The sequence below is a fragment of the Neolamprologus brichardi genome, chromosome 11 (assembly GCF_056152115.1).
Source record: "Neolamprologus brichardi isolate AB-2024 chromosome 11, ASM5615211v1, whole genome shotgun sequence".
Lineage (NCBI taxonomy): Eukaryota > Metazoa > Chordata > Actinopteri > Cichliformes > Cichlidae > Neolamprologus > Neolamprologus brichardi.
The window spans coordinates 26,086,894-26,231,072 of NC_142114.1; the positions used below are offsets into that span (position 1 = coordinate 26,086,894).

General features: G+C 38.9%; 2 protein-coding genes across 8 annotated transcripts; both read left to right on the forward strand.

The window, feature by feature from the left end:
• The first annotated feature begins 2,408 nt into the window (after window positions 1-2,408).
• Window positions 2,409-82,259, forward strand: dgkb (diacylglycerol kinase, beta). Of its 2 annotated transcripts, XM_006791830.2 has the most exons (25): window positions 2,409-2,944; window positions 5,299-5,438; window positions 15,086-15,162; window positions 15,556-15,576; window positions 16,076-16,223; window positions 21,090-21,227; window positions 28,568-28,617; window positions 30,574-30,648; window positions 30,779-30,898; window positions 32,506-32,623; window positions 33,062-33,150; window positions 33,523-33,639; window positions 33,921-34,019; window positions 35,805-35,906; window positions 38,507-38,580; window positions 39,183-39,257; window positions 41,490-41,575; window positions 42,259-42,348; window positions 43,476-43,636; window positions 51,645-51,709; window positions 66,704-66,794; window positions 68,066-68,261; window positions 74,980-75,100; window positions 75,317-75,377; window positions 79,175-82,259. In XM_006791830.2, the coding sequence occupies exons 2-25, from the start codon at window positions 5,369-5,371 to the stop codon at window positions 79,280-79,282; spliced, it is 2,352 nt and encodes a 783-aa protein (XP_006791893.1). In that variant the 5' UTR covers window positions 2,409-2,944; window positions 5,299-5,368; the 3' UTR covers window positions 79,283-82,259. The 2 variants fall into 2 exon arrangements, with proteins under 2 accessions (XP_006791893.1, XP_087704566.1); XM_087848440.1 differs by lacking the exon at window positions 15,556-15,576.
• Window positions 82,260-86,622: 4,363 nt separating this feature from the next.
• On the forward strand, window positions 86,623-109,200 carry etv1 (ETS variant transcription factor 1). Of its 6 annotated transcripts, none has more exons than XM_087848443.1 (13): window positions 86,624-87,131; window positions 87,391-87,500; window positions 88,022-88,109; window positions 88,419-88,466; window positions 92,806-92,859; window positions 98,260-98,389; window positions 99,234-99,422; window positions 100,335-100,582; window positions 103,288-103,356; window positions 103,441-103,509; window positions 103,603-103,772; window positions 105,229-105,330; window positions 107,389-109,200. In XM_087848443.1, the coding sequence occupies exons 2-13, from the start codon at window positions 87,456-87,458 to the stop codon at window positions 107,608-107,610; spliced, it is 1,434 nt and encodes a 477-aa protein (XP_087704569.1). In that variant the 5' UTR covers window positions 86,624-87,131; window positions 87,391-87,455; the 3' UTR covers window positions 107,611-109,200. The 6 variants fall into 6 exon arrangements, with proteins under 6 accessions (XP_087704573.1, XP_087704569.1, XP_087704568.1 ...); XM_087848442.1 differs by having other exon boundaries at window positions 86,624-87,127; window positions 103,285-103,356; XM_087848441.1 differs by having other exon boundaries at window positions 86,625-87,131; window positions 103,285-103,356.
• The last annotated feature ends 34,979 nt before the right edge of the window (window positions 109,201-144,179 follow it).

A 144,179-nucleotide genomic window follows, 5' to 3' on the forward strand; every position in this document is an offset into this window, starting at 1 on the left:
CCCTCTGACTTCATTACTATTGACTGCTTCAACTGAGGCCAAATTGAGCTAATTTGTATGTGAGCACTCAGCATGCATCTCTTTGAATAGGAGTATCAGCTCAAATGTCTAAAATGTCAATGACTGTGTTTTGAATATTAATGAAGGATGAACACCCATCACCTCAGGAAGCTGTCCCTCTTTTTTAAATACAGCCACAAAAGGAAGCATTATTTTAATCTTAGAGATATGACTGTTTGAAAGTCAAAGCAGTTTATTCCCAGCGAGGCGAAACCTTTATTTTCTCAGGATAGTTTATCGCTCTCAGGAAAATTCTCCTGTGTGCTGTTATAAGTTGGTATGACATCCTGTGATGCGTCCAGTACACTATGTAGAAAAGTGGTAAAAATAGCTCACCAAATAGTTCCTAAGTGGCCAGGCAGGCAGGACTGATTGACCATGCAAGGTTCTCTGTGAATCTTCAAGATAGAAACTGCACCAGTGCTAACGGCAAAGTGTAAAACATCTACAGCTCCTCAAATGGCCACTTGACACTCCAAAAGCAAGTCAGTCCTAATAGACTCCCATGTTAAAGCATCTAGCTTGAATAAAAATGAAGTTAAAATTTTTGTACAACTAGAAACAAAAGTATGTGGAGCCAATAGCCATTGGCTGTCAAGGCTTGAGTTGCTGAACTGGACCTTCTAACTGTGTATGACATGTTGGTGACTTTTGGAGAATTACTTATATAACTGTTTCTGGATTGCATCACTTTAAAAAAAAAAGTGATGTAATCCAGAAATCGGGAATTCGTGAATTTAAGGTAAAAATTTGCATTGCACTTTTTTAAGCTTTATTACCACTTGGCAAGTAGTAAGTGAGTGTTTGCAGACAGGTTTTTGATACAGCAACGTCTTTGCAGACAATTTCAGCAACCTGCAGGAAATACTTGTCAACCGGTCAGGGATTACAGATTTTTCCCTAGCAACTAGTGATTATATCACGTCCTGTTTGACAGACAACTCTTGGGTTATTTGTTTATGACATCACATGAGTAACTTTTATAGGACCAGCAGTCTTTTTGTAAGTGCTTTCACCAACAGTTAAGCCTTCAGATAGATGCTGCTTTTTCTGAATACATTTTCAGACACAGATGCCGTTTACTGTTTATAGCCAGAAAGCAGGAGCCGATGTCATGGTGATTACGACTTTTATACATATATACAGCTTATACTGGTAACCCACCTGTCTACCTTATTTTAATGTTTAGCAGGGAGAGGTTCTTGCACTCTGTGATTTCTGTGTTTCATCGATGCTCAGAGACAAATTGAGCTTTTACACCATCCTACTGCTTTGCAGATTTAATCTCTGTAGGCTTTCTAATTCATATTTAAAGTTAGTCCCAGTGCTATTGTGACATATTCAGTTTTAATGATTGTTTTGTGTTCAGGCTGTGTGGGGAGAAGTGGGCTGCATTTGTACGTAGCCTTCCAGTAAATCTGACTGTGGTGGTGGTAAGACAGGAAATCTTTGATTCACAAGAATAGGAAGTTATTGAAACCACAAATATTGAAACCTATCAGCTAATGCAGAGCTTTAGTCAATACAAAGCATCCTCACATACTATGGCCTCTTCTGTTTAAGATAGGTCAGTGTGACATGGAGAGCCATGGTGATGGCATTCTCTGTGGATCTATAAGCTTTGTAGGCTTACGCTACACAGGGGTAGAGGAAGGGTGGATATGTTCTTTAATGCCAAGCACTTTGACATGATGGGTTTCTGAGCCACTAGTCAGTTAGACATCTGATGCTCCTAATGTACCTTATCTCATGTTGTTTTTGGTATTGTTGTTAATATTGTTCCTGTGCTTACTGTTGCAAATCAACATAACCTATACTGTTTTTTTCTATACATATATTAAAATTACACTGTGGTTGAAGCATCTCGTATCTCTCCATATATTTATAGATTAGCTACATTTAACAAGCTATTCTAAAAATCACAAATATTCTCATTATTGACTATACTCTTTTGATGGGTGCTGAAAACGAGCTTTCATATCTGTTTGATGTTATGTTTGTGTGTCCTCTGTGCAAAAATGGAAGAAGAGAATGGAAAACATTGCTCACAAAAAGCGTGCCGTCCTCCTCCACCACCTCCTCCACCCCCTGTGCATCATCTCTGTCATTTTCTATTTCCACTCTATTTGTCACCCATTCTCATCTTTCATTCTCAACTTGTGCTTCACCCTTCACCCTCTCTCACGTCTCTGTCTTCATCTTTCCAGTTTTCCCACCTTTTTTCAGCCCTGGGGAGAACACGCTACAGGTTGCTGCACTTACTGCCTGCCGTTCGGAATGCTAATGTGGTCGGCTGATGCGTGACACAGTGACCAGAGTGAAGATAGCTTGAAAGGAGGAGAGAATTGGGGAGTAGTAGGGAGGGAAATGAGAAAGACGGAGCGAAAGCGAGAGAGCATAGGACCTCCGGGTTTTCAGGGGAGGGAGGGGGAGGTGAATAACAGAGCAGTAGAGGGGAGGGATGGAGGGATGTGACGTGAGCGAGCGGGAGTATGGAAACTGATCATTGCAGGCAGAGCAGCGCTGGATGATTTTACTCTCCCTTATCCTCTCTCTCTCTCTCTCTCTCACCACCCCACATCCCCTGTGATGCTGCTCTGACCAGACTCTGCCTCAGAGAAAAACAAACACTAACCCATCCACATACTCATACACTGACAGGAAGCAGAGAGGGCTGCTGCTGCTCCTTCCTTCCTCTTTTTCTTACACAGATACACACTCTGCCACTACATCTAATAGCACAACACCCACCTTGCCTTGCAGCTAAGAGAAGATCAAGAGGAGGGCACGGCAGGAATGTGAGTGAGGATCTGCATCTGAAAACGCCTGTCCAAAAGGACTCCTCCCTCATCTGTCTTGGTGATTAACTCCAGATCTGCAGCAGGTGAGCGAGGCATGTTGAATTCTCATCTGAATCCCTGTGTTGCATGTCGCAGTGGCCACTACCTACTGATTCTCTGTGTCAAAGCATTAGTGGTGTCTGAGCTAAGATCTTCTCCAAGTGGTGTGTAACACATGTTATCTCCTCACTGCACTACTAACGGACAATGGAGCTTATCTGATAACATTTGCAGAGCTGGGTTTTGTTCAGAGGATGCCAGCTGAGTGTTTTTGTGGGGATGCACTGCAGTCAGGCAACGCCGGAAAGGAGGATGATTACAGTGCAGTGTGAAGCAGGAACGTACTGCACACACCAGTACTATATTTGAGATTGTATCTCTGTGCTGGAATTAGACTCAGTGGAGATCTGATATAAACAACAAGATTTCCCATCAGCTCCTTTTCTTTTCTTTTTTTTGCAGCCTGTGCAAAACATTAAGGAAGACAGTGCAGAGCGTTTCTAGTTTAAGCTCCAGAGGCAGATCAAAGTTTATGTGAGGGAGGCTGATTCCCACGCACGCAGCGTGTTAAGGCAGCAGGCTTCATATTGTGTTGCTTTATCTTAGCTATATAGTGTATATAATAATAAAGACGCTCAATTAAGTATATAGGCTTGATTTAGCCTATCACCTCTTCAGAGTAACTGTGGCACAAGCTTTCTGAACATTCATTCACATGCGTATTTACACACACACACACACACACACGCTTCCATGATCTTAGATATGATTTCAAACTAAAGTACACAAATTCATGCCTCATACCAAGCACATTATTGTATATTAAATATACACAAGCGTACAAACACACACACACAGTTATTCTCCACATGAATGAACACTTGTTGATCCAGATTTTCAGTTCCCAGTTATTGGGTCAAATGCTTCACAGGCAATGTGAAACACACGCGCACATACACACACCCACACAGATGCCTGAGTGACACCTACAGAAACATCCAACTGCATCCACATTCGTTCCACAAAAATAAAAGGGAAAGCAAGGTCGTGTGGATCTGAACAGCAGAGCTGTGATGTTGGCTGAATTGGTACGACTTCAGAGATGTGTTTGCATTGTGTGGCAATTCAGTATTTGCTTTAATTAAAGGGCAAAAATCAGCGAGGCATGTTATCCATTCTCTGATATGATATCTAATCCTTCTGAACCACGTTCTTAATACTCTCCTGTCAAACCTGAAATTAATGTTTGCACATCTTTGTTTTACATGTGATTGATGTTCTGTGTTTTGCCTTTGCTAAGTGCAGCACAATGCTTTATATCAGCCGCAGACTCTGACACGTTTTGTTTGACATCATGCTTTAAAAGCTGTTATAATGCAGACAAAAGTACTGGTGAAGCACAAACATCGACGCCACTTAATTTACCTCCAGTGAAACCCTGGATGTTGGACTCTGCTCAAAAATGGAAGTACCTGCCTACAAAAACCCATTTAGCCTGATCACGTTGTCTTCATAGCAACCGCTCAGGATGATGTTTTGAAGCAGCACCAAGGCGGATCTCTAATCGTTTAATGTCCACATTAGGATTTTTTAAAGAAATACAAGGATCCCTCCACGCAGACATTTCGTGATGTAACCATTTAAGCAAAACAGATGAGCTGACTTTAGATTCAGGGCTTATTTTCTTTCCTGCAGTGCTGCACATACATCACACCCATGGTCGAATTATGTATTTTTATAACTGGCTTTATTTTTGTACTCACTTTATTGAAATGCATATTCCAAGTGCAAGGTCCAAAACCACCAAAGCAACGATAGGCAGGAATATACTGCAATATCTGAGTTGTAACATTATGTATAACACAAATATTACACTTCCTGGGTTGATAGTTTTTAATTTTCATAAATTTGAATTGTGAATACATGGGACTAGATATCACTTGTTTGTTTTTTAGTGTTGGGACTTGTTTCTATGAATAAAAAGATCACATTTTTTAATGATAGTGTATTTTGTACCAACATGTCTTAAACTTTAAATTATTCATCCTGCTCTGGCTAACAAACACGAATCTCAATGCTTGAAACACCAAGATCTAGCAGAGGAAGAGGGACATTTTAGTTGAGATGGCAGCTGCAGAAGGAGGAACAGGCAGGAAGAAAAAAATGTGCTCTGATTATCAGAGGAAAAATAATGTATCTATTTCTTTTTTGCTTTAAAATGTGCCCACAAATGTTTGCTTTCTCCAGCTAATTAGAGACTATATGTAATCCTATTGTGTCTCATTCTGCAACAAAGCTGTTGCGTCTTACCAGCTTTGCTTTTCGTACTGACATTATGTAAAGAAAAGATGTCTGTGGGGGTGAATCGGGCTGATTTTGATGTCTTGTTGTGTTCCAGTGTGAGACTCCCTGCTGTGTGTTGCTGCACGGGGAATGCACGGTGGATACAGAGACGTGGCCTGAACACAATGAGCAGCCAGGACAAATGGGTCACACTGACCCCAGCTGAATTCGCCTTGCTACAGGAATACACTCAGTGTGAGTAGAGGAGGTACTCTCAGTTTGCATCTGACTGTGTTAAGGAAGCTGTGCTTTTTCTTCAGGGACAATAAGAGGTGACATTACACAGTCTAGTTGATATCTGTGTCCTTAAACTGCAGCCTAAAATGTATATTGTATACAAAAGTTGGACTTGCAACTGGCGTCTTCTAGTCTTACTGACCATTCAAAGTACTTTCGCAGGGCAAACCACTTTATCTGCCTTACATAAGTGGCCAATTTAGAGTCACCAATCAATCTAACATGCATGTATTTAGAATACCAGGAACAGGGAGAGCTCAAAACTGCACACAGGATTGACCACAGCACAGGAATACAGCTTCAAGGTCTGAAAAGACAAACCAGTGCCTTCAACCTGGAATCTTTCTAATGGCCAGCAGGAAGCTTGGTCATATGGAAGTCTATAGGACAATGACTGTTTGTCATCCTCGATGCCTCAGTAATTCTGATCTCAGTCATTAGTTGCATGTGTTAATAAATACAACATGATTTTTGTAAATCCCAAAAACATGCAGAGCCCCTCTGTTTGTCAGTCAGATCAACCTTTTACTCACCACATCCAATTTCAACAGCAAAAATGCTCAGCCTTAATGTGTCACGACACGACAGTCTATGACCAGACCTCAGAACCATGGTAACCTCAGAAAATTTGCTTAGATTCTTCTGAAAGGATGAATTTTGTTTCATTATTTTTTTTCTTTTCATAATCACAGTCAGGTAGCTTGAGAGTCAATTATTACCAGAGATGGGCAGTAACGTGTTACTTGTAATCCGATTACTTTTTTCAAGTAACGAGTAAAGTGAGGGGTTACTATTGCAAAAACGGTAATTAGATTACCGTTACTTTCCCATAGGAATGCTGCGTTACTGTGTTACTAATACTGTGATTTTTTTGCAAGAATGTCTCATGACAGTGACGTAAGCACGTGCGACGTTCGTGACAACAGCTGTGTGCAGATCAACAATGGATAATATATCGAGTGCGGGAGAGAGTATGAGCGTGCAGCATTTAAAGCGTGGAAGTACTGACCTCACTTTGAGTTTGAATCCATAAAAAGTGACAAAAACATTAGTGTCCGTTGTGCGTGGGAACAAAACTTATTTTTACAGCGAAAAAAAAACAAACCCTAAACTTCCAAGCAAGCACCGAGTGCGCTATGACGTAATGGGATATTCACAGAGAAACTCGTGGATTCTTCCACTGACCGCTGCACACCTGCACCAGGGTAAACCTCCGCCTACCCCACTCCTGCTTTACAGGTGAAAATAGAGCCAAAGGACCGCTAGTCTTTGACTTTATTTATTTTCTGCTGTGTTTTACTTGCATCTATTTGAAAGACTGAGTGTAAACACACAAAAAAAAATTATTTTATTTTATGTTCTGGAATGTGCTGAAAATAGGTTTAAATATTAAACAAATTTCTTCCAGTCAGAGAATGTTGCATATAATTAAATTTTTGCTTGATGCATAAAGTTAAAAGATTAAAACTAATAAAACAAGTTTTAAAAACAGACTTTTCCATTTGATTACATTTTGTATGATGGATTATGCAGAAAAAGTAGAATTGGGCTGACAGATCTATCACTTTATCACCTATTCAGGTTGTAAATCATGTTTTTAAAAAGTAACTAAGTAACTAAGTAATTAATTACTTAATATAAAATAAGAAATCAGTAAAGTAATGGGATTACTTTTTGGGGGGAGTAATCAGTAATTAGTTACTGACCATTTGACCTTAGAACTGAAGAAGCTTCTCGGATGAGAGGTGAAACGTCTTCAAGTAACTTAAAGAAGTCCAGACGCTTTTCTTTGCAAGCTCCTTTGACTAATTAGTTACTGATTACTTTTTTCAAGTAACTTGACCAACACTGATTATTACAAAGTATTTGTGATGATTTAACCTAAAGGTAGGAGACTGGAGCTTCAGTCTCTTGATCAAATGTTGGTAACTTGATATCTACTGTGTACTTTTTCCATGTTTTGTAGAAGAAATACACCAATATGCTTTCTGGGAATGATTAAAGCCAGATTCATTGTCTGGTTTGTGTCTGGTTTATTTAGTTCTTTGTCTAACCAGAGAGGGTTATGAGAATTAAACTAAGGGATAGGCAAAGGAGATGGACTTACGTGCAGTCTCACAAACACCGTGTCACCAAACAGTCATTATTATTCCCTCTCACCTTTTCTTCTGTTTTTCTTTAGCAAGAAGATTTGTTTACATCATACTTCTCCTTATTAATTTTTTGTGCTGAAGGTATAAAGTTTTGTCTACATTCTGAGTGCAGGATTTAAGATGAAAATCTATTTGGTGACATCTTGATGAACTGTAGTTCACCTACAGGTTTAAGTTATATACACAGATCCATCTTTTAAACTAGTTTGTGTTCAACTGTGTTTTCAGTCTACATTCGGACAGAAGTTAAATCAACAAGTTTCTTGATGTGATCCAAACGATAAATAGTTGAAATGTTGAAGTCATGCACGGTGACTCCTCTGTGTGATACCGAGATCTACAGTTGCCATGAAAACACTTCTCTGTTCAGGTCAGCATGAAACATGCTTCTCTGTAGATACATCATGTATAATCAGAGGAGGATAGGAATATGAAAATGTTTCATTGTTTTGATTGAAGCTTAATGCTGACCTTGATCTTTGGGCAGATGAGTGAAAACATTTATTGTGAAGAAGCAGAAAACTGTAATTGACTTTTCATCAGCAGATTTTTTTTAAATAAAAGAGATACTTGGGATTAGATATGTAACTGAGCCGGTAAGTATACACGGACATTTCCTGTAATTTCTCATCCCAGCTGGATGGAGAATATTGTTCTCTTACTGGGATCTATACAATAAGACTGGGCTTCATTCTGCACTTTATGCTTAGAAATGTTTTCCTTACAGACAAAATAGATATGCATGCAAAATTACAGTTTCATGAAATGCAGGCACCTCCCAGTTTTGTTTTTACCACCATGTTTATCTTAGTGAACCAGAATCGTTTTAAATTGAAAAGCCTGCACTCTATATTTGGAATCAGCTGTTACTGCCACATTTCATTTACCTCAGGGTGTATCATGGGGAGAGCACTGAAACTGAGAAAAGCCCGATCACTCACTAGGCCAGTTTTAGTTATGGGCAGGGTTGAGCTAATCCCACCCAAACCATCTTCCTGCACAGCCAATTAAAAGTTGCGAAAGTTGTTTTCAGCCAATTGAAAAAAAGCACAGAAAGCACTTCTAATTGGAAAGACAGATTACAGCCCACATCCAAAGTCTCCTATTGCACAGCCTTTAAATGCAATCAGTTAACGCACAGAGGTGCTCTTGTCCCTTAGTTAACCCACGCACTTTAACATAAGGGCAGATCATCACATCATGTTTTTTTTCTTTTTGCTGCAGTTTGGAAAATGAGTATTTTGCTTCTGCTAAATCCATAGGAGACTTTTCCATTAGTGCTTCTTTGGCACTGAGACAGAGCCTACGACTGTGTGACTGCATTTACTTTTCCAGTAGATGTGTGTTGTGCATTTTATTCTTTTTTATAAAAGGATATTTTTACTTGTGTACTACCCTGGCAGTGAATGAGCATCATAACAACAAGAAAATTAAAAAAACAAAAAATAAAACAATCCTGAGAGAGGAGAACCCACCAATTGAACAAGGACTCAAATCAGCATCTACAGGTTACATGTCAGCTGTTATAACATCAGGTCTTTGTGTTGCCCTCCTATTATTTATGACATGGCAGGCTGGAATTGAAAGCAAAGCTTAGACTGCAATAATAAGGCAATGAATGTTTGGTTTCCTGAGTGGTTGAGGCCTATAAAGATTTAAAAAAAAGAGAGAAGGAAACCTGTTCTTGAGGAATATTATATATAATACTATATCTTTTGTTGTTTAGAAATAAGGTTCTAATAATAATTTACTCTACATGCCTTTCATATTCAAGTAAATGTGTTTTGTAATGAATTTAAGTCACTCTTAGTTAGTTTCTAATTGGCAACAGGTAAACATAGTTTTTCTTATATAAATAGACAAGAATTTAATCTCTGCAACAACAAAAAAATGGCTATCCTGTTTGCTAACAGGCTGATACATTAAAGCTGTTAGGATAAACATATCCTAGACTGATCCCTCCACAAAAAAGGAAATAGATGACATATTCTGCTCGAACTCTCTGCTACAAAAGCAAAACAAATATGTTTAAGTATCTCCTCATTAACTCGTGTCACTGCTTTGTTTATTTAATTTCCTCCAATTCACAAGTGAGTTTTGAGTTGAGGCAAGTTTTCACTTCGTCACTGGAAGTTCTTGGAAAGCTGGCAGGATTTCAGCATCACGCCTTCCTCCTCATAAATGGAAGCAAAACCCAGACGTTCCCGTGCACTACGCACAAACACATATTCTCTCCAGTAGCATCAAACCACCACGGTAACAACAACAGTGTGTCTGTTAATGTAAACTGCAGTGCAGTTAGATTCGCTGTGGTTAACATCAGTTGTTCTAATTATATAATCTCGACATTGTAATTGCCCGCTCTAACTTGTCTTGCTGATGTAGAAAACTGAAGCTGCTGAAGCGTTTAATCTTTGTGGCGAGTTATGATTGATTCATTTGCAGCCCAACAGTTGGCTTCCCTGCTCACCAGGCTGCGCTCTGGATGCCTGGAGTTTATGTTACACTCCAACATGTTGACACGTTTCATCATTTGAAATGGTACCAGGAATGGAAAATATGATGATACCTGGCATGCTGACTGCAGGACGCTGTGCACCACCCACGCATAGTTTTGGACAGACGCTGGAGATACGAACACCAGTCACAGTAAATCGTTTAAAGTGAGACAAATTATGGAACTAGCTGTGGAGAGGAATAGTTGTTACGTATTCAGTGTTTCTACAACCTAAGTGGTGTTTTTGTAGTGTCCCTGTGTAACGTCACAGTAGATGTTTCACATGTTAGTTATTTTCAGTCCCGAACAAGACATCTTTTAGTCATTTGAAACTATTTTTTATTTCATTTGCTCTTAGTTTGAATCTTAATAATTAATGCTTTCCATCTCTTGAGCTCTTGTTCCAGCTTCTCACTTGGTTTAAAACAACATTGTTCTTTATTCTGTGAAACGTTCCTCTTCTTTTTGGCACATAGTGCATTATGGTTGGGTTTTTACGTGTTTTGCAAATATTTTGGGTTTTGAATCATTCAAAATAGAAGAAAGGGGAGAAGGGAAGAAGTATAATAAAAAAAGACACATAGTGGTCATAATGGGCAATTATCTACACATGTGTTGAGGCACATGCACGTGGATGTGTTTGTGTGGAAGACAATTTCTGGATAATTATGTTTCAATGAGCTTGGGGCCCTCTGCAGCTACAGGTTATTAAAATATCCCTTTATCTGAGCTATAACAATGGACATCACATCCCCTCGCCTTCCTTTTTAATCTCTACTTTTATCTCCCTCGTACTGCATCTCACCCTTCATTCTCATTAAAGTGAGGAGTTCACACTTTCATAACGATTTAATGGCCGTGTGCTGAGGCAGGCACCTAAGATCTGGCTCACAACAATTAAGAGCTTCTATCCATATAATAGATTTACTAATGCAAGTTATGTGGCAGCGAGCTGTTTAACAGAAGGGCAATTATTTACCAAAGAAGGTAAAAAAAAAATCCTCAGAGTGTTTATGAGCCTCAACAACATTACATTTCTGTTCTGTTGTTCCTCATTATTCTGTGGCACAGAATGGTTAAATCATTATCCTGATAGAGAAAACACACTGTAATTCAGCTGTGCCTGCTGAATGTAACAGGCAGTGGATACATAATCACTCTGCTCGGTAATGGTTTTGCGTAGTTGGTGTGCTCATAAAGATGGTCAATAATGATGACACACAGTCAGTTCAGTGTGGGTTGTTTATTTCTAGTCTGTATTGGTAAAATGCGTCCTGAGAAAATCAAAGATCCAAAGCTATTAGTGCAGGAGGTGACAAATTGCTGTCGAGAGGGGAAGAGAGCTCAAATGCAAATGCAAATAGAGACAGAATACCTGCTATTATTAGCAATAACACATAGATTTTTGGACATGTCTTTTCTTCAGAATCTGCAGTGTGGTAAATAAGGTCCAAGCTCTTGTATAGTAACTGGTGGCTCTACAGCAGACTACATCTATTTAAGGTCTGATTCTCTGAAATATGTTTTTTTTTTTCAGTCAAATTCTTTTTATACAGGTTTATTCTTATTTGCTTTATTTCCCTTCCTTAACTGCAAGGCTAACCTCTCAACAGATCAGATGATTATAAATCTGGGGCATGCTGTTCAGTTTCATAAACAGCAACATAACCTCAGCTTCCTGCTCGATTTACCTCATAGCAGGTTGGGATTTTAGTTCTAGAAACATTTCTTCAGCTCAAACGCACAAGCAGACAAACATATGTTCACTGGACACTTCAGTTATGCCCTGTTGGAACTGGATTGGAGACCATCTTACCTTGAGAACTGTTCTAATTATTCATGGTACAGATTCAACAAGGTGCTGGAAACATTCCTCAGACATTGGTGCATATCGGCATGATAACACCACACTACTGCTGCAAATCCTTGATGTAAATCTCCTGTTTCACCACACCCTGAGCTGCTTTAATAGATTAAGATCTGCTGACAATGTAGTGAACTCACCGTCATGTTCCAGAAACCAGATTTTCACTTTGCAACATAGAAATGGTCAGCGCCAATACTCAGGTGGCCTGTGATGTTAGTTAATGCTCCACTAGTACTAAGGGGCACAACGTGTTTTTACAGTATTATTACACAACCACATTATTACATCACTACCACCAGTAACCACTGGTACCATTCATGCTGTCTTGTTGTTTGCACCCAATTGTAACCCTCCCATTCCGTGCTGCAACAGAAATCAAGACAAAAAGCTTTCATCCCTGTCTTCTGGTACCCAGTTTTGGTGATCCCATGTGAATTATAACCGCAGCTTCATGTTTTTAGCTAACAAAAGTGGCACCCAGTGTGGTCCTCTGCTGCTGTAACCTGCTTCAGTTTTTTGATATGTTGTGCATCTAGAGATGGTCTTCTGCATTCCCTGGTTGTAACAAGTGGTTTTTTGAGTAAGGATTGCCTTATAAGCTCGAAGCAGTCTGCTGATTCTCCTTTGACTTCTGACATCAACAAAGCATTTTTGCACAGAGGGCTGCTATTTACTGGATAATTTCTTCTTTTTGGGCTCTTTATTGTAAACCGTAGGGATGGTTGTGTTGAAAACTCCCAGCAGATCAGCAGTTTCTAAAACACTCAGATCCACCACCTGATGCGAACAATCATGCTGTGCACAAAGTCCCTTAAATCATCTCTAGTCACCATTCTGATACTCAGTTTGAATTTCAGTAGGCCATCTTGACCAATGGCCAGTGCATATTTATCTGTTGGTGACGATGAAAAACAGTAATTAAACAGTAATTACTCATCAACATAAAAAAATATCCCTCACAGGCCTTTTTCATTTGTATAAAGAGAGCAGAAAGATATCATACGTGAAGCACAAACTTAAACAAGCTTCTTAATGTAATTTATAATGTGCACACACCAACTTATGCTTAGAGAGGAATGTGAGAAAATGAACTTCACTAACATTAGAACCTGGTATCTGTGGTGCAGCAAATTGATTCAGCAGTAGGGCTCATAAACTCTCTGTAGCATGCAGTAATTATCACAGCAAATCTCTGCCTGATGAAGTTATTTTTGTCCAGTGCTGAGTGCTTAAACAGAGAGTGAAAATAATGAGCCACTGTGGTGATTTCAGTCTGTGTTTTTTTAGTCACAGCAGTCTTCGGCATTTTGTCTCTTTCAGGGAAATGACAATAGTTATATCATCTTTGTGTGGTTCAATTCAGATTTTTAACTTTACATAATGTTTACATTTAATATTCACCCATATCGGAAAGAGTTGTATTATCATGTAATACATGCTAGACCACAAGTGACTGTGACCACAGTAAAAGTGGGCACACCTTCAGCTGTGTGTGTACGACTGCTTTTAGAGAGATAACTAGAGCAGATATACTGGATTCATATTCACATTTACTACATTCACCCACCTTGTCCCCCAACTGTCTATGCTGAGTCTGACTGTCACACATTAGTCTGCACTGGATGTAACAATACCTGCATGCAGTAGCAGTGGCACATCTGTCATAGAAATGCTGCAGGTTGAATTGTTAGTGGAATTAAAATTATCCAGCCGATAAAGAGCAGCAGAAGGATGAAATCACAGCTGCAGCTGAGGTCCGAGCAATAACCACATCGAGGCACCGCCTCAATCTTCAATGCTTGACAAACATCTGCATCTCAGCCAGTGGGTGTATAGAGATTGGTTATTAATAAGTAAAGAGCAGTAAATATTTGCTTAGTTTTCCCTTAACTTGAACGATACAGTAATTGGGCTGGTGACAAATACACCAGCTGTTCATATGGACTAGAAGGAATACAAAGGTTTTGGTATGTTTAAATCCTGTACACTCTACCTCTAACAATAAAATTAGATCATACTGTGTATAAAATATTCACACTTGTAGTTTTCTAGTTGTTAATTTGCTACAACTATAAACTGAGTGTTCAGGATTTATTTTTCCATGTCACAACAAAATATAGCGCTTACATCATAAATGAGAATATTTTTTAAAAATGCTAAAGATGTATCTACCATAAAAAAAGAGATAAAAAAAATAAGGTACTCCTTCTGTCTGCCTTAGAAGTAGTACCTTATACAAGTTAAGTGTAGTATTTTTGTGTATTATTTTATTTCAAGTGAATAATTTTTCCCAGAACTCGTAATTTACCACATTTTTTTACGTCTTAGGGGAATTAACCTGATGCATTTTCCTTTATCTAAGTACTAATTCACTTTGCAAGCAGCCTGCATATTTCATTAATGGTCCATCTCTTCCCTGCTGAAAATAGTTATTTGGCATTGTATTTGGTTTAGTATATTATTGTGACCTTTACATGTGTTCACAATTCTGTTTTATCTAGTTGTTATCCCCGGTTGGTGTTGTAGCACCCAGATGCGCAAACCACATTTCAACTCCTGCCCTGTATTTGAACTTGAGGCACTTTTACAAATGTCTGCCATGCCTGTTTACGTGTCCTGTTAAAGGCCATGGCTGGTTTGTAGTTGTACTAAATGTGGATGATATATTTTATGAAGCACTGAATAATGGTTAATATAAAAAATGATCTAAAAGATATTAAGTCAGGTTTCATTCATGGTCTGACCTTTACAGTTGGTAGAGCAGGATACATCTTCACAGGTCTGACTCACATATGGAGGCGTGTCTCCCTGTAGGCATCAAAATGCTGCATCCAAGTTAAATCAGCAATACTGAGTGCATGACGTGCATGCCTCTATAGCACTTACAGGTGCATCCACACCTGCATGGGTACAGAAAAAATGACACCTACTGCAGATAGGGTAACTCCATGAACCCACATTTGTTTTTATAAATTAAAAACCAGAAGATGCAAAGTACTTTGAACTATATAATATAACCGAATTATGTAGATATCAATCATATATAAAACATAACACAAATAAAGCATGTCTGAATGTTTTCTCATAGACTCAACCAAGAAGCTGAAGGATGTGCTGCAGGAGTTCCATGGAGATGGTGTGTTGGCTAAATACAATCCAGAAGAGGTATGTTCAGTTTATACTGGATTATATAACACATAGTTTATAGTCTATTGACTCAGGAAATGCCAACAGCAAGCATATATCACACTTCAGCATTCCTTTCCGAAAACATGAGTAAGTGATTTAGAGAGATTTTAAACATGCATACATTTTAAATATAAAACAATAATCAAGAATGCAACTTAAAAAAAAATGCATACTCAACTACTAATTGCTGCATCATAACAGTTCACAAATCTCTAATTCAACAACAGATAATCACAACTACATAACTGCAATTTCAAAATGTGTGTAAATATGTGATGTGCTTATTTTGTGCATTTTAAATGACATAAGCATGTGATACTTCCATGAATATGTCGCGATTCTTTCTTTCTTCAATGCTGCGGAGTGTAGAAGCAGGAAATTCTCAGCCAGGTATCTGCTGTCTCTTCCTCTTGATTTATTTTTCATTTATTGTCTGTGTTTTTCTAGTTTCTCTAATCACTAAATAATTGAACTCTCTTAAGGATTGTAGAAACGTCTAGAGGCAATGCAGCCTATTGCAGGAAAATATTAAACCCTTAAAGTGTTTACCACAATCAGGTAATAACCACGTGCGTGAGCAAAATGACATTAAAAAAATAGGCTCACTGTTGTATCTGTCTGAACACAACTTGCAAATTGATACAGCTAGCAAAACACAACAAAACAAAAACAGTTGTCATCAAAGCTGCATAAAAAGGCATCTGTATGAAGGCCACACATAGTGCAGTAAATAAAAGAAGCTAAAACCCAGTGCAAACAACAATTCAGACATAGCCGAGTACAAAAATGTGCAACATTTTGCAAAATATTGAAATGATACTAAAAATCCTCGGCATTTCACTCAAACCTGAATTCAACAACTAGCGCTCTTATTTTTATTTTGTTTTAGGAGATTGACTTCCAGGGCTTTAAGGTCTTTATGCAAACATTCCTGGAGAGTGAACTCCCCGAAGAGTTCTGTCAACACCTTTTCATGTCGTTTAGCAACAAAGGACCCAAACCCAGTCCCTCATCTTCTGACAAACCTCGAGTCTCTGGTAAGTGTAGAAAAGAAATTCTTTCCCTAACATGCCCTCAGTTCATAAACACAGCATGTTGGTGTTTTATAGTCAGTGATGTGTATAAGAAAACATCCCCACTTGTGTTGCTAAGCTTCAGCCAATATGTCAGTTATTCTCGTCCTTCACGGCGCTTCTTTTGGGGATTGTTATTGTCATCGTAGAGAATGAATCACTTTACTCTTCCTTTGCTGTGTGAAAAAAAAAAATGGCGCCATCACTGTTTCTGTTTTGTGCCATTGGACAATTTATTCAATTTAATGCCAAGTCCAGCCCGATGGCACTCGGTGTAAATTGTAGTGTAGAAGCTGCCAATTGTCTTGGCAATAGTTTTGTTTGTTTATAGCAATATACTAATGTCTCATTTGTGTGTGGTAATGACTAACTGATATTGAAATAATACTTAACACTTCAGATCAGTCATCATTCAGACAGCATCTCCTGCACTGCCACTTGGCTTTGACACCTCCTTGACTGCCTACCACCTCAGATAATTAATAATAAAGACCGTCTCGTGTCACTGAGTGCTAAAAAGCAACATGTGTTTTATCTTCAAGTGACCAGGCTCTCTAGCTCTCATTAGATAAGGTTTTTATGAAGTTTCATTGCCCACAGAGGAAGGAGGTGGGGTGGATGATTTGAATGTTTGAGACAATAAACTCAGAGTAAATTGGGCAAAACAGTCCTGGTATTGTTTTTATTACGCTTCAAATATTCGCCGCCTTTAATAAATCCTCAATAAAAATGTCAAAATACAAAATGTAATCTTAATTTATGGTTTTCATAAACTGAACAATAAACTTGTATAACCATAATGTTCAGTTTATTGTGGTAGATTTCTCCAGTGTGATATCATGACACACAAGGTGACTAAGCAGTGAGAACAGTGTGTATGTGAACTAGCTATTGACTATACTGCCAGAGCTCGAGTTGGCTAATCCCCTGCTTCAGCTTTACTTCATGTATAATAGGTCCAAAAGGAAAACTTAAGCAGATCACTCAAGGTTTAAAAATAAATAAAAGAAAATGGGGGAAAAAATATTTTCTCTTCCCATAATAAATAAAAAAGGTGTTTAAACATGTGTTTGTCTGCTTTATAAGAACAAATACATGAAACGTATATAAACTTAATAGCAATGTTAACAACAATATTAATAATGAACTTTCTTGTTTGTATATATATATAAGTGTGTGTGTGTGTGTGTGTGTGTGCGTGCGTGTGTGTGTGTGTGTGTGTGTGTGTGTGTAAATGAGTAGATAAATAAATAAAAATAAATACAATAAAATAGATAAAGCCCAAACCAAGAGATTCAGTTAAAACATAACATTTCCATATTGTGTGCATTCTTTCCTACTGGTGAAGCATTAACATCTGGTACCAAATATTCTGAATTTCTTTGAATACATTCAACCATTTTTAAGATATAGCTTCTTCTTTTCTTTTTACACGCAGTGAACAAATCTGTCATAAGCACTCTGTTTTTTGGAGGATACCTTTTCTGGCATAGTGCATAGATAGAAAATCATATCTAAGACGGTAGTTGTAAGTGTATATTGTTATTTAAGTGGAGAACTTTTTGGAATAATGGGTTGTCAAACATCAGCTTTGTTTTACGAAACAAGACAGCCGCACCATCTGTGTGAAATGTCAGCTTCGGATAAAGTACAACTGGACCTCATTCTAAGTGCCCTAACAATAATTACAAAACAAACTCAGAATTGTCATGACTCCCAGCTTTGGGAAAGATAACCTTGTAGTGGAGCTATTCACAAATTTCTGTTAAAACTATGTTAATAATGCGTAGCAAATGTTTGTGTAGGCTTGATTAAATGTGAAATTTTCATCACTAGGTTTCCTCCAAAAACATTGTATTGTTTCTAATTACTGTGAACTTAAATAACAATAACTAAAAATGATGTGTGTGGGCTTTAGTTGTTACATTTGATTTGAAGCACAGTTAAAATAATGGAATTGCCTCCCAGATTGAGACGTTTCTGCCATTGAACCACAGGAAAAAATTAGTTTATTATAGAAAGGTTATAAAAAAATGTTCTCCAGTTACTAGTCTTATTCTGTGACTGGAAATTGAAAACTTTCCTTGTGGGGATTGAGGAGTACTGGAGTACATTTACAGCAAAAAATGGGGTTTCTATTACTGCCATTCTATAAATTCATTTGTAGCCTTACATAGAGGCATTTTTTTTTCTTGAAAGTAATACTTGGTTAGCTGGTAGTGCATTAGTAAGTAAATTAATAATCATAAAGAGTAAACATAATATCCTAATATAGTTTGAATACACAGCCTGGTAATTGGTTTGATTCAAAGGTTTAAAGAATCTTAACAGGTTACTGTATTTACTCATGTATTAAATGTAAGTTTAACTCAATCAGGATAAAAGCTGTCCACAGAACAAAAAAACTTAGAAAAATAACAAGTAATATAGTTTACCTAAGGCCATTAACTTAGTTATTCATATCATGATCTTTTGTACATGCAGCGTTTGATCACATTGTTTGCCACAATTGCGAGGCTGTGTGAAACTGGATCAGTGCAGCCTGTGCGAGTGTTTCCATTCGCTCTTATTGATCCAGCATGCTAGCTATAAGCCCTCCCATCACCCTTTGTGTCCATCTAATGACACAGAACGAAGCAAGTGATACGTTTTAAAGAAGAAACTCAGACATTAATGAGAAACCAAACCCAAATTCCTGTTTTCAGGTCCAGTAAAATTAAAGCTTAGTCTTCACAGTTCATTTGGTAGACGGTTGCCCTAATTTGTGTCATTAATGTATCCGTTTTTCTCTTAAACAATAGAACTTCTCTATTTATGGTCACTTAAAAAACCCAGTATTCTCTTCAGTTCATTGTGTGTCATGACCTATGACATTTATCCACCCATGGGATGAATGTGAGGTCGTTATGGAATCATTATTGTTAAAGTTACCCAATCTTGCCGTCTGAGGAATTTTGCTAAGTATTAACTTTTAATGGCACTCATTTGTCATGATTGATTTTCCCTCTCAGTTAGGCCATTGTAACACTATTTAAACTGGTATCAATCAGAAATCAGTCAGTAAATTAAAAATGCAATAGAAAGACCCCTAAAAATTTGTTTTCAAAGTGACATTAAGATTTTGTTTATTACTTTAAAGGCCCTTCATGGCCTGGGAGACAGTAGAATTGGAGAGACAGTAGAATTCATGTCTCAGCACAATCTGACATTTTGTCATTTTACTTCTTTAACTATTAGAATAGAATAGAATAGAATAGAATTCAACTTTATTGTCATTGCACATGCACAGGTACAGGGCAACGAAATGCAGTTTGCATCCATCCAGAAGTGCTTTAGCCATGATATAGATATATTACAATATATATTAGCAATAATATAGATATGTAAGTATATTACAGAAATGGGTCTATTATGGTATGTTATAATGTACACGGTATGAAGTATGTTATGAATATTCTATAACTATAAGTATGTACAGGCTGTAGTGAGTACAAGCTATGTACAGGCTATGAACAGGATATAAATATGAAAAACTATACAGAAATGTGAACTATGCAAGTTATAAACAGTTGTAGGATTAAAAATTATCGTATGTACAGAATGATTATTTACACAGAGCTATGCAGTAGTGCAGTTAAGATAAGTGATAATTTCTACAGAGGCTATATAAAGTGCTAGTGGTTGTGAGTGGTGGTTCAGTCCATGTTATTGACATGTTATTACATTTAGTTTAGGTTATTAGGTTATTATTTTGTGCTGTTTTGACATTGCATGTCTTTACTGATGTGAAAATGGTTTCTAAGATTTAATCTTAGTGTTTACATTTTTTTTATTTTTTTAATCTTTAATTTGATGTTGTGTGTTTTAATTTTGTAAAGCTGGTTTTTATACATACTCCTACAGAGTAGGAGTACAGATGTTACTCACTCCTGTAGGCTTTATTTTGAGCTTTAGTTTTCCCATAACAAGAGAAACATTATTTATGTTTTCTGTTTGTTTTCTTTTATTTTATGTGAGCACAGTGAATTGATAATGTAGCTAACACTACTAAGTGTTTGCCTCTGCCCTACCCTCTCTGCTCACACTGCATTTTAACACTGACAAATTTCGAGTAAATCTGTTCTCATTTGCATATTTTTCTCTTTTTGTTGTCACACTGTGGTACAAACACGGAATATTGAATGAAACACAGCCCATTAAGACTAATGTAAAACAGCCGCCCCTTTCAAAACATTTATAACCTCTTCTCTGCACAGCTAAAATCCCAGTGTTACAGCTTAAAAACAACAACAAAGAAACAAACAAAAGACAAACTAACAAAACAGCTGATTGGGTTTTTCTACATCTTGTACTTGACTGTAATGTACGTGTTATGTACTATATTGTGACGTTTACAGCATTTTCACTGAACAGCTTAGTTCTCCAATACTCACAAATGAGAGGCTGTCACAGTGGCATTAACCTTTATGTATATAACCACTATAGTCTCATCTTCAGTGGACCAGCTGACCTTTCAAAGGAGAGTGAGACCTTAAAAGGACAAGAGCTAAAACAGAGTAAACAGCAGAGTTGCAGCAATGTAGAGAATGAAAATATGTGTCAATTTCTTCATTTTATGCCAAATTATGAGGCTGTAAATAATAAGTATATTGATTTGGACCATTAAACACAATGTGATAGGGCTGAAGTATTGTCATCCCTCGACACCATACACATGCAGATTGTTCTGACTATATCACTGATATCAGGCATCCAAACCCAGTAGCTTATTGGGCTAACATTAGAGGTGGCATAAAGGATGTTTTAACCTTTCATGTGTTGGTCCTGCAGGACTAAAGCTGATCAAAGGCAACTCCACCCCTCTGAAGACCCCTACTCTGCCCAGGCCCCTAGATACAGTGCAGCTTAAGGACATTGTGTGTTACCTCTCCTTGCTAGAGGGTGGGCGTCCTGAGGACAAGCTTGAATGTGAGTATCATCCTATGTCACATGTCTGGGGCCTATGTTAATATGCAGTAAACATCAGCAATGCAGTAATGTGCAGATAGAGACTGTACTTGTCCTAACACTATGCAATATGCAATAAACACTGGGAACCTTGAATATACAAATAAAAAGATAAAATGCAGATGCCAAACAACTGAGGTACCAGTAGGCAGAAGAAACGTCACTGGTTGTTAGAGCTCAGTGGGTGAAAAGCAGTTTTTCAGGCCAAATAAGGTCAAACTGAAGCCCAGTGAAAAAGACAAGAGGGTGAGAGGGAGCAAAGCAGTGACTCCTGGCAAAGCGATATCTCTTTGTCTGTGGATGCATAGTGTGTGCTTATTAGCAAAATAATAATAAACCACACATGTCTCATATGTACCAACCTCTCTGTTAAGAAACTGTGACTCTTTGGTCAAAAAAATAACTCATGGTCAAAAAATAACCAGTGTTAAAACACATCTCTGTGAACTGAATGAGATCTAGAAAAAGACTCGTAACAGTGTGAAGTGGTTTCTTCTGAATGTGCTTTTTAAGTGTGGGGACAACCTTAAAAAGAACCTTCAGTAAAGGTTTGAAAAATGTTGACCTTTGTTCTCAAGCTGTGATCGTGCTCTGAAAAGCTCTCGTCCTTGACTTGCCTATGGATGCTTAGCTCAGCCAGTTTTTCACATTTTCTTTTTCTGTTTGGGCTTCGATGAAAGATTTGTGGAATCCTTAAATCTAAAAATATGTCAATGGTAGACTGTTTTTAACAAATACCCAAAGAAGAATTTTTTTTTGATGTAATACATATCCTGTTGCAATAGTAAATGTTCATATAGAGCCATTCATGTTTTGGTGAGGATTCAGTGCAGCTTTATTTTTTTTGTATCCAGTAGGAGTTTGTCTGTATATAATCCAATTTCTTTTAAACTACTTTGAAGTATAATTTGAGTGATAAAACCTCTTGGCATTCTCTTGTGAGCTTCATGAGGTAGTCAATTGAAATGGTTTTCCCACAAGATCTCAAATTTGGACTCATCAGACCAAAGCACAGATTTCCACTGGTCGAATGTCCATTCCGTGGGTTTCTTGGCCCAAACAAATCTCTTCAGTTTGTTGCTTTTTCTTAGCAGTAGTTTAATAGCAGCTATTTGACAAAAGAGGCCTGATTCACGCAGTCTCCTTTGAACAATTGATGTAGAAACATGCCTGCTACGGGAACTCTGTCTTGCATTTACAGTGGCTTGCAAAAGTATTCGGCCCCCTTGAACTTTTCCACATTTGGTCACATTACAGCCACAAACATGAATCAATTTTATTGGAATTCCACGTGAAGGACCAATACAAAGTGGTGTACACGTGAGAAGTGGAACGAAAATCATACATGATTCCAAACATTTTTTACAAATAAATAACTGAAAAGTGGGCTGTGTGTAATTATTCAGCCCCCTGAGTCAATACTTTGTGGAACCACCTTTTGCTGCAATTACAGCTGCCAGTCTTTTAGGGTCTGTCTCTACCAGCTTTGCACATCTAGCCACTGAAATCCTTGCCCATTCTTCTTTGCAAAACAGCTCCAGCTCAGTCAGATTAGATGGACAGCGTTTGTGAACAGCAGTTTTCAGATCTTGCCACAGATTCTCGATTGGATTTAGATCTGGACTTTGACTGGGCCATTCTAACACATGGATATGTTTTGTTTTAAACCACTCCATTGTTGCCCTGGCTTTATGTTTAGGGTCGTTATCCTGCTGGAAGGTGAACCTCCGCCCCAGTCTCAAGTCTTTTGCAGACTCCAAGAGGTTTTCTTCCACGATTGCCCTGTATTTGGCTCCATCCGTCTTCCCATCAACTCTGACCAGCTTCCCTGTCCCCGCTGAAGAAGAGCATGATGCTGCCACCACCATATATCACTGTGGGGATGGTGTGTTCAGAGTGATGTGCAGTGTTAGTTTTCTGCCACACATAGCGTTTTGCATTTTGGCCAAAAAGTTCCATTTTGGTCTCATCTGACCAGAGCACCTTCTTCCACATGTTTGCTGTATCCCCCACATGGCTTGTGGCAAACTGCAAACGGGACTTCTTATGGTTTTCTGTTAACAATGGCTTTCTTCTTGCCACTCTTCCATAAAGGCCAACTTTGTGCAGTGCACGACTAATAGTTGTCCTATGGACAGATTCCCCCACCTGAGCTGTAGATCTCTGCAGCTCGTCCAGAGTCACCATGGACCTCTTGGCTGCATTTCTGATCAGCGCTCTCCTTGTTCGGCCTGTGAGTTTAGGTGGACAACCTTGTCTTGGTAAGTTTACAGTTGTGCCATACTCCGTTTCTGAATGATGGCTTGAACAGTGCTCTGTGGGATGTTCAAGGTTTGGGAAATCTTTTTGTAGCCAAAGCCTGATTTAAATTTCTCAATAGCTTTATCCCTGACCTGTCTGGTGTGTTCTTTGGACTTCATGGTGTTGTTGCTCCCAATATTCACTTAGACAACCTCTGAGGCCGTCACAGAGCAGCTGTATTTGTACTGACATTAGATTACACACAGGTGCACTCTATTTAGTCATTAGCACTCATCAGGCAATGTCTATGGGCAGCTGACTGCACTCAGACCAAAGGGGGCGGAATAATTACGCACACCCCACTTTGCAGCTATTTATTTGTAAAAAATGTTTGGAATCATCTATGATTTTTGTTCCACTTCTCACGTGTACACCACTTTGTGTTGGTCTTTCACGTGGAATTCCAATAAAATTGATTCATGTTTGTGGCTGTAATGTGACAAAATGTGGGAAAGTTCAAGGGGGCCGAATACTTTTGCAAGCTACTTTATCTGGGCTCTAATCTGAGGTGCTGTTAACTTGCAATTTCTGGGGGTGGTGACTCGGATGAATTTATCCTCTGCAGCAGAGATGATTCTTGATCTTCCTTTTCTGGGGGTGGTCCCCATGTGAGCCAGTTTCGTCTTAGCGCTTGATGGTTTTTACAACTCCACTTGGAGACACATTCAAATTTTTAGCAATTTTCCAGACTGACTGACCTTCAGCTCTTAAAGTAATGATGGACTGTCGTTTCTCTTTACTTAGCTGATTGGTTCTTGCCATAATATGAATTCTATCAGTTGTCAAATAGGGCTCTCAGCTGTGTACTAACCTGACTTCTGTACAACACAACTGATGTCAACAAAGCAAAGGGAGGCTACTTTGAGGAATCCAAAATATAAAACATATTTTGAGTTATTTATCAATTTTTTCTTTGCTACATAATTCCATATATCTTGCTTCATACATCTGATGTCTTCAGTATGTGTCTACAATGTATAAAGTAGTAAAAATAAAGAAAAAACATTAAATGAGAAGCTGTTTCTAAACTTTTTACTCTAATGTATATATAATCTAGTAACAGTAACCCACCTGCTGTTCAAACTTTTTGTTTGGTTGGCCGATGACAAGAAAGTTGGGTCGGAAGAAGGAAGAAAGAAGCTAAAACTGGTTCTGTAAGAAATTGGATGGACCGACTCATCCCAAAACTCCTTGATTAGAGTCCAAGAATAAAATTATGGAATTGGAAATTAGCAGTTAGTTCTCTTTATTATAAATGATGCTCAACAATTAGTAAAATACTCAACTCAAACTTCTGTTTTAATGTCTTGTTGCAGTCATAATATTTCCTTAATAACTTTGTACCTGCTGGTTTCTTTGTTTGGTTTGCTTTTTTTCTCAGCATTTTATCTGAGTGAGTCAGACTTTCCTGAGATGTTTTTGGTAATTAAGAAGTGCATTCAGCCGAATTGTTTTTCTTATTGCATTATTCTTTACTTAAAACGAATTAAGGTAAAATGTTTCCTCTTGCAGCCAGTCTTATCAGCCATTAACATTTTGGGTTTTCTAAACTCAAAGGTTCTAATCTGGCCACAACCTAAATGCCTATTTTATTATAAATGTAAAAATCAATCGTTTTTTCTGCATCTCCACTTTCTGTCTTAATGCAGATCCCCTTCTTTTAAAGTGATCTTCTGAGCTCCCATAAAGCTTCACCAACAGGTGTTTGATACCTCATTTTGGCAGCCTATTGACACACCTCTTAATTGCAGTCATTGCATATATTATTCACAAAGTTTCCTCAATTGGACAGCAGACGTTTTTTTCTGTGTTGCTATAATGCTCATGCTTCTGCTAAATTATCGAGTAATGTTGCTCCCATTAAGCAAAGGGGATTATTAAATAATTCAGCAGATGGTACCTGTGACTGGGAACACATTATGGAATTAACTACGGGTGATGTGTCATTGCTGCACCCTGTCCCTGTAAACCGCTGTGGGCTTTAACATGTTATTTCGGTAGAGGATGGCTCCCTCTTCTGGACTGTTTGAAAATGCACAGCACAGATTTAAAGTGGTTCTTAGACACATATGTGCTGCTTTATTTACATCAGGATCATTACAAATTAAAATAGCTTTAAAAAATACAGATTGCATGTAAACGTACAAATAAAAATGAGAAAGAGAATAAAAATAAATTTAAAAATTCCCACTTTCAGGTATTTTTGCTACAGGTCATTAAAGACTTTAAGAAAACACTTCTTATGATAACAAAATGATTAATTATTTCAGTTTTTTTTAAAAATCTGAGGCTAACTAAAAAACTAAAAAGGTCAAAACTAACAAAAACTTACAATACAGCTTTTTCTTTTTATTGTTAATTTTTAAATAAAAGGTTGTTTATATCCTTAAATTATTTATACCTAACATTTATTTTTGAAATAAAATGTGTAGTGAAGGGTTTTTTTGGGTAACATTATTCCACTAATAAACAGGGGGCAGTAGTACACATATACAGCAATGCACCCACACTTTCTACTAAATGTAGAAAGTGGAATGCAAACTTAATCAAGTTGTGGCTTATTACAGCTGTTTCTGTGGGGGGGAATTAATTTTGTCAGTTTGTTAAAGGTGAGTAAGTTTTTTGTTAATTAACTTTTTAAAAATGATTTATTTATTTTCAATGCAGACCTCCTGGGACACATATCAAGTTTCACTTACAACTGTCACACTGCCGTTATTTATGTTTGATCCCTGTTTACAGTTTTAACTGGCCTCACCAAAGTCCATAAAATGTTTTTTTCATTTTTCTTTTAGATGATAACAATGACCTGAATAGTGATCAGGAAACAGCTGGGTTTGAGTGGAGATACATTTGAACTTATTTGCAGTCACAATTATTTTAAAGATTTGTATGTTTGAAAGAAATTTATTTTCTTATTTCAGCCCATTTGTACTGCTGGTATCATGTCAACACCCTTTTCGCTCTCTTTACTGTTGGGTCCTCTTTGATCACTACAGTCACCCCCTTCTAACACCCTCAACCTCCACCCAACAGCAGACACCAGGATCAGCCACCACCATCACCTCTGTTTCCCTGGAAACTGGCAATTAGCTCCTCGTTAGTGGCCTGACAAGCTGCCATGTGACATCAACTCTTTAGTGATGATGTCAGTAGCCACGATGTGCTGCACCCAAGCCAGGCTGGAGGTGGGGCAGTGTTTTCTTTTTCTATTTATAGGCATTAGCCTGAAACAGTGTGCACAGCCATTTCCTGTTGATGTTGTTGTCACAGCTCAGCAGGACTTACAGTACTGTGCAAAACCCTTCATATCATTATATTTTGCAAGGAACATTAGAAATAGTTTTAGCGGCGAAAAAACTGCAAACACACAGAAATACATGGAAATACCATAATAAGACAGAGTTTGTGCAATTATAACTAGCTTGAAAATAGCCACCCTTGGCTTTGATGTTGGACAAGCTTTTAAGTAGTTCTTCAAACTTCTTGGAGGATATTACAAAAGTCTTTGGGTGATGCTGGCTTTTGTGCTGTTTCCTGTCAAGATGTTCCCCCACTGCTTCAATAAGCCACCAAAACACCAAAGACGTCTAGCTAGTATTTTTCCTGGAAAATTAAAAGTAGAGAAGTGCTCTAAACTTTATATAACTCTGCAAGAGATGCACATATGCTATGTGTAAGGTGTTTTTGCCTCAAGTTGTGAAACAAGTTTGTGGTTCCCACCTTTAGCTGGAAGTTTTCTTGCATATTTAGCAAAATACTGCACTTTGTTGCAGTTTGATGAAGCATTTTAGGTACTAAATCATCATTGGAGGTTTACATGCAGTTCTGATTCTGTTGCTATTGCAACAACATTGCGATATGACAGTTTTGCATCAGGTAAAAATTTCTAACAGGCAATATGATATGCAGCAGGCCTAATTCCAATGTGAATCTTAATCTGCTGATACCTTTCTCTGTTCATAATTTCGACAATATCCCTAACACCACTGATTGAAATGCAGGCCCCAAACCATGACACAGCCTCCACCATGTTTTACACATGACTGTAGATATTCAAATTTGAATTTGTCCCTCCATTAGACCTGCTGCCACTGATTTTCAGTCCAGTTCTTATGTAATTTGACATACCCCAGACCTTTCTCACCATTTCCTTTCCTTCTCCCGGGTCCTGTGTCAGGTTTTCAGATACTGTTTATATGCTCATCTGCTGTAAATAGGATTTTAGGCCTGCTACTTTTCTGTCCTCTACTTGCTCAGTTTCCCTACGGTTTTTAAGGACACACTGCACATCGTGTCGAAATACGCGTTCAACTCTTCGGGGATTCAAAAAAACAAAAACACTATTTTGCCTATCAGACTGTGCTATCTTTTAAACTTTTTAAATATTCAACTAAACAAATTGTAACAGTAGACAGGCTACTAGTAACAAAGTTGCTAAATTTTCTATTGGGGGGGGGGGGGGGGGGGGGGGAATGTGTCTTTTTATGCTTGAATGATCCACAGATCATGGTTCAACATATAAAAGATTCCAATACATTCCCCTGTAAGGTGCAAAGAACCAGACTGAAAATAAGAGAAAGACTAGCCAAAAAAATAAAGGTCAGAAATATTATTGGTCTAAATCACCAAAAAAAGTCTTACTTTTTGACACAAAAATATAAAGAAGTAAGGAGCGATTCAAGATTTTGTCACAGTGCCATAAAATTACTGACGTTAAGAGATGATCAATCACATCTGTGATTTAGGAGCTGTCCGTTTCCATGGTGACACTTTTAAGTGGTAATTGGGGGACACTTAAAGTTGCAGCTTCAGAGGCTGATGAGACAGCTGCTGAGATAAAGACTTTGGTTTTCCTCTGCGTGCACTGACGTGATATTGGCACTGAAGAGAGTAGCCAAAGCTAGAGTGGCACTAAATACTGACCTTAAAGGTGGAGAAACTTTGGAGAATCCAGGATGTTACTACAATAAGCTGACATTTTCTTTTTGTCTCCATAGTCATGTTTCGACTCTACGACACAGATGGAAATGGCTCCCTGGACAGCTCGGTAAATATTTCCCTTTTGGAGTGTTTGTTTTGATTTACAAAATCAGGATCCTACCTCAGTATACTTTAGTTTTTAATGAGCAAAATGTTTTTGTTATTGGTTTTTTATGAGCTTTTATGGCATTGATAATATTCTACATGCAAGATTATATAAGCTCAAGTTCCACTTGCCAATTACTATTCTTGACTGACAAATGGCTGACTGGCTACTGTGATTTACCCACATAAGCAGATGAGTTTATAGAGAAAACCCATATGAGAGAAACAGAAAAAAATCCAGCAATTATATGGGGAGAAATGCCTCGTTGATGCCAGAGGTCAGTGGAGAATGGCCGGATTAGTTTGTTGTAATAGGAAGGCAACACTAACTTGGCCAAGAACAGGAATCTGAGGCTGAAATTCACACGGGCTCATCAAAATTAGACCTATCTTCCCATGTGATGTCTGTGCTATGGATGTATGGTCGGAGGGGTCCTATTTCACTGCAGGTGTAAACTTTGCATGTGACAAATAAAAGTTTCCATCCATCCATCCATTCATCCATCAAACCAAACACTGGGAAAATGTTACCTGAACATGACAATGAGTTCACTGTACTTAAATTGCCTCCACAGTCACCAGATCCTATAGAACACCCCTGGAATGTGGTGGAATGGGAGATTCCTATCATGGATTTGCAGCAACTGTATGATACTATCATGTCAATATGCAGCAAAGTCTCTGAGGAATGTTTCCAGCCCCTTTGTTGGATTTATGACATGAAGAATAAAGTTAATTCTGGAAACAAAAAGTGGTCCAAACTAGTACTAACAAGGCATATTTACTGTCAGAAAGTGGTCAGTGAGCATTTAAGCAATCCAGTGGCTTGTCCGATGACATAGATTTTCAGTTTTTCAGGGTTTCTGAGACTTTTTTTCTGTCAGGTAACAGATATCCAGCTCTGTTCACCACTTAGATAACTTTTTAAATAAAAAATTATAATATTTAACAGCTAAACTATCATCAGATGATAGTTGATGGTTTCAAGGGTGGATTCATAATAATAGACTATATGATTTGCAAGCTGTGTTTTGTAAATGTAAGCTAACGTTTTTTGCTGATTGTCTTTCTAATATCTCTGTATTTTCTTCTTCAGTTCTTCTCCCTCTATCTTTTTTCTAAATTTCACCAGTTAATCTCCATTTTTTTAATCATTTCTGTCCATCAGTTTCTATTTCTCTGTATGTCTGTTTCTCCATCAACAAAATCATTTAAATAAATTAAGTAAATTAATGGATGAAATGGGAAGAGTAATGGAGAGAAACAAGGATGAGTAAAATCTGTGGCTTGGACATAGTTATGAATGAAAGAGCACTGCTCATTATCTGTGCAGAGTGTAGGAGGGAGTGGGGGTTTAAATTAAAGGGCTAAAAGGGAGATAGAGAAGGTGGAGTGGGTTTGGTAACATATTCAATTATTAGTCATCTCTCACCCATTATTGGACGGCAGATAGAAAGCATAATAGAAAACAGAGGACTAATGAGAGGGCAGAGAGAATACAAATGTAGGCAGAGATAGCCATTCAGTGGGACCCAAATCATACTCAGAATTTAAGAGAAAATGAAAAAACAGTATGAACTCTTCATTTACACTCATACACTCTAGTTTTTAAAGATATCCTAAGTGCATCATAGTGATTCAGTGTGGTACTAGATAATAACATCACCCGCCTCTGCCCCCCAAAAACCAACCATTGTAATTAAAGCTTCAGCTTCAGAGTGCTTCCCACACTGCCTTTGTTTTTGCTGTGTGCAACTCTTCTCTGCGGAAGAATGACATTTCCAACCTGCTATTACGAGCTGTTCATCAGTCTATTCATGCCAAAGAAATTTAGTGACATTAACTTAAGGCTGCGACATACAGAAAGGTAAACACAGTGTTTTTGTGCCTATAATGACCGTCTGTGGTGTCGCCGCAGGAGTTAGAGCACATTGTCTCCCAGATGATGCATGTCGCAGAGTACCTGGAATGGGATGTGACTGAGCTGAAACCAGTAAGGAGTATATTCATACCCTATGTTGCTTGAGAAATAGAGTATGCATGAAAATATTGCTTACTAGCCTGAGACAATCGTGTACTCAACTCAATATGTTTTTTTTTTGTTGTTGTTGTTTTTACTGTAGATCCTTCAGGAAATGATGCAGGAGATTGACTACGATCACGATGGTACTGTATCACTGGAAGAGTGGATCCAGGGAGGGATGACCACCATCCCCCTGCTAGTCTTGCTGGGCCTGGAGACAGTGAGTCCACAGAGAGAGTCACATTTGGTGCTAATACTGAGAAGCCCAAAGCTTTCTTAGATGCACAGTGCTATGCTAGTACAGTACTATGCTAAAACTAAAATCCTCCAAGAAATTGGCTGCTTTTTCACTCATTTCTAGCCCAGACTTTGACTTGACCATTCTCAGAAGAACACCTTTTGTTTGATACAGCAAGCTGTACAGTAAGGCACATAACTCGAGGGATGAAGCTAGGCACAGAACCAATTTAAAGTTGACTATTTAAGTTGTAAATGTAAAAACATAGCATAGTTTAATTCCCAAGGAGCTACAGCATTAGCTGGACTTTTCAGTTCACACTTTTTCCACTAGGTGGAAGCATTTGACTACCTTTTAATAAACCCTTACCACATATCCTTTTTTTATGAATGAATATTACTACAAAAGCGTAACAGAAAATCAAGCCTTCTGTCCTTACTGAATTTAGACTGCTTGACCGAGAATAATATACAAAGAAAATCAAAATGCTTTGTCTTGATGAAATCCCCCAAAAGTTGATTCTGTTAATCTGAATTCAGTGTTTTCAGTGGGAGAAACGTTTCATCACTCATCCAAGTGACTTCTTCAGTCTCAGCTAACTGCATGTTTCCCAAATTTTATAAGCACTACAAATACATAATGACGGAATCTAGTACCATTTCCTAAGAATGAGCCATGGGGGTAGTTTCATGATCATTAATATGCAAATTGTCATCACCATTGATTTGTGGCCATGAGAACTGTTCACAGAGAGTTGGAGAATGGCTGCAATCAAAGCTGTAAGAGAGTGAACAGCATCCCAGCGGACTGGGAAGCAGAAGAACATCATATCAAAGAAGCCCTGAGTAAATGTGGTTATCCCAGCTGGGCATGGGAAGCTGGGAAGAGGCTTGGAGAACACTCCAGGCAATCCAGGAGAGAAGACGGAAAAATGCTGCCTAAGCAAAAACCATTGGCGAGCCGTTATGCATCAGGAGTTTTGGAACAGCCGAGACACATTTTTTCAAAACAGTCTCGATGACTTTTAAAGACCAAAAAACTCCAAAGATTCATCCACCGCAAAGACCCAGTTTCCTACCTGAAACAGAGCGATATGGTGTACACGATGAAGTTCAAGAGGAAACCAAACACAGCGCAACATGGAGGAGCTACCCTGTCAGGCCACTCATTCAGTGACGAAGATGTGCACAGGGAGGAAGGCTGGTTTGAGCATGGAGTCAAGGAGGCCATTTATGTGAAAAGGAAACAACGGTGGCTGAACCGAGGAGGGGGCCTGAGATGGTGAAAGATGGACTCTTATCTCATCTCTTGATTGCAGCTGTTTCACAAATCAGCTGAGACTGAAGAAGTCACTTGGATAAGTGATGTAATGTTTCTCCCACTGAAAACGCTGCATCCAGAAGAACAAAATCAACTACAAAGTGCTTTTGTACAGAATTCAACTTGCGATAAAAGGAACAAATTTAGTCAATCAGATGATTAACTGGTGATTGTCCAGCCTGAATATGAAGCCATGTGATACAGCAGTGGATTAGTGACTCGGTGACTGTTCCATCAGTTAATCGTTGCACCTGTTTCTGTTGCTGCAGAACGTAAAAGATGACGGGCAGCACGTGTGGAGACTGAAGCACTTCAATAAGCCAGCCTACTGTAACCTGTGTCTCAACATGCTAATTGGACTGGGGAAGCAGGGTCTCTGCTGCTCATGTGAGTAATTCAGTCAGTGTTACAGGTTTGACAGATGCACTTATCTGTTTAAAAAGATGAAATGTAACATTGTAAGATCTGTAAGATCTGCGTGGCCTTTCGTGCATGAAAGGTAGTGATAAGGATATTTACATAAAACAACTGACATCAAAAAGTAAATGTCTAATAATTTTGATTTAGTGCCACATGATTGTCTAAAACACAGGACAGGTGGAGATAAAGGAGAAGTAAACAGTTTAATAGAGACTTTTATTTTAAAAGGATAAGACCTGCATGTGTTTCAGCCTCCTACAGTGCACCCTTTACTGAGTTATAAAAAGATGAACAAACACATAACTCAAACCCTAGTGTACATACTTTACAACAAAAGAGAAGTTCTTCTTTGTTCTTTTGCTCATTCAAAACAATGTTTTTGTGTTTTGTTGTTTTTTGCTCCAGTCTGCAAGTACACAGTCCACGAGCGCTGTGTGGCTCGCGCTCCGCTGTCTTGCATCAAAACCTATGTCAAGTCCAAGAAAAACACAGAGGTACGTCCAATTGGAGTGTTTACCAGTCGGCACGCTTGGATCAGCAGTGCTCCGTGGAGCTTAGGATAAGGGCTTCTCTTCCTCTCATGGAATTGCAACAACTCAATCTGCTACTAAGCATTTCTAATTACCAGGATAAACCTAGTTTAGAGACGGGGATGCAGACAGCACTGTTTGCTTTGCTTTCTCCTCCTCACTCTCTGTTTTTCCTTCTTGTTTCCTTCTTGTTCCTTCTTGCTTGTTTTTCCCTTCCTCCTTGCTTTCTTTAATTGTTGTGTCACTTTTGCTTTTGTATATATCTTGTTTTTCTGCACCATGTTTCTTTTCTCACTTTTTTCCCTCTCTGTGTGCGATCTCTCCTTTTCTCTGCAGGTAATGCATCATTTCTGGGTGGAAGGGAACTGCCCCACCAAGTGTGACAAGTGTCACAAAACCATTAAGTGTTACCAGGGTCTGACTGGGCTCCACTGTGTTTGGTGTCAAATCACGGTAAGCCGCCACCCGAGGAGAGGCAGCCACCTCCTTATTATATTCCCACTGCTTCTTGTTGTTTAGGGTTTCATTTTTGCACCTCTCCTACCTCACAAGTCATCCCACCAATTTACACTCCCAAAACACTTGTTTGCAGTTGCACGTTAATAGAAAATAAAATGGAGACAATGACACATGTAATGTAAATTAGTCTGGAGCATATACCTGAAATTGTACACTTAAAAATGCGCTCTTATTGACACGAGTTGGTTGTTAATAACGGTTGCCACCTCCTCCAGCTCCATAACAAGTGTGCCTCACATGTGAAACCTGAGTGTGACTGTGGACCCCTGAAGGATCACATCCTGCCCCCCAACTCAATCTGCCCCATCGTCCTGGTAAGACTTCACTTCTGATGGGTCAGCAGTCCCGAGGCTCGGTGAACCTGACCTCGTTTGGAACTGTTACCCGAGGATCCAATCATCAGCCTGTGTTCTCCCACTGAGCTCTGAAATGGCACCAAATTATTTTGTAGAAGTTTATTTCCAAAATTGTATGAGTGCGCTTCACGAGGAAGGACTCTTACTTACTCAATAAAAACTCAATTTAAACTTACGTGGGGAAAGTTTGCCAGAAAAGGTCAAAAGCCAACATAAAAAGTTACAACATGATTTTTTTATTAATAACCTCGTTGTTTTGTATCGTTGTTTGTAACTTTTTATTTGGTTATGGCAGATTTGTAAGTTGCAATATGTAAAATAAGCTTTTCTTTCAGTGAAATTCTTCAACTAGCAACAGATTAAATGTGAACTTATAGGAAAACTAGTGGGAAATTACAGATATATAATATTAAGATTGACAGTTTATATTCTGACTTCTTCTTTCTGCTAAAAATAAAAAAAATGTTAGAGATTACTAAATCTGCAGCCTACACTAAGCTGTTCACGTCATTGTAGTCATAAAACGATAGCAGGTCTCTAGAGACGACTTTACAGCAACAGATAGAGACACACAGTTCACTCCAATTCTGGCAGTAAACCATGTATTTACCTATGCACCATTCTATCCAATAATAATAATAATAATAATAATGTACTTTGGTGTCACGGTTTGATTTTTTTTTTTTGCCTTTTTAATTTGTCATTTATTAAAATTATAAATATATATTTTAACTCAAAAGTACAGTTTTTAAATGTAATGTTGATGAAACAACAAAGTAATAAAAAAATAAATCTATCTGATGGAGAAATCACTCATCTTTGGAAAAGAGAGTTTATTAAAGAGAAATGGCTCTTTCCAAAATAAAAGCTATACTATACGCTTCTTCTGGGCTATATTCTCAGCAGCATATTAAACATATCAGGTCCCCATAAGGAGAATCATGTGCTAACGGCTGTCTAAATGACTCGGGTAAAGTTTGTAGCATGCGTGCTTGTTGTTTTTGTCTGCTTCCACTTGTCTTTGCACTAGGATGATGTCGGAGTAAACGTGCAGTCATATTCGTTGTGTTTCCACTAGTGCTGTCAGCGTTAATCTCGTTAAAATGACGTTAACGCCACAACACGGCAAATCTCCGTTAACGAGCTACCGCGGATTGCCCCATGTGTGGGGCTGGACGTCGTCAACACCTTAACGAGCTAACTATGCTAACGCACTAGTTCCCACCAATGTAATTGAGCATTGCGTGGCACATCCGACATACTGTTTTACTTTTGTCCATGACAGCTTACCTTCAGGGTCATATGTCACATGAAAACTAAAATAGTTCCAAACGCCAGATCTGAATGAGGTTGGGGGAGGTTCAATTTCGGCTAGCATTGAGGCAGTTGCCATTTGCAACGAGCTTAACTTCTTGTTAGCTTGCGCTGCGCTCAGTAGATCTGCGCTCGACAGTGCAGCCTAGGCGGAGTAGTCGAACGCAGATCCACTGAGCTCTCAACAGAGAATCGTCAGAAGAGAAATTGATAAAATAAATTTAAAAATTTGAAATTTTGTATTGTTTGATACATATGCGTACCAAACTGGAAGCACTGTATCATAAGAGTATTGTTGCACCCCTAATGTGTGTATATATATATATATATATATATATATATATATATATATATATATATATATATATATATATTTAATTGCAGGGAAAAAAAACAATGCTCTTGTAATTGTGTGACCTTTGACCACAGGAAAGACAGTCTACACTGAGGAAGGACTCTCGGACAAGTCAGTCAGGCCGAGGAAAGATGCAGAGAGCCAATTCTGTCACAGTCGATGGCCAAGGACTGCAGGTTGTACTCGAGTCTGGCTTTTCTATTTATTTTTTCACGTTTGACAGTTTTGTGCCTTAATATTTTTTATAGTTTTTATTTACTAATCACAATCCCATACTACAGTGAGTGCAGAATTCATGCTTTTTGTTTTTAGATATTTCATTGATAATAAGGTTATGCTTCACAGTTTGAAAAGTTTGAGAGGGGGTTTGAGAAATCCTTAATTTTCAGATTCATTAATTTATTTTTAAATTACAAAAGTTGAAAAATCAGTTAGTAGTTGAAAAAAATCTGTTTTAATCCAGTGAAGGCACAAGTCTTCACTTCACAAACAAGCGAACATACGACAGTCCGATTATTTGGAGTGCAGGTGCAGAATAACTGGTTATATGACCTGAAATGTTTTGTGGATGCCAAGAAATAGGTTAATTTTGGAATAAATAAAAACAAAGAGTAACTCAGAGATAAACTGAAATACATGTTAAAAAGCTTGCTTGCTAAATTCTGCACAGCCATAAATTGGATACAGTCGGATTATTTTAAGGTCCCATCCAGAAATCAAACCGTTTTTCATGAATACAGAGTATTTAAAATGAAGCTCTGTATGATGGGACTCTGCAGGCCCTGCTGGTAATCAGTATCCCATGGCAGAGCCTTGTCCAGCCTGATGCTCTCTAATATCTGTCAGCCAGCATGTTGGCGATGGAAGCCTGCCGCCGTCTGTGGCGACTGCACGTCTACGCGTGGATGAGAGAGAAATATGATGAATCATATCCCAGGCACATCCATCTATGCTCCTCGCTGGCTAACCAGCGTAATAATCAAGATTATTATTTATAATTACAGGAAGTAATGGATCACTCTGAACTGGACAAGGAGCTCATTAATTCACCCTTGGCCTGCTGGGATAGCAGGCAGGGGGAGTTAAGTGCTTCATCTGTGTCAGGGAGAGCACTGGGCGAGTTGTTGCAGACTAACTGCAGGAAGGGTAATTCAAACAGGGGCCGCTGAGTCAGAGCTTGTTTATGTGGCGCTTTGTGAGATCGGCCTCTGACATCGCAGGCTCTGCCTGTCCACAGATTCACTACCACTCAGAGACACTGGAAAATCCGTTCTCACGTCACTCAAAGCAAACTGTCTGGCTGATTAGAAAGCAGTCGCAAATAAGTACTTGGTATCAGGTTGAGTATTGACTGACTGTAAGATAGAGGACGTCTTGTTTTTTCATGTCAGAGGTATTTACAGGGCTTTATGGGCTCTCAAGCCAGAAAAACAGCTTGCATTCAAAAGTTGAGTTTAATAGTCCCAAACTTTAAAAATAATATTTATAAGTATTTAAGGATAATGTTGTTGTCAGCTTGACATTTTATTGGTGTCAACAAAACCCCAAAATAAAACAAAACAAGACAAAAAATATCAAAAAGTGATGCTCAAACATCAAGCAGGATATGGCTTATTTGTCTTTGATGTAGAGGTCTGTTATTGTCAGAATGTTTAAAGAGAACATGAATTAGTTTCTGTAACGTAAGGTCAGTTGTTTCCGTAAGTGATGTGTTTGTGACTTTAATTCACCAATCAGGAGTGGCACTGCCACACTTGTGTTTTGCGTAGTGTAACGACAATAAATGCTTTCTATGCTATTCTATTTATTACTGCCAAAAACACAGATGCTGTAGTTCATTTTGAGGCAATCCTGAGTAATTGTCCTGGACTTGGAGCTTCTAACCACTGTAGTTCACGTTCAATTACCTACAATGGTGGTGCAATTGCCCACTGGTGGACAGTGAAGATACTGCAAGAAATTGTAATTAAAAATTTTGCAGTGGAATTTTACATTTTCATTCCAATTTCTACTTTAAAAAACATGTAAAACAGAAAACAAGAACCTATGAAACAAACCTACTGGATTTCAAAATGAGATGTTATTCATCATTTTCTGACCTATTCTTGATCATCATCATCATTAGTGGGAAAGAATTCAAATGGAGCGGTTGTTATGAGGTTGTAGTAAAAGTATTAACAGAGATATTGTCTCATGAAGCAAAATGAGGAAAAGATATAAATGAACCAGGGCGAAAAAATAACGAAGGACATCCTTTGTCATATGCTCATCTGCTGGTTGAATATCCAATGAAAGATCTGAGTGGGTCGGCGTAAATTTGAGAATGACTCGCCTGCGGTGAAAAACTATATTTACTTGAATTATTTGAGTAAGAATGAATACATGATTTTTTTTGACAATAAAAAAACAAAACAAGATTTCTTTGAAAAATAAAGGTATCAGTTCCTCAAAAATCAAGGGACCTGTGATAGTGTATAATGTAGTTTCAGAGATACTGGCTAAAATCTCCATCACAGCTCTTCCTTTATAATTAGATATTATAATTAACCCAAGATTAAGTTTTTACTCGGGCGAAGAAACATGAAGCACACACAGACATTATCCCAGCCAGGTAACAGGAAAACTGCAGTATATAACGAATCAGATGACTGGCATGCCTTGAAAGTGCTGTATATACTTGGCAAAATTTCTGAGGGATATGGCTTGAAAGTGAATTCCTGTGAAGCATCCTGCAGTCTCCAAACACCAACAGTTTGTTTTGACATCTCCCATTCAGATCACAACAATAGAGGGCACTCATCCTCTGCTGGTGTTTGTCAATCCAAAGAGCGGGGGGAAGCAGGGAGAGAGGTAAGTACACAATCTGTCTCAACATGCTACATGAAGCCTCTAAAGCTCCGCTCCTCAGCCGCAGAGGGAAGGCAACAGCGTGGCCTCTGGCCGCCAAGTGCTTTAGGCTTGCTCAGTCAAATAAAAACAAAATAACATTTACCTAAAGCACTGGACGCCTCTGCCGTCAGCTCTCTTTTCTTTCTTTCTCACACACACATACACACACACTCTTGCTTCAGACAGCCTTCTCACTGTCATGTCACTGGCTGGTTCCCCTTCTTTAACCCAGGGCTAATTGGGTTATTACTGAAACATATTCATTCACTCCTTATTACTCCGGCCCTCATTTGTTTAAATTATGAGATCAAAATATGACTTCAGCCAGTTGATATAATGAAATTGAAATTAAAATGAATTAGTCTTTCTAATGGTTTCTCCTCAAGGGGACTTTGGGCATGTCCCACCCCACTGCCCAGTCCACTGCCTCGTTACATTGTGATTGGACCCTGGACCAGGCTAAATTCCCTGAAGTGGAAACGAATGTGTGATATTTGAGAGCGACGTTTGCATTGCTTCTTAGTTTTTTCCGATGTTATTTTTTTAATTTATTTCTTCTGTAGGATTTACAGAAAGTTCCAGTATCTTCTGAACCCAAGACAAGTCTACAACCTGGCTAAAAATGGGCCCATGCCGGGGTATGTTGTTGACCAGATCATCTTTAGTGAAATCTCACACATCTGTAGTGTGAGATACCGTTTTAAAAATGTATTATTTCCATGAAAGAAGCTAAATGTCAATATAATATCTTTTTTCACAGGTTACTTTTTTTTATGTTTAAAGCATCCAAATTTCACACTCATATGATGATTGAGGTTTGCTTTTTTAAAGTGTTTCAGACACATAAATATGGCGAGAGGAAACATCTGCAGCCCTTTTATCAATCGAAGATCTAAACACTAAAAGCAGGTAGATATTTTCCAAAATGATTTGTGTTTTAAAAAAAAACACTGTAGCTTATAACCACAGATAAACACAGAAAGCACATTAGCAGCCTTAACAGAAATGAAAAGGCTGTTTCAGTGTACTCATGAAAATCAGAGTATTGCTTTCTAATGTAATTAAAAAAGTGAACATGACTGCTCTTAGATTATGAAATCCCAAAACAACTGCCATGACATATCTAAAGAACTGAAAAAATAATAAATAGTAATAATAACGACTATAGTATAAACAAGGCAAGAAAAAAGGAAAAATAAAGATTCACAGCTTCTTTACTGATACACTATGCTCAGCATTAGTTTTATATTTTTTGTTTTATGTGTTAATTTTTCTTTTTTAGCTTTATAACTGGCAGCAGTATCTGCAGTAAGTTACTTTGCATTAAAAAAAAATGTCTTTTTATATAAATTATTGCGGAAAAATTGAAAGAACTGTTTATAAAAGGAGAAGCAAAGATAGGAAAACACAAAATCTAAAAGCATCCCTTTGTTTGTTACCTCACTAATCAGATCAGCTAATGACCTTCTGTTTACACACCCAGTAGTGTTTTCGGTTGTTGCCCACATATAATAACCACCATCACATGCAAGAGAGGCCTGTAGCATTAAACCTCTCACTCGGTTCCCTCAGACAGAACAGACACAAATGAGGTGAGTTCACACATAACCAATCCTGGAGACGATAGCATCATGCTGACGAGCAGCGACTCCATATGCATAAGGCTGAACGCAGAGCTGGTGACACAAGTGACTGACGGATAGAGAGAGGTGAAACGCTCGCCATACCACATGTGATCGCGCATACAGACAAGCAGCTCACCGCAGGCTGGTGGTGTGGGCAGCTCCAGGTTTCCTATGGTTCACATTTGTGATTAAGAAAATGAATGGATGATTTACATGCACAACGCTCCTCCACTTTGCTGTTTGCGTCCAGCAGCGTTTAAACACACAGGAATGCCTCAGCGTCGTGCTGCCACGTTGTTTGGCTTTGATTAGATGTCAAAACAGAATCTTTGTGTCTTATAAAAAATAAATACACAGCAGCACTCACAGGGTAAAAAAAAAACCTCCACGAGGTTTTACTGGCACAGCTTTCACTGCGCCAACGCAACTCCCAAGTTTTACGGACTGACCTTGTGGCCACTGTTTGTTTCTCTGTTGATGTGCCTGAAACATCACCTGCCTCTCCTCTGCAGTCTGGGGTCGAATCCGTGGCTTCTTCCTACAGTCGAGAACATTCCAGATGACCTTCTCCTACTCTAACCTTGTTAATATTTTGTCAAGTGTACTCACTGCAGCACACATTAGCAGGGTGAACGGTCACCGTCGGACACTGCAGGCCGAGGCAGCCGCACGCACTGCTGTCAATTAGCTGCCTCACTAATGCAATTACAGCAAATTAAGTGTTTGTTTCTTGGTATTTAAATATCCCCAAAGTTGCCTTTCATGTTTGCGGCCGTCTGTTTTGCGTCTAATATGGTTTGTGGTCCCAGTTGGAGAGTAATTGAGCGAATCATTTACCCGCCATACGAGGCTCGGAGGCTGGCTCATTCAGTTAGGGCTTTGTTATTGTGAAGGAACGGAAGAAGTTGGACTGAACACTGCCTGTCATGATCCAATTAGGCCTCGAACAGGCAGGCTAGCTCACTGAATGAATAATTATCAATGCGACATGTGTTATTTTGTGGGATTAGATGGGGGTTTGCAGTGAAGCAGTGTGCTGTTGCAGTAGGCTCAAAAATATGCTCATAATATGCGCACCGTGTCTGTGTCATGTGAATTTTAAAACGCAAGAAAGACGGAAAAACGAGACATTTTAATGCACCTTAACTTTTAAAATCATTTTCAATTATTTTCAGGGAAAACTGAAGATAAAAGATATCTTCTGTAACCAGTGCAAGACATCTAAAAGTAAGACGTTTGTTACAGGTTGAATTTCTTCAGAGATGTTCCTGATTTCAGAGTGTTGGCCTGTGGAGGTGATGGCACTGTGGGCTGGATCCTGGACTTCATTGGTACAGAATATGCTACTTTTCAAATTTTGTTTTTTATTTTGCCACAACTTTGGTCCCCATGTTCATTCCAAAAAAAACAAAAAACAAAAAAAACTGCAAGCCTTCTGAGATGCTACAGTACATGTGCACATACTGCATTCAGTTACCTGTAAAGTAATAAACATAGTACTGTAGCACTTAAACACCCCATTTCCTTTTTTGGCAAAATTGCCTTTGTTTTTATTATTTTTCAAAGGCTGCAGCACTCTTGTTGTCCAGCCTGAAATGGTAAAGTGTAATAAATGGGTTGTATATGAACACTTTCATTACATCCAAGCCTGTGTATTCAGAGGTGGTAAAATGGGATGATTACGTGAGTTGGAAAACAACATATTAGTCATCATTTGAAGGGGAAAAAAAACCACCCGGCCTTCTCTGTTTGGTCTTGAAGATGTGTTACTTGTTTGGGCTCTCAAAAATTGCCTCAATTTTTTATCAATCAAAACAAAGAGAGGTAATAACTGTCAGGCAAAATGTGCCTCTTGAAATAGACTGTACAACTGGACATTCATGTTGACTTCTAGTTTTACTAGTTGGGCTGAAAAAGGGATTTGATGGTTTCTTTGCAAGTTCTTGCAGTGAGTTTGTTTTCTTGGTTTGGCCTTGTTTCACATCTTGTTGTGATATTTGTCCTGCTGCTCTAGATAAGGCCAACCTGGACAAGAACCCCCCTGTGTGTATACTTCCTCTTGGCACGGGCAACGACCTGGCAAGATGTCTGCGATGGGGAGGAGGTACTGACAGAAAACAGATACATAACAGTCAACAACATGGCCTCACATCCCTTTGCTGTAGTGAAAGGTAGAGGTATAAATGTCCCGCATTAGAAATCCAGTGTTAATATTGTTTGTAACGCTCTAATTATTCTGGAACATCAATGTGGCTAAAACTAATAATTACTTTATTTGGTGCTCTAACAATAATATGCAAATTAACTGATTAAACAGAGCAAACAGTGGAATGCCCAGAGTGATGTCTACATGTTTTGTACTTTCCAGGCAAATACATAAATATTCAATTATATAAAACAAAGAAAAAAAATGTTATATATTTATTTATTTTAAGAGACTGCTTTGAGTTCATGGGTAAGCACTTAGAGACATGCGGAAGGAAAAACTCCCTTTTAACAGGAAAAAAAACCTCAAGCAGAACCAGGCTCAGCCATCTGTCACGACCAGCTGAGGTGGATGTATTGGAGAATTGTACAGAGACCAATATCACCTAAATAAAGCACATTCAACAATAAATAAATAACCTTAGCCAAAGCTGCCCACACAGTGTGTTAGTCTGTTTTACTGCTCAGGAATTTATAGATTTGTATTCTATATTTCACAAGCATTAAAAAATGTTGTTTTGGCAGTTTTTATTCAAAGCCGCTACATCTCTAGAAATACTTATTTATATGGGGAGTTCACATTTGAAATGAATTTAGAAATTAAACTTTGAGACCAGAACTGTTTTTTTTTCCCAACTAGGCTGTAGACATTTTTTTTCTGCTGTAAGTGAGGCAATTTTTAACTCACTTTGGATCCAGCCTCAAAAGGAAATGCTGTTTTTGGCACTTGTGAACTGACTTAACTTTTTCACAATAGGTCAAAATACCAAATAAAGAACAAACAAAAATGTCCAACACAATATAACCTAAGGATTTTATAATAACAAAATCATTTAGTATAAGTAAGAAAATTGAGTAATACTGTAAGTAAATTGTCCAAATGCTTGTATAAAAAAATATTTGGAAACTCACTTGTATTTTCGTGTATTTGCCCATGCACCTGTGTTTGCAAAGTGTCAGTCATGTGGCACGAGATATTCTAGACCCATTTTAACATCTCACTTGTCTCATCTTATTCTTCCTGAGGCTATGAGGGCGAAAGCCTCCTTAAGATCCTGCGGGACATTGAGAACAGTACAGAGGTGATGCTGGATCGCTGGAAGATTGATGTCACACCCACAGACAAGGAAGAGCGAGGGGACCCAGTGCCTTACAGCATTATAAACAACTACTTTTCCATTGGAGTGGTAAGTTGAACACTGAGACAATAAGGTGCAAAGATACCTTTTGTTGGTATTTTATGTTATATGATTTTGATGTAATACCCTTTGTCAGATCTTCTCACTTTGAACAGTATTTAATAGTGTTTAGTGCTGAAGAAAAAAAACATGATGTCCACATTAAATACATTTAGATGTAAATAGTCTTTGTATTTGATTTTATATATAATTGTTTCTGCACACACACAAATGGCAGCTAATTGCATGTTGCTTAGCAATTGCATGATGCCTCTCACTACAAAAACACCTGCTTGTGAAGGGGATTGGGGTAAGTCTCACGTTCTAGGTGTCAGATGTGACTCTTGTGTTGAAACAAACAAAAGAAAAAGCAGTAAACTGTTTAGCATCTGCATATTCTCAGAGATTTTGGTGTTATTTCTTCACACATTTTTAATAATCAAAATCAGCAACGTAAATATTTTGACTGTTTTTGATTGAAACAAAAAAAATCTATGAATAAGTGAACTTGCTAAGACTATAAAAACAAAGAACGATGTGTAAAAAAAAAAAAGGCAATGTGCAAATTAAGATAAAATGAAAGATTTTATGGGTTTAAAAAGTACTTTAGCTTTAGTTGGAAAAAAACCTACAAAAATTCAACCTTAGGCTCAATGTGTAAAGTGATGTGTTGAAATATAAATACTTCTAATAATAAGATTATAATTTTAACTTATATAGATGCTGCATTCCCAGGTTGGGTGTAAAGGCTTTAACACGCTTATATCACAATGCAAGACATAATAATAAACAATAAAAACTACCACAATAAAGACTTTCAACGATGAACCAGTTGCAATAGAAATTTCCTTGTGGGGCTCGCGTGCTGTCCACTAATCACAGGGTTGATAGTTTGATCCTCACCTTTAGCAAGATACTGAACCTCAAGCTGTTTCTGCTGGGAGCCCAGGGCCATTGGTGTGTGAGCATGTGTAAACAGGTGAATGGGAAGCATTGAAAGTGTTGTGCTGAAATACTGTAAAGGCTCTCTGTAAGTGGAGACAATTTATCACTTGTGCACTGCTGAGAGAATGTGAATATGGCACCTTTTTACGCCTTACACACCAAAGGAAGGTTCAGTCTTTGTAAGAAAGAGTCTCAGACAAAGAATGATACCAGTAGACAGTTTAACCTAGAAAAAAAATACAAATAGCTGCTAACATGTGGACTCCTGTGCTTAAAATTAATATTCCTCTCTCAATAATTCTTCTTTCTGACTGTTATGGAAGGTTGAATACAGAAGGTAGAACAGCGAGTGGAGTACATGCAGTAACAGCCTAATCAGTCAATTTATTTGTTGTGATCACATTGTGGTTAGGCCTTTATTGAGATGTGCTCAAACCTCTACCGTCTCTGATCGATAAACAGGGCCTGTTGTGTATTTGCATGAAGTTACGCATCCATTAGCACCTCCCCTGTCCATCAGCACCATAATGACACTGATTTCACGTAGCTCGTGTTAGCCATTACTGATAAATGTCAGGGGGAAATATGGTAATTGACATTTACAGGTGGTAGAGGAGGGAGTCGCTCGGGTTTGTCAGATTTGTAGAGACCATGGCAGGGACATAAGTGATGCATGGCCCTAGAAATGTTAGTTGAATAACACCTCCAGCCCTGGGCTCTTAATGACGATGTTTGAGGATATTAGAGGACGGGTCTTGTTAACATTGTGATAAAGGAGAACAATAGCTGTAATCTGTCTACAGTGATGAACATATGGTGATGTGTTCGGGGGGAAGTGGTAACAGTTTGAAATACATCCCAGAGCATTCATCCAAATGTGCAAATGCATTAATAGCCTAGCATAAATGTCAGACACGCGTTACTTCATCTGCTGCTTCATTTGGAGAACTTTCAAGTCAGATTTATTTGTGTAACATTTTCAGAAACAACGAGTAAGTGAACATTCAAAGATCGACTTCTGAAAAAGGCGATCACAAACAAGAAAATAAATGTATTGCCATCAAATTATATAATATCATTTATATATTAGCATTTTACATCATTATGTTAAAATGGTACATTTTTGTCTACTTGATTGTAATGGAGATTGTTGATGGTAAAAACAACATTCAGCCAAATGCAAATGGACCTTTTTAAAAAACACAGAATGTACAAAAGATTGTTGTTACTACTGTGAAGCCATCTTTTGTTTTGTGTCCTCTCATACTAGCTGCAACTGTGCACCATGATCTTTTTCCTTCAAAGTCAGAAGTGACTGTGTTTGAATGCGAGGGTAGAGTACTAAGTCAACTAAAGTTAACACTTGCTATCTTTGTTAGCAAACTGTATCAATACCCTATATGCATGCATCATGCAGACATAAGTAGCTGCTAATGTATCAGTAACACAATTTAGTAGCAGAATTCATGTAGCCAGGTGTGTCAACGCTGACCTGTTACCTAACAATGCATAACATTAACTCTTAATGCATTTTAAAAAAGTGAGTTATACTGCACAAAAATTCACCCCCAAAGAGTTAAGATAAAACAGTTTTTCCTTCTTTTTTCTCAAACTGCCAGGCAGACATTTTTATTTCTTGCTTTGAACTTCAAAACTGATGTTAACTCTCTTTTTGGTACCTAAAAGTGGTCATTCAAGAAATTTTTGATACTTCTGCACTGGCAAGACTGCGATTGTTTTAAAGGTACAACATGTAGCTTTGAGCAGTCGTAGAGTTGGGTTTCATTCTTTTTCACTGAACATTTAACTTAAGTGATAGCGAAAACAGTGCAAATTGCAAAATAATTGCAATTGTGTGCAATAACTTTGTGATCTTGTTGCCTTTGAAATGTTTGCTTTGAACCACTCACAGCCAGTTGTCATCTTCAAAGCGACTTTGGTGTGTCAAACCAATAAAACAGAGTCAGTCTACTATCAGTTTGACACTGAATGAGGGCAAGTTGGCAACTGCATCGAATGTGTTTATATAATCTGGTGACTAACAGTAATAAATTGGCAAAAATAACAAATATATTGCAGACAATGATAGACTGGGTACAGGTTGGCAATTTAACTTCAGACTTTGGTGCTCAGCAACCTTGCTATTATATAGAACTATAACTAGAGTAAAACCATTGGATAACTAGGTGACTCAAGTCCCGTATTGACTCACCAATTACTGGGAGTCCGGTTCCCTTCCAAATAATTGTGACCTGTGCAATCCAATGTAGGGTCTCACACGCAACCTCTAGATCAGCGGTCCCCAACCTTTTTTGCACCACAGACCGGTTTATGCCCGACAATATTTTCACGGACCGGCCTTTAAGGTGTCGTGGATAAATACAACAAAATAAAACTAGTACCGGTACCGAAAAAACAGAAGATTTATTCATAACACACGTGAAAAGACCCAGGAAAACCGAGTAAACGATAAAAACGATAACAAAATAACGCTGAAAACCGATAAAAACCCTGAAAACCATACATTTCACACCTGAGCCTCAACTCTCGCGGCCCGGTACCAAACATCTCACGGACCGGTCCGAGGCCTGGGGGTTGGGGACCACTGCTCTAGGTGTCCAGTTGGTCGCAGCAATTACTCGCAATTGATTGCCAAATGTAACAATCTTCAGTGTAGTCACCAGGTAACCATTGATTTTTCCTAGTTGCAAGGAGGCTGCATCCTGTTTTTACGCTTGTGTGACTGAAACATAAAGATGCATAATTTTGCTCAAAATGTGGTGGATTTTAATGTTAGTACGTGCAGTCAACCAAACATGCAGTACTCTAAAAAAACGTGAAGTTTTAATGCTTTAATGATTGCTTCTTGTTGAAGCAAACATTGAGAGAAAACGTCTTTGGCCTGACATCTTTGGTTCATAAACTCATTATAACCCCTATTGTCTTTGCTCTGTTGGTGGGATTAGTATACAGTGGGCGCGATGATGACAAATGAAGTTGTTTGTGGGGGATTAAGAAGACTTTGAGGTCTCTATGGATTTGAGTGTGATACAATATTTTGTTTGCATCAAATTTTTTGCTTTCCGTTGAATGAGAGAATTACATTAAAGATTATGCGACAAGTCAAGCTAATAATTACTTCAGAGATTATGCAGATGAAGAGTAGATTGTTTCTGTAATGACACTGTTGAAATCAAAAGATCAGCAATAGCAGCCAACTCGGACGATGACTGTCACTGGCAACATATGCTTGAAAGTCATTTCCATGAGTCCTTTTAAATTTGTATTCGTTTTAGGATCCATTTGGAGGATCCTAAAAGCAGAGTGGTTATGGCACATACCAGACAGATTTTGGCCATCATCTCTTTGTGCATTTCCTGTCTTTCTTTCTTATGTCCGCTTGTAATAAAGGCCAGAGATGTTTAAACTTGGCTGACTGCTCTGATACTGGTCAGTCACCAATAATGCGTTATAGTAACCGAAGAACAAAAGAACAATACTTTATCTGATCTCATTCTTGTCCCACAGCACAGGTATTTCTTCTAAAAAAAAAAAAAAAAGAGGGCCCATCTTTTTCTCCTTTTCTTGAATTTTTCCGGCCTAACCTTCTGCCATGGCCCAGTTGGATTGAGAATTAATGACGCCATCCCTTTGGGAGGATGTGGAAGTGACGTGAAGTGTAATGATCTCAATCAGGGCCAGGGGTGAGAGACAGAACTAATCACTGAGCGCACTCCGCTACCATAATGCAGTCAGTCGCCCTAATGACCCTGGCACTCCTGTCAAAGCCATTACTCTCCACTGTAGTGAAAGGCACATCAAACCGCTGAAGCCCACTCATAATTGGACTAAACTTTGAGCTATGAGAGGACATTACACATGTCCTGTATTAATTTGGGTGCCAGATTTTTACATTGGTAATTATTTGAGGGCAGCTGGGGGTGATTGGGGGGGGGGGGGGGGGGGGGGGGTGAGTGAGCTGACGGATCAGACCTGTGAGGGGGTCAGTGCATAAGAATGTGTCATACATGTGTTCAAGGTTTGGCCCACTACTCCTGTCATATTGGTGTTTTATTGTGTTGTTTTTACACATACAGTCAGAAAACTAGTAAAATGTATCCAGTTAGGCAAACACAACAGCTTAACTAACTAACTAACTTTTTTTTTCAACTCAATTTTGCAGAACAGCTAAAATTACTCAACCAAGAAAGCTCTTTGTAACTTACAACATTTTTTAAAAGTTATTTATCAAATTCTGCTTAGATAAACATAATTAGATATTAATTAAACATTTGAAACCCATTGAAACGAAAATATATTTCTTGATAAGTCGTGTTTGGTGCAAAAAAAGAAGCCTGAAACAATTTTGTCATTTTATACTACATACATTTTGAACGTACCCTTGACCGAGATGTGCCGTGCACGCTGGTGCATTAGCATGGTGCATAGTGAATAATTTAAAAAAGAAAACAATGGGCAAGGAAGCAAAAAATAGCTGTTCACCTGCTGCTCACTTGTAATTTATTACAAGAATGGAAAGAAAATAGTTTTATATTCAGAATATTACAGTATTGTAATTCGCAAATTTCAATTTTATATTTTAGATTGGTCCAAATTGATTTTCACAAAATAATTTAGGAGGTAAAACCAAAACATCAAAAGCACAAAGTGATTTTGTTTCAGAAGCTTTCCAGGTGGGGTTGTTTCTATTTGTTTTCTATTTTTATTTGTGTTTCTGAATAAAAAAAATTTAAATAAATTAAAGCTAATATAATAATATTTTTGTTTTTGTTTTGATAGAGGTTTTGCTTTTCTGTGTAAATTTGTATATGACCTTTTTCATGTTTTTATCAAACATTTTTTACAGATAAAATTATATTTTGTTATATATACTATATGTGAATACTGTAAATGTTCTGTATTTTGTTTATAGGAGCATTAGAGTGTTTCTTTTTTAAGTTTTTTAATTTAAAGCAAACAAACAGTACAGCAATGTAGAACGACAAAGTGCTTTATCCACTCTGGGTTGCTTGAAATCGCTGTTTACTGTTGCAAAGCCACAGCTCCACTTGTACAGATCTCAGATAATAGACCCAAACCAAAGGGGAGACAACCTCTCCTAGCTTTTGCTCTCTTGTTTGCAGCTATTGTCCTGTTTGTAAGAAAATCAAGTTACAATCTCTCAGATATATCCATCACCTCACCTTTCTTGCTCACGATGGAAGCGTGAGGCGAGTCTGCGGGGATCTTGAAGAAATCTTTTGGTCTTCTGCTTACAGCGTCTTGAAGAGACATCAAGAGAAACTCCATTGATTTTTTTTCTTTTGGCTTCTTCTAAATTTCTGTACAGAGAGCTAGCAGGGGGTCCTCCCTGTAGGTGCTGTTTCAATAGTGCCACTCAAAATGGAGTGGGTCAAAACAGATTGCTTCAGCGGAGGGGGGCGAGGAACAAGCCCAGAAAGTTTACAGCAACTTTTCCCTCACTCTTTCTTGAGATGTCTTCAGAGCAAGATAAGTTTTCATCAGAGTTTTTCACAAAGGCCAGTACACATTTTTCTGCTGACACGGACTTGGAAGTGTAAATTAAAGGAAATTTATGTTTTTCCTTCATTAGAGAGGTTTTGTGCATACTTTACAGCATATTTGAGTTCATATGTCATGTTCACCTGCTTACTGGTGTTCCGATTAAATACCCTGTTTAGCATTTTTGCACAAGTGCTCTTTGATATTAAAATATCCAATATATTTCAACTCAAACTGCGGTGCTGTGCTCCAGTACATTTAAACAGTTAATGCCCAGGTTAATACAAAGAAGGTATACCACTGTGAAGGGAAATTTATTAGTAGGCAGTAGTCTTTTTTTTTTTTTCCATTTCAAAAATGAGATTACAGGTAAACTAAAATGAAACACTTCATATACATTTAAATCGTTTATTTAAAAGTACCTTTGACTGCATTGTGATTTTATGAAAAACTGTGCAATATTCAAAATGTTATTGGTATTATGTGATTATAGGTATTTAGGTTTAGAAGTAGATTGGAGAAAATCTGAGCTGCAGAGAGACGAGTGGTGAGTGACATACAGAGAAAGAAAACAACTTGGTTGCTGAGGTTTCAGCAGCTTCCTGTAGGGTGGTTAGGAGCAGTATGTGTTTAATTAATTAGCCCGTATGGAAGCAGCATGTTTTCATCAGGGTCTCTGTCAACTTCATCCAAAGCTTAGCAACCTTCTGCGTACTACAGCTCCTGTAATCTTATAGCGATAAACACCATGGACGTCCAAGATGTGCCTGCGATGTTTGAGAAGTGTGGAGTAAATATCAGCTGACATGAATTTAAACTTTAACGTAATAAAATTTTGCATGCTATTAATTGTTGTAATGACATGAGTACAAAGGATTATTAGGGCCACATTAAAAAAATATATTAAAGAGAAAAAACTTGAAATGTGGTGATTACAGTTGTTTTTTCAAGACTGTACCCTCTACAAAATGCCTTGTGTGGATGATTTAGTGAAACAAATTGATCTGCCGTTTTGTGATACAACATACATCTTCTTTATTGCACGAGGGTGTAACCACCAATAACCTCGCATCTGTCCATTACCAGTCATTTCATTTCGTACAAATCCACTCGTCCAACTTTGTGTGGTTTTTTCCATCTGACCATTTGTAGCTTTCTGCACCATCTTTTCAATGTCCTTACACTTTATCACCGCATTGTGTTTATGCGCTAAAAGGGAAATCATTTCCTTCCTTGTTACTAAAACTGGCAGTTTGTCTTGAAAGAACAACTGTAAGCTCCACCTTTTGACTTTTTTCTCAAAATAGATTTTTGATTTTATTCTCAGAATTTTGACTTTAACCTAAAAATAATAAATACATTTTTTTCTTAATGAGGTCCTAATACTTTGTTGTAGAGAAGAGCTTATTTATTAATTAATTAATAAAAGATTTCCATACACTAACGTGTCCAAAACTAGAGGTTGCAAGACTGTAATCCACTTATGATCTGTTGTTAAACTATTACACCAACTTGCTTCAATAAAACATAAGATTTTATTGTCTTTCAGGATGCCTCAATCGCACATCGTTTCCATGTTATGAGAGAGAAGCACCCTGAGAAGTTTAACAGCAGGTATGTTTCTGTTTTGTTCTTTTGGGCCATTGGAGTTATTGCCGTTGGGCGAGAGGCATTGCACATCCTGGACCAGTAAATGGCAGGGCTCACCCGGAGAGACAGACAACCATTCCCCGTCACATCCACATCTATGGATAAATTCAAATCACCAATCAACTTAACATGCAAAATCCTCAAAGAGGGGCCCTGCTTAAAATCAATATCTCTTAACATATTGATCAGTGGTTCCTCAGTTTTTCAGCTGGACCACTATTTTGTAGATGTACCCAAACAGGCATTTTTTGAAACATCCTTTTGTTGCACTGTTGTTGTTTTTTTTAAATAATGACTGCAGTTAATACATACAGTTTGTTTTGGACGTTATTATGAATGGTAGAGATCTATTGTCTGATTTGGGTTTACCCAGCACTCTCTTCACTAACTTGTCAATACAATCCTAGCACTATGGAAGTTTCATGGCCTCACTGTGCTCCTCCCGTTTGTCTGGTAATTTATTAAATAGCAATAGTTCTCTAGTCTTGTTTGTTCATTTGTTTTGTTTTTTGTTTGTTTTGTTTTTTGGACATTGGCTGATTGTGTCTGACACCTTTTTTCTGCAAAATGAAAACTAGCATCCTCTGAAAGACAGCTTAACAAAGAAGCAATTTTTTAAAATTGTATCTTTACACACTTTGCGGTCCTTGTTCCCATTTCTTAAGCTAAGATAAAACAGTTTGACATAATATTAGGCATAATTATTGCACCAATGGGGTGATTCCAAGAGAATTACTACCTGAGAACTAAAGCATGGACATGCTGAGATATATATCTTGGCATGTGGTGTCCCCCAGTAGTGTCCTCAACTAGAAGGAAATGGAAATGGCAAATTTCAAGGGTAAAAACTATCCACAGTGCAGGAACAGTATCTGAAAGTCAGGACCACAGGACCTGAGATATACATCTATCTTTTCAATTGATCCACCTACTGTTGCATGACAGTAATCCCCAAAACACACAAAAAAGCATCATCAGTCATGGACTGGCCTCCCCAGAGCGCACACCATGTGGGGTCATCTTGTCAAAATGGAATAAAAAGCAGCTGACATCCAAAGAAGACATTTGAATGTCCTTCAAGAAGCCTGGAAAATTGTTCCTGAAGGCTGCTTAAAGAAATTCCAAGAAAGTTTGTGTAAGAGGGTTCAGACAGTGAAGAATCAAGGTTTTCATACCAAATTGCTACACCCATTTCACATTTTCCTTTTAAATACCAAGAAAGGAAAGGTGACTTAAGACGTTTGCACAGTATTGTTGATCTGTAGCATTGTAATTTGCTAGTGAAGGGAATCAAGGGAAAAATCTGTCTCGCCTATTTTTGGATGGTACACCATCATTTAATGAGTGCGGCAGTGATTGCAAAAGTACAGGGTTTGTGATTATCGAGTATCTTGTTTATTTCTTTCTTGGAATAAAAGCTATTATGTGACATTGCAAGGTTCAAATTTTTTCATCTACCACCCATGTCTAACAACAAACTCCTCCACCTTTATTCTTATATATGTTGGTACAAAAAAGGACTTTATGATAGATCATTTCTACCAACAAGCTCAACGTAAATAAATCTCAAGTTCATAAAACATAAAAAGAAAATATCAGAGAAATTAAATCGTGCATTTTTCACAGTCTAAATAAACCTGCAGTGCATTTGCAGAACCTCTGTTTGACCCTTTTTATGACAGCACAACATCTTCTCAGCAGGATGAATGGACAAGCTACATGTTTAGCATTTGTGATTACCTTGAGGAGATGCGTTCACCTTTGGAGATGAAAAAATGTGGCATCTATGTTTCCATCAATATTTAACATCTCCAATACATCTCCACTAGCGCCAGGGAGTAATTGCAGGCCTAATTGAATTTGCTTGGCTAGTTTGACATCGTGGATCAGTCAGACTGATGACACACAGCCTCCTAATAATCCCATTTGTACTCATTATCATATTTTACTCTGGCCTTAGTACAACATTTAGCCAGCTATTCTTCTGCTGCACGAACATGCAGATAAGCCAGTGAAATGGTCCAAGCGGAAGTGAAGATGGGTTTCAAATAAACACGGGCCTGTTAGTCAATGCTGACAATGATTACGACAGATGTGGCACCATGTTGGAAAAGAGCCAGCAAGCAAGAAAGGACTATATCAACTCTGAATTTCCTCATTAAACAAAGAGGGTGTTATGTGGTCATCATCCACTCCAACATGGTGCCACATCCTTTGCAGATGCTGGTAAATTATTTTCCTGTTTATCACACTCCATCACATTGTGCGTCTACATTTTAGGCATACAGACTGCATCGCTGTTGTTTTACCCCATCTTAAGCCCCAGTGAAAAATGATTGAGATATTTTAAGAAAATTATTCTGTCTGTTATTTGAATTCAATTAATAATTCACACAGGGGAATGAGTTTAGGATCTCTCTATTACACACTATCCTTGCCAATTCAATAATGCATGATTATAGTTTTTCAAGGTAGCATAGATTTTGTTAGATTTGTCCAAAGGGCTTATGTCCATTGGAAGTATATTGCAACTTATCACTGAGTCATTTTCCTGCAGCTGGAAGCTCTTTTTCAGGAACTTCTATGACAACTGAAGCAAAGGGTTGCATGTCTTGAGGGGAAGATTTCATTCCACTGTTATTAAGTAGGCGTTGGTGCAAAGCGAGTTAAAGAAGACTGAGCAAGTACAATGTGTTTAACAGTATTCAAAAATCATGAAACTGATTTAATATATTAATTTACTTTAAGGTTTCTCTTAAACATTTGTCACTATACAGAGATATGTAATGATACTTACAGTTTGCTTTAAAATAAAAAAGTGAATATACCTTGTAAGCAATATTTCAATAAAAAGAAAATGGAAGCATTGTTACTACGAAATAAGTTTAGACAGATCCAATTTTCTTTTTTTTTGCTGGGTTTCATATAAAATATACACACAAGCTGCACACGATCTTTAGAGCTGAGACGATGCAACATATGGTTTTCATTTCTGTTATAACTGATTAACTCTTAGCAGATGATGTTTAAATAAAATTGAAATATTTCTTTTTCGGTGTTTAATATGCATGCTATATTTTTTATAGTATAATTATAATTTTTGTGATTCTTAAATTAAAGGAGTTCTTAATTGTCACTAAAATAAGACAACAAATTAACAAATTTCCCACGTGTGGGACTAATAAAGGTTTTCTTATCTTATCCTAAAAAATTATTTATTGTCCTTTCTACTCATTTCATTTTAACCCCCTTGTTTTGCTTTAATTCTTCACATCAAAGATTTGATAAGGTGCTGGAAACCTTCTTAGAGATTTGGGTCCATATTGACATGATAGTATCACATAGAAGCTGTAAATTTGTCAGCTACACACCCTATGATGGGAATCTCCCATTCCATCACATCATAAAGGTCCTAATTGGACTAATATCTGGTGACTGTAGAGGGCATTTGAGTTTAAACCAGTTTAAAATTATTTGAGCTTCGCTCTGACCTCTGATATCAGAAAGTGATATTTTTACCCAGAGAACTATCACTCACTTCATAGTTTCATCTTTCTGGACCATTCTCTGTAAACCCTAAACATGGCTGTGTGGGAAATTCCCAATTGATCAGCAGTTTCTGAAATAGTCAGACTAGCCCATCTGACATTGACATTTGAATCTTTTTTCTTTGCCGTTCTAATGCTTTGTTTAAGCTTCAGCAGGTTTGACCATGTCTACATGCCTAAATCCTCTGAATTTATACCATGCTATTGGTTAATTAGATACTTCTGTTGATAAACAGATGGATGTACTTCTCTTTTGATATCACTTTAAGAATACAAGCAAAATCTGCAGTTTTATAAATCCCCGGTTAATAAACTTCAATGCAAACCTAAGAATGTCGTCTTAATACTGATATTTAAATTGTAGCCATTGTTTATCTGTCATCCTTTTTGATGCTTTGCCTTTGCTCTAGATTTAGTTTCCAGGTCACGATATATAATAAAAAGTAACGTATGAGACATCAGTACAATGTGTGAAGAGAGAAATGTCAAAGCAGTAATAGGTGTTTTATGAACAAAAATCTATATATTTCTGTCACCGCTGTGACCTTACAGAAACTACGTGTTTAACCAGCTTTAATTGCCAGAGAAATAACATAATTGATGAACAGCACTAATTATGAAATGAGGGGATTTTGTTGATGAGATGCTGGGGTCATATTCTCTCTCCTTCCATTTTTCTCATTCTTTCTATCTCTTGTATTTGCACCTTGGGGTGATTACCAGGGTGAAGGTGTGAAGATTTGACACTCGGCAGATAGATTCATTTACTGCCACTGCCGGACCTGGAGGTGATAATGAGGTCGAGGATTAAAAGCAGACAATCAGTCGGCCCGTGACGAGGGCCGCGCCACCTCCTCCCCCTCATGGCACTCCTCCTCGACCGCCTTGTTAAAATATACTGGTCCCTTTCCCCCCCATTTTTTGCTGATCTCCCATGTAATTATACACTAATCTCTATCTCTGAGGGGAGAGATGGATGGTGAGAGAAACAAGGAAAGAGAGGTGGAGAAGCAGAGAGTTGAGAAATTAATAACTTTGATTTTTGTGGACAGTTTTATTCTTTTATACTGTTAACTTTTTTCATGTTCTAACCAGTGCTCAGATTTGGCACAACCCTGGTACAGTTTCCACTAATATCATTTTTTTACACAATGTAACTCATATGAAATAAAGTGACAGCAAATTGAGGCAAAATAACAGTCACAAGAAAGGTTTTTCTGTCTTCCCTTAAAAATGATTGGTAAAAATGTTCTGGCTTGATAGTTGTACATTTCCTAAACAATCATCTCAGCCTTTTTGTTTTCTTTGTTATCAATTTGTAATTATTTTTCCAGTGTTTAGCACATTTTACTTATAACAATACTTATTTGAATTTCCCTACAGCTTACAAATTCTTGTAGAAATTATCTACCCAAATTGATATAAGCTGCTCTAAGACTTAATTGCAATGTGTAACACCAGAAAAAACAGTGCACAATAGAACCCAGTGTAATCACATGCGGTGTGATAGTCTTGAACCATTGTTCTACCACAACTATATGAACAATGCACAGTGCTAAACAGAACAATGTATTTATTGTAGTCTTGTTTCAAGCCTCATTTTATATCGAATCCACACATTGTGGCTATAGCATGGTTACATCTAAGAAAAGATGGCCATATAAACTGTATGTAAACAATGGGCATGTTAAAGAGTCCCTGTACAAGATACTAAACGGGAATCAGAATGTCAGTTATCAAATAAACTTCTATATTAATGTGCGTGTGGATGTTTGGATGAGGCTTGTTAAATAGAAGTGTTCTGAATTCTCAGTAAGCTCTTTTTAAGGAACTTGGATAAAAAGAGACTGGTTGGATGGATAAATGGCAGTTTGTTGTTCTCTAGCTTTTGGGTGTGTGTTAACTCAATGCTGCAGTCTTCCCAGGAGTAGGTATTTCATCAAAATTCAGCCCAGGGTTAGACCATGTAATGCTGAAAAAAAGACAGCTACATCTCAGGCCTTCAGGCAGCGTGTTAAATGTTAAGGTTCATGACAGTACTATTAGAGAAAGGTTAATATGGCTAGGGAGAAAGCCTCTTTTCTATGAATAAAACTAACAAAAAAAAAACGTTGCAGTGCAGCTTAGGTTTGCAAAGTTGCATCTGAACAAACCACAACATTTCTGCGACAAATGAGACCAAAGTAGAGCTTTCTGGTGATCATGCACAGTCCCACGTTTGCAGAAGATTTATCACAGCATATCAGCACAAACACTTCATGCTCATTGTCAGTTATTTGGGCTTGTTTTGCAACAACCTGCGCACTTGGCAGTCACTGAGTTGACCATGAACTCTTTAATATACCGAAGTATCCTAGAGCAGCGGTCCCCAACCCCCGTGAGTCGTTTGGTACCGGGCCGCGAGAGTTGAGGCTCAGGTGTGAAATGTATAGTTTTCAGGGTTTTTATCAGTTTTCAGTGTGATTTTGTTATCGTTTTTATCGTTTACTCGGTTTTCCTTGGTCTTTTGACGTGTGTTATGAATAAATTTTCTTTTTTTCGGTACCGGTACTAGTTTTATTTTGTTGTATTTATCCGCGACACCTTAAAGGCCGGTCCATGAAAATATTGTCGGGCATAAATCGGTCCGTGGCACAAAAAAGGTTGGGGACCGCTGTCCTAGAGTCAGATTTTGAGATAATCTGTTCGAAAAACTAAAGCCTGATGGAAATTGAGTTAGCAAATCTGTAACAGAATGGTTGAAAAGGAAAAGGAACAAGGTGTTGCAATGGCCCAGTCAAGTCCAGATCTCAACCCAATTGAAATGCCATGGAGGGACTTTAAGGGAGCTGGAAATAAATAAATGCTGCAAACCTCGATGCAAACCCAGAACCTCGAACTGAAGCAATGTTGTAAAGAAGAATGGGAAAAAATACAAAAAGCAATTACTTCATGTTGTTGCTGCTAAAGGTAGTTCTTCACATTGCTGAATCATGGGGTGAAACCAAGATTGCATAGAGTCCTGTGAAAACGTTCTTATTCATATAACTGTTTGTTAAATGTGATTTACATTTTTTCCCATTGGCATCGCTTTTCACTAGAACAATGATAACATGATAAAAACAATGAAGTCTCTGTGCAGCATTTTCCACGTTAATCAGATGATTTTAGATCTGTGAGGGAAAACATCTGATTTGGGACCTTTCAGTGTGAAAACTGCTGTGGCTGCAATGTTTGTTTGTTCTGTGGCATCCGTCATGGCACCTTGATGTTCCGATGATATTTGCTCTGCTTACCCAGATCTATTTTCGGTCCTGAGACATCTAACACCGTCAGCACACTCCTCCAGAGCCTCTCTGCCCCTGTGTGCCCACAGGTTCTTGCTGTGCTGTGTAACCATCCTGAGTTAACCTTTCCTGAAGGCACAGGGAAGCCCAGGCATGAAGCACTCTTTAGCATAATGAGTATGTTCATCAAAGCACTTCGTTGTGCTGGATGGGGCTGCTGGATTCACCAACGCACACACACCAGACAGCCCGTGTTAATGTGTGTGTATGCATGTAGGTGTGTATGCGTTTCCTGCTGAGCTGGAAGCGGTGCCACAGGTGATGGCACTATTACACACACTCAATTACACACACACACAAGCATGGTGGACCTCAGCGGAGGCTGCCCTCATTTGAGGATGAAATCATTTCTGCGACCAAAGTGTCATCTATAATTAATGACCATTTGTGTGTAATTTAGAGGGATCTCACCTGTGGCCCTGTCCTCAGCTCAGTGGGAGCACAAACAGACCCACACGCAACAAAAAAGGTATAAACTGAAGTGAACGTGCAGGCAAAAATGTGCACATAGGTAGCAAGCTTTAGAAACGTAAAAAAATAAATAAACAATTAAGCGATGAAATTTTAACCTGTTCAAATTGATACTTATACATTAAACTAAATCACATGCCCACCTAACTGAAACAAACAGCTCCCTGCTGATGTGCTGCTGATGTGTAGACCGTAGATAAATGTGTTACTAAAGTGCCTGAAGTCATATAAATAATATACAATCATTAATAACAGTATTGCTGTGTTAAGTTTATTTAAGGTGTATAAAAACCCTACAATGTCTTTTATTTCATCTGTTAAATAGAGACATTTATTTACTCAACGATTTTTTTTATTAATGCACAAAATAAAATATTTAACTCAACCTACGAACACAACATAACCCAAAGCACTACCGCTGTTGTCTTTGCTCATCTAAGTAACGTTATCTCCATTTAATCAGGGTTTTACGGGTTGGAGCATGTAGACGTCTGGACAGATACATTTTAAGGAAGCGAGTCACAGTGATGAAGCAACTGGAGATGATAGAAAGTCAAAAAGATTCAGCATCCTCAACCGGCGGGAAAAATGCTAGTAGTACCAAATGGGCAGGTCCCGAGTTAAACTTTTCTCAACATTGAGGCAAGTGACTGCCAATAACCACAAACACCTGGACAAAAGTACTGGGCCACACCTGTGTGGGTGTTTTTAATAACGTTAGCCCAGGTGTATAGCATGACCTAGCCACGCAGACTGTCTTTACAAACATTTGTGACAGAATGGGCCATTCTAAAGAGTTCACTGAAGTTGAGTGTGCTATATTACTGCATGAAGCAAATCTGACAAATTCCTTCTTGATATTCTTCAATCAACTGTAAGTGGAAGCATTTAAAAACCACCATGGCATACAGACCTCGAATGCTCTGCTGACTCTGCTGGCTTTACAATCAGCACAGCTGTACACCAGCAGCTTTTTGGCTTGGGTTTCCATGGCCCAACAGCTCCTGTATGTGTAATGTGGCCAAATACTTTGGTGATATAGTATATATTTGAGGGTTCCCTAAGCAACCAGTGCTCGTAAAGTCCACTCCAGCAGCCGGTAGTGACAAAGTGATGCATGATGAGCAATCACTTCCTGCATCACTTCCTGTGTGTGCACATGAGTTTAATTTAACAATGAGAATTTTAAAGACATTGTGTTAGCGAGGCCTGTCTTTGGCACACAATTAATTTGCTTTTGTTTATTAACTCGTTTGGTTTTTTGGATTCCAAGTGGAAAATTTACATCCATCCATCCATCTATCCATCTATCTATGATATTTCTATATCTACATAGACTTAGGAGCGTATGTTAGCAAAAGGACACCTATTGCTTCTGCTTCAATTGTAGTCAACAATTTCATTTAAAATAAGTTTATGTCAGGTATCAATGAATGCTGACAATTGTAAAGTTCAGTACACGAGTAGAACCACATCATGTGTACAGCTGCAACAACATAGCTTTATTGTTTCATATTCATGTTGCCACTGAAATGGTGAAGCGCGCAGCTCCGCTTGCGTAACTATTTTCTGTGTTAACCAAAGAGATTTAGGATGTCTGGCTTATCATTTCACTCACAGCAATGCAAGATTTTACACATCAGTTATCACTTGTTTTTGTTAAGAAAAACACACACACACACACCCTTGAATCCATTGCAGTACAGCAGAATACCTTTTTCAGGCTGCTTGGTACATCTCTGAAGGCAAGAAGATGCACCATGGGTCATTTCTCAAACTGCCATTCGGAGTTGGAGCACTCCAGGCAGTGTCATGTTAAACAAAACAGTGCATTGGTGCAATGCACAAAGAGTTGGTTATGTCAATGTGATATTTATCACCTCTGATCAAGAAGAAATTAGTGTGAAAATAAGGTCGTAGATCATTGTGGGTTAGATTAAGTGTCAGAGGGGGGGCGAAAAAAAAATCAATGACCATGAGCTTCATGTTCAGTGTGGCCAGTCAAAAGTGCATCTAAAGGTGCTGTGGCCTCAGGACAGCAACGCTACACTGAAGCTCATCACCTATGACATCCTTTATTTGTAACCAAGCAGCAGCAGTTTTATAAACATTGTTCAGATTCAGGCTGTTTTGTTGCTTTCTCCTTTTTTTCCCTTTTAGCTTGTAATGTTTTTCTAAAGCTCTTTTCTTTTTTCCTCTTAGTCACACAGTTTCTATTTTCCCTCCCTCTTTCAGTTTGGTTTTGTGATTTGTCTGTGCAAATAAACCACACTTCAGTCACTCTGGAAACCTGAGCCACTGTTTTCTTTTGGCCTGCCAGCTGTACGTACTACAGCTGATCTGACATGTACACCGCTAAAGTTATTACTGCAGTGCACTTTGCATTGATACACTGCAGCTACAATCACAACAGAGGTGCTGCAGCTACTCGGAGAACTGCAAACCTGCTGCACATGTTATTATTGCTGATGTTTGGTGGGGGTTTTTTCATCCTTAAAATGCAAATTGCTCTCACCAGCAATATAATTTACTTCAAAGATGTCTGCAAGGGTTCGACAGCATAACATCAGCCAACATTTAAGTAAATGGGTACTTTATGTTTGCTTTTATTACACTTAACATAGAGTGAGTCCTCCTAATCCTCCTTACAAGCATCGTCTTATTCAAACGGTCTCCCTACTCTGGTCTCTCTATTGAAGATGCTCCTCATAGTCAGTCTGTCAGATGAATCCAGCGTTTGGCATCGGGCAGCAGATAACAAATGACAGGACGATGTAGCCAATGAGATTCTCCTAATTATCTAATGACCAGGGACATGAGGTGATTTGTTGCCCCAATGAGCTTGTTAGGTTAAGTGGTGGGCATCGACAGGGCGGTCAGATGTTGTCTCTTGCTGTATCTCTTATTAGTGTGTTTTGCTTTCCTGCATTTGACTGTAGGTTTTCGGGGTCACTTGCTATGAAAACCAAGAAATATTTTCCCTTTCATCATACTCATGATACAATACTCTTGGGATGTGATCCACTACACACACGATATGTTCCAGAATGATCATCTATGGAAAATCCCAGTATTTGTGTAACTGAAGATGAAAAATTACCCCCGAATAGGACTCACGTGGTCTGCTTTCCAGCTATATTCTCTTATATAAGTTAATCAATGTTCAGTTACTTTAGGTTATGCAGCAGTACCTTTTGTTATGCTAATGTTATCATTTGTTTTTTCCATCTCCTCCTCACCTTATTTGCTTTTTTCAAACTGCCATAGAAGTCCATATCCATATTTCGTCATAGGCCATAATACCAGAAGGAACATGAGATACTGTTTCCTCAACATTTTGTTCACGATGAAACTGTACAATAATAATGGATTGCATTTATATAGAGCTTTTCAGGGCCCTCAAGGCACTGTACAGGCTGCCATATCGCGCCATCGGCCCCTCTGGCCATCACCAGTAGACGGTAGGTGAAGTGTCTTGACCACGGACACAACGACCGAGACTGTCCGAGCCGGGGCTCAAACCGGCAACCTTCCGGTTACAAGACAAACTGCCAACTCTTTGAGCCACGATCGCCCCCCAATGCAGATTTCAGATTCTGTGCTTTTATACTACTACTAATTTTGCCCCTCCCCCTAAAAAAAATTATCCATTTTTTTTATCTGTCAAAAATGAACCAAAGATATCAAGTTTATTTGTTTCCGCCTGTCTTATCTGTGTGGGGTACAAGTTAGCTACAAGTAACTAATAGTTATGATAAGGAGTAGGATACAAAGCACTCTGAAAGCACTTTCTTAACCCTGAAACAATTAACACAATCACAGTGATTCTTCAGATTTTACGCTGATCCCTCTGGAGCTAGAAACTTATTGTTACAACTTCTGTTTCATTACTTAGTGATTGTCCCCAGAAAGCAGATTTTGGTTTCTTGGTGCATCTTCTCATTAGGATGTGTTCACATTGAATATTAAACAAAGTTTATTTATTTGGTTAGTTTTAAACTTTGAGTTTTATTCCTTTACGTCACAATAAACATATTCAACACTTCCCTGTGTTACTATGTCACAACCAATCTGGTGAATTTAAATGAGGAGTGATGTGAGGAACAATGCTGTGTTTGACAGCTAAGATGCTGATTGCAAAATGTAACAGTTGTATTTGTTATTGCACTTTGTTTTCTCACCGTTTTCGTCATTCCTCCATATGTTCTACATTTGCACATTTTGAAATAAGTGCAAGGTTATATCTCTAAAAATATACATTTATAGAAAATCTCAAGCTAAGTTTATGGCACTTTGACACAATCTGTGTCTGTTAACTTTGTCTTTTTGTCAGTGAAGGCAGTTGTTGTCTTCAAAACTCTTAATTTGCATTACTTCCAAATATGCCTAAATATGCCTTCAGCTACATCTGTCTCTCTCTCTCTCTCTCTGTCTCTCTTATTTATTTATTTATATATATATATATATATATATATATATATATATATATATATATATATATATATAATAGGGGTGCAACGATACACAAAATTTACGGTTCGGTTCGATAATTTGGTGTCACGGTTCGATATTTTTTCGATACAAAAAAAATGTTCATGCCTTTTTAATTTGTCATTTATTAAAATTATAAATATATATTTTAACTCAAAAGTACAGTTTTTAAACTTAATGTTGCTGAAACAACAAAATAAAAAAAATAAATCTATCTGATCGAGAAATCACTCATCTTTGGAAAAGAGAGTTTGTTACAGAGAAATGGCTCTTTCCAAAATAAAAGCTATACTATACGCTTCTTCTGGGCTATATTCTCAGCAGCATATTAAACATATCAGGTCCCCATAAGGAGAATCATGTGCTAACGGCTGTCTAAATGACTCAGGTAAAGTTTGTAGCATGTGTGCTTGTTGTTTTGTCTGCTTCCACTTGTCTTTGCACTACAATGATGTCAGTGTAAATGTGCAGTCATATTCGTTGTGTTTCCACTAGTGCTGTCAGCGTTAATCTCATTAAAATGACGTTAACGCCGCAACACGGCAAATGTCCGTTAACGAGTTACCACGGATCGCCCCGTGCGTGGGGCTGGACGGCATCAACACGTTAACAAGCAAACTGCGCTAACGCACTAGTTCCCACCAATTGTGCATTGCATGGCACATCCGACATACTGTTTTACTTTTTTCCATGACACGCTTACCCTCAGGGTCATGCTTCACATGAAGACCAAAATAGTTCCAAACACCAGATCTGAATAAGGGTGGGGGAGATTCATTTTCGGGTAGAGCTGAGGTAGTTGCCATGTTGCAACGAGCTTAGCTTCTGTCTTGCTAGCTTGCGCTGCGCTCAGTGGATCTGCGCTCGACAGTGCAGCCTAGGTGGAGTAGTCGAACGCAGATCCACTGAGCGCTCAACACAGACAGCACCGTCAGAAGAAAAGTTGATAAAATAAATAAAAAATTTTGTATTGTTCATACATATGCGTACCGAACCAAAAGCACTGTATCGAACGGTTCAATATATGAGTATCGTTGCACCCCTAATATATATATATGTATATGTATATATGTTTGTATATATACATATACATATATACATATATATATATATGTTTGTATATATACATATACATATATACATATATATATATATATATATATATATATATATATATATACATATAACACAAAACCAGTTTCAGTACAACAGCAGTAAGAATGGAAGGTCCAAAACATTGCATGTAGTGTATCTGGGTCCATTCTCTGCATTAACCACAAGATTTGATTACGCTTTCCAGAGTAGCCACCTTCATTTGTTTATTTGCAAATTTGCACAGGTTTTGTTTATGTGTTCTCCTGGGCTTTCCCTCTCGTCCGCCCAGTTTACAGACTCATGATGACAATGGCGGTGTGGTGGTGGTGGAGGAGATGTAGGAATGTGTTATGTAAATTCTCCCAGCATGGCCCTGGTTGTCCTTATACCTCTCACCACCTTCCTCTGCTTTCTTCTCTCTGCTATTGACCATGTTGCACATTATAAATCAAGTGTACCTTGCTAGTACTCTAATGAAAGCTCATTTATAAAGTGGCTAAATGGTCCTGACAAAAGTCCTAATGAGGAAATCAATAATTCAGTGATTGTTGCTGTGCTTATACTAATACGTTCCTCTTGTAGTGCTTTGATCCCAGCTAGGAGAGTAACATTTGTTACTGTATTCAGTTCTGCTTGTCAGCATTGTTGTAGTTTTTTTTTTCCTTTCCTTGTATCTTTGAGATAAATGATGTCCCGTTAGAAACATCAAAAGCTGTCTCACGTGTTCTTCAATATCCAATAAACTTCTTTTTGATGAGGAAAGAGTGAAGAAATGTAAAAAATATTTTCACTTGAATTGTTAATATGAAACATTACTCTGGTATTTGCTCGGCACAAATCACCGTGATTAATGAGAGGTTTGATGTTTTTATTGAATTGCTTGCAATGACCATTTTTTCTCCACCATCCCACCATCTACTCCACTGAAGTACTTTTCACTGAAGTCGCCAGCAGGAGGTTTGGTTATTTGCCAAAAAAAGGAGAAAGTTGAGAAGAAACATGTTGAGTAATTTACCTCATAGCATGGTGAAAAAAGTTAGTGTTGACTTATTGTAAAGCAGTAAACAGAGCTGAATGTAAAAAATCTATGACCTAATTCACTGTATTTGTTTCACTGTGTCATAACCTTACATTAGCAGTGCAGTGTTTTACTCCATCAACATTTCCCCATAAATACAATCATTGTGAAGTTGATGACCTGATCTAACAAGTTTGGCTTAAAGTAAATAAGTTCAAAGATCCAGCCTCCTCTAATTGCATGAAACCGAGCTAGTGATCAGTAATAGTTCTTTCAAGTCTTGTTTAAAGCAAAGTTGATGAATTCTTCTTGTTCAGGGGTTTAAATTATTAAAGAAATAAAATAAATAATGCAGTATTCAAATTATCCTTGACATGCAGTTTTACTTTCACCTGTTTTACACAAAGATGCACATATTAATGTTACTTTATTAATGAAAATCAAATTACAATTACAGTTTTATTTTATTTGTGTACCTGAGAGAAAATACAATACAGTATAGCAGTGTTTGGACAGATGGTGACTCACCCCTGCAAGGTCATTGATCATCAGCCTTAGGGACTGGAGTGTACACTGTAGGAAGCCTGGGGAGCAGCACCCTAGTCCTCTGTTAATTGCCAGGGCAGGTAGATTACCCTCTTATGCCCCTCCCTGCTCCTTAATGTTGGGCACGGCCACCCGAAGTGCTCCCTCAGATGCCTCCTTAACCAGCTTTGAATTCAGTGATTAATGAAACACATTATACTTCTTTTGGATTAATGGCTGTGTGGTTTTAGCAAGCTGTAAATGGTAAAAGTACATTTCCTGTGTAGATTAAAAGATTCTTTTTCAAACATGATTCAAGCACAAACCCACCTTTATGGAGTGGTCTTCTATTTTTTTATATAATCCAGTATATAGGAGACTAAAGGCAGAGAGCACAAGCTTCAGATTTTGATGTGGGGAAAGCACTCCCGTGTTTCCTTTTTTCTCAGTCCCTTTGCAGTTCCTGTTGTTTTGTTTTTTTCAGAACAAAGAATAAGCTGTGGTACTTTGAGTTCGGCACGTCGGAGACCTTTTCGGCCACGTGTAAGAAGCTCCACGACTTTCTGGAGGTTGAGGTAACTCAAACCATGTATTTTGTTTTTGGAGACTTTTCCAAGAAAAGAAACAAAAGCAAAAGCATATATTTTTGAAATTTGTTGCTTTGTAACTTATTCTTCTTTTTCTCAGCTCTTAGATACGAAGCAATCATGTATTCTTTATTATTAAGGGTATTTCACTAGCAGTCAGGTAAGAATATTGATGTCATTTAAGATATTCTTGTCTTCTGCTGCTCCATAAATAGCACTAATGTATACTAGTTTCAGATTCACCCAGACAAAGTGTGGATGTGTGAAGGCTATCTGTGCACCTCCCCACCCACTTCTCACATAACCTTAGTGTAACACACAGGTAATTAGCCCTACACGACCCTGCTGTGTGCGATATTGAGTGATAATGAAGATGGTGTCTATACAATTCATCTTCCCTCTTCTCAGAGCTATCCACACAGTGCAGAGGTCTTCATTAATTAGGGCTGAGTAGTGCTTACATTACTGAAGAAGGACAGGTAGGGAGATGATGAGACATCCCTGAGTGATAAAATGCACCATTTAGAGTAATATATAATACAATATTTCTGGGTTAACACAGAATAACTATGAGGACACTTGCCCCTTCATGCTGGGCTCTTTTAAGCATAATTAAAATGAGGGCAGGATGGGTCAAGCAGTTAGTACAAAGTGTACTTATGTTTTAAAGTTAAAACAACCAGGTGCTCTGGTGTTCTCCCATCTTTCTAAAATTCTGATTCCTAGACCTCTACTTAATAAGATTAAGTATATATTAGCTATGTGCCTAAATTAAACCAAATAGTGGAGAGTAAGCAGAAACTAAAACTTGTCTTACCTTAAGAACACTTTAGAAATAAAGATTTGATTTTAGGTTATAAGAGTAATGTTTGAACATCTGGGGTTGTAATTGAGCTTATTTCAACTCTATTTTTCCAATAAAGTAGTTTTTATACTTTACTGAACAGTAACTGAAAACAGAACTACACAAAGTGGACTTCCAGTTCTCTTTCAAAGATGACCTCCCTGTGCTTACTAATATTTTTAAAAGCCGTGTCACGTTATGGCACAACGGCAGCATTGACACTCTGGGGTGAGAACTGGTTAAGAATGAAAGGTTCGTCTCACTTAGACAAAGCAATATATTCTGGTTTAGCCATTGGGGAAAAACACTGTTTAGGGTTCATCATCTTATAGACTATTTCAGGATCAAACTGTAGTACAAAGCTTGTGATGAAACAGATTGTATCTGTCCTTCTCTTTCTGTGTTCTTTTAAAAGTGCGATGGTGTTACTCTGGACCTTAGCAGTATTTCCTTGGAAGGCATTGCCATTCTCAACATTCCCAGCATGCACGGTGGCTCCAACCTATGGGGTGAAAGCAAGAAGAGGAGGGGCAACCGCAAGGGAGGAAAGAAGGGTCAAGACAAAAGGACACCTGTGCTCGACCCCAAAGAACTCATGTTTGCGGTTCAAGGTAGCTCTGACACCCGAATTTTACAGTTGTTTACATAAATGCTGAAGTCAGTGTGGTTAGAAAGCTTAATTACATTATGAATCTAAACTCACAGAGAAAATGTGTTATTGCTAAATAAAATGCTCTAATGACCTGTGTTATACTTGGCTATGTGGCTACAAAGCCATATTTAGCAACATAGCTTGAAGGAGCATGTTGTAGCCTATTGATTTTTTGGTAAGTGGCCACTTTGGTGTAGTACATATTGCATTAACTGATGTGAAAGTTCAGGCTCTAGCTGCTGGGCTGGGGTCTGCATACGCTCAGCTTTAGCATCACTCTGGGGCTTTTCATTAGCTTTGTGTTAGCATGTTTTCTGTGCACATGCTTCCAGAGTGCCAACGTAGTGTTAACAGAATAATGTGGCTGTGTCTGTCTGTGAGGCATATCGCATTTGCACTCGTCCTTTCATTCAGTCAAAATAAAAGTAAGGTTCATATCCCTATTCCTCAAAAGCTGTAAACCAGCAGTCCCCAACCTTTTTTGCACCACGGACCGGTTTATGCCCGACAATATTTTCACGGACCGGCCTTTAAGGTGTCGCGGATAAATACAGCAAAATAAAACTAGTACCAGTACAGAAAAAAAGAAGATTTATTCATAACACACGTGAAAAGACCCAGGAAAACCAAGTTAACAATAAAAACGCTAACAAAATAACGCTGAAAACTGATAAAAACCCTGAAAACTATACATTTCACACCTGAGCTTCAACTCTCGTGGCCCGGTACCAAACGACTCACGGACCGGTACCAAACTTAAATCAGCTGACAGTTTTGGAGGGTTTTTTGTTGTCAACCTTGTGTCCAGATATATGAAGATGTATGAAGTAACACGAGTAACAAAATAACTGACTGAAAAATGTAATGTGATTACTATAACACATTATTTTGGGAGCCGTTACGCCCACTATTTTTTCAATAGCTGAACATTTCTGGCTAAATCTGTCGGCATGTTGTAACGTAATTGGTGAGTCATCAACAGCAGTCACACCTCTGCATGCTACATACCATGGTTGGTTTGCTCTGTTAAACAATAATAGTGCAAGTTAAACAGCTTTGACAGTGTAGGAGGTTCTTCTCCCTGAAGCCCACATCAGACACTAACAGTCTGTGTCCTTGCTCCTATCAGACAGATCAAAGACTAAACTTTGGGACAAACTTTTCCTGAGCACATTAATATTTCACTGATGACAAGGTGAATCACAGCCAGCAGGTTTTGTTTGCAAAGAAGAGGTACAATCATGTCACAGTTTGGAACTGTCACTTGTGTATTAATGGTCTGTGTGGGCACCAGTGGACAGGCTCTGTTAATAGGAGCTGACTGAGTGGGGTGTTGGGCATACCCCTGAATCCATTTACGTCAAAAACGAAGCCCATCAATGGGAATATATGAATGAACGAAACACAATGAGTCAGCTGCTCTGTGGTAACTGGTGAAATTGTGTGAGCTGCTTTAGGGAGTTAATAGCAAAGGGTAGAAAATATCCAGAAAGCAGAATGTTCTAGTACTGCAGTGAAAAATTACAGACAATATAATCTTTCTTTCAAATACATAGTAAGAACTATATATATATATATATATAAATATGGCTTAATATGTCATCACTGCACAAGTGTTTTCAGTTATTGTAGTCCTGTTAAAAGGGAATACAATTTAGTTTTACTTTTTGTTAAGCTTTACTATCAATATGTCCCAATTTTATCCATGTTTACAACATAGCTTGAATGATGACGGGTTGCTAATCTGTTCTTTATTGAAATCATTTTATTACTAATCATTGCTGTTGAGGAGTCTTTCTAAATTCTTTTGTAGACTCACAGCCGTGAATTCTGGATTTACTTGGCTTTTGTATTTTATTTCTATCATGTCTAACTGTGCCTGTTCAGGTGATGCACAGTATGTTTTTTAGGTTTCCTGCTGAGATGGTGTGTTTGTACCTGGGGATGAAGTGGATGTTACAATCAGTGTCTGGCTTTGAGACATGACGAGCCAGCAAGGATCTCCAGACATGGCTGCCAGTGATCCCTTATGAGACTTCCCTGGCCATAGCACAATTTCTGGAAAATAAAAAGCCCTCTGTGAAGCACACTATGGAGAATTCATTCTTTTTAGTTAGTGATTCAATTTTCTGTTTCCTTTGGTGCTGTTTTGCCTTTAAAGATGGTTAAAAGCGGCACATTTTAAATTGGACTCTTTTTCACAGTCACAGCATTTATTGTGCAAAATGAATCTGTTTTATGTTGTTTAAAAAACTGAGAAAACAAGTGAGAGACAGAGAGGAAGTAGACAAGGAAACACAACTCAGTCCGACAATAAATAACCCATAAAAAAGTCATTCTCCAGCACATTAACATCACCTTTTTGATGCTTCGAGCTGAGCATTTTCGTCAGTAGGCTTGCCCTGTAACATACTCTGCTGTGTCGTCTTGGATATCAAACATGACCATCATTTAGAAAAGAAATGCAGTGTTGTATTTAATAAGACTTCTAATTTGCGACCAGGACCATAAAATGATCAAGGACATGTTCACCGATACAACCAGACTTCTTTTTTTGGACGACCCCCTGCTGACAGCTAGAAAAATCGAGGTTTAAGGATTTCAGTAGACTTCAGGTTAAACCAATGCAAAATCATAATAAAAAGGAACCATGTGGCACATGTGCACTGCGAGGGACACATTTGATCAATGCAAAGCCCAGCTTTGCTATGATGAACACTCCATTTATCCCTGAAAAAAAATCAATCACTTCTGTGTTTGTATTTTAAAAAAAATAGAGGCCACAGTCTAAACCTGGAAAGGCACTTAGTGTGAGTGGGGAGTATTTCCCTTTGTTTATGTGTGTCCATACCCATTTGAGCCTGTGTATTGATGTGGGTGGGTGTGTTTGTGTTGTCCACCTGTACTGTATATCTTAGAATAGATGCCCTTGTGGAAGGTGCCCTCAAGGTGAGCAGCCAAACTTGTTAGATCAAGAGAACAGCGTATTTAGAGGTAAACACAAAGGAGTGCATTAGCCCAGAGGGGGCAGAGGGTGACGCACAGGACTGTTGGCAGAGATCATTTTTTGTCAAGTTGTATGTGTAGTTGCATCTTTGTGTGGATGGGTGGGCTGGTGGGTGGCTAGGGGATGAAAAAAAAAAAAACCTGACCTTTCGGGAGCTGTTAAATCGTCCCGCTGGTGACGCCAGGAGACAAGCCCCTCAGGTGGAAGGGAATGGCTGCAGAGTGAATTATTTAGAATAGGGCTTCATGTGTGGGTGGAGGGGTTGATGCTTGGGACTGATCCCCCGTGACAAGCCCCATGAAGCTTTCATTGGAGGATCGGCCTCCACATGCCCTCCCTCCTTGTTCCGCCATTCCTCTTTAGTTTTACTTTCAGCAGATCGGCTGCTGGTCCTGCTCTGCTCCGTCACTGTCTGTCTTTTATTCCTCTGCTCTCACCCTGTCGCTCCACATGTGTCAGTGCAGCCACTGGCCTGGACAGGTAGTTGTGTGACAGTGACAAGGACGTTGTTTCTAATCTCTCTCTCCGATGGGAAGATGTGGCTAAGATTAAAGTCGCAGTGTGCTGCTTTTTCATGTCCCATACGGACACTGGTTCATATCATTGTTTCATTCACTATCACTTGTAGTGTTTATCAGTTTGAAATCCTGATTTCTTGACCTACGTAATGGACATTGAGTCGAGATTAAATAAATAAGATGATTTGGTTTATATTTGGCCATAGACTGCTTATCATGACTTTTTATAATTTGGCCTCTTTCTAAACGGTTCAGTTTTTCTCCCATTTTTATCTCTGAGAACATGTTGGTTTTTTACTATATTTAGGCGAGTGTGCTTTGTATTGTAGATCCAGGTGAATCATTTGAACTTCCCGTAAATGGAATAATTGAAGGTGATTCAAGAAGAAAAAATGGAAATTCACAAAAAAAAACCCCACTCGAGATAAAATATGATTTCAGTCCATTAAGACCCTTATTGAAGTCGTGTGTCCTCATTTCTTAGAAAGAGATGGAAATATGCCTAATTTTAAGTTTTGCCTGAAGGCCATTTCTCCTCCAAGACTAGTGCTGTTGTACTATTTTGCCATATTTCATGACATTTCATGGAGAAGTGGAACATGGACAGATTAGAAAAGATTCTGATCAGAATCAATTTCCTTACAAGTCTGAGACAGAAGATAGCCTCTGTAGTTTCAATCATTTTTTTTATCATTTTGAAAACTATTTTTTTCAACTCTTAATTCGAAAGAACAATTTTTACCTGAAGGTTCATTTCAGGCTTTTGTAAAAATGAGACCGAATGCTCCTATCAGGAAATATAATACAATTTAATTCGTAAGGGTAAGAGTTTGTTGAGTTTTAAACAGTTTCATTATTCTGTTTAGTTGTGCCAATGCACATATTTTAATTTCTTTGGACTGTAGATCCAGGCAAGGTATCAGCATCAATGCAAATAAGTGTACATTGCAAGGCACTGGAGTGTAAGAAAGTCGGTAAACTTATTTTCAGAAAAGAAAATAAACTTAAGTTACAGTATGTCAACTTGATACATAACTAACATTAATGATTTGTCACAACCTTAATATACTGCGTCAGCATCTTTACTTTTAAATTAAATATACTTAATATACTTTGGTGTAGCTGACTTTAGAGTAAATAAACTTATTTGGACCTTTAAATAAAAGTATCCAATCCAATCCAATTTTATTTATAAAGCACTTTAAAATACCCAGCACAGGAACAAAGTGCTGTACAGAAAATAAGTTAAAACAATAGAATAACAGAAAACAGCAAAATAAATAAATAAAACACATAAAACATAAAATTAAAACAGCCCTATATTCAAACAAAAACAAGATAAAACAGCATCGAATCACCTAAAAACAACTAAAATAAAAAATAAGTATCGGCTCCGGGGAAAACAACATCAGAAGGACCCCAGCCTGAAGCAAAAAACACCGAAACTTTTCGTCTTTACCAACTGTTAGCATCTACGACACGTTCAGTTCAAAAGTACTTATATGGGAGACAGATGTTGTACAACATCAGAAATGTAGCTCAGCTCTAACCACACTACTCTTCTAGAGTACCGTGCAAAAGATTTGAGCCACATCTCATTTCTTTACATTTTACTAGGACACGCCCTCGGCTGTGTTTTACAGATGGCTGTAGACATTCACTATTGTACCTCTCACCTTACCTCCTCCATACATTTGGATTCATCTCATTTCTAATGGGGAGTCAGTGAAGAGCAGATAGATTAACTGACGGCCTATATCAGGTCTTTATTGGCTTTCAGATGCTGTTCATCTGTAGATAGTTGGAGTGCTGCTTCTCCTTTTGTCCTCTATTTTACACACAAGAAGGCCTGAAAGCTCTAAAAGCAAAAAAATATAAAGAAATGAGTGATATACAGGACTGTATGTCACTGCAGCAGCACGATTTACAAGAATTCACAAAATAATAGGCTCGTTTTTTTCGTCAGGGTTAGTCTTTAATTCTTTGAGACATCGTAAAAGTTGTAACTAAAAGCAAATTTGTGTCTGTGAGTGTGTTTCAGTGTGTGTTTGTGTGTGTGTTGGCTGCACAGGGTCCTCCTGCCCTTCTTAAACCAGCACAGCCTTTGCATTCTTTCCCAAGCTAAGAGCTCTAGAGTATAATAGATCTTTGTAGCTCGGTGCAAACAGGAATCCCTATCGCTTTGGTGATGCTGTCCATCATATATGTCACCATGGGCCTGCGTGAGCCGTTCACATCAACGTGAGAAGTCACGTGACGGGGGGAGCAACTTTAAAGCTCAGTGTCAGGGAGGTCAACCTGCTCTGGATTGTATGTGTACACACTCTTCCACTCCGACCCTGGAAAGTGCTGCACTCAAAGTCCAGCGCTGAGATAGGGGCAGACGCATGTCCATCACCATGGTGACAGCTGGACACCACAGCTCGGCGGCGGCAACAACATCTCACCGCAACAGCAACATCGCCCACGACACTCTTTCAGGAAACCAACGCGACTCACGTACGCACGGCATTGCGGGGCTAACACGCTCACACACACCGAGTGCCTAAAAATGGGTCTTAGTTTCAATTAGTGTCTGTATACTACCAACAGCGAGGCAGCAGCTTCTTAATTTGTGGAGGGATGAGTTGATGGAGAGTCGGAGGCAGAGCGGGCCTCCGAAACAGATGGGCCCTGCGTGACACTGGGCTTCCAGCAGGGGCAAAATCAATGCTCATAACTGAAAAACAGAAGAGAAATTAATAATTATATTATCACAAGATTGCTTTGCATTGCCGGTGCAATCTAATTAATAGCTGTTTTGTTTGTAGCTTGTTGCCTTTTTTCTATCTTTTTTTTTTAAACAGTGAATATTAAATATTTCAGCAACAGAAGGCAAACTCTGAAGTGAGGAACATCACATGTCATGTTCTTTTATTCTTCCTCACCTCCTTCTCACTTTCCTCTTCCCCTCCTCGCTTTTGTACTTTGTTTCATGTGTCTTCTCACTCCTAGTACGAGTTTTTTGCATTGTTTACCTCTCATGTGAATGGTAGCTACATTCAAAAGCAGCAATGATACTATAACTAATGAGGACAAAACTTGGCTGAACTTTGCACGGTTAAAAAAGTGTTTTCTCTTTGCTTTGTTGCTTTTGTTTGCTTTTGTCTCAGACCTGTCTGACCAGCTCTTGGAGGTTGTGGGACTCGAAGGAGCCATGGAGATGGGTCAGATCTACACTGGCCTGAAGAGCGCTGGACGACGCTTGGCACAGTGCTCCTCTGTGACTATCAGGTCAGTCTTTAACAATGTTTTGTGCCTGTTTCTTCCAATTATTATATTGTTTTTAGTTTATTAGGGTAGCAAATGCTATGGCATATAAGAAAAAGCATAAAAATGCTATGAGTATAAATTAAGGTGATGATTTTTAAGCATCCTGGTGCAGAATGCTTTTATTTGGTTTTATTGTGAAGATTTGTTACAGCATGTTTTCTCGTTCTTCACTTACAGAACCAGTAAATCCCTTCCAATGCAGATTGATGGTGAACCTTGGATGCAGACTCCGTGCACTGTAAGTTGAACTGCATTTCCACAAATGGTTCATCCAAACTAAAGACAGTTATATGCCAATATAAAGTGAACTGTAAGGGCAGTGAAAGAAGAATCGAGCAAAGTATTTTGTAATCTCCATTTACAAAAAAAAAGATTTGCAAATGAAAAAATATTAATACGTTTTACATATGGAATCTGCAGTCTGACAGTCAGATTGATGCTTGAGAAGTTTTCCAACATGTGGCAATGAGCATCCATGATTCATTCTGTAAATTCAAGTTTTCAAAAGGTTCTTTGTTGGTTTTTTATTCTGAGCTTAAAGAGTAACATCAGACTGTTTGAGGAACCTCTGAGGAAACACATTGTTACTGTTGTGTCTTGAGTTCTACTGTGAAAATGCCCCACACGGGCATCATGAAGATAAAAACCAAAAGTGAAAAGTTAAATGCTTGTTAGGTGAAAGACAATGGTTTTGAAACCACATCAGCTATTTAACTGTATGCTAACAAAGCCTGCTCTATTGCAACTGCATTATAAAACCAAAACAGAAATCTTGTCCCTTGTCTACACATCTGCATATTCATAATTGACATTATAGACATTATGGTCTAAGATGTTAAGATATCCAGGAGTCATTAATGCGACCCACCTTAGTGACTGATTAAATCTTCTTTCAATGACCTCTTTTTCATACTAATTAATATGATTTCTGTGTAAATGGGGTAAGCTGATACATGTTTAAAAAAATATCAAATATTTATGCTTTAATATTAAGATTAATATAACAATTCAGCTGTTGCTGCTTTATATTCTAGTGCATTAATTTATGATAACAAATTCTTAATGATTCAAGTCTTATTTCTTCTAATTTGCTCATCGTCTAGATCACAAACGTGTACCTCGATAAGTGTTTTCTCTCTGTCCAAGTTGCTCGTTTTTCAAAAGGAAACTCCTGAGTTTGCGTTGATTACGGTTGTGTTTAGCTTTAATTAGAACGCCACTGCAGATGAAGTGCCGCCGAGATTTACATATGGATCGCCCAGCCATGACAAAACAAGTGGTCTGCAAGTGCTCTTGTATCTGCTGGCACAACTACACAGAGCAAAGTTGGGCTCTGACGATACATAATTGTGCTGCAGTGATTTCCAAGGAAAGTTTTTCATGCTGTATGTCTGAACTGAATCTGAATCACTTAACGCGTTAAATGCCTACAAAAACATCACACTTCAAATTGGATGTTGTTCCACTAATTATTAACAACAGCAGCTATGCAAATGCATATCAGTCTCTGCATACATACCATGTTTAACACCATAACCATTTAAGATTTTAAGCTAAATGCAGCATGTGTCACTCTGATGAGTAGATCTAAAATAACTGGCACCATATTTCCAAGTTTGATTCTGGTACAATGCACCTTCATTAGGGTCTAAGTAAAATCCCCCCTCGGTTTTCTTAATTTGGATGATTAATTGTGACCTGGTAGCTCATTACATCCATGCTTCATTTGAGCAAATTATTTTATTTTCTGTCTAAAAGCCATATTGTTCCATGGGCCCTTGAACCATATAAATACGTAATGCTGCATCTTAAAGAAGCAGAGCTTGATTACCATCCAAATTTATTTCAGGTATCACTTTAGATCTTTTTTTCTTTTTGGCCACTGTCTTGTCTATAAAGACTATCATGTTTATGGCAAAGTACTTGATAAACATTAACTTCAATCATGTTTAATGATGGCAGAAAGCCCACAAAAGCTAAGTAATTGCTCCAGCGTCAGAGTGCGAGCACAATAAATGGCAGCTTTCCTTTGAAGTGAATGTGGTCCTTTGAATGCAGATGGTAGCATTTCCCCTCCCCATTACTGCGTTTAGACTCTTAGTGCGACTCTATAATGATGTGCTTAATATGACAACCCTTGATGGTTGATATTTGGGGTTCCATCGATCTACAGTTGCAACTCCTAAAAGAAATTGCATCATTGCGGGCAAACAGGATATTGTCAGATAATATAAAATTCAGTCTTTACAGTAATCCACAATAATATGTTTTCGGAGTCACTAACCCCAGGGATTCTCAGAGTTTGTTGTAGTCAGGACGTTCAAATATGCATTCATAAGCCACTTGACAAGAACCCATTTGGACGCAACATCCATATGGAGGATTTTTTTTTAATTGTTAATGCATTGCTGAATTTGCTTCTGTGGGGATAAAGTGCTGGGTATAATGAACAGTGGATAGAGACCTTATTATTTCATGGGGATAACCTTCTGAGATTTAAAAGAAAGGTAAACATAATTCAAAAAAGCCATTTGTTGATTATGGAGGCGCTTTCATTTTATGGGTAAAAGTCTTCTGTAAATGAGCTGTGAAAACTAAATAATAGTTTAAATACCATTGTGTTTGTTGTGTTTGTGTTTATTGTTGTTGTTGATTGTGGCATCACATCAATATATATATGAAGTATATGTGCTGTAAAGTTATCGCATTATGTTTATCTGAAAACAAGAAATGTCGTACAAAAAACCCACAAAAAACAGACCAAACAAAAAAAACATAGTTTCACAGTATCAGGAGCTGTTTCAAAAACATGTGTGACATGGATTGTGCACTAAAACAATTAAATACAATAATAACAAAAAATATTTAATACAGAAAGAAAATTCAAATTTTCAAATGTTAAATTTTTCAAATTTTTCAAATTCAAATTTTCAAATTTGTGCTTAAATGTGCTTAAATCTAAAATCTTATCTTATCTGAAAACAAGAAATGTTGTACAAAAAAACCCCCAAAAATAGACCAAACAAAAAAAGCATAGTTTCACAGTATCAGGAGCTGTTTCAAAAACATGTGTGACATGGATTGTGCACTAAAACAATTAAATACAATAATAACAAAAATATTTAATACAGAAAGAAAATTCAAATTTTCACATTTCAAATTTTTCAAATTTTTCAAATTTCAAATTTGTGCTTAAATGTGCTTAAATCAAAAAAAGTAGACTATATTATGTGTTAAGTGTTATGTGTGAGTATTTTAGCTTACAGTCACGTCTGGCATATATATTTCAGTGGTTTAAATCTAAATCAGGGGTGTCAAACATGAGGCCCGTGGGCCAGAATCGGCCCTTCAAAGACTTCAGTCTGGTCTGCTGGATGACTTTGGAAAAAGTCAAGGAGAGCAGAAATTTTGTACTTTAATTGTTTTTTCATAGGTTTACAAAGGAGTCTAAACCTTTTCAGACTGACTGATCCTAAAGAGTTTCTTTCTCATCTGTTTTATCTTTAGCCGACTGCACTTATATCATACACAGGTTCTATTTAAGTCATTTCTTGATTCAGCATGTCATAGGGCCTGGGTGTGGTTAGTATTTTTTTGGTTAATAAATGAAGTCATAATTTTACAAACACAGTTTTGTGTTTACTTGGGTTGATTTTGTCAAATGTTAAAATTTGTTTGATAGTGTGATAGATGCATTTATGACACATATGCAAAAAAACTAAGAAATAAGGAAGGAAGCAAATACTTTTTCACAGCACTGTACATAGCAGGCGTGCTGGAGTAAACAAATAATAACACTTGGCAAAGCAGAAAGACAAATTGACAAGACATCAGTTTTTTTCATCGTGGATTAAAGAGTGAATGCTCCCTATAAGCCAGGCAGCATTGGGAAAACTCCCTTTATAGTCTACTGTATAGTAAGCACTGAGTGATTTCATATAGCTACTGAAGAATGCTATGTGAAGATGTTAACAGTCAGCTTAAAACACATTTCCTTTCTGAGCTAAATCTCAGCTCTCTCTTTTCTTATACCAGATTGAGATCGTTCACAAGAACCAAGCTCCCATGCTAATGGGAGCACCACAAGGTCGAAGCTTCTTCTCTTCACTGATCAGACGAACTCGCACTGAGAGCAAAGACTGAACCTTCAAGACCTCCGAGTGCTCACACACACCTGCAGGGCAGTAGTCACCGGTTGATCTTAGCTGGGCCTGTTTGTAAAGGAGCCCTTTGTCTGATTGATAGCCCAGCATACAGTAGCAAAGTGTAGGATCAGGATGTGTCGCCTGCAGCATGGAGATGTCACTGAGAAGCCCGCATTGAATCCAAAGCGAGGCGAATTTAGGACTGACACTTTCTTCTACAGTCTGTGGTGTAATTTCGCTCCAAAAATATTGAAGCTATTTATGGAAGTTCACTTCTGTTCTTCTATTTTCTAAACTTCTGTTTTTATTTTTGCTGTTGTGCTCTGTGCCATGTGTAACAAACCCACCGCTGAATGTGTTTTGTGAGATGTATTTATTTATTTATTTATTTATTCATATTTAACTGCTATTGATGTTTTCTAATGTTTTATTTTTGTATTTGCATACCCCTGATGCATGATGGACAGTGAAAGCGGCTGGTGCTGTTGGAGATGACATATCTGGAGTTTGCATCTGATTTTTCCCAAAGTGTCTAGTAAAACGTGAAGTGTCTCTACCCGACATCTCTTCTACGCTTCAGTCATGAATGGCTTCAAATAGTGCAAAGACAGAGAATCTGCTTTCGTTTCATGTTTCCTGCAAGTCATCCTTGTCATGTTTTGATTGGCTGTTTTGCTTCTCCGTCAGTGGAAAGATTAGGAATGATTATTGATTGCTCATAAAAAATGCATGACACTCTTTGTTTTACGTTGCACGAGAGATTTCCAGACAGTTTTACCAGATCTGTGCACACTTTCTGTTGCATGAGTGACCATGATCTCTTTTGACACTTATGGAAATTGATTATTTTTGAATCTGCATCTACAGCACAGCTCTGTTTCAACCACATCATCATTTATCTGCATTTTTATGGGATCCTGTGCTTTCTTAACAGGTACTCAGGCATATTAGAATGAAAATCTTTGAAAAGCCACAGAAAACAACAATATTTATCTTGTATAGTACAAGCACTTGTATAGTTACGTTCACAAGAAGCAGCTTAATCTTCTATGGTAACTGATTTTTTTCTGATGTTTGTTGATGAGGGTTTACGGTCCGCTGCACAAGTAAGCGTCCATTAAACAGTGAAAGATTTACAAAATTACTATTGACATTCATGTATATACAGTGCTGTGCAAATTCCTCATTGCTTTATATTTTGCTTCTAAGTATCCAGACTGTCTTTAATTTTTATAGTGCTCCTGAGCAACAATTCTACAGGCTTTCAAAGTTTTTCTTTGGATATTGGCTGTTTTTACACTCATTTTCAGTCCTGTCCAATTTTCAGAGGATTTTTTGTTTGTTTGTTTCTTAAGCTACTTAACACTGATTTTTAATCATTCAGTGTTGTCTACGTAACAGACAAGTTAGAAAAAAGACAGTTTTAATTTTTAACTTTAGCACCTTGTTAATATCTCCAAAAGTTGATTCTGTTCATCTGGACGTAGCGTTTTCTGGGAGAAACATTTCGTCCCTTGGATGAGTGATGAAACGTTTCTCCCACAAAACTCTACGTCCAGATGAACAGAATCAACTTTTGGAGATTTATTTTCCTGGATGATTGAAAATGCGTCAAGACACCTTGTTAATAGCATAATCCCATTTCTTTAGTTGAATATCCCCCCAAAAAAGTTAATGCCAAAGATAACTTAGTTTACTGGCATAAAATAGTGTTTTGGACCAACAAGGGGATTATTAGCCAAAAATCTGGCTTATTTTAGCATGTCGTGCACTATGTCCTTAAAACAGCATATAAAAGTCGTGTCCTTCAGAAACAGCAAAAACACCTGAGTCAGGTCTCTTTGTCAATACAGACTTGACCCAGAGACCGGAAAGATGCATCTGGCCTTTCAATTGATTCATCTCCTTTCGGCAAAGCCCCATCATAAATGTTCTCAGTATGAAGGTGGCTATGAAGAAGCCATTCTTAAAGAAGGGAAACAGGGAAAGAAAGGACTATAAATCAGCGGTAACAGGTCTTGTGAAGTTGATCCAAATGTTACATTTTGAATTAAAATATGTTTGGAGCAGGTCAGGAGAGAGCAACCACAGTGAGTGTCTACAGGCATCTGTAATACACAGCGGAGGCTCTGTCATGGTTTGGGGCTGCATTTCAACCAGTGGTGTAGGGGATTTTGCCAAAATTGGAATTATGACCAGGCAAAACTACCAGCTGATTTTAATCCACCATGATGTACCATCTGGAAAGCATTGGATTGGCAAAAGCTTAATTCTTCAGCGTGACAATGATCCCAAACTCACTGCCAATGCAGTAAACGTATACGTGGATAGAAAAACACAAAACAAGACACTAAGTAATGGCTTGGCCTCCATAGAGCTCGAACGTTAACATAATTGCAGCACTGGGGGATCATCTCAACAGAGAAGAGACCAAAAGGAAGCCAACGTCCAAAGTAGAGCTTTGAATGTCATTCAAGGAGCCTGGAGAACTATTCCTAAAGAAATATCTAGAACGCTGCCCAAGAGAGTTCAGAAATCCAACATGTTGGTAACAACCTTTTGAAGAATCAATACTGAAAATCAGTCACATTTTATAACAGTCACTAACATATGCACAGTTCATATTCTGGGGACATTATGTTACAGACCTACCAGCGAGACACACTTGATAAATGCATTTGTTTTTATAGAACTTCACATTTGCATGTTTTGGGAAGAATTTTAGGCTTGACTGTTTCGGTCTTTATAAGTGCCATATGCCGGCGGAGACGATAGCCAAGGAGTCTCCCATGTCTTTTCGCTTTGTATTGTGTAGCGTTTATACAGTGAGGTTGTATTTTTGTACACAGTATTATTTATTTTTCTGCTTTTTGCTTCACTCTAGAACTCACACCATTTTGTTGTTGCCTAAAAAGAAATTATGCCTGCCAGTGTTGACTGAGAAAAATGATGGAAACAATAAAAAAGCTTGTTGTTTGGCATTTTGTTCAGGAATTTTTTTTAACCTTTTACTCCTTAATGATGCATAGTGGTCACGTATTAGTCAAAAGATTGTTGGTATAACAGATTCAAATTCTACGGGTGTCACAGTTCGCGCTGTTGCCTCAAAGAAAGAAGCTTTGAGGCAACAGCACGATTTGAATCAGTGCAGTCTTTATGTCCTCTCTGGTCCTGTGTTTCCTCAGGTGCTCCATCCTCCTCCAGAGACATGCATGCTAGATTAATTGATAATTATAAGTATGACACAAATATGAGGTAGGCGCTTTAATTACAATTATAATATTGTGTTTTCTGTATGAACAAAATTGACAAAAGGGCCACATAAATGCAAGGCTGTTATCAGTCAGTCTCCATTGCTGTTTATCAAATTTAGCATAGCAGTGTATCAGCAACGGTCTACTGCTTGCTTTCACACTACTAGAAATGTTTAAGTAGAAGTTGATGATTAGAGTAGAATTAGCTAAATTACCAGCTCTGTTTCCACAGAGGCACAATGGGACATCATACAGTCTTTGTACTAGAAAAGTAGCACTTTATAGAACACTGATGGCCAGTGTGACAAAGTTGGGTAATTTCTTTGTCACATGCAGTACAACTCTGGGCAATACAGTTAGGTCTATAACTTTTGGGGCAGTTACACCACTTTTTGCAATGTGCCTCTGTACAAAACCACAGAGTTTGTGGCCCTCTCTCCATTCAGTTTTGTATTTAGTAATTAAAAAGCATGTTCTACTGGGTTGAAATGAGGTAACTGCCTTGGCCATCGAAGAATAGGGTTAGGATCCCATCTCTTTGTCTTGAGAAACTCTTTTGCAATATGCTTTGGTTCATTATCCACTACACACTATAATAACACTGCCAACAGCCCAGTTCCACTGGCAGCTATACATGCCCAATGCCATCTCATTGTCTCCACCATGTTTGACAGATGATGTCGTATTAATTGAGTCATGAGCTGCCTCTTTCCTTCTAGATGCCTTTTTCCTTCCCATTATTTCAGTACCAGCTAATCTTGGTCATCATCTGTCCAAAGTCTAATCTTTCCTTCCTGTTCTTCGGTGTAAGTTGTGGTTTGGACCTTGTTGCTCTGTTACATTCATGAAGAGATTTCATGATTGCAGACCTTGACAATGATACTCCCCCCTCATTGAGTGTTCTTGACTGGGCTTTCTCTATCCAGTCTTCTGTGGTCTTTGGGGATGTTTGGTTTTGCTGAACTGGCCAATTCCTCCATTTTTTATAAGAATGTAACAGATTCTTGACTTGGACACCACAAAAGTTTTTGCAATATTTCTGATAGTTTTATTTTGGTCTTTTTTTCCCCCCAATCTAATGATTCTAAGGCTTCCTTAACTTGCAACAGTATCTCATTGGACTTCATACTATGCAATAAAAAATACCAAATGCAAGTTTGACACAAGTCCAGATCTTTAATCTGCTTAATTTGTCATGGGACAATGATTCTGTGCCTATGGGCACAGATATAAAACATCTGTAATAACATTTGTCAAACCCCTTGAATTAAAGCTGCAAGTCTATACTTCAATCTAATTATGATCATTTAAAGTCAAAGTTCAGTGAGGTGGTTTACAGAGGCAAAATTACAAAACCTTTGCTGCTGGCCAAAAACCTATGGACCTAACTGATTCTCTGAGACAATGGCTTTAGTTTCATTTTTGTGCCACTAGTTTGCAGCCATTTGTTTCTAAGCAAACCCAGATAGCACATGGTTTTTAATCTCTTTTCACCAACAGGGAGATATTGACTCGGAATTTGAATCTACATAACTCTAATCTCTGTATTATTGTAGAGTCTTTGCTTACAGCACCTGGAGACTGCTATACTATAGCAATCACTATTACTATACTACATAAATAAAATCGAATTAAACTGAATAACTCCTCATTAGTTAGTATAACTTGCCAAGATTAATGCTCATTCCCATTAAATATATTCTGTTCATGTTAGTTTAACGCCCTGTGAATTCCTGATCTTCAACATTTGTTTTTCATCTTGCATCCTAGAGGAGATAGCGCTATTTCTCTCCCTCTCTCACTCCCATGTGAGTGATAGTGAAATTACTAGAATGTAAAAATGTTTGGCAATAAGCTTTCACTTTCCACTAATTTTTCTTCTTCTTTTTTTTTAATAGAACAAAAGAATGCAAGAAATGTTTCAATAAATGCTCAAAGAGGATAAGCAGCAAATGAAGTGGTTAACTGTCTTTATAATGATTATTCTTGTCCCCTTTTTTTAGTCACCTCAATTTTGGCTAAATAAGTACAAGTGAAACACAGTGTAGTAATCTGGAGTAACTTCAATGTCTTGAGTTAAATTTTTGAAAATAAAACAGATGGGGAAAACCCCAATTATATTCTTTTGGAGTGGCACTTGGTTTGGGGTATTGGCTGTCTCAGTGTCAGATGGGTAGACTCCTGCACTTGACCTGCGTTTCTCCATCCTCAGGGTGTTCAGCAGGAGTGACACAGTACTTCACTTCACATCCACTTCACCTGCCTGGTAATGGAACCCTGCCTGGATCCAAGATGGCACCAGCGTGACCACCACTGACTTCCGATATGCCCGTCTTTCAGTCAAGTGTTTGATGCACTGGTAAAGTTCTCTTTCAGGGTTTTATCCAAGATCTGTTCTGTATCCTGGCAAGCAAATCTATGTTGATTGTTATGCACCCAACACACATTTTTACAAATTACAACTTAGCTGCAACAGCGACCAAAAAAGCATTCCTGACAGTGGTAATGATTATTTTTTTGCCCTTTCAAAAATAACGCCTGTAAGCTTTAAATATAGGTGTGCAACCAGGAAACTGCAGACATCCTACAAAGATCAGACCAAACAGAAAAAGACATCTAAGGTGAGAAACTTATCAGATTCACAAAACAAAGTAGTATTTTATTCTGAAAAGTCTGATTCTTTAAATCTCACAGAAATTATTTATTTCTTGTCATGTACAACACGTTCAGGTTTATTTATTGTTGTGATGTACATGCTGTTCTATTTAACTCAAAGCTACGGTGTCAAACTTCTTTAGTTCATAGACCACATACACCTAAATCTTCATCTTAAGACCAGTAAAATCATTTCATACACACTTAGAAAAAAATTCTAAGAATAAAGAAGTACATTCTGAAATTGTTCATCAGAGTTGTAGCCAAGATTTTTAAAAAGCTGAAACCATAAACCTAAGAAAGACATTCCCCATCCAAATCCCTTAAAAATGTGCCAGACAACAGAAGGCATTATTTTTTATTATTATTTTTTTCATGTAATGAGTGATCCATTTATAGAACAGATGAAAAACAGCCTGAGATGCATGAGGAAAGAATTGAAATTCCAAAACTATATCTCAATGTTATGATTCAAAGATTTTGTTAAAAAAAAAAAAAAAACTTATAAAACCATGTAACTTTCCTAATACTTTCACTCCAGGCTAGAATAATTCCAAAAAACAAAAAGATTTTACTCTAGTTCGGTCACTGTATTGTTGTATTTATTGGCAGTTTTAGTCCTCAGGGCTGTATGTTTGACATCTCTGCCCTTAACCACTTTGGCATTGAAAATAATAGTTAAATTAAGATTTTGTTATGACAAATAACACTTGCTGGATGTCACATACTTAATATTTTTAGAGTTTATTCGGGCTCTGAGAAGAATTCATGGTAAATTGCGAAAGCGTGTTCATGCAAATAACAAATAAGTACCCATATGTCCAATACAAAATCTTGTTTTGAGTATTGACACCAGTGTCATCAGTTTAAGGCCTAAAAAGAGAAACATAAGCACATCGATATTCTCCGAAATGCTGGTGTTTGGTTATTTCACATAACTAACATTTTCTATGTATTGTTTAAACTGAAGAAAAGAAATGCACAGATCAGAAGTAACCTGTTATTAGTATACATTATCACAGTGGCGTTTTGAAGTCATGCCATATTTTTTTTTCTATTGAAAGAATAAAGAGAATTTGCAACTTGTAATGTTTTAATATTGGTGTTAACTGCTAGTAACTGTACTGGCCGACCCTGGTACTGGTATTACATAATATTAAATGTAAAGCAAATGTTACGTTTTAGCTGTAAAACTGCACGATTAAAACTTTCCATGACATTCAGGTTTGGGATCTGGACTTCCCTCTTAATTTAAAATGGTTTTAGGAAGCGGGGTTCAGTGGGATTTCTTTTTTTTCTGCCCGCTGACCTGGGCTTTACTTCCAGGTCAGTGCCTTCTGCAGGTCTCAACAAAGTATCCCTTTACAGGAGAGGGAAGAGCTGGCGCTTCAGCAAGTCCCCCTGGAGGTTCTTCAAAACACCGTTACCATGGACACAAACTTGACCGGGAGAAGAGTGAGTGGTGTGTTTGTGTGTCTCACACTGTATGCGATTGCGAAAAAAAACGAGAAGGAGAGGGGGTGAAGACGTGCGCGCGAGGGCGGGGGTGTGCAGGTGCAGTTTGCATGTGTTTCAGTGTAAATACAAAATAGTGACAAGTTGTCATGAAGTTTGGTGCCTAGTTTCGGCTTAAAAACTCAAAAGTCCAAACTTAAACAAAGCGAGATGAGCGCGCGACAATGTTGTCATTGACTTCGCCCGCGCTTACCGCCTGCAGCCGTGCGTGATTGACTGCCAGCAATCTGATCCAGTGAAAGACATTGACAACCAATAGGAAACGGAGTGCGGCTTGTTTCCATGGGAGGCCCCGGGAGGCGATGCCAAGCCGCTAGAAAGCAACACAGTGAGCGGGGAGAGGCGCAGGCAGCAGCCGGGACTGTGGAGATCCTGCAGCCGCTCTGTAGCTCTCAGCAAATGAAAGCGGCGCGAAGTTGGTAGGTAAGTACATGCAGTTTTACACACTTCCTCTCATTTCTAAGTTTATTACAGAGCGAAAAACATTTTGGTGCGCCCTCTAGCTCAGCGCGCTGCTCGTTTACGCACCAACTTAACTGTACCGCATGATCGCCGGAGGTGCCGTCGGTCATTCCAGGCTCAGAATAATATCAGAGGGTTCATACACTGAATAAAACAGAGATTTAAACCCGAAGTTCTTCTCTTCCTTATTCCTGCTTCCTATTTATCTGCCTGTTTGAAGGGTGGCCGGACAGGAGACTGGAGACTTTGCAGATTGCTCGCCCGTTAAAGCCGCAACAGTGCAGAATGGATGGATTTCACGATCAGCAAGTGCCTTACTATAACTCCAGAGTGAGTGATCACTGCCTCAAAAGAAGAAAAGTTGAAATGAAATCAGTTTCACTCATCCTTCTCTTCTTCCAGCTCCCACCCCATTAAGGAAAATACTTCATCTTGATTTTTTTTCTGCCTTTTGTACTGTGGATGGCTGTTCTCTCTAATGCATTCTATTTGTTCTGATCTCACCGCTGTCTTTCTCTCTGCTGCTGCCAACACTCATTTCTCCCTCAGGGACCATTTAAGTTTCATCTAATCATCAAAGATAAACAGCCAAACAAGGTGCCCATTACTTTACCCTGTGTTATTGGTTATGCACCATGTAACAACTTGTTAATTATGCCTGATAAGTGAAGCACAGACCCCTTTGCATGGGTCAAGCTTTAGAAGTGCGTGAGGCATTAATCAGAGGCTCATTGAGGCTCTTTCATTTGCTATTTCAGTTGCACATGTGATGCAGCCAACAACAGAATTACTGCTCCAGCAAGAAGAAGAAAAATTGATGAGTGTGTGTGTGTGTTTTTCTTTCCCAAAAGCTGCAAGAAAAGACAACGAGCTGCGAGAGGCCAGCAAATGACAGAAAGAGAAAATTCATTAAGTCCGACCTGGCTCTGGACAGTGAAGGTAGGACAGAGGGAGAAGTTAATTTCACGGCTTCTAAACATTTAGCAAAATTCAATTGGTTTGTGGCCACCTGTGCTGCTAACTACAGAATCTCAATTACAGCACAGCGGCCTGTGATGATTCTCACAAGCCTCTTTTCAGTGGTCAGAAACACAAATTGACTTGTTATTAGCTGCACACATGCCCAGTGAGCTCCAATGGCATATCAGCCAGTAATAGTGAATGCACTTGTTTCTGATACTTCTCTTGAGCTTCGACTGTTTTTCAGCTGCCTTCAAACCTTGATCTCTGCCTCGGTTTCCCTTTCAGAGCTTTTCCAGGACCTCAGTCAGCTGCAGGAGACTTGGCTAGCAGAAGGTGAGTGTTTTAAATCTTGAGCAAAAAAAGGAGGAGAGATGGGTAAAAATGAATAGGTTGTGAGTGTTGGGGGGGGTGGGGGGGTGGGGGGTGCTGCCTGGAGTTACATGCCTAGCGTCGCAGTCCAATTAAAAGCCTGTGTGGAAGAGGCACCTTGTGTGTCATGCATACATTAGAGACTGTGAGCGAGGGGTCTTGAGGGAGACCGAGGAGGCTCTACCCAGAGAGTGTCATCACAAATTACCAGGAGAAGGCTCTCCGACGCTCACTGTCTCTTCTGCTTTTGGCAGGAGCTAACGCGCTGCACGCCAGCCGCCACTACCTCCACCTCCACCAGAGCTCTGCTGTAGCCTACCAGCTCTCTTACTCTCACTCACTCTGTCATCTCCTCTCTCTCCCCTTTCTCTCTCTCTCTCTCTTTCCCTCTCTCTCTTTGCTTCCTCTCAGCACACCTCTCTATCTTGTACAGCTGTACCTTCACCTTGTCTTCTTCAATTTCATTTCTTGGTGGCAAAAAAAAAGAGAGAGAATGGATCTATGAGTAATTTTTTTTCCTCCGCAAACTTCCAAAACAGCAGCCAGCTCTCAAAGCGACAACTGATTTTTTATTTTTTTTTTAATATTACAATTTTCTTGCTTTTTAAATTTTTTTTTCTCTAATGGCAAGACTTGCTCATTGTGGTCTAACTGAGACGTGATGCTTCAGGATTTAAGTGCGAGCGTCCTCTTTCCTCCGTGTCTGCAGCACCGAAGTTTTGGTTAGTGGTGAATATTGTTCACTTTTGCTGTATTTCTTTGTGCGTGCATGTTGGACTTTTTTGTTGACATCTCAGAAAGATGTAACGTACCTTAATATTGCATGTAGTCTAGTCAAGTTTATATCCAAGTAATAAAAAAATAATTTTACATAATAATTTGAGATATATGTGAAGTGTTTGCTTTGCTTGCAAACAGATGGTGTAAAGTTGTACAGTGTGAGAGAACACAACTGTTTTGTAAAGTTGGATTTTGAAGTAGTTTTTGCAAATATATATAAACCTGAAAATTAAAACAAATTCTAGTGTTTTCTCTGCAAAATGTCCAAAGCACAGGGTTAAAATGAAGTTTATAAGTCACTTGATTATAATTGTCCCTGTTATTGTACTAGACTAATTCTAGACTTTGCTTTACTATAGCTCGTTGGCTAATGTATAAAGTGTTATATGTGTTAGAAACTCACTGATTTATGTGCATTTTTCATATAGTTTTAAATAAAGGTTTAATAATGAAATATTAAAATTGAAAATTTCGTAGAATTGTATAAAACTGAAGTTGGAGTTATTATATTGTAATGCTAAAATGTTCTGCTTCATAATTTGGTTCATTTGAATACATTAACACCAAAAAGCATTTAGTCTAATGAGACGCTGATGTTAGTTTTACTGTACTGTCTTGTTTCATTTAAGTCAATCAAGTCATCTGCAGTTTGTGAATTTAGAATTTTTGTGTTCTGTTACCCATTTGCAGCAATAAAAGGCTGCCTTCTTTTTTTCTAACAGTTCACACGTCGTCAAGCAATAATTCTGGTTGTCGTAGAATAACGTGTGCAATATAATTAAATAAACTTTAATACTTTTTTTTTAACCATAGGATAGAGTCGTAAAACATTTACTGGAAGAGTGTCGAGATGAATTTTTCGCTTGCTCCCTTTACGCAGCCAAAGAAGACTCAATCATTTATTCGCTCCATCTATTCTTTAACACATGTGAAAACGCTCGCAGTGCAATCCAAAGCTTTTAAAAAATGAGAAGTATTCTTTAAAACAGATATTGGAAGAGTTGAGCCGACTCGGAGCGGCAGCGAGGTGAGACGAGGCGTCGCGGCTCGCACCGCGGGGTGTGTAAAAGAATAAGACACGATTTTAATATTTCAGTATCCAAAGTGGGAAAAGAGACAGCGGCTGATAAGAGGTATTACTGTTAAAGATTACAGTTCTGCCTGTCATGGATCAATGTGATGATGTGCGCCTCAAGATTGTAGATTTAATGAATGACTTCCTGTCCATTAAGATGAAAAGGAATACCTTCCCATTTCTGAGATTTATTAGTTCAGGTAATTGGAACGAGAGGAGAAATTATGAGCGACAGACTGAATTTCCGACTCCCGAGACCCAAGATGTTGAAGGTTGATCGTGACATGCGAATCTGTGACCTCCCCCCCAAAACGACATCTACCTTCTTTCTTCCGTACAGTATTTTAAACTCGTTTTAGTTCCTTTTTATTCAAAACAAAACAACAACAAAAAATGTATTGTACTTCTCAGATTTTTTGCTTTAAGATTGTTTTTCTTTTTTCCTTTGTTCACGCACTGGTGTCTCTGCAAAATATTTGTGCTGACAGCGTCATTTGTCTTGGAAATCGTCACAGGCAGAGTGATAAATTTGTTTAAAACTCAGCCCTGCTTACTGCTGTTGCAGGTTTAGACAACCATTCAAATAGTCTCAGGCCTCGTGTTTACAACCTTCCTCTTCTTTGCCCTCGCTCCCGTTTTCCTTCTGTCCCTCTCCCTCCTTTTTTTTGGTTTTGTGAATGGCGGCAGATTTCCAACTCTGCCGTTCTCCCCAGGAGTTTGTTGCAGAGATCAGCTGGCTCATTCACAGACTGAGGCCAGTGACTCATCCATCCTGTACTTCCTTTTGGTCACAGAGAGACTGCCACCTTCTTTGTGTTTAATTAATTAATTAATTTTTATTGTTTCTCCTCTGTGTCCGCTGAAGTTTTGAGAGATGTTGTGGTGCTTCAGCTGATTAAGAACTTGGTTTTTTATTAGGAAAAATTTGATTTGTTTATAAGGTTTGAGTAAGTGTTTTCCTAACTCTGTATCTGTTACATATTATTACATGTTCTTTAATTTATTACAAAAGTAGCCCTGTGTAAAATCTCCTGTTATGTCTTAATTGTTTCCCACCAACTTAATTCCAAAAGGCCAAAATAGAGAGCTGGTAGCTTCTACTACACAAACATATGGAGTGAAGTTGCTTGTGCATATTTATTTTCTGGCGTCTGCACCCGCTTGACATCTTTAGAAAATAAGGAGCAATATCTCCTCTTCATCTGTTAATTGTTTACCCTCCTCAATTCTCACTTCTGGGAAGAGAAATAAACCCACGCTTGACCACATCAAGAGTGACAAAAAAGGAATATCAGTCATTTAAAAAAAAAAAATAGGATCTCCAGACATGTCAAGGCATGCTGCACATACTGTGATAATGAGGATCCACCTCATTTTGTTTATAAATAGATGTGCTAATGACACATTTAAATCTCTTTTTGCCCATCACCAGAGAGACTGAAACTTAAGGGACATGAAGAACTGTCACTGAGTGTAAATATGTGTTATATAAATATGTACATGCCTAATTGGAGCCCGAGTGGAGCAGGGCTTCATTATTTTAGCATTAGCCTGAGTGCAGGGGTGTTTGAAGCGCAGGTGAAGCTTTGGAGGGTTTGGAACAGACCTAACTCGGTAGGTACAGGTGGATTCACCAGTAGGGAAGAAGCCAATTAGATACTGTTAACAATGGGTGTTTGGCTGCTGGCAAGGAGCGAGAGCCGAGGCTGCAGAGCAGTCAATGGACAAGTCGACCTCAGGAAGTGAAAGTAGACGGTCAAAATATTATCTGTCAGGTACGAGTTTGTTGGAAAATATGACTCAACCGCTTTAGTAAATATCAGGGAATGTGTTAGTCACAGCAGTTCAAGGTTATTTAGTCTTTTGATTGCATCAGAGTTGTCGTCTTGGGGACTTTTTGTCCTTTTTCAAGCCGTGAAAGTCAGATTTTATTTTCAGAAAGAAAAAAAATTTAATTAAGCTCTTTTTCTACAACAAATCAAAGGTGTTTTTTTGCTGTTTTCTTTTCTCTCTCTCTTTTTTAAGGGAATGATATAGATATAAAATCGAAAAAAAGTGCATAGAAAATGGACATTTGAACAACTGGGCTGTAGCTGGATAACAAATGCGTAAAACGACTGAAAGTTTAAGAATGGATAAAAAAAATCTATATTAAGATGTTTTTTTAATTCATTAATTGATTTTAATTTGCATGATTATTTCTATGACTGAAGATTTACAGCATATTGAAATCTTCTGCACATTTAAAACGATAAACACATTAAAAACACTTTTTTAGGCTTCTTTTCTTTTTTTTTAAACTGACAACAGAAGCAGGCAGTGCTGGGATTGGCCAAACTAACATCCCAGAGGACTGTTTGCCAGAGGACAAAGCTGTGATCAGTGCTGCGGTGTCCATCAACATCAGAAACAATCAATCCCTTTCTTCTTCTCTGCTCGTGTCTTTAGCTCAAGTTCCCGACAATGATGAGCAGTTCGTTCCAGATTTCCAGACTGAAAACTGTGAGTAAGAAACCATGTCGCTTTTCCCTGTGTCTCTTTGTCTGTGCATGTGTTATGTTTATGCGTGTGTGTGAACATCTGTGGCGTTTTTTTTTCACTCATCTTCACTGGTGTGTTTGTACTGGCGTAAAAAGCAAGTGACTGTGTGTGTTTTTCCATGTCTCTCAGTGCCCTCACCTTTGCTTGCACAAGTGCTCTCAGGAGAGCTGCAGCAATCTTGCAGGTCTACAGGTGCATGGTTTGGGTTGGGGGGTTATCTGTGTGTGCGTGTGTGTGCGTGTCTCTGTTTTCCCTTGTTGTTCTTGGGACCGCTACTGAGATATTATTGCACTGTGACTTATTTGCATAAGAAAACATCAAAATATTGTGGCTAACTTTTTTTTAGGTAGTTGAAGTGGTATTTTTAACTCCAGGTAGTCCAAACTGCTGTCAGTTGATGTCTGTTTTGAATTTTCTTTTTTAATAAAATCTTAAAAATATGCTCCTCCTTGACCTTTCCCCAAACTCCTTTTTTGTGCAAACCATTGAGTGTGGTTATATTTTCTAAATCAGGCGGTGTAATATTAAGTACTCCTGCATTTATCCTTCTTTACTTGGAGGTTGGCTGGCCTTCTTTTACACTCTCTATCCTTCACTGGAGATTTTAAAGCATGAAAGCAAGTATGATCTGTTTTTTTGTGCTTTTTTCCTCCTTGCTCTACATATTTTATCCAACAAAAGGACAAATTCTGTTTCTAAGAATACTTCCTAAAAGTTTTAAAACATTTTCCAATGTCTGACAAGAGTTCATTTTTCACTCACAGTGATGAGGATAAGCTAGTTGGTCGTACTTCACCTGGCTGTATACGGTGGTTGCACACGGTGACTGGTTACTTGGCACGGCCCATTTCTGGAGGAAGTAGTGCCAAGGTGGGGACAGAAATTGAGTGAGTGGAACTCAGTGGGACCCAGATAGAGCACATGTCTTTCATTTGAGCCAAAATGCACATTAAACTGTGAGAAAAAATACAAAACCTCCCGGTGTCCTCAACACTCTTTAACCTGCAAATGAAAGTTGAACAAAAGGCAGAAGTTAGAGTTTTGAACAAGAACAAAGAGAGAAGGTCACATTTGACATTTAGTTTGGCAACTTTTAATTGCATTTCAAGATTTAGTGGTCACAGATAACAGTTTGGTAAAATGAAGCTGTAAGAGATTTGGCATCAAGCGAGATCGCAGGCCTTTTAACTCCATGTGACTCAGATCACAGCCTGAGATTATCGAGAAGGTTCCCGTTGGTGGGCTGGATTAGAAACCCGAGAGGGGTTTTTCTTTTTTCTCACTTTATTTTGCCACGAGTACTCCTGCTCTCTGGAAATGACAAACCTGAGGGGATTTGCCTGGCTACAGGCACTTGACTTTAGATGTCCTAATCTGATTTGGCTTTTAATTTAACTTATGATTTAAGTTGCTCCAAAAGTGAATAAACGCGCCTTAAATCTAAACACATAAAACTGCATTAAACTAGTTATGATAGTCTAAAAAATCCATTAAATGTCTGCACTTTATTTGATTCGTTTCATTACTTTTACTTTTTATAATTGTTCAGAACACTACAACACTAAAGACAACTGCTGTGTTAAAGGCAAAACATTTAAACTATGCGTGTGACTTAGCCTTGCCTAAAACCCAACATGGACTAGTGTGGTGTACAGTAGATAACCAGAGGTCACCAAGACTGTCCTGATGTCCTTCAGAGGTAGCCAGGGTGGGTGGCCATAGTGGCAGGAGACTGCTGACCATCTGAATTGTCCTGTTGGCAAACCTGCAGCAGGCTGGAGAGGCACTAACAGATGGCAGGAGGGTGAGGGCACCGTGGTTGGGCGCATGAGCAGGCATCCCAGCCGGCAGCTCTCCCATATGGGTTTTCACCAAGCCGAGAGATGGACGGTGAGACAGGGAGAAAGAAAGGTGAAGGTGAGGAGAGATAAAGCTGGAAGTTAACCCTAAAGAAAAGGCAGTGAGAGGATAGGGGCCGTTATGAAAATGGCAATATTAAATACTTTTAATGTCACCAAATCTAGCGAGAAATCCAAAGCTAACAGACAACTGATTCCACACAAATCAGTTACAGCAGCTTTTTCGTCTGTGAGCTCCATTGTTGCTCCAAAAACACTGAAGTGACTCACACTGTTGCACTGGGTAACATCTCCCTTTGTTACGATCAACGTGGGCCCTCTCTGTTTTGTGTAAATCCCACATACTTCCTCCTGACTCCAAAAATACTCAGTACTGCCCATGTATGTGTTGTATATGTGTGTTAATCTGCATTTGAAAATAGTTGAGTCTGAAAACGTGTTTGAGCCAAATTTGTAAAGGTTACAGTGCTTAGCCCTTTAAATAATTTCCATCCTATCCTCAATAGCGTGGTGAAAATAGCAAAACATTATTTACTCAGATTTAAAAAACTCAAAATTGAATTTTACAACATTAAAATAATTCACAACAGACATTAATATGACAGTTGTGAATTATTCATGAACTTATCAAATTTGATTTAAATCAAACGTAAAACAAGCTAACAGTTAGCACAGTTAGCATTAGCCAAGATGTCCTATTTAGTTTGCTATCGATGTAAGCTAACTGCTACAATTAACAAGAAACATCTTATTTTATTGAGATGAATGTTTCCAAAGAAAATAAATGTTATCCCTCAATTTTTGTTCCTGTACTGCTGAAATAAAATTGGCAACAATAGTGAAATAGCTGTGATTTTATATACCTAACAGAATAATAATAAAAAATCTGAAAAACATAAGAAATCTATTTTGAAGGCTTAAATATTGCAGCATAAAAGCTGGTGTATTCTGTATTTTCATGGCCAGACTCATCTTTCCTCACGAGAAGCTGTTGCAGCTTCTCTCAATGTCAACTTTGCACTCTGCGTCTATGCGACACAGAACCAGCATGTGAGCGGCCTCGAAGCGAAAGTGTCCTCAGGCTGAAGGAGGAGAAGGAGAAATTTCTTTGTCTCAAACTCCAACACAGATGCTTACCATTAGCATAACTTAGCAGGGAATGGAGGAGTAGAGGAGGTGTAAAATGAGGCCACACGTTACCAGCAGATCTGAGCCTCCATCATTTAACAGCAAAGGCGAGCACCTACAGTAGGTGAAAATGGAATGGAAGGTTTTTCGCTGTTGCCAAAAGACCTGTATTTTTTTATGAATGGACTAGAGAAATATCTGCCAAACGTAGGCTCCCGTTCTGCCAAAACGCACAATTTGTACCTTCAAAGTTGACAACAGCCGGAGCCAACAGTTATCTGATAGTGTACTGAAAGGACTGGCAAACAAACGGCTGCTAAAATAAATATATTCGAATTAAGTGTTTTTGGAAAATGCAAAAAAATGTTTTTTTTATTTGCACGTGCCACAATGTTTAAAGGAAATATTTCTGTTTAATCTGTACTGCAAAGGCTAAAGCAAATTGCCCAATGTTTAAGTCAGTGGTACAACGAAGAAAAGAACATTTGCATTCAAAATAGACCCAGTAATTGTTCTAACTGCCTCTTCTTTAAAACTGCCTACCATCTTAGTTAATCAATATGTAGATAATGAGAGCAATCAAGCAGTGATGGGCATGACATTCTGGACTGAAAAGGAAGTGTCTGTTTTAGTCAGAGGCAATGCCCTCGCTATTGATTTGTGTACCTTGGCACCCCGCTGACAAAATCTATTGTGACATTTCCATTTCTAATTTAACGCCCTGTGCTGCAGCACACGTGAATTGTTTAGTGCCGATGTGGCGCTTACGTTTAACGGCAGCATTTTTATAGACGTTGTTTTAATATCATTCATTGTTAAATAAAGAAAGGAATTATGGTTCAGCTTGAGGTGAGCTGTAAACAAGAAGCCGGTGGAGTCGGCTCTTAAACGAAACAAATTCACGTGTGTTTAATGTAAACTGTAATTAGCCTGACACTGATTGTGATCTTGACAGCCAAAGCTGAGGTATTGTTTTGAGTCCATAATCTCTTAACAAGGCTTTGCGATGCCAGCGTCAACAAAGGTCTCCCCTCAGGAAATGTCTCTTTGACCTCCGATCGATGACCCAGAAAAGGTCAGGCCCCCAGCGAGGGCTGCAAACAACCCCTGAGCTTTGTCATGCCGGGCCCGTGTGGCCCATCACCCAGGGGGCTCGACTGTGCGTCAGATGGGGTGTTGGCAGATCGACCCCTGCTCGTACAGCAGCTGTCTGTCAGCCGTGAGAAAACTCCTCAAAACATCCTTCTCTCTCAACTCCTCGTAGCCTCAGAGACCTTCTTGTATTTAAAAGAAAAACAGCCCATAGCCACATATTTAAGTTTCTCTAGTACTCAAATATCTAAATGTTTGCACTTGAGTTGGACCAAGAGTTGATGGACTTTCTTCATTCATAATTCCTGGTTATAAAAGGAGAGGGCCATCTCTCAGTCTGAAAACATCAATCAAAAACGATCGTCTTCAACCGCGGCTGGCCCTCTGTTGTGTTTGATAGAGCGCTGTGGGATGGCTTCGCTGTTGCTCGGTGAGACGGCGATTGGCGATGCAACCTGAGCCTGACTTCATTCTGACTGACTGGCTTTTTCTTCAGAAGCGCAGTCAATTGGATTAGCGTTGATCATGACTCTAGATGATGGGATGTTAATCAGGACTGATCAGGCACTTAACAGCCTCTCAGATGCACCGGGCTCACTGTGGGGCCATAGGTAGAGATCGCAGGCCCCCATTCAGATCAATGAGACTTGTTGTTGTCGTCTGGAACTTATTGACAGCCAGCTGAAAGCAGATAAAGCATTTATCGGAGCTCACCGCACACCCTGTTTTATGATTGTCATATTTCACTACCAGAGTCCCCGTCAGGAAAGGCTGAATAAATGGGATTTGAAGTGAGTTGTTTGTGTAAGTGATGGCCTCAGATGTCATATCCTTTGGCAGATGGATGCTTAGAAAAGCAAGTGTTTTTAATATATCCATCACGAGTTCTCTTAATTAGTGATGGCTTGGCACATTGATGCCTGCTTGTATCTGCACTGTAACATGACATTGTGGGTAAAGCTGCTGTGTGCAGTTCTGAAATTTAATTGTATTCTAAGTTTTGAAATTGAATCTGCTGTACTTAAATAAAACAAGCAGTATTTTTCTTTCCAGACTCTGATCATCTCATTTAATTTTTGTGAATGATCTGTCAGATGTAAATGAAGACAGCGGTTTTAGTTTTTATTCATTTATTTTTTATCCGTCCTGTGATTGTACGAATTCTGTCTCAGGTGCTTACAAGCAAATCCAGAAACAGTCTGCTGCTAAATGAACAAAAAAAATAGAAAAATGTTACAGTTTCAGCGTAAATGTTAATTGTTCTTCCTCCTTCCCATCGTAGTGGCGTTCCACGGACTGCAGCTGAAGATCAAGAGGGAGCTGCACAGCCCGTGTTCAGAGCTGAGCTCCAACTGTAGCCAGGAGCGGCCCTTCAAACTCCAGTATGGAGAGAAGTGCCCGTACAGCATCAGGTGGGCTCCAACCCCCCCCCCCCCCCCCCACCCCCCACCCCACCCCACGACACATAAAACATCTTTTACAAATTATTAAAATGCTTTTGTACATGATACCTTTTTCAGATTTGTAAAGAAAACACAGAAAACACAAAAAAATCCTCACTTTAACAGAGGAATAAATGCAGGTGTGAAGGTTTATTGTAGGACAGCGATGACTAAATACTCACTTTAGCTTATCGTCAGTTTACTCTTGGTGAAGAATCTTTATGCTTTCTATACATTTGACATTTTTTTTTGGCTTTTTCATTCTGCATTGTAATTTTTTATTTAACTGGAAACGACTTGCTAATCATTCCAAACTGCAAATCAAAGGACATCGAGATACGCACAGCTTTGGGTGGTGACTCTGAAGACATTAACGAGATATTTCCAATCAGAGGTATTTATGTGAGATTATGGCAGTCATGTTAGTTTTAATTGTCTGTTATAACTGAACTGAATCAGAGGGTTTCTGGAACCGCTGATTATGGAGTGGCTTAAAATGCCATTGATTCTAACTGCAGTCTGACATAAATGCCCTGAGGTAGTTTGTGATGCATTTCTTCACTTTTTGACATCTGCTCAGAGTCTTTACATCCAAATCCTGCACAAGGCTTCATAATTTATACAGTAAATCAAATTGGTTTAGAAAACAGTGAAAGGATAGTTGAGTGGGTAGGGCATTTGTTCCAAACTACCCTAAATACAGACATCTTAAGACGAAGCTATCAGTTAAATAATCCTTAATTAAAAAGAGCTTAAATCGTGTAACGTACACTGGCAGTAACACAGGCATCTTTGACTCTTGCCATTACCCCAGTGCCTATGAGCAGAAGCAGCCCACAGGAATGAAGCCCTCCAGCCCAGTGACACCCCCCTGTAGCACCCCTGTGTCCCCACTTCATCATGGCTCACCCACGGCGGCCCCAACGCCCAAACCAGACAGGACCTACACCCACATACCGCCCTCGCAGCCTCTCCCTGATAACGCCTACACTATGGACCACAGGTACTGCAGCCTGCAGCCTCTTACATTTACATCACATTTACATCTGGTGATCGTAGCTGGCAGTTGTACCAAGGATAGATAACAATAAGGTCACAGCAGCAGATGCACGTCTGAGTTTCTGCTTTTGATTGAGTGAATCCTCAGTGGGCGGGGCCTGCAAACGACAACTTTCCCAACCATCGAATGCCATGTGGTCGTCACTTGACTTTAGTGCTTTGAAATAGAGCTCATTCAATAAATCAATACAGAATGGAAAAAACAAAACAACAAACAAACCTACTAAGTTAATTATTTCAAGCAAAAGATTTTTTTTAGGTGTGAATTTTCCAGTTTAGGAGTAAAAATGTCAGATTTCTCTTATAATATTAATATAATGGATTTAAATGACACTTTACTTGTGATTCTCAAATTATTAAAGGAGAATAGAGCTAGCTAACATTAACATCCCTCTGCACAGTAACACAGTTGGCGGATGTGAATTATAAAGAAAATACTTTTAAATGAAACTTTTCAAAACAGGTTTTGTGGATTTTTAGAGTAATCAGGACACAAGAGGCATTTTACTTCTGAGTTACTCCCATGAGCACCACAAGCCAAGTGCCATAGGATAAATATGTATATTTGATTTTGGTTTGAGAGTCTTTAATTCAATTTTCAGACAAATATTCCAAACCTTTCCTTTATTTTTTGCTTTTTTTGGTCACCTGTAGGCATAAACATAGGGGAAACAAAAAGGCAAGCACTTGAAAACATCATTACGGATTTCAGAATTTTCACTGATACTCTATTATTGATTCATTGATTAGTAAAACAAAATGTACATGTTCTTGATTTATCTCCTTTTGGTCTCATCAAGTCTTTCACAATCAGGAGTCAGTGTCATGAATCCACTGAATTTGTCGTCTGTCTCAGATTTCGACGTCAGCTCTCAGAGCCTTGCCACTCGTTTCCCTCCCCGCCGACAATGGCTCGGGACGGCCGGCCCATCTACCACAGGCAGATGTCGGAGCCCAACATCCCTTTCCCTCCTCAAGGCTTCAAACAGGAGTACCCCGACCCCCTCTTCGAACACCCGGCCATGATGGGGGCCCCTATTCCCCACACATACCCAGCCGGCATGATGATCAAGCAGGAGCCGAGGGACTTCACCTATGACTCAGGTGAGCGATTTGAAAAGGTTTCTGTTGCTTGTGCTCCTTCAAACTCCTCTGGTAAGTGAAAGAGCAGAAAAGTGATAGCTGCCAGAGCATTATCATTTCAGGAATGAGAGAAGACATGGCGGGAGGGGGCGGTTTTATTGAGTTTGCCCATTATTAGGGCAGGGGATCTGGTTGGGCTGGGTGTCTGTGCTGTTCGCCATTTCCTGTGGTGCTCTAATAGAAAAAAGGAGGGGGCTGAGCCTGGTCACAATCCAGAATCTGCCCTCCCACGCTTGTCCGCTCCCTTCGGTTAGAGAGTAAAGGGACCTAATCATCAGCCAGCGGCTCTGTGGAGCCTCTGTGGAGCCTGAGGCTACCTCAGGACATGAATGAACATTCGCCCGACTGCCGGGTTCATTCAGAAGGCGACAGAGTGGACCCAGGAGAGGAAGAGCTGGAGGAGAGTGTGTGTGACCAGTCAGGGGGGAAAAGCAACCTCCATACACCAAAACATTTGGTGCCTCATTCACATCTCTTTAAGTTACACCTGGTTTTCCTAACAGCAGCTCTGCAGTTTTTGTCATTGAGGAGTCAGGCAGCTGTGATTTTTGGTGTTTTCTCGCTTTTCCAGTGGCAACGTTACTTTGCAATAGATGTGTTTACCGAGTTTCACAACTATGTGGCTTCTAAATGCCAATTAGCACAACTGAAAAATGTATCAAAAAGAGGAAAAAAAAAATAGAAAAGAAAAGAAAAACAAGATTCGGTCCAAAAATAACCCTGTTCTTTAACAGTTTCTTGGGTTTCTTCTGGCCTATTTGCAGCAATGTGATTTGCATCAACCATTATTCTCTTGTTTTATTCGGGGTTTTTTGTTCGCAAATTTGGCCAAATACAGGCAAAAATTACAGAGCCCAAAATGACACTGGCAGCTTGATTTTCTCTTTAGCAATAACAGTCAATTCTTACATTTCACCAGGTGAAGCAAGGTGTTTTTTCATAGATAAATGAAATGGCTTTAACAATTAGAAGAATTTTTATTGATACAAGTAAACTATCTACAAAGAATTGCGTGCAATCATAAAGCAAAAGTGGTGAAATATATTCAACTGTTAAAATACCAAAAGGTCTTCCTTGTGTTGTGTCCACTACTTCGACCAAGATGTCCAAGATGGAGCATCAGAGTGAATTTATTAGCAGCCACAGTGGGGCATGTTGACTGGAGCTGGACTGTTGAAAAGGATGGGAGGGGATCTGGTAATTTCATTAGCAGCAATTTCCTCTACAAGTCCATTACTTTGATGAAGCTCAGAGAAATGTTTATGGGTCTAAATGAAGGGCTTCAGTCTGTTTATTGAACATTCACTTTGCAGCCCATTTGGCTGTTTTTTTGATCGCAGCATCTCATCTGTGATGTGGGAGGTTTGGACATATACAGTAAATGGAAGAGTCGATTGGACAATGTAGTAAAGCCAACCGGTAAATGAAGGAAGAGAATTATGTAGTGGGGCATTTCTATCTTAACCATTTAAACCTACGATTTAAAAAACTGCTCATGTCTATATGAAATTACATTTTTGGTTTAAGAATTATTCAAACCACAAGTCTTTATTTGATCTCTTGTTATAGCCATGATATTGATAAACCACGAGTGAGAACTTTTAAAGGTGCAGTTCAGTCAAAAATCTATTTTAGTTGGCTGGTAGATCTTATGAGGAAAAGAGGTGCTTTGAAAACAACAAGGTGGGTGCGATTTAGGAAAAGGCAGATATTTCTAGAGCTGATATCTTTAAAACTGGCAAATTTCCATTAAAACAATCTAAACTTGGAAAAACACAGAACCAGAGGAAGTGTGTTGGGGGGGTGAATTGTTCCTTTTTACCTAAAAATTGTCCCCAGAAAAGTGACCGTCTGCATTTTTCACAGTTTATTTTAACATCAGCTGAAATGTTGCTCAAACATCAGGACTCAATGTTAAATATGTATAAAGTATAGAATCAGCGAGTATTTATCACCACTGAAGAACTGAGCTGATCTGTCTCCTCAGGCTAATGTGGGCGTGGTCTGATGAACAGCGAAAAGCATCATAAACAACATCAAAAAGTGTTTGTTCATGTTTTGAATGTATTGTTAGTATATCTATCTTGACTGTTTCACAAAAGCATGTGTTCGTTTCAAACTAGTGAAGAACTCGTGAAGAAAAATGGAAAAACATGTGAAACAAAGCAAACAGCTTTGGCAGAAAACTGTAAACTCACACTGGATGCAGTCAGTCATAATAAGAAGCTGATTGAGAAGATACACGTCAAGCGTTTCAGCTAAACATGCTGCAGCTGCATAGCGAAAACGTCAAAGAAACTAACACCTGCAGGTCCGTTTAGTTTTGATCTCAGAGCGTGTGTAAAATAATCATCATGAGCCCTCGTATTATGAAAAAACTTACATGGTGTCAGCTCGTGTTTTCACACGAGCGCTGTGTTTTATTCAGTTGTAAATCTTCCTCTGAGTGGAGATGCTCGGGGCGCGTATCGGCAGCGTGATATAGTGAGCTCGCCCGTGGCTGGAAGCCATCGCAGCGCTGATGCTGAAGGGCATTTTCTTTAATCAGAGCCAGTGGTGCATTGAGTGAACAGGCTTTGACTGCTCTCAGATAACTGAGATAGTGTTCTTAATGCTGCCTTCGGGCCCTTTAACACCCACTCTCATTCTTGCCTGGGTTTCAGCAGAAGTGCCTAGCTGCCATTCTGTCTACTTACGGCAAGACGGCTATCTGGCTCACACTAACAGGACTGAAGGTACCAACGATGATACGTGTGGATGTTGTGGTGGTGCACGTATGGGTTTTTGCTTCATGTTTTTTTCCCGATCTTGTTTTCCAGGTTGTATGTTTGACAAAGTGGCGAGGCACTTCTACGACGATACCTGCGTGGTGCCTGAAAAGGTGGAAGGTGAGTCCTGCAGCGACTCTTAAAATGAAAAGTATGCCACGTGCCAACGATTCTGCCCATCATACAATAACCGTTTTGCCCCGTTTTCTGTAGCCGACATCAAACAGGAGTCGGGCTTGTACCGTGAGGGCCCGTCGTACCAGCGCAGAGGCTCGCTGCAGCTCTGGCAGTTCCTGGTGGCTTTACTGGACGACCCGTCCAACTCCCACTTCATTGCCTGGACTGGCCGTGGCATGGAGTTTAAACTCATTGAGCCAGAAGAGGTAAGAGACACACAAAGGCACTGTCACAAAAAATCTTATTTTTCTATATTGTAATCCTGAAATTTACTCCTTTAAAAAAATCAGTTTTTATTTTTCATGACTTTTATACTTAGGTAAATGTTGCATTTTATTTCACTACATATATTGTTCAATAAAATCTTTAAAAGAGGTTTACCTGCTTTCAGCTACTCAGAAGTAAATATTTGCTGCTTTGGACCGTTTTATGTAATTACAACTTAAATATATTTGGGTCGTAGACTTTTGGTTAAAAAAAATGAAGTGATTAAGCAGTGAAAGAAGGTAAGAAGGTAAATCACTGCAAAACCAGATGAGGTCAGAGGTCAACATGTGAATGAGTAATATTTTCTGCTCTCAAAATGCGGTAGACTTCTTTAAAAAATTGTTCTTACCGATCAGAAGACAAAGAGAGGAGTCATTCTAACTGACAGGGAGCAAAATCTTCTTACATTTAAAAAAATATATATATTATTGCTTTTCTTTAACACACAGGTTGGGGTAAGGGTTTGGAGTTAGGATTGGGATCGTCACAGATGATGACTTGGACCTCAGAGGGTTATATATTCTACCGTCCACACTAAAGCCAACCAAGTGACCCTGATGACCTGCTCCTGTTAAATATTTCACAGGACATATTCCTAAAAATATAACCCATGTTGGCGGTTGGGCCTTTTGAAATGGAAACAGAGGCAGGGTTTGTGTATGGCCACATCACACACAGTGGGGCTCAGTCACTGCTGGAGGATGAAGGAGGATGCAGGGTGCAGGCAGGGGGTGAAAGTGTAGAATGGAGGAGATAGATGAGTACCGGGCAGTGGTCCACGCAGCCCGATGGTGTCTAGAAGCACGAGCCAGCTGCACCTAACAGGGGGCCCCATTCATGCCATCAGGTGACCAAACGCATTTGCTTTGAGGCGCCGCAGACAAACGTTAGGTAGCGGTTTCTGCATTTGCAGCATGTCAGCGGTCGCGGGGACAAGAAAAAATGTGAAAAAGAAAAAGCAGAAAAAACACAGTTGCATTGATCGGGGAAGGTATTTTAGGAGATAAACTGTGAGAGACAAACAAAAATGAAAGTAAAAAGCAGAGTTTAAAAAAAGCGAGCAGCTAAGAGAATGCCGTGGGGCTGTGGGTTTGGACCGTGAGGCCGGGTGGCGGGTGGTCTGGTAGACAGGTGCTGTAACATCTGCTGCCTCCTCCGCTGGGTGTGTGACAAGCTCCTAATGAACACATCCCTGGTCAGGTCTGCACAAGCTGGACGCGCTCTAATTACTGTTATTAGGAAAATATGGATCGCTAAGTTTGTTTAACATTTTAGCTGCTGCAGCGTCTGGAAATCAGGGCAACCGCGCTCGTTTGTGTTAGATAAGTTTGCTTTCTGATAACGCTCTGTTTACTGACTGTCTTTATTGTCTTCATGTTCGTGTGTGTGATAAAGGTGGCACGTCGGTGGGGGATACAGAAGAACCGGCCGGCGATGAATTACGACAAACTCAGCAGATCATTGCGCTACTACTACGAGAAGGGAATCATGCAGAAGGTAAAAAAAATACATTTATCAACCAATTATAGTTCATCTGTTACACTGAAAGGCATCCAAAACTGTTCACCTTTTTTCTAAGAGATTTTTTGGATGTAAACATAGTATGAAAACAACTCATTTGGCTGCTATACCTGGCCTGTGTTAAAGGCGCTCCCATTCCCCCAGGTGCCTTATATAAGGAAAAGAGTGTCTCAAAAATGGTGAAACAGCTAAAAAAGTTCATTTACACTTTATAGCTAAGAAATTGTAAAGCTTTTTTCTGTATTGTGTGCAAAAATCAGTTTTTGCCAGGCTTGCGGCTCGTGTCCGCTTTAACATTAATGTTAATTTATCAAGTTATTCCTTGAATTAATCTTCATTATAGTGCATGTAGTATTTATGTAGTATTTATGTAGTAATGCCAAAAACAGATGTTTATAAACAGCAAACAAATGAGTAATAAACACATATATTTCTTCTTCTTTGCAAGCTACATATTCATTATATAAGGGAAAGTAATCAGTTACATCATCACCATCAAACATCACTGTTTGATGAACCAGCTACGTCAAAGTGTCCCTGCACTAAAACAATTGTTCAGCAAAATATTTACAAAAACAATAGATGTGCAAATAATGACCAGTCTTTTGAGATCAGCTACCACGCATGTATAATTTGTAAGGATTTGAGTGTTATACAAATAATTTCCATAAGCGTTATAGATGTTGATTAACTTGGTACTGGACTAAGTTTCTTTCAGATCAATTAGTGCGTTTAGAGTTAGGACCTACAGTGCATATGCTGTGATCATTATCATAAGATTATTTATGCAAAAATACTTCAGATCAAGAGTAATGTTTTGTTTTTTTAACAGAACACTGGATCAACACACTTTTCTGTCAGGTTTTTTGTTTCCTGAGGTATTAGTTTGACAGTTAGAAGCATCTCCAGAAAGCATTCATTAATAGGCAGATCAGAGGTTGAGCACTTTTAGGTGGAATTATACTTTGCTGGTTGGAGGTCAAGAACTGCTGGGCAAGTTTAAATAAAATAAGGAAGAAACAGCAAAGAAAACATAAATCTGCTCCTGAGATCACTTTTGCCTCTGAGAAGCGATGAACAGTTTATAGCTCCTTTATTTTCTACCAAATCCACGTGTGACGTAAGACGTTTAAAAAAGCAATCAGTGTCTCAAAGATAATTTTAGAAAACTTGGTAAAACCACTCTATGTAATTTATTCTGGTGTTTTAAAATAACTCTTTTAAGGGATAAGCTGTTTTCACTTAGGTTGGGGATAGTTCATTTGTTTGAAGTGGGTTTGTATAAAACACAAAAAACAAAACAACAAAAAACAATACATGGTGGTTAAGATGCCCCAAAGCAACAAAGGGTACCAGCACAGAAGCTAAAGCCACGTGCTGCTGTGCTCTAGATCAGGAGCACGAAGCGTTTTAGTCACCTAAAAGTAGTTTTTGTGCACTTTTTAAAATATTTGACTGTTTTACGATTGGAGAATTGTCAAGTCATTGTATCCACATCAAAGCCAGCAGATACTATTTACGAGTTACTGGACTATTGTTGCCTCGTTTGGTTGGTTGGTATGTGTTAATGTGTGATGCTGGTGTTTTAATGGCTTAATTTAGATCAGATTCGATGTGTGAAAACGCAAAAGTCACACGGCATTAGAACGGCCATATTTTATTTTTATTGTGAGTGGGGGCGGGGCTCCATGAGTCAGAGAGTATAATGAGAGAGCGAATTTTAATGAAGCTTTTTGTAAACAAACTTCAAATGATGTGGATACAAATGCTATTAAGTAATCCTGTATCTTGTTTGAAAACACTTAAAGCTCAATGCACCTCTTGAGCTTCAAGCGTGGAAGCCAAAGCAGAATTGTTGATGACATTTGGAGATCAGCTTTAAAAGTTTAAAAAATGTTTTTTTTATTAATTTTTTTAAAGATATTTAATCTTTTTTTTCCATCTGGTGGATTAAAGTGAAAGATTACACTCAGTCACTGTAGAATATGCTGTGAAAAAATGGTTTAAAAACAAGACCTCTCCGTCTTTCTCCAGGTGGCCGGCGAGAGATATGTCTACAAGTTCGTGTGTGACCCCGAGGCCTTGTTCTCCATGGCGTTTCCTGACAATCAGCGGCCGGTGCTGAAAACTGACATGGAGCGGCAGATCAACGAGGAGGACACGGTGCCGCTGTCGCACTTTGACGAAAACATGGCATACGTACAGGAGGGACCCTACTGCCAGCCGCACCCCTACAGCGAGGGCTACGTTTATTAACGTCAGCCCCACAAAACCCACACCTCCACCCGACCCTCCTCCCACCTGCCTCCATCCGTACACATGAGACTGTCGTGTCCTCTAACTCGCAGCCGCTCGGGGAATTAGACTGAACACACACATGCAGCGGCGCTTCCCTTCCCCTCTGTCTCAAACACGTACACGTCCTTTTGCTCTTGTCTTTCTGACCGCACAGCAAGATGGAGAGTGCACTTTATGGACCGGAACGGCGCGATGTTAGCCTGCCGGGGGCTAGCTATGTGATTGGCTTTTTACTCATTTATGTTTGTACATTAATGTGGGAATCATTCCGTTTGTTCGGTTGGTTTTTTTGAAGTCCTTATGATTTTGAGCATGTGCCGCCCTAACGAGACTGGACTAATTTACGGTCACTTTGATCTCCTGCTAAAGAAACCGTCTCATCGACACTCGCAAAAGATGGCCATTTGTTTGACTGTCTTTCTTTTTGTCTTCATCCTGTACTGGAAACGTGTTAACGATACTTTTATGGTGAAGTGACATGATTATAGACTTGAAAAAGTAATGTGATTATAAAAGAGACATTTAGCTATCAGTGAGAACTGCCTCGCCACCGGTCTGAACACCGCACCTCTGTCCGTCAACGCCCGTCGTCCAATCAGACTGTAGATTTCATCATGTAGGTGTTGTAATGACATAAACTCCACTGGATCCTCAGCAGCTCAACAACCTTGTGGGTCAGTAAAGATGAGACTTTCACTTACAAGGACGCACTCCGGGGAAAAAAAATGTCTGGATGACAAAAAAAAATACTTTCTCTGCGTCACGCGTGAATGGCCTGCGTTTAGGATCGAAGACAAAGCTGCAGGCTGCTGTAAAATAAGTCATTCACTGTAAACAGCGGTGTAATGCGTCAGAGCAGAAAACACTCATTCGTCCTTCAGGTGTTCAGTTTTTCAATGGATAACAGGTGAAAAGTGTATGTACAGTCAAAGTGGTTGCAGCAGCCAGTCAGTTCATATTCAGGATAATGTTTGCATCCCCAGCTAAAAAACAAAAAAACATCTGATTTCATTGGCACAGACAATAAAAAGGAAAAAAAAAGATATAAAATCAAATTTCTCCCTTGAATTGTTTTCGGTTTTGTTCCAGGTGAACGAGAGGTGTATATTTTGCTTAAAAACTGTTGCTTTGCCATTAATAGGTTGCTTTTTGGTTAAAAAAAAAACAAAAAAACAACGTAAAAGAAATATTTAGAGTTTTATAATGTGATGAATAAAAATCATGGTATATTAAATTGTTCCATTGTATAATCAGGTAAATGCACATTTTGTTGCTGCTTCAAATTGTAAGTGTATTTTCTAGTCTCGAGAAAACGACAACAGGGGGAAAAAAAGAAGAAAAAAAACAACGCAGCAGCTATGGCCTGCTATTCGGGATTTCTCTTTATTTTTTGTCTCTTTTTTTTCCGTCAATTTCAGCATTAAAAAAAAATTACTCTGAATTTTGTTCTCAAGATTCACGTGTGTGGGATGGGATTGGCAATAGGAAAAATTCTGTAATAAAATAGTTCTGAAAAACAAAGTGATGAGCACTTCTCAAATGTTTTAATTGATCATAATATAAAGAAAAGTTTAAGAGCTTCAGTGTTTCTTCTCTTGGCAGTTTTATGTATTCCTTACATACGATAAATCTCTTTTTTTTTCAATCAAGCTGAATATTTATCATGTCTGTCCCGACAAGGTCATAAATTTACAAAGTGGAAGTGGGAAAAGAAAACACCATAGCAGGTGTGTGTGTGTGTAGACTAACAGATTATAGACTCTTGTCAATTTCCAAGTTAGAAAGAAAACTCCCAATCACAAAGCATTTAACCAAAGTGACACCTGAGGAAAAATCAATGGCTAATTTAAGACCTCGCTTTTTCATGTAGGTGAATTGTTTCTGTCCTTTTGTGTCTGGTGCTGGCAGTAATGAAAAAGAAAAACAGCAACAAAAAAAGCAGCAACACTCCCTTAAAGTTATCATTTCCTTTTGTAAGGTGTCACTATTGCTAAAAATCAATGACTAATTTAAGGAAGCATTGTTTAATTGGTTCCACTGATTTGAAAAATGAAAACGGATGTGTAAGTAATGAAAAAACACCACTTGCCTTAATTTGTCAGAGCAGGTTACAAGCCGAGCCTATTAAAGTCCCCACGCTTAGGTTTTTCTTTTTTATTGATTGTCTGTAGGGAAGGGAATTGCCCTTAACTTTAAACACCTGATTGCTTCCCCGAGGATATTTAACAACATCTAATCCGACATATACAAAAGTAAAAACAGCAGTGCGGCTTTTAATATGATGAATGACGCTTCTATTTTGGGTTTTCCTCTTAAAATGCCACTAAACTGGAGTAAAGAGTGCTCGTTCAGTGTTGAAAAAGTAGGTCAATGAGGTGAAGACGGGGCTACCTTTTTAGATAATTAGTTATATCCTGTGTGTATTTACTGTCTGAGCACTATAATCAAATGTAAATATTTCTATCAAAAATATTTCAGCACCACACTTCTGTTCTTAAGAAGAAAATGCACATAAGAAAATATAATCCAACATTTAATTTAAGCAGATTATTGGAACATGTAGACATTATAATTGATGGTGGAGGAAAGAAATTAAGTGCATTTATTCAAGTATAATTCTTTGTACTTTGTATTTGTACCTTTCCTAGGATTTTACCTTCTACATGTATTTACAGTCCTATCTATATTTAAAGATAACAGATTCCAAGTTGTTTATGCCTTATAGATGTAAAACACTATATACTATACAGTGGTTTACGGTAACATATAAAACCCAGCAGTTTATCGAATGCCAAAATGTGCAGGCCTGCTACTTTAACAGCAGGACTTTAACTGAGTGCATTTCACTAATTCAAAGATGGGTTTAAAGTATCTTGACATTATGGTACTCTTTCACTTAAAGGATTTCCAAGAGGTAAGATTCCTTCTGTAAAGTGCCGGACTACATAGGCGGACTATCCCTGAGCAGCTCTGTGCAAGGAGAACCAGTTTTTGCGTCAGAGGCTGTATGTGGTTTGACTGTTCAAATGAACTTCACGGTTACAGACCGAACACAAATGACTGTGGTTTATTCAAAGTCCCATCATTGAAATCCAATGCAAACACTTTGGTGCTTTAAATATGTGGTGTGTTTTCCATGTGAGCGGTGAGCTGCTGGTGGGACAACAGCACTGCAGCATTTTCCACCTGTATGTCGTGAATAGTGTGAAGGTCACTTGCAGGATTAGTTGTCTTACACCTTTTAAAGGCATTCTGTCGCTGAGGCTGAAAATCGCCATGCAAATCCTGTTATCTGGCCCCAACTCAGGGAATCAGGGCCTCAGCTATCAACATATTTACCATTTATGGACATATGCTTTACATCCTGTGCCACCAGCCAAATCCTCCCCTCCTCTGCTGCACTACCGGCTAATATTCTGTGTATCTGAACTGTGAATTGTGGTCCTCCCCCACTGTAACAAACAGATGGCCGCTCGATCTTGAGTCATCACAAACCCATTACCAGAGTGACTTGTCCTCAGCCAGGCTGCCTTGATTCGTGCCCGATGGCTCTCGCCAGTGTTTGCTCAGGCTCTTAAGTCATCCTCAGGCTTCACAGCGCACTGTGTTTGCTCAGGTTAAATGGCTTGTGCTGCCCCTGGAGTCTCCTGATTGGCTGTGACACTGCAGTGTTTGACAAGTGAAATGACACCGAGTGGCCCCCGTCGCAGCAAATGTGTTTGGCTGTTTGAAACAAGTTGGCTTTTAATACAGCGTGTTTACACACCAAAAAGCCCTAAGTGTGTTTCTATCTGTGTTGCCAGGGTCTATCAGTGGCCAGACCAGTGAGCATAAATCATTCAGAGGTAATTCAGAGGAACAACAGAGGCTCTAAGAGGAAAAAGCAGGGAAATTATAAAGCCTCTATAATGGAGGCCCCTATTACAGCTGCGGGTCCAGTTTAAGACGGCCTTATAAATGGTTTTATTATCTAGGAGGCTCTATTTTGGCTACATCTGTTCAGAATCACCATTTCTGAGTACAATTCTGAGCAGTAATCAAAAAGTTTTTGAAACACCCTCATTTTCTTCAGAGGTCGTGATTCCTAAATTCAAAGTACAGTCAACTCTTTACTCTTGCATTTCTTTTTTTTTCATCAATTAGAGAGCACCCTGTAGTGTGCTGCAGGACACAAACACACACACACAAACCTGGGTCATAATTTCTTTCAGTCACCGGGGCCGGCGTGCGGATCAAAGGTCTCAGAGAAGCTGCTGACTGCTGAAACAAGCGTGGTTGTTGTCTAATTTAACAAGGATCCTGTGTTTTCGGGAGGTTTCAGGCAACACCACAGGTCCCTCACTCATTACGCTTCTCTCTCTCTTGTTGATCATCTTCCTGCTTCGAAACAGATGAAACACAAAAGCTAACTCCCCACCCCTTCCACCCCCCCAACACAAAGACTGTGACAGTAATAAATAGCCTGTGTGATCCAGGTTTAGAAAGCTGTGAAATTGGATATTGAGATGCTCTCCGGAGCTGCGGGTCGGGAGTAGTTTCAGACTAGACTGTGGGAATCGTCTAATCCGATCACCCGGAATGTAAGACGGGCTAATCGCCTAACAGGCCGGGCCTCTTGTGCCACGGGGCATTGGTGGTGGGGAATTGATGCCTTTCTCTTTTTAAAATGGGATTTATCAACTCTTTCGTTTCACTGAGAATCGTAGAAACACTTTTAAATCTTTTGTTTGTCAGGATGTTGGCATATTTCAGGAGTAATTAAATGGTACTGTGCAACGGAGTACATTCTGTTCATGTTTTACAGCAACGAAAACACTCCAAAAAAATGATTTTTTAAAAAAAATTTAGTCATTTTCATGAGTCCATGAAAAGCTTTTCTTCCATTTAAAAAGCTCCTCATAAATTCCATTCAAGAAATGATAATGCTGTAAACAAAATCAGTGAAACTACTTTGGTATAACGAAACAGATCCTTAATACAAACCTAAACTAAATACCATTCTGTCAGTTGTAAAAGTTAGCAAAAACTCACAGTAGACCACTATCTGTACCCACTGAATATTACATACTGCTCTACATTCAATGTAAAAATCATTCCATCCAAGTGAAGTAGCCACATGTTATGTTCTCATTTCTGAGACTCTATGAAGACACCAGCGTTTGTGCAAATAGCTTTGATCAGAGTCTGATGAAACCTAATGAAAGCTGTTTGCTGTAATGTTGGTGTCTTAATAAACATGAGAACACAGCGTGTGGCTACTTCGTCTCAATGAAAAACTGGATATTGGACACTCCTGTTTTTCACTGTCGATGTAATAAAGAGTTGTTTTTCAGACTATATATATATATATATATATATATATATATATATATATATATATATATATATATATATATATATATATATATATATATATATATATATATGTGTGTGTGTAAAAAAAAAACTACCACCGCCCCTGCAGGCCCCTGCAGGCGGTTTATCCTTCAAGCTCGGGTCCTCTACCAGAGGCCTGGGAGCTTGAGGGTCCTGCACAGTATCTTAACTGTTCCCAGGACTGCGCTTTTCTGTGGGCACGACACGAAAACAGGGCGTTGTTGGAATGCTACTACGCAAGTAACCCCAGCGGAAGAGGTTACATGAATAGGATGAGGGACCTATGGATTCTTCGATACCCAACATCCACAATGACGGCGAAACAACTAGTAGCTCAGTGTTCCAACATTCGAAAGAAGGGACTGCTCTCACAGCTAGAGATTGACGAGGTACAACATAAATGCTACGGCAAGGGGGAGTCAGGACGCCAGGTCAGGGGGGAGATATCATCACCCCCACCTGAGATTGGGTACCAAGCCTCAAGTGCGATAGGAGAAGGTTCGTTGAGTGCGAGAAGAACTGACCTGAAATATAGGATCATGGCCAAGCTTGAAACCTGGACCCCCCGTAGCCGGTTACCAAGCTTACGTGAAGTACCTTCAGAAGGTCTGCTAGATGATGGTAATGCAGCACTACGGACGATACCTACAGCCACACTTACCGAGACTAACAAGCTGATATATTTTTTTTTCAATGCACATGTGGTGTATCAAATGCTTTGTAACTGAGAAAAACTTGAGCTTTATTCCTGGAAACTTATTTTGTCATCAAAAAGTTAAGCATATTTATTGTATTTCATGACAGCCTGTTAGAGAGGCCAGTGCTATCTCATCAGGGTATTGTGATTTTAAGCCTCACAGAAAGACATCGCTCAAGACTTTTTTTTTTCAGGTAGTATGCAAACATGTAAAATATCAGCGATCTGTGAGTTAGTTCTAAAAATATCAGCACTGGCAGCTTCCTCCAAAACCCTCGAACTGAGCCCTAACACCGTCTCTGCCTCTCTGGCCTGGCACGCCACCCGTCTCTTCACCTTCCACAATGTCGTTTGATCTCGGCGACGCTGTCAACGCCACAGATCAACCTCACGACAGACCTTGTAGCCACAGCCACCCAGCGAGGTGGCCAGCCATCTGTCACAGGGGCCTGGAGACCTTGGGCTGCAAAGGGTCCAACCCCCTCCCATGCACCCCCACCCCCTCCCAGGGCCCATTAGCTCTCCCTAATGCAGCCAGTGTAGGCCCTAACAGGCACAAAATGGACTGCTACTTATCCTCCTTAATTCCCAAATGAGTTCTCTTTAGCATATACATAATTCATTTCTTGAAGTCACTTACGGGCGTCTTTCACCCATTTAGCAAATACTCATGTCGGGTTTATCTTTTTTAGTTTAACAGTTTTCAGGTGCGTAAGTCTGATCACAGCTGCTATAAAGAGAGATTAATCTTGGTGGGAAAAATAATCTGAGTGTGAAATACACAAGCAAAAGAGAGGCTGGATTTCAGAGTCATGCAATGAGATTTAAATAGCAAGCAAGGAGCCTGGAAAAGTATACTAATGTAGTCAGATGAAGATAGATAATACGGGGTAAATTTAGACCACCTCACATTCATAATACCTAATGCCCTTTAAATAGGCTTAAGAGGAGGACTAGAAATAGGCTGTGTTAATTAATTATTTTCACTAGATTCCTTCTTCTTCTTCTTGCTTTCCTTTCCACGGGCGTGTTAATTCTTTCTTGGCGAATATGTGGCAGCCATGTCAAATCTACTAAATAATGCACTTGTTACGATACACCTTAATTTCTTGGATAGAGAGGAATTCATGAGGTATTCGCCAGTTAAATTGAATACAGAGAGTAATATTTTTTCTTAATATTATTCTGGATTCCTGCTCAGGGTTAAGTGTGGAGACTAATGCAAGGAAAGCTGTGTGTTTTGAGAAATGTTGGACAGTAAATAGCAAGTGCAGCAAAAAGGGAGGTTTGGGAGTAGATTTTGGGAGTCATGAAGCAGACAAGCAAAGGTATAAATACACTATGATAACTCTTTTGCACTTGTCATTAAATATCAGATAACACTAAAAAAGGACCACGGCCTCGGTGTTAAATGAAAACATTTATAGTAAAATGTATTCCAAGTGAAAATAAGCGAACAATTATAAGCACACAGACTCTAAAAATAACAGGAAAATAAACCCCGCTGTGGTTAACTCATATTTGAGGCTCAGTCTCAAAACACATGTCATAAATAGGAGTGACAAAGATATCTCTGGCTATCATAAAAACTGCAAAACACACATGGGACAAGCGCACCATTGTCCTCATAAGCCACATGAGAAACATAGGCATAGTGTGATAGCACAAATGGCATGCTTCCAGGATCCCCTCCGCAAGCCACACGATGAAGAGCAGAGTAAATACATTACACTCGAGGACCTGTAGGCACAGACACAAAGGCTGCAGGAGCAGGTCGAGGCAGCAAGCTGACCAAACCGCTCATGTGAAAAGAGATTCTGCTCTGGACCCCCGTTGTCCTGTTTTGGCAACAGAGGGCAGGGGGACCAAGTGCTGAGCCAGGACAATATGTTTTTTCAAATGCCCCTCAGCCAATATTTATTTAGCTACAAGCTGGCATGTCTGAGGAGCCCATGGCAGCCAAGACGGGCGTGCAACCGTGATTTTCAAGATGTTACAAACATCAGGCTTCAGTATGATTCTGACCTCGCTAATGTCCAATAAATTACAAATGAGTCATGTGTGATAACTGCTGCAATGCCACATTTGGTGCTGAATTATGGGATGGCAGTGAAGGCAAAAAAACCCCAAATAGACAATTTTGTTATTTACCAGCAAAACAGATGGAATAAAATAGTTTTCTGACAGGCTACTCCTTCATTCAGAAACAATTTTAAAAAGCCAATAAAGGGCAGTCGAGATTCAGTCTAGTCGCAGCAGTAATTTTGGTAACTAGCTGTAGATTGCAAATGATGAACAGTGAGGTGCAGGATAATAACATAGCCCTGCATATTGTAGACTTGTGTTAGAAAGAGTAAATGGGGGAGAGAGGAGGAAAAGAGAGGGAGAGAGGGGGGACTTTATTTATTTCTTTCTGGCTTTTAAAACAGATGGTTCCTTATGTGCTGAGCGGAAGTGTCTGTTAACTCAGTTGGCTCACTATTGGTGGCTGCCGGCCAATGACAACAACGGGATCGGGGAGTGTGAGCAACAGTGCAGTTTGCTTTCTTCAGATGCTCTGCGAACAGAAGGATGGCAGCCTGCAGATACTGTTGCACGGCCACCCAAGCCTGGCGGTGCCAGCGCAGGCACCCATCACACCTCTATTCGGCACCCTCTCCATCTCACTGCTGCAAGTGTGGGTTACAGGACAAAACGAGGCCAAAAGCTCAGGGAAAGAGTTCAAGTTGTAAAGGAGGAGAGTTTGTTTGTATGGAATTCATTTAGTATTCGTTTCTGTCCAGCCCATCTCCACTTGTGTTTCAAATGACCCGCAATATTTGCATCTCAAGCAAATCATGTAGGGATCAGGACAATATAGGTGCATTAATAATTTCCTGTGTTGACTGCCAGCTCCAGACAATTCCTTTTTAGCATGTGTAGTGGTAGTATTTTTTTTGTTTTGCTATACAGGAATATTACGTTTCAATGTCATCAATAGCGTCATCTCAAATGTCTCTCAAAAAAGCTTTTACAGTGTCATGAGAGCATTGTACTACTTCTATCATTTCTTTTTGGAGAAAGAAGTAAGATCAAATCCCCAAAGTATTCACAGAAATTCAATGGTTACTGGATTAATCGACACCACTCTGTACAGTGCAAGAAATGGTGAGACTTATCAAGGAAGAAAGAAAGGATGGTGGAGGTTGGGGTGGATGACGGGCATGCATAACATCACATTTGGTCCTTTTTATTAAACATAAGCATTTTCTTGATATTTCCCAAACTGTAGGATTAATATTGCCATTTGACGTTGAAAAGTTGGATGTTTGACTTTCCCTGTCATGCGTATGATTTATACATGAAAAAGTTGATATTAGTAGGCAAGGTTTCTTTGTGCTCACCTTGGAAAATATTTGTAGAAAATACTGAAAATATACTCCTAGAATAAAAATAGTTAATGCAATATTAACCATTTTAACTTGCTAGTTTAACTTAACTTTAACTGTTAAAACAATTTAAAAGGCTAAAAACAACAACAGCTGTGCAGTGGCCTTTGGAATTTGCAAATTACAGAAAATATTTTTTAATGGCAGTGTCATGTACTTCAAGAAAAGAGCAGTGCTTTAGGTGAGGACTGAGCTGCAGGCACCAACATTTAAGTGCAGAAAAGTGCAATTCCTCCAATGTCCACTTGAGGCTTTCTTCACAACTGAGTCGATACTCATAGACTTTCATGTTAAAATACCTGATTTTATGGCAGACATACAGGCATTCACAGCCTAGCAATACAGACGGTTTTGGTTTCTTTAGCTCATTTACAGCTTTATGAAAACTGAATGGATATGTTTTTTTAAAACCATCAATTAAAACTGTATTTTTTCTTTTTAGGAGTGTGGCTTATTTGGGTAATAACTTGGTAATTTTTCATGTTGACTGTTGTAATAAAAGACACTTGAGGGAGTTGGTTAAGTTTCTTCACAGCCTGCTTTTAACTACTTAAAGTTATTACATTACTTAGTATTAGAGTGAATTACAAAAATGCCAGATGAAAGCTCCTCAGTTCTACCTTGTGATCCAAATGTGGTCATTCCAGATGAAAGTAAAAGGCTCAAAATCTGAATTCAAGGCTTCAAAAAGCCAAAATGCCAAACAATATGGCATTTGTATGCATGTTTTTCCAACTGACTTACACTATTATGCTGGCATATAAGCCCACTAACCTCAGAATATAATGTTCCTCTGGTCTCTGCTACATGTTGCATTTATGCATTATCTCAAGAACTCTAAAATATTTTGTGTCAACAATACAAAAAACAAAAAACTTATGATGCATCATCTGAGAGTTACAATAATTAAATTACTCTATATGTCTTCACACTAAGAGGTCCAGGAGGTGTAATCAGTCTATAGGAAATGTGTCTAATTAACTAGTTGATTAATCAGTATGCTAATGAAACCATATTGATACAGTTCCATGTATCTGATTTGGGGCCTAGCATGGAATGAGATCAAATCAGAGCAGTGGGACAGTTGTTGTGCTGAAATGATGGCTCCAAAATCTGACAATATGCTCCAGAGCAGAAAACACACATGGAAACACTTGTGTGTCTACCCATATGGTTGCATTTGTAGTGCATCTGGCTCAGCATGCCATATACAGTTACCAACCTATACTTCCAGTTGTATTCGCACCTCACGATGCCACGCGCAAAGTGAAAATTAAAGGCAGAAGGCTTGTGTGATGGGATTAATTAGACGGAGGCCAAGTGAAGTCACACTCCTCGTGGCATACACGCTGCAATCCTCAATTACTCACAGTGAACAAAGCAATTAAAAGGTCTGTCCTATAGAGTTACCTAGGACTGGATTGTGAGCTGTCTATAGTGAAACCCCCAGGGGCCTAAGGAGCTCCACTAGCCAGGTCCACAGGTAGGTAATTACTATTGATCAACTGGCATTAGAGCATGAGAAACGACATTGTTATTTTTGCCAGTGCTCTATTTTAGGCGTCCTCTTGAACAGCAGGGTTGAGCTCATGTGCTGATACAAAGAAAGGGATTCAAAAAAAGATAGGCAGGCAGATAGCAGAACTGCTCTGGAAGTGCATATATGCATGAGGTACAATGCATTTAATATACCTGACTGTGATGGAAAGAGGCCATCATCCTTTCTTGATGTGCAGTTTTCCATATTTTGGAATAATACCTGTTGTTAGAGTTATGATAAGTAAGTCAAAGCTAGAATCAGATTTAATTTGAAATGAGAAAAAATAAACACAAAAATACAGGAAAAAAAAACCATGAGAATAATTACTTTAATAGGCAAATTACATAACAGTTTGGTGCTTTTTTGTAAATAAAGATGTATGAATAGAAGATTTTAACCAGTGAGCCAATTATCAATTTGTAAGTTTAATTAACATTTAGAGACACTTGACTTACCATCAACCTCCAGAGAAGTCACAGTGAGGCTTAATGAGATGCCTCCTTTAAAATACTTAAAACCAGGGTAGGCAACATGTATTTGTCATGGATGAGTATTCTACAAAAACCTTTTGGTATATTGTATTTTCAGTAATCTGAGAGGGAGCCCTGCAGCTCTGCTGAGCTTTATTTCCAGGATTTATAAAATCTAGCCCATTTTAGGAGATTGGGATTAATCATATTGATTCCAGATCAGATCCTACGAGGACCATAAAGAATTAGAAAATGGAAAAACCATCAGCTCAATACTGACTTATTTATACTGATTCCTTGACTTTATCTGTATTCGTACTTAGTGAACGATAGGATGCACAGTAAGTCTTTGACCACATAATTCTGTTATGCTTAAAGAAAGAAATAATCCACATTGGTAGGTTACAGGTGTGGTGGAAGCATAAACCATCCCCTAAAGGCATATGAGTTATAATTCCACAAAATTCTTTGTAAGGGTTATTAAGGGTTACTTTTAGAATAAAAATAAACGAAGATTTTCCACGCCCTTTCTTCAGAGCACACAACTTTATACTTGTTATGACAACTTTCTTCTATACTTGACAAATACCCAAATCACTACTGAATGAAAAGATCCTTAGCTGTCAGCTTGGCAGACAAAGCCATCTTATCTCCTCTCCAAGGCCACTGCAAGATTTGAGAAATAACAAAGTACAAATACTCACCGCTCCTTATTGTTCATGTGAAATAGGCTAAATATATAGTTTATTTATCATTAATAGTGCTATACTCAGTGGTTAGAGTGAGCTGAAATGATCTGGAACAATGGGGGTTTTTTTTGGTGCAGGTGTCTAGAAGTTGTAGTCACGGTACTTCTGCACCTAGCCAGCATTACAGAACAGTAGCGAGCATAAAGGAACTTATATTTGTAAATGGCAGGTCATTTCATATGCAGTGTGTCTAACAGCTCAACAAATATCTGCAAACATACAAACTGTTTCAGTTTGTCACCCAGTGTGTCTGTTAGCTAAAGGTACAGCTGACATATTTCCCAGGAAGAGAGAGGACTTAACAAAGATATGGAGAAAAAGGTAAGAGAGAGAGAAGATCAAGTAGCAAGAAAATTTAAAGCTGACTGTGCTTACTGTAGTGAAGTTCACGGTGAAAAACTGATAAAGTGTCATGACAGCTGTTCATATTTTTATTTTAACTTCTGCGAAAGGAAATGTAAGAAAGGAAAAGAGGTAAACTAAACACTGATGTTGGACAACAACCGAGTTGTGCATCATGTAACTCGTACCAACATGGATGCACATAGAGTACACTACGTGGCATCTCCAACAATAAAGCAGTGAACTTAACATGTTGGCTTCCTTTACTCAGTTTCTTCCATCCAGACGCTCCTATTAACTGTATACAGACTGCAGTATCTCAATAGATTCATTGACTGTTTTATCCCCCTCCTGCACGCACACGCACCTACACACACACAATGGTCTTTTATTAACTTTGCAGCATGCTATGCTTCAATAGACTTATTCACACACTTGCACGGGTAAATACAGTATATACATGTGTGACCAGAGCAGTGACCTCGGAGCAGGGTACTACCATCACCACACTGATACCATCCAGCCCTGTTCACACACACGCACACACGTGCACGCACACACACACACACACACCACGCCCTCAGACTCTTGACTGATTTAGACTGATTGTCCCAGTGTCGTGTTTAGTCCTGAGCCAGTCCAAGTCACTGCCGGGTTACACTGATAATGTTTACATCGTTTGACTCCTTGACAGAGCCATTGTCTCATTCACACTCCCTCCTGGGTTTTTTTTTCCCCCACTGTCACCCACTTCCTTTTTTTTCTTCCCCTTCATTTTCCCTCTCTTTCTCTCTACCTTTCGTGTTGCCTCACTTTCTCACTTTGCTGCTTTCCCCTCCTCTCCTGCAGCTATTCTTAGCTGGGAGCTGTATGCAGTGACTGTCTCCACCTCAAAAACAAAAACCTTGAGGGAAGAGTGATTTGAATACAGGTTTGTACCTCAAAGCAGTGAATTTTATCCCTTTTTTTTTAGAGACTCTAGAAGTCCATCCAAAAAGTGCCTTCACTCCCGGTCCTTGGAGGCCTTTCAAAGTTTAATGTGCTGTAATTGAGATTCCGACAGAGGATCAAAAGAGTCTTCCAAGAAATGATCTTGAGCATCAAGCTTCCATCGTTTGAGTCTTCACTTAACAAGAGATTTTCTTCAGACACAGGCTTTTTAATCAAAACATTTAACATATTGTTTTTGAATTCATCCCAAAAGTAAAACATGTTACTAGAAAAACAATATGTATATGAGAAGTTCTTAGAGTACACTTACTATGTTTTCCTTATTTTCTGTCATACGTTGTTTGTCATATACTACAACAATGGTGGATGCCCATATTAAACATGGCCAAAGTTTCAAATAATGAAGTCAACATATGTCGGAGTAATCCATGTGAGCCAAAATCCGAGATTTCAGACTGCTTTAAACACAGTTTTTTCCCTCTGTGCCCTTTATAATATCAGACACATAGCTCTGGTTGTGAGCACAGCAATCCCATCCACTTGTTCTTTAAACCTTCTGTTTGTGAGGTGCAACCAATCAGAAGGCTAAAAGGGACAGTGACCCTAAAGGAAACCAGCTTATTGCTATCAGTAGAATCAGAATCAGAATCAGAAACTTTATTGTCATTGTCACAGGTGCAACGAAATTAAGAATGGTCCCCGATCATTGCATCATCCCTAGCAATATCAAAATATAAATAAAACAATAAAATTCAATAAATTAAATAGATAGAATACTTAAAATACTAATAAGACGTAACAGTAAAACATTCACATACATTCCCACATACATACTTCAGACCGTGCATAGATTAACACAAGAGTGGCGTGATGGACATTTTTTTTGTAGCATTCAGATGTGTTATTGCAGTTGGATAACAGCTGTGTTTGAGTCTATTAGTCCTTACGCTGATTGCCCTGTACCGTCTGCCTGAGGGCAACAGTTCAAACAGGGAGTGGCCAGGATTTGAGGTGTCTTTTATGATATTTTGGGCCTTTTTAAAACAGTGGATGTTGTGTAGAACTTCCAGTGTGGGGAGGGGGCAGCCAGTGATCTTTTGGGCGGTGTTAATGGTCCCTTGGAGTGCTTTCCTCTGAGCCCCTGTGCAGCTAGTGTACCAAATGCATATGCAGTCAGATGAACTGAGGGTCTGCACCAAGGGCCTCATATAGGCATTATTATTATGAACTGTGAATCATGCAAAGCTACTCTACTATAGTAAAAGAATTAAATTAGAACTGTAGCTGTTCCCCTGAAAATCTGATATACACTACCAGTCAAAAGTTTGGGCACACTCTCATGTTTTGTTTTTTTGTTTTGTTTTTTTTTACTACTTTCTACAAATATATGAAGGAAGATATATGGAATTATGTAGCAAAGAAAAAATGGATACGTAAAAATCTCAATATGTTTTATATTTTAGATCCCTCAAAATAGCCACCCTTGGCTTTGTGGACAGGGTTGTAAACCCCTGGCCTTCTCTCAGTGAGCTTCATGATGTAGTCACCTGAAATGTTTTCAGGTCACAGGTGTGCCTTTTCAGGGTTCATTTGTGGAATTTCTTGCCTTCTTAATGGGGTTAGGGGCAATTAGTTGTGTTGTGCAGAAGTCAGGTTGGTACACAGCTGACAGCCCTATTTGAGAACTATTAGAATCCATTTCATGGCAAGAACCAATCAGCTAAGTAAAGAGAAACAACAGTCTATCATTACTTTAAGAGCTGGAGGTCAGTTAGTCTGGAAAATTGCTAAAACTTTGAATTTGTCTGCAAGTGCAGTCACAAAAACCATCAAGCACTACGACAAAACTGGCTCACGTGAGGACCGCCCCAGGAAAGGAAGACCAAGAATCACCTCTGCTGCTGAGGATAAATTCATCCGAGTCACCAGCCTCAGAAATTGCAAGTTAACAGCACCTCAGCTTAGAGCCCAGATAAATGCAAGACAGAGTTCCAGAACCAGACACATCTCTTGATCAACTGTTCAAAGGAGACTGCGTGAATCAGGCCTTTTTGGTCAAATAGCTGCTAAGAAAAGCAACAAGGAGAAGAGAATTGTTTGGGCCAAGAAACCCATGTTATGGACATTAGACCAGTGAACTCGGTGCTTTGGGCTGATGAGTCCAAATTTGAGATCTTTGGTTCTACTCGTCTTGTCTTTGTGTGACGCAGAAAACTTGAACGGATGGTCTCTACATTCATGGTTCCCACCATGAAACATGGACATGGTGGTGTGATGGTGTGGGGGTGCTTTGCTGGTGACACTGGTGCAGATTTATTCAAAATTGAAGGCATACTGAACCAGCATGGGTACCACAGCATCCTGCAGCAACATGCCATCCCATCCAGTTTTCATTTACTTGGACCTTCATTTACTTTTCAACAGGGCAATGACCCCAAAAATCCCTGCAGGTCAACAAGTGCTCGTGATCTCTGGGAACTCCTTCAAGACTGTTGGAAAACTATTTCAAGTGACTACCTCATGAGAATACCAAGAGCGCGCAAAGCAAATGGTGGCTATCTTAAAGAATCCAAAATATAAAACGTGTTGATGCCTTCAGTGAGAATCTACAATGTAAATCAGTCATGAAAATAAAGAAAAACCAATAAATGAGAAGGTGTGTCCAAGCTTTTGACTGGTAGTGTACATGTGCTAAGTTATTTGACTGAAGGATCCAGAATAGCTAGTCAGTGAATGTGCTAACTGCTTCCAAAGTCATAACAATGGAAAATCCAGTGAAACATCAACCCTCTGCATGTCCTCCTTCACTAAATCTATGAATCGTCTATGTAGTTTTCCTCTTTTTTTTCATTCCAACACATTCAGTCAAATCCTAATAGACTAGATAAATACAAAATCTTATCATCAATATAATATTGTCAAAAAACTATTGATTGATTTTTTTGTGAAGGCAGCTGGTGCCCCAGTTCCCACCTACACACTCTAGACCAGTGATCCCCAACCCCCGGGTACTGGTCCATGAGTCGTTTGGTACCAGGGCTCGGGTGTGAAATCGATGGTTTTCTGTGTTTTTATAGCTTTTTATCATTTTTATCGTTAACTCTGTTTCCCTGGGTCTTTTCCTGTGTGTTATAAATAATCCTTTTTTGGTACTGGTACTGGTTTTAGTTTGTTGTATTTATCTGTGACATCGTAAAGCCCGGTCCGTGAAAGTATTGTTCGACATAAACCGGTCAGTGGTGCAAAAAAGGTTGGGGACCGCTGCTCTTTTTTGCCTTCCAGAAGCTACCTATTGTTGTTTGTTTTTTAAAAATAGCAGGTAATTTCAAAGGCAGGTCAGAAAATATCAGTAAACACACAAATCATTTCCATGCAGGTTTATCTGCCGGCAAAGCAGTTGCTATATTTTAAGGCAAGGGCTGTCCAGCAAGTGACATTTGATAAAGAGAACATTTAAAAGTTACATTTAATAATAATTTGTGTTGTATTTTTTAAATCAGACAGTGGATCTGTATATGATGTGTTTCTGAGGTTATCTGTATATTTCATATAGAGAAACAACAAATTAAATTGAAAACTAATTTCATGTTACTCAAAGGTCATACTGACATTAATTGGAGACTAAGCTGAGTTAACGTGATATAACTATACAGTTATGTTGCATTAGTGGTAGGGTAGACTGTAATATCCATGCTCACTGCTACTTTAGGTCCTAGCAGCAGAAGTATAATATGAGAGAAAAACGTGAGAGAGTAACAGCAATGACAGCAGCACAGGAGTCATTTTCGCTTCCACTTTTGTGTACATAGAAAAACTTGTATCCTATATATTGTCCTATCTACAATACCCTGTAGATGTGGCTTCAGAATAACAGTCCAAACAAGTGCCAGATGTGGTTTTAGAGCATCTTGACTTGCTTACAGGAAGACTTTGGAGTCATATATTTTAATGTATGTAACACTTGCCAAGTTCCACCTTAAAAACTAGCTTTGTAGTGGTAGAAAATCAGCTATAACAACATGAATCTCAGATAATTCACTTGGCCAGGACCACGAAGAACAACAAATCATACAGTAGCAGCACATGTCAGCTGATAATAGCCTGTTCCAAACAAAGAAAACTGATTAGTGTAACTTATTTCTAAGCAAGTGAAGCCTCCTCCTGTCAATTCCCAGATTAACCTCCAGTCGTTATATGATCAAAAGCAGCAGCTAAGTGTGCCTTTAGGTGAGTCAGATGCTGTTGTTGAGGATAGAAATTGCCTATGAAAAATATATGGAAATAATCTCATAATTTAACAAGAATATTTACTCCGAGAATGCCAATGCTAGAAAACATTCGCCCTGCTTCTTTCCTGTTAAGCATCAAGACATCAATCAGGGATTAGAAATTAATTTCTTGAATATCAGATTGGCTCAGACACAGCTCTGCATCTGTTCTGCTGCTTCTGGTGTGTATGTGTGTGAGGACACAGCTAACACAATCAGGCCTTCTCAGGAAAGAAAAACAGGTTTAACTTCAGCAATCCTTGGCTTAATTCTCATTGAAGCCCCAAATTGACATGTCTCCCTTATGATCTTGACATATTATTAAGATTTAATGGTGGAATTATGATCATTAAAACAACATGACTGATACAGGGGGCAGATGATGAGCTATTAATTTAACCTACTCTTCCTGTAATAATATTGAAACAGACAGTCTGCCAGTTATTAGATCATAATTAGCTGGTGCAATCTGTACGGAATCCAAGGAAATGACGCCAAGTTAGCCGCACGGAGCGGCACAGCTCACTCGTCGATTAGCCTGAGAGACAATCAGACGTCGACAGCCTCTTTTCAGTCAGTTTCACGAAACAAACAAATCGTACGGCGCAGGAGTCCGTGTTTGAATAAGGACGATATAATAGACCAGATGGTAGAAAAAGAAAATAAGTGGCACTGCTTTCATTGGTTTGCTGCCACCCAAACACCAGGCTTTGTTTGACTGACGTGTGTTTGTCTGCCGTTGTTGTTTTCTGCTCTACCATGAAACTAAAATGAGGCCTCACAGAGTAGACCTTTATGCCCACAGTTTTATCCTCCTTTTCTCTCTTCCATTTGTCTTTTCTATCCCTGCATGCAGTAAACATGAATTTCTGTGCTTTTAATGCTTTGCCAACTACCACACCCTGGCTCTCTGATTTCCATACAGAGTGTGTGAGCCCACTTATGTTTATGTGTGTGTGTGTGTGCACCTACATTAGCTGTGCCAGTTTAGCAATGAAAAATCTGCACCCTCAGCTGTTTTACCCTTAGCACAGAAGAGAGAGAAAGCACACCACACTGTAGGCGTCCCTCTCTCCTAACTCTCTCCTCCGGCATTTCTCCAGGTAGCGTTCGCCAAAGTCGTCCTATTAATAAGCAACATATTTGATTTTCAATGCGCAACGTATTATCTCAGGCCCCCAAAACACCACGAGATATGAGACGTATGGTCGGGGCAGAATTATTCAGAAGAGTTGAAGAGTGTGGGAGAGGTGTTACGCCGCCCTGGGGCGCCCAACATGCTTTGGGTGGGTGAGAACGTAGAGCTGAGAACATGGAGCTCAACAGCTCAGACGCCCCAGGTGAGCGCGGAGCTGAGAATGCCAAATCTTGCAATTAGATTTCATTTTCCTTGTCACAAAGAAAAGAATTGTTTACCACATGCAGCACACGGAAGCTCAAACTGTCCCGAAACAACTAATCGTGAGCATTGCGTCACAGATTTGGTAAAAATTAAATAATGTGGCGGAAACTAGGTGTCAACAGAAGATTAAAATAGACATCATGTGTCATAGCTAGTGTTCGAAAACACGTACCCGTAAAACGTACTGCCATGTAGATGTCTTGTAATGTGATAGTTTGGACTGCACTTGATGTGGTTTCTTCCCACTTTCGTAAATAACCATTTTTTTATACTTTATTTTTATTTAGTTTTAGGAACAGGATGTAAATAAGCATTTTAAGAGTTCCTGAAGCATGGAAATGCTTCCACTTCAAAGGGCCAAATCAGAAGAAATCTAGACACAGATGCTACAAGAAAGATCAACATTAAAATGTCAGACACTGATTTTTGTTCTTGAAGCCTCAAAATTAGCATTTTAATTGCTACCAAGCTTCTTTGGAGCCAGAAATGGCCAAATATAGACCTGAGGTTGGAGTGCTTGCTAAGTTCACCGCTAATAATACAAAAGCTGTTTAGCCAGCTGCACCCATAAACTGTACAGAAACAACACCAGACACAGCAGCACGCTAAGTAACAGAGTAATAGAAAAGAAATGTAAAAATAGAATATAACTCTTCTAGAGAGGAGACAAAGGAGACAACCAGTTTAGTTACATAAATTTTAACCATTAAGTTAAGTTTTTACCAAGATTTCATGACAAATCAAGTGAGCATTAGAGTTTATACTTTAATTCTATACTGTTGTAATTGTTTTTGCTATCAGAGGAGTCACCCCCTGCTGCCCATGCAAAAAAATACAGGTTCAAGACAAGTCTGTGTTGGCTTAACTTTCAAGCCCTCGTTTCCATCTTTTGTATACAGTCTGTGTGCATCACCCTGATTTGGTTTGTTTATCAAAGCTGCAGAAAATATTGATACAAAAAGTATAAACATATATATATATATTTTACCTTAAGATTAAAAGTATGAAATCTTTTCAGCTTATCGGTGAAAAAAACAACAACCTCAAAAACATTAAAGATGATGCAGCGCCAGGGCCAGAATACATCATATAAAATAATAAATAATAATAAATAATAAACGATGATTCATTTTCAGAAACATCTGTTTGTGATGCCCCTTAACAGTGGAAGGTGGAGTTTTCCTCTAAGCTCTGTTCACTCTGTTACCTCCATTTGAATAAACTCCACTCGGGAGGTTCCTTTATAGATTTTACTAAACTAGTTGTTCAGTGTTTTTGTTGCAGGAGAAGAATTTACATTTAAAGAAAACAAAACCAAAAGCAAGAGACAAATTAAAGATAACAAGTGTGATTCACAATAAAACAAGCAGTCATTTGAACTTTTTCATTTATTATTATCTGTGACTGTATTTAAAGTGGCTGATTTTCACTTCACTTCTCCCATGCACAGGTGTATGTGCAGTGTTACTTTATTAGCTTAATTAGGATTAACTGTGACCTGCATCCGCACCAGTTCCTTATTGCCCATTCTTACTTCTTGAGTTTAAAGCGATGTAAGTCTGTCATTTCTCCGTTTGGAACCCTGACCTACTCTCTGCACTTTTTCGTGCCCATACTTCTACGATTTTGTTTTCTTTGCTCTTCTTTTTGCATCATTCAAAAGCTTTAGTCTCACACCAACAATGCAGTTTTACACCCCCCACTCAGAAAAAAAACAACAGCGTATAAGATGATGTGGAGATGCGGAGACTCTGACTAGATCATGTCTCAAAATCACAAAGTTCCGAGACTATTTTCAGACAAAACAATAACATGAGATGGGAGCCTGCTGCTTGGCCCATTGCTGCCCTTGGTTAGGGAGTGGTGAGCAGCGGTGACTGTGTCCTGTGCTGATTACAGTACTGATGGGCCTCCGTTTGTCACTGCTCTTGCGAGCTCCAGCACAGAGCAGCAGGGATCCCTGATTACTTAATTGCTTGTAAGAGCTCATTAAAGCTTCCTATCCATCATAAGTCATATGGCGAGTATCAATTTCAGAGTGAGAGATGGAGAGAGAAAGAGACAGAGAGATGCTTAGAACTCTGATGAGCAATTAGTGACGTGAAACGCCTTTGAATTGTTAAAGTCTCATTTCTTTGTGAAATATCTGGAATTTATCACATGGATGGATGCTGCTGCGTTACCATCCTCTCAAAGTTTTCGAGTGACGATACAACAAAGTGAGTTTCCTTTGGAGATAACAAAGGAAGAAGTTACACAGATCCAAGGAAAGAGAATAAATCTTCAGATAGTTTTTATTAAGAAGTTGGAAAGAGTGTTTCTTTTGCCCCTGTGTGGTATGTTTGTGCAGATTTATTTTTGTATTTATATCACATTGTTGAATCAGAGTAAAAGACCCCACACTTCATTGCATTTCTCACCCCTCAGCTAAATTCTCTTTTCATCATCTGAAGAACAACACCTTTCAAGCTAAACGGTCATTTTCATGGTTTCCACTGATGTTGGTCTCAATAGGTTATGGACTTTTGCCATCTTTTTTTCTTTTCCCCCTTCTGCAATCCCCGAAGGGAGGGGGGAAAGCATCCAGTAATTTGGATCCATAGCTTAGAAGAGCTTTACAAGATACTCACAATCTTACCAGGTGCAAAATTAGAATTGGATGCTGTTCGTATTAATTGGTGATCATTTGCAAAGCGGGTGGAAAAAACGTCTTTTGCCAAGAGCAAGTCTTACAAGCCCCCAGCTGGGGTTGTCAGGGGCAGGCTTGTTGGCATTGTGGCAGCATATGTTTGGTGCCAAGAACACCATTGATTTGCATTTCTTTTATATGAATTTTACAAAGCAGAAATGCTCTTTTGTGTAGAAGTGATCCCAAAAGTGAGTGTTGCAATTAATCACAAGTGAAATTTATCGGCTGATGAAAAGCCATAATTCTACTTGCAATCTTTTTTTTTTTTTTTTCTTTTTTTTTTTTAGGAAAAAGTGGCAGCATCTGCAGTGCACTCGCTTTTTGATGAATGTGCCTTTAAAGCTGTGCAGTTTGGCTCCATTTAAAACTGGCTTGAAGGAAGAAAAACAGCAGTGCGATCTTTGAGATACTGCAAATGCCATAAGTCATGAAAATAGTTCTTCTGTCTGGAAAACAAGCACTGCATAATGTCGCTCAGTGACGCAAACTTGAAAAAGTGCTTGCATGATTGAAACGAAACTGTGACATGAGCAAATGGATATTAAGTAAGATTTAAAACTTGTGTATATGATCGAGATCCAAATAACTCTTAGCACATAACAACCTGGATACAAAAACCGCTTCAATAATATTTAACTCACCTACCGCACGTCAACCTATTGGGATACGTAATTGATCCAATTAAGCAATTAATTCTTTGGTAGGATTAAAGACGATCCGCCTCGTATGTGTACAGACGAGACTGCCCCTGCCAAGAGATGGACAAGCTCCAGCTTTTTGCTTCATCTCCAAGGTGGCTCCAGATGGGTTGGGGGCTTGAGACTCATCTGTGGCCAACTGGTCTAAACCTCACACTGAGACTAGCCTACAGTATCATAAACCCAAAGTCCCTGAACAAGACTCAGAAACGTGTTCCTGCATCTTCTTGTCAATATTGGAAAAGCATTATTAAATGATGCATTTCCCTGCTGATCTCTCTCCTCTCTACGCTGTAAAGATACCCTTTGGAGCTTTCTTGTAAACAGCCTCACCTTTACTTCTTCTCACCAATGCATGTCTAGCAGACAAATCAGTTTCCAGCTCAAACAGCTTTAATCGTTATTTTTGACAATAAATATGTCAATGTGGCAATTTTAGAAATCTAAGGCTGTCTAACTTAAAAAAATTACCTAAGTCTGCATCTGTTTTGGCTCACTCTCACTATACTCACTCTCAGCTGTTTTTGTTTTGTTTTTTACAGAAAAACTTTTTAACTTTTTTTTTAAAACTATTTAAAGTTAATTGATATTTAAAAAAGAAACAGAAAGATACACCAATTGCACTGTTTGCTAACATCTTAGGCTTAAAGGTCAACCTTAACGCTGTAAGACCCAACCCATCAAAAAATAGCCTGAAAATTCTGATTTTTGGGGGGGAACTGAAATGTTTATTAACCCTCATAACAAAATCCATTTTTTTTTCTTGCTTCATCATATTTTTATTATATATTTTTTGTATTGCATTTGATACATTGGCAACTTTGCTTCACAGCTTACTGTTGGCGACCAGTTTGGCCAAACAATACATGGGTTATTGCAGATTTACAAATTAACCAAAAAATATGAAGACTTGAGATGCCAAAACTCTTAAAACATGAGTTTTATCAATGATGTTTTTAGTTTTCAATACTGCGCTCTTTTTTACAGCGGTTATACTGTGTGGTTGTTGCTGATCAGTTTTTTCAGTGTCTCATTTTAAATTCCACTTTGATCATGTGTAATATTTCCATTTACATCTTTAGTGCAACATAGAGGCTTCCGCAATAAAATAAAATGCACAAGGATATAGTGAATTTTCCTTTAGTTTATATAATTTATTAAAAATCTATTAATTAAGTTAAAATAAAATTTAAAAAATAGATAAAACAAGGCATTCACTGAAAAATAAAACCTCACTGCAATTAAAGTGACCTTACTGGACCTGAACATATGAGCGTGATAAAAACAACAACAAAAAAACTTTAAATAAATTTAAAAAACGTCAGTTTTCACTTTTACAATGTAACATTTCATTTTCTAATTATTACTGGCAACTGATACGTTGATATGCTGAGCATGAAATACAAACAAAACTTCAATGTGCTTAAAAATGAAAAAACATCTCCACGGCAACACAAAAGAGCCCAAAGTGGCATGTTAGAATTTTGCACCAGTGTCTTGTAGCCTTCAGGTAAACCTTCAAGGCAATATTGTAGTTTAAAAGTCTCGTGTATCTCAGTGGTTTCACTAAACATAAATGTTAAAACAAACTATTTTTAACAGTGGATTAGGATCCAGATCCTGAGTGCGTGTCAGTATGTGTGTCCTCATTGTAAAGAAGGAACATATTCCTTATGCAACAATGATTAAACTGCGTGGTTTTAAAAGCTTTTGTGCAACAATGGAGCTCGACAGCACAAAGGAATTGCACACTTTAGACTTCTGTATTTGTTTGAAACTATTTGTTGCTGGTTTTGGTCTTTTAATGTTTTTATTGGTTTTACAACTGAGGAATCTTTTGAGATCGAGATTTCCTTCCTTCCTTAAACTGTGATGATGCTGATTTAGAAAAGGCAATGGCAAAACACAAAGCAGATGTCACATGCACTGGAAGATAGATGATAGATCACTCAGTGTGGCCCACGAGACTGAAAAAAGTATTTGAGCTCGTGACACTTGTGAGAAAGAGTAAACTGTTGGTTCGACAAACTTTCCCAGCCTCTAAGCCGACTTTCTGTTCTCCAAGAGTTCCCCAGTGATCAATATTAAAGAGGGGAAGGACAGAGTTCCACCAAGGGCTCCGTGGATAAAACTGCACCCGTCCTCCCCACTGGAGCGGCTCTCTGAAAGCCTTGAGTTATATTCCTGTAATTAGCTAAGTATCCACACCAGCTCCCGCTCTGGTCCCCGTCGACTTCGGTATGCTCATCCCCGTAGATGCGACGCAATCATAAAAACACCAACATGGGGCGAGGCGGGGGGAAATCAACGCATCAAAAAACAAACTTTAAACAATGACCCTACTTCTCATCTGTAACTTTTTTCCCCTTACACCTAGCATTTTTTCTTCTGTCATGAGTATAAGGGGCAAGAGCGATGCATCCCTTTTTGCCTCTTCCAAGGATAATGATTTACAAAATGCCTCTCATCAAAGAATTCATTAACAACGAACGTTAATTAAAAAATAAATGAGTAAACATCAATATCAAATCTCAGCACTGTGGAAGGGAATACATTATGCAGAGTAATGATGTTTGAAAGGGGCTTTAGCACCTCTGTGGGACTCTTTTAAACCCCTTACCTCTTAGGCAGTTGCTTATTTTGCAACCCTTTGTTGTTTAACAACAAAGAGAATGGGCTCTCATAATGTTATATTAATCAGCGGATTAATATTTCAATTTGATTTGCTTTATAGTTGAGGTGCTGTTGGCATTTCCATTTTCCCTCCATATGTGCAGCGATGTTAAGTGGTATCATTACCATTTTCTACCTGGGGGTTCAGGGAGATAACAGGCACCAGTGATAGCTCTATTCGGTGGGGGGAGAGGGAGGATTTTGGGGGGCACTCATGCATTTTTAAAGGTCCGTGTTTGGTGTGCCTTCACATCCATTATTCTCAAATGCTGCACGCAAACAGCTGAGTCACAGGCTTTTTGCCCAGCCACAGGACAACGAGAAACAATAACACCCTGAAAGTCAAGATTGGAGTGCCCAGTGTAACGGTGTCCGCAGATATACAGGCAAATAGGATTTCTTCAATCTAAATTGTATTGGACAAATCTTTGTTCCCACTGGAGTCTATGGATCGAGTCAAATGATGTGTTAAAATTATAGAGGAAACACAAGATGAGCGCGCTTAATTTATTTTTTCTGAACTCTTTTTGCAGGTGAGAACAAAGATTTCCCACTTGAAGAAAACCAAACAAATAAATACAGCGTCAGTCCACTTTCAGGTGCACTGTGAGATTATAATTAGTCACCAATAAGAAAGAACACACGAACAAACCAAACTTTGAGTATGAGAAGCCTGACTTTGATATGTAGGGGTTTTTTTTCCAACTAATAAAAGCTTTTACTATTCTAATAAAATTAATTTATGCCAGTGACTGACATTTACAAAATGTCAATGGCAGAATATCTTCACCTGTTTTGTGCCAAAGTTTTTCCCAATTATAACCCACTCCTGGGTAAGTACATGTCGCTCTAGGTTTGTAAGTCATAAAGGGTAATAACAGAAGATAGTTTACTAAACTATACTTTTTGTTGTGCATAAATACTCCATTATATCTTTGGCCATTTTCTTAGGTACACCTTACTAATGCTGGGTTGGACCTCCAATTTTTTTGTCTTATATTGTCTATTTTTGATGACCCTGTGTGAATTGTAGCCTCAGTTTGTTGCTCTTAGCCGACAGGAGCAGCATCCAGTGTGGTCTTCTACTGCTGTAGCCCGTCAGCTTCAAGGATCAGTGTGTTTTGCATTCAGAGATGCTCTTCTGCTGTAATTAGTGTGCGCTTATTTGAGTTACTTTGACTTTCATTCATCTCAGCTCAGTCTGGCAATACTCCTCTGACTTCTGGCATTAACGAGGCATTTTCACCAAGAGAACTCCCGCTCACTGGATATTTTCTCTTTTTCTGACCATTCTCTGTAACCCTGGTTGTATAAGAAAATCCCAATAGATCAGCAGCTTCTGAAATCCTCAGGACAGCCCATCTAGCACCAACAACCACGCCAAAGACACCTTTCTTTCTCTCTCTGATTCTCAGTTTGAACTTCAGCAGGTCGTCTTGAGAGTGTTGCTTCAACAAACAGTGTATCTAAAAAAACTATGTAGTGAGTGACTCTCACATGTGCATTAATGTGTAGATAAAAATTGCATCTTAATTAAAGAAAAATGTCATGTTTCATTGTATTTGTCCTCTAAAGAAAGTCAGATGACTCAGGATGGGTTTAGATGAGATAAAGGTGGTCTGATGTGTCAGTTTGAAGAGTTCAGTCTTTATAGAGTAAATCAGCTGAGAGATACTTGTTTGCATGGATCAAGAGGCTATCCTTTGACTTTTTGTTGGAGCATAGAGGAACCCCAACTCTTGTGAGGTTTTGGTTGCCACCATTTGCTACAGTCCTGCTCATCATTCCCTTAAGCAGTCTCCCCATTGTTTCTATCACTAGTAGATTAACCACCTTTGCCGAACTGACAGCTCAAGAGGTTGTGAGTGCAGTGCTCACGTTTTTCCTGCTTGCTTTAAGACATGTCGACACATGCCTGCATTGTTTGAATGTATTTTAAAAGACTTAAAGTGTGTGAGTATTTTTGGTTTCTAAGATTTAGAGATACTTTTTCCATATGTAACTTTGTTTATTTCCAGTCCATTGCAGAGGAATTTGCAACCAAGAATCAGTATTTTAAATATTCATTTCCTGTAACTAAAGTGTGATATTTTAGTTTAAAAGTGCTGCATTTCAGTTGTTTATATTTCATTCAAGGTGCTTTTGCTCAGATTTCAAACAGTGAACTCAGTCACACATAAAACAATATTTCCTGGTAGGATTAAGTGGTGGAACTATTCTCCTAGGTGGAGGCATGGGCATTAATTTCAGTATCATTACTGACATTTCATTTCTTACTCTTACTATTTCATTAGTAATCCAGGTTTGATGTGCCACTACATTACAGAGCTAAGGGCCCTGCCTAAAACACGCCCTTTGTTCTTGTTTGAATACTAGCCAGCTGGTTTGGGTGCTCCACTTGGTTCTTGGAAATCAAGCGCACCTGGAATCTTTCCTGGAATTGTTTGACATTCTTGTGGGAACTTCTTATGTTTGTGGCTGCAGCTGATTCAGTCTACTACTGCTTTTCTACACTTCAAATACATTCCAAAAACTTTCACCAATGGAAATGTTCACAGAAAACACAACCTTATCACTGGGTTCACTAACACCGATTGATATGTTACCAAAATATACTTTTCTGAAGTAACAAGCTGTCTGTGCCTGCTCTGTGATCACTCTGTCATCATTCATTACTATGTCGACTCAGTAAAGTTAAAAAGTCTCAGAAGACACAAGGGAGACAAAAGACATGATTGCATTTGGACTCCGCAAAAAATAGCTCCCTATATATTAGGTAATCGTAAAAGGCCACGCTCTGCAGATAAACATAACCTGTATGATCAGTGTCAACTTTGGTTTACTTCTCAGTCCCCGGCTAATCACATCCTATCAGCAGTGCACGACTTAAAGAAAACAGACAAGCAATTAGGACATGAATTATTTGTCATAAACATCATTCACTGCCATGCAAATGCAACATAATTGCCCAGCAGACCTTGAGTGACAAGTCATTAGATGATTGTTCACAACGGTTGATTACGATATGACAGGCGTGTCTCACTTCATACATAGCTCGAGTTAAGTGTTGATCATTTTAAGATGCCTCTGCTCATCACATCCAAACCCTCAATAAACAGCAACATTACTACAGTACAAATATTGGCTGTTTTTTAATTATTTTTCAAGCGTTTCCTTGTAGCAGTCTCATTCAGCGCTCCGAAAACCAAACTGAAAGAAGAAAATCTTGAAATAAACGAGATCTGAAAATAGAGCATGACTACATAAGGTACAATGTGTCTGGTGACAATATCAGGGGGTCAGATAGTCTTTGACTGCCTTGATTTGTATGTTAACTTGTCCGATTTCTTTCTGTGCACTATCACTGTGAACACAAAATGTTTACAGATCATGCAGTGATCATCGGATGCAAACACATACACCCTTAGCTCCAAACTGAAGATGGTAAATCATTTTCACAGCAGACAATTTGACTTGTTATAGTTTTTTTTTTAAGTACAGGTGTTATGAATGTTAAAATCTTTGTTCTTCAAGTGTTCCCCCAATGGCATAAGTGTAAGAAAACTGAAAATGAAGCAGCTAAATGAAATTCAGCAGTCATTATTTTTATCATGTTGTTTGTCTAATAAAAAAAAGAATTTCCTCTGATTGTAGTTCCCTAATAGTTTTTGCATCTTTATACTATAAATACTGTGTATTCCCCTGTGAGCCTAAATGGTTTTATTCCTAATCATAACCAAGTGGATTTGGTGTGTAAACCCAACCAAACAGTCAGCGAAAGCAAAGCTTAAATCAATAACAATAGTCACACGGAGGAGTGGAACCTTAGGCCACGGGTTCAAAATCTGTGTATTATACATTCCCCAGTCTTACTGTCTCTTCATGTGCACATAATCTGTTATAAACTGGGATAAAAGTTGGAGATACCAAAAGATTCACCTCTAAAAGAAACAGAGTGCAGTTTTGCAGGATTGGCTATCCAGGCTCGCCATGTTTCATGTAACATTATTTGCATGTCAAAGTGTTATGCAGACCCTGGTAATCTTTAAAATAGGATTAAAAAACAACAACAGTGGGTTAGAGAAAAGTTATCGTCATAGTTATAAGCAACCTGTGACAGTGTATAGGACTAATCTTTGTTCATTCTTACAATAATTATTTTTATTTACAAAAATGGGTCATGCAGGGTCCCATATGAAATGTGTCGTCCTCTCATAAATCTGTGATGCTTCCTAATTACCACAGTGACCCCTTTATCCACAGTATGTCTGTGAATAGGTGTTCGTACGTGGTGCACTTACACACGTCGGTGTACTTACACACCTGTTAATGTGTTTGTGTGTGTATGAGCACGTGCACGCTGCCCTTCATAATCAGGGGTCTGAAAGAGCCCCCACTCTGCCAGTGAATTGCTCACAGCTGTGGCCCCTTGTCGCGCTGGCAACCTCGGCCCTGTCATCGTGCGTCCGCCTATCTGACCTGCTAATTTGGAGCATATGTAAGTGCTCTTAAAGTGGCGGGCCTTTTGACATGCCACAAACAGCAGCTGTGGCAGCTGCCCCGAAGGAAAGCTTTATTTAATTCAATTACATCTTTTGGAGATATGTAAACGAGGAGATGAGGGGCAGGGAGGGGCGGGAGAGAGGAGGAGGAAGGGGAGGGGGCGAAGGGGAGGAGAGAGGAGGACAGGAGGTGGTCTCTTCTCCATTCACCACTACACCTATACTCATCACACCCCTCTAGCTTTCCCTTCTCTTACACCCAGAAGACCCTCCACCCCGTTTGATCACCGTCGCCTCCTTTCCAACTCCAAACCCGAAAGTGTCGAGGCCCAGGTGGCTCGATAGCAAATGATTGGGTGAGTAACAGTTGCAAAACCCTTACCTCCCCTCCTCTCCTTTGCAGTACCCTCCACCCCCCTCTCACTGTCTCTCCAGCGGGGGAGTCTGAGGGGGGATAATCAGGGTCAGGATCCTCTGCCACACTGATCAGTGCGTCTCAACCCCCGGGCAGCCCTGCAATTAATGCGCCGTTGAAAGGGAGCAAAAATATTCACCATCTGGCAATTAGGGCTCATAGGCTCCCTCTTTCTGCCTCTCCTCCTCTTCTTTGCCTCTCTGGGCTTTAAATGCAATTGTGATCTTATTCTTGTTCCAGCTTCAGTGCCTAACACTGGCCCAAGGCCCATTTGCCACTCAGAGGGCCTATATAGGAATGAACGAACGCAGGATCGCAATCCAGGGCAATTCAGAAACCCCTCTTAGTCCTAAAATGGAGACGTAATAACGACTCTTCTTGTTATTTTTCTCCCCCCCCTCACTCTGCTGAGGATTCATCCCATCTCTTGCTCTTCCAGCCCCAGCTGCTGCTGGCCTGAAAAGGGGCTTGAAAGAGACTGGTGTCATCACGATCAAATTAACTCTTTCTCTGTGGATGGGAGCAAAGGTTGTCAATGGTACTGTCGTCTGTAGTCGTTTTTTTTAACACATCAATGATGTTATGATTAGTCATTTTACTGCCAACAATGGCCGCCAAATGCTTGTGAATGCCCTTTCCTTCAAAGAGGATCGGAGGGTTGTTGAAAGACATTGATTTTGAGAGAAGTCAGACATCTTTCCAGTTTTTTTTTCCTCCCTTCTGCTCTTCTCCACATGCTCATTGTGAAATTCAAATCTCAGAATGACAAATAGAGTGATTACGTTTACCATTGATCTGGCTAGTTTTGAGTTGCAAATGTGCAACCTCGACATTTGGCTAGTGTGTGAATCAAGGTCTTGGGGACAATGGAGAAGCAAATTTGAGGAAGTAGTTGGTCGCAGATACCACATGCACAGACAGGCATGCTGCAAAGGAAAGCTGTGCATCTCATAAAGGAGGCCAAGAGGGTTTTCCCATTGATCGAGACATTTACATTTTTGTAAAGTCGAGACGAGAGCATGTTCCAAATGTTCTCTCAAATGAAGACGGAGCGAAAAGAAAACCACACCGACGCTTTCTTTCAGGTTCTTTCCTTCACGTCACGTAACAGGGCCCGTAAGGTCAGCGATCGTCGACTCGACAAGAACCCCTCCGACGCCTCCCCCAGTTCCGCTGACCTCGATCTCTCTCGTCTTTAATTGCTACCACCATCCCTACAGCAAGCTGCCGCCATTGTGCTTTCCTGTAAAGCGATAATTACACATGTTGAATTATTAACAGTCATTATCAAAGCTTGCGCTTAACTTGTTTTGTTGTAGTGTAAGGTTCCTGTGATCTCGGGCAGTCATTACTTATTAACAGACTGGATGCTTTTCCCCCAGTCGCCGCGTGTCGATGCGTGGCGTTAATGACGCACCCATCCTGTTTTCCCCCATTTTAGCTTTAGTTAAATGGCAAAAATAATATTGGGGTTACATTAAAGGGGGGGGGGGGGGGGGGGGCATAGCAAAGATGACTATTTATTGGCCCTAGATGAAATCATTATCATAAAGGGAATTTAATTAAACCAGTATTTTCAATTGACTGTTTGCATAGTCAAGGAGTGTTTTCTGTCAATGTTTTTCTTCGGGGAGGTGCACACTCATAACTGAACCCAGACTGATGACCAACCAGGGCGTCTGCAGGCATTATACTGCTCTCAAATGTTTCTTCACAGTGTGAACTTTGGAACAGATTTAAGAACTGTTTCTCATGATTATTTATGTATATATTTTTGCTGTTGTGTAAAGTAGCGAGTCTCAGCATAAGGTACACCACAGTGTATCTTTGCTTTTTTCAAAGAGGTCATGGGAAGATCTAGCAGCGGTACAATCAGGAGAAATGAAGAAAATGGCATTTTTTAATTCCACATGTAATAAAAACATTACATTACAACAGTTGAACCCAACAGTTTTTTTGCATGTTATGTATAAAAACTGTTTAGGTCCAGTCAAAGTGAGGTCTAAAGCTTGGCTGACAGTCCTGCAGTACAGGTTAAATACTGCACTATGTGTTAAGCTTTAGTCTGCAGTACCCTAACCTTGTGTTTTAGAGAAAAAATAAAGTTTTTCATGGCAAAAATAATAATAGCTATTTTCCCCTCATTGCTATAACTTTCAATAACAATTTCCAAACCCCCAAAATCACTTCCTGTGTTAGCATATATGTTTAGGGGTTAGAGTTTGGGTACTTCTTAACTCCTGGAAAGTCTTGGAAAGTGCTGAAAGATGTTTCTACTTTGAGCACTAAGTGACTTTTATTGTATTCTCTGCTAGAAATAATTTATTAGAACAACAAGTCAACATTTAGGAAAATGACCACAGACATTAATTATTATTTTCTCCATATTTAACCGTCATGAGGTTGACAACACACTTGTAAAAGTTGCAGGGTAAAAATACAGCTTCATAAACAGTAACTTTAATTTGATTATATATATATCTCTCCCTTCCAAACCCTGTAATTAAACAATTTGTGTTAAATTTATGACACAGGATCATGACTTTCAAAACAACTTTGACTGAATTTAGTCTGTCAGGTGAACGTTTGCGGGCAGATACTCCAGGAATAGCCCGCGTGACCTTCAAAAACAACCACATGGCCTCAAAATTCAACTATCCAAATGGAATCAGAGTACGAAAATAGAAAAACAAACATTGAGGGCAGAAACCGTGACAGACAACGGCGACCTGCTTGTCCCTTTCGAACCCCTCCCCACACAGAGATATCTCCTGGAGGAAAAACAAGAGCCTGGAAAAAGCAGGTATTCCATATCAAAACAACAAACCGGGTCTGAGAGACGGGCTGTGGCTGTAGATGAGGAGCTTTCATAAGCACTTAAATCGCAAACAGGTTGACCACACACGCTGAAAGGGGGTGGGAGGGGTGGCGCAGCACTTCAACACAGGGGTTTTTTGCACATGCAAATGTAGCATTTGTGTGACTGGCACACCAAACTGCAGCCAGGCAGGGATAGAGCCAGGCTGAACCTTCACCTGCAAGACCTCCACACAAGCAAAACCCCAACACACATGCCCTTAGTTCTCCTTTTATTCTCCCTTCCGTTCTTTTGTTGCTCCACAGTTTGTAGTTCTATTATAGGTCATCTGCCAGCAGTGCTGAACATAAAACGCGTAAAAAATATTCTGTTTAAAGTCCAAGTTGTTTGTCCAAATTTTCCCTTGAATAAATGCACGTTAAAAAATGATTCAGTATGTTTACTTTTTTTATTTTCTTCACTTTAATCACCAATTTGTCTCTATTTATGCTGTATGATTTCTTTAATAGATCCTTTTTAACTACATATATGTCACTTGTAAGTTAATCCATAACAATTCAATTTCAATTCAAATGGAAAATGATAAGGCTATGGAAAAAAGATGTGCAAAATATTAAATCTACAACATAATTAGAAGCTGTCAAATAAATGTGGTGGAATAAAACAGCACACGAGTAAGAGAAAAATCCTCTCTGATAATTTCAAATCTCCTCTCCCCACCTCCTTTCCTTTCTCCCTTTCTCCTCACATCATCTGGTCCTTCCACTCTTCATCAGTTACCTTATCTGAAGCTCTCACTCCGCTCTCCCCTCACTCACCCTCTCTCCCTCTTTCTCAGCGTTGAACAAATGGGTAATAAGCGCCACTTTGTACCTCTCTCGTCTTTCAGATCCAGAGTGAAGAGTCTGATTAAATAATCATTGGAGGAGCGGTGTGTGTGCGGCTTTCCCCCTACTCCTCACCTTGGGGACATATTGTCCCCTGTCACTGAAACCTCGGGGACAGAAGGCTCCGCCGTGGGGAGGCTCAGTGGGGGAGCAAGGAGCTGATGAAACGAAGATCGGGTAATGAAGGCATGGCCCATGGCTTCCGTGGCTCTGCCATATGTTTCACCAAATGCAAATTGCCCCCCAATTCAAACAACTTTTTCATCTTGATATATGCAAATGTGTTTATAAATACGGGCTTATAAATATAGCATTACAGTTTATACGGAGGGAGCTTTGAATCATTTTCTCCCTCGCTCTGCTGTTGTTATATGTGGCTGCGGCGCAGCGTGACAAGCTTTAACGAACAGACACGTACCAAGCAGCGGCTAATGGCGTCCTGGGGGACAGGAAGTAAGGTGGTCAAACTGGGAGAGCAGCGCTGACTGGCCTGAGAACCAATGAGAGTTGTCCTGATGAATCTCTCATCCAATTAAAATTAACCCAGTTATCACAGAGGCCAATGGCAAATCAAAGAGGGCACGTTGACAAGTGAGTGCAGGAGATGAGGTGAAGTGGCCACGTTTGAACTTTTGACATTTTGAAATCTGGAATCATTTTGCTTTGCCTTGAATTATCTTGAAGGTTCAAAATGACACTTCAATAGTGCACAATCAGTGATCCTTAATCCAAAAAATATGTGGATTAAGAAGCAAAAAGTCCTGAGTGTACATGAGTTCTGTAAGGCAGATCCTGTGGATAACGTCATCTAAATACTAAAAAGAGAGTGTGAGTGTGTGTTTGTGTGTTACGCTCAGAGCAATGAACCCAAAACATCAACATCAAAGAGGCAAAATGTTAAATAATGATAAAGCCTTGATTGCAGTCTAATTAACTTGATTGAGCTACCCAAGAGCTGAATGACTTATATATTTCTAGTCTGACCTGGAAAAACTTTGTGACATATCATCATCCAAAAGTTTAAAAAATATATATGTGTTTCATCTTATTTGAAAAACTGATTATTTATCAGGTGACGGGCCATTCATAATCCTCCTGAATCTCTGTCACTCAGGCTTCTCGAGGACAGCTGAGGGTGTTAGCCAATCCAGGTTGGGGGTGCAGTCAGGTGTCAGTCGCTGCAGAGATGATCAGATTGTCACAGTCCCACTGCTTCCCTTGGAGACGGCACCTGAGTCGATGCCTGTGCCAACATCTTCATCATCACCCGCAGCAACAGCAGCTGGCCGCTCTGGACTGGACCGCGTGGGTGAAGCGGGCCAAGTGGGTCAGACCTCACTGAGAGCGCAGAGCCAGTCAGCCGTGAGGCCCGTTGTTGTTCTTTGTGGGAGTGTAGTGCATTCTGTGTAGTGTATTCCTATGTACTGGTCTGTTGACAGTGATGTTTATATATCCAGTTTCTTGGAACACTCCTTTTTATTCATATTTCAACAGCGTGACAGATCATAGACGGGGTAAATATTAATCGCGGTAATTATCAGATTTGAATAAGCTCTGATTACCATTACAGTACTTCTGCAATTCAAGTGCAGTTTTACCATCTTTATTCTTACGTGTCAATTATGGATGTCAGCAAGGCCCATTTGTAATTTCTTTGTTGCAGACTCCTCTCAGTGCCACAGTCTGCTCACTAAGTGTGTCACAATAACCCTGTAAAGACGGTAACAGGCACACTTTTGTCAATAATGCACATCTGATATCTAATGGTGTCTAACTGTTCATTTTTAATGCTTTTGCAATCTTGTCACCTTCAGGCACAATGATTTGAGAATGAAATTAAGCTGAATTAAGCCAGAAAAAGGTATAAATAGATATGGATATTGCTAAATTTATCCATGATGACCACGGGTTCAAATTCTGTATCATATGAGAGTGATGCTATTCCCTGTTACCAAAAGCCTGGAAGCCCCTTCTATTTCATAAGCTCTGTTTGTTTTGGTAGCACTGGATGTCCTAAGTGTTTGGTGTCTTCTGTTTTGCCTCTAGAATAGAGCTCAAGGACATTTTTGCCTCTTGTTGATAGTGTAGACACTTATCTGGAGGCAGGTATGAAGAAAACTTCGATACGTTTCATGTGTTTTCACATTATTTCAGCATGATGCCTTGTGTTATGTTTCCCAAAACACAATGCATCAATAACACGTCGCTGAGCAATGTGTTGAAATGAGGCAAGAGTCACTGTTTCAGGAATCAGCATGTAAACTGAAAAGATCTTACCATGAGGCCCATTTAGCAGCTACTCTGCTGTTTGTTCTTTTCTTTTCTTTTCTTTTCTTTCTTTTCTATTTGGATCACAAAATCTTCCTTGACATCTGGAGTTTCTATAAATTTCTAGTTTTCCACTTTTTTGATCATTTCAAAACTTCTCATTCGTGTTCAAGTAGCAGCTGAGATTCATTCTTGACCTCAGAAACAAACAGTTTTTTATCTCCAGAAGACATGGAAATAAAGTCCTTAGTAAAGTGCTCAAGAAATAACATTCGAACATACACAGCTCACTTACACATGGCAATACCGTGTACTTCTCAAGATCTGTTGAAAGTCCTATAGCAGCTATTAAAT

Excerpts from the sequence above, each read along its gene's own strand:
- etv1 (XM_087848442.1), top strand. The coding sequence starts at position 87,456 with ATGGATGGATTTCACGATCAGCAAGTGCCTTACTATAACTCCAGA. Across the intron at positions 88,110-88,418 it reads CCTGGCTCTGGACAGTGAAG|AGCTTTTCCAGGACCTCAGT; the intron begins GTAGGACAGAGG and ends TTTCCCTTTCAG. Across the intron at positions 105,331-107,388 it reads AGAAGGGAATCATGCAGAAG|GTGGCCGGCGAGAGATATGT; the intron begins GTAAAAAAAATA and ends GTCTTTCTCCAG.
- dgkb (XM_006791830.2), top strand. The coding sequence starts at position 5,369 with ATGAGCAGCCAGGACAAATGGGTCACACTGACCCCAGCTGAATTCGCC. Across the intron at positions 66,795-68,065 it reads ACGACTTTCTGGAGGTTGAG|TGCGATGGTGTTACTCTGGA; the intron begins GTAACTCAAACC and ends TTCTTTTAAAAG. Across the intron at positions 75,101-75,316 it reads TGCTCCTCTGTGACTATCAG|AACCAGTAAATCCCTTCCAA; the intron begins GTCAGTCTTTAA and ends CTTCACTTACAG.